General features: G+C 42.8%; 1 protein-coding gene across 4 annotated transcripts; it reads left to right on the top strand.

Moving 5' to 3' along the window:
- Positions 1-17,507: 17,507 nt before the first annotated feature.
- jcada (junctional cadherin 5 associated a) lies at positions 17,508-109,522 on the top strand. Of its 4 annotated transcripts, XM_007905439.2 has the most exons (6): positions 48,506-48,605; positions 55,842-55,886; positions 58,195-58,476; positions 80,167-80,546; positions 95,973-100,039; positions 108,458-109,522. In XM_007905439.2, exons 4-6 carry the CDS (start codon positions 80,230-80,232, stop codon positions 108,490-108,492), a joined length of 4,419 nt encoding a protein of 1,472 aa, XP_007903630.2. In that variant the 5' UTR covers positions 48,506-48,605; positions 55,842-55,886; positions 58,195-58,476; positions 80,167-80,229; the 3' UTR covers positions 108,493-109,522. The 4 variants fall into 4 exon arrangements, with proteins under 4 accessions (XP_007903632.2, XP_007903630.2, XP_007903633.2 ...); XM_007905441.2 differs by lacking the exons at positions 48,506-48,605; positions 55,842-55,886; positions 58,195-58,476 and adding an exon at positions 17,508-17,702; XM_007905442.2 differs by lacking the exons at positions 48,506-48,605; positions 55,842-55,886; positions 58,195-58,476 and adding an exon at positions 51,337-51,393.
- The last annotated feature ends 34,657 nt before the right edge of the window (positions 109,523-144,179 follow it).

A 144,179-nucleotide genomic window follows, 5' to 3' on the forward strand; every position in this document is an offset into this window, starting at 1 on the left:
ATCGAACCCATTGAGGTTCAAAGAAAATTAATTGAAATTGCTCATCTGAAGGCTCAATAAGTAACTGAGCCATATATACTAGGAAGTTTCCATGTTCGACACCAGTCTATGACGAGGAAACTGATTTAATCTCACCAAGATTAAAACATTCAGTTTCATTTATTCAATTGACAACAACAACTTGCATTTCACAATGTTTAGTATTTCTCTATTCACTCTAGTGAAAGTGACTACAGTAGAGCCCCATTATAATGGGGTTCATTACACAATAAAAATTTACATTTATATAGTGCCTTTTACATTAGGAGGACATCCCAAAGTGCTTGACACTTGGGTTGGCACCTGAGCTGGTTAAAGTTATGATAATTATTATAACACAGGTTCACTTATATCACGGGGAGATTTGCATACTTGGTTCATGCATGTCAGGTGGCCCCAGGCTAACAATGGCTCACGTCCAGGTCACTGGGTCATTAATACCATCACAGGAAGTAATATCGGTGGCAACCTTGTAGTCAGCCTGGTTCGGGAGCCCGATACAATGGGCCAAATGGCCTCTCTGTGCTGTAAATGTTTATGGAACCAGGGGAAATATTATTTTGGGGATCTAAATAATAATATTATTATTATAATCACCAGGTTACAAAGGACTACTCTATCAGGCTCTGGGGAGGATCAACCTATGGGAGGTGTTATTGCATTCTAAAAGGAATAGAAGTAAATTTTTAATGCTTTCAAAATGCATACCTTGTGATAACTATCATTTTAATCACGTCAGAACGTCTCAAAGCGCTTGACACTGATAGCTGGACACCTGAACTGGATGGGAGTGAAGGGGGTGGGAGGGGAAAGATGACCAAAGCACAGTCAAAGAGCTACATCTCGAGACATACCTTGAACAAGGGGAGGGAGGTGACGAATCACAGGGACTCTGGATGGAGTTCCAGATAGAAGGGGCAGAATGGCTGAAAGCCCACCCTCTGATAGTGGCTTGTGTAGCCAAGTGAGGGAGAGGACAAGGGGCGTCAGAGTTCTGGATGGCTTGGAAGAGCTGGGGATAAGCTGATAAATATCTGATTGTTGGTTAAATATAATCATGATATAATTATCATTGTGATAAATATCATTGCAATTACTAGCATTGATCCTTTGTTTTGTGAGCGTCCGCCCGATGTGAAAGGCTCTATACAAATGTAATTTGTTGTTGTGTGTCAGGATTCAATGATAGCACTCTCACATCTGAGTCAGAATGAGGTGAGTTCAACCTGTGGGGCAATCACATAGTCTAAGGTGGCAATGCAATGCTGGGGGGGTTGCATTGCTGGCGCTGTCTTCCTTCGGATGAGATGTTAAACCAAAGTCCCGTTTGCCTGTTCAGATGGACATTAAAGATCCCATGGCATTATTGAAAAAGAGAAGGGCCAGTGTCCTGGCCAACAATCCCCCAAGTAAAATTGGTCATTCATTTCATGGTTCTTTATAGGACATTGCTGTGTGCAAATTGGTTGCTGCAAAATACATGGTCAATCCACTTTACAGTGCAATAAATTCTGTGAAGCACTTTGAAATGTCTCAATAATGTGATAAGGCACTATATCATTAATAAATAATAACAATTTGGTCACTCAATCTACGACTGTTGTGCACAATTGGCTGCTGCGTTTTGCCCACAAAATATACAGTCAATTCACTTTACAGTATATTCTGTGAAGTGCTTTATGACATCTTGAAGACATGATAAGGCGCTATATCAAAAGCAAGGATTATTATTATTATATCAAATGCAAGGATGATTTGCTATTTTATGAAAAGATTGTGAACAAAAAGCCCTCACATCCACATCCAAAATATTGTAGGCCCTGAGCCAACTAGCCTGTTATATCCTTCTGTTGGTGACAGAGCACAGGCATCCTCTGTTTAAACAGACCCTTACAGTGATTGTTCAGTCGAGTCTTCACTAGAGATCACTAGTTATCTTTGACTGTTTGCTATCGTGCCTTCCTTCTGTTTGCATTTCTGAAGTGACTTCCTATGAGTGGGGACACTACTGGGTCCCCAAGTTGATTATAATGCAGGGTCATCATTTACCTCATTCTGCCTGGTTAGGGAGTGGCTTATGGTAAAGTGGAGTCTAAGTTAGTGTATTACTGTAATAGGATTCCTTAATAAAGGGATGTGCAAATGGAGATTCTTTCACTCCAACTTGCGGAATCAATGTGATACAGTTTTGGAACATCTGCCTCCTGGTTGGGGTATCAGTGCTTTAAATATTTTCCCTCTTTGGAAAACATCTGGAAATGTGTCTTTGAACTCATTCCCCTTTCCTTTTGTATTAACTTCCTTCCAAATTGTAGCTTGTGCCTCACAGACGGGCTATTAATAGCTCCAAGAGCCGAGACATTTCTGCTTGTGGACTGAATTCTCCTGGACTTGTGTGAGGTGTGCACTGTCAGTCTGAAGTTTTTTTGATAAACTTTTATTAATAAAGCAAACTTTCCTGAGCAGGGAGCAAGGATAGTTTCAAGATTTTCTATTCATGCCGCAATGAAGGCAAACTCTGCCTTACAGTTTTATATTTAGTGTTCAGGCACATTGTGCCTAAGTATCTGCAGGTGATAGCTGTCTAGCCAGTACTGGGTTGCCATATGCAGTTTGTCTGGAGTTCTAATAAGTTCATACTGTTCTGGAAGTGCTCAAGTAGAAAAAAGTACAAGCCAAAAGCTGGCTACTGCTTACTGTAAGTATACGTGAGAGCTTTGTGAAGAAAAATGACTTCTATTGGTGTTTTGTTGTAAGGGATGCTGTATGTTGACTGTTGCTGAGACTGTGTGTGTGTTTGAGAGCACGTAAGACTGAAAAACGTCACATAAACAATGATTGTGTAACGTTCACCAATACTTTGGAATAATTTAAATTTCCTCCTCTCTTATATTTAAGTGTTTCTTTTAGTGTTTTTCTATATTAACTGTTTCATAAATGATTGCAGTTTCATAATTTAGTGACTGCAATTAATAAAAGCAAACTCTCTGTTACACAAGGCAGTTATGCTGAGAGTCAACATGCACTTTGTATTGTTCCAGTCTCTATAGGTTACTCTGTTATATCAGAACATGTGTTATGGTCTAGATGGGCGTCTTTCTTGTGCCTGAATCTAGCCTCAAATTCCACACATGCCTTTGATTTACTTGAGAACACAGGAGTACGTTATCTTTGTGCTCTGGAATTTTCCACCATTACTTAGAATTTTGGCTTGGACATAATTGGATGAGGGGTAACAGGCTCCCGAAGTTGAATTCTAAGTGAGGTTTCTGTTAATTTTACAAAGTTTATTGTGCTGAGGCTTAAAGGGTAGCATCTGTGAGACAACTGCACTTATCCTCCAATTCCCTCTTCTGTATAGCTTGGAATCCCACGGTTTAAAGGTTCCAGGTTTCGATCATTCTCCAGCTCAAAATATCAACTTCTGTCAAATGGAGGCTTGGGAATTGTAAGCTGTGAAGTCCACAGTACCCTTGAGATTTTATCCAGCTGCTCCTGCCCTGCTCACGGAGAAAGGTGATTATCTGCCTTCACTTCTCAAGAGGTAAGACACTGCTTAGATTCTGTAGCAATAATTGGACCGGTTTATGTTAATTCTTTTACAGGTATGGGAAGCTTCCTTGATTTTACATAGATAAGGAGGCTTCAGGTGACTGGCAGGTTCTCCCAGATGGTCTGAACTTTCAGAAGCCTGAATTGAAAAAGTAATTTAGTGCCATGCTGTGCAAGAACTCTAAACAACCCACTGTGCCAGGTTCATCATCCTGTGGTTAGAGAAATAGATTATATTCATTTAACACTTTTGTTGAGGCTTATTCTGAAAGGATTGTTTCTGTATTCATAATAAATAAATAAATAAAAAAGAAAGAATTTTGTCACTCAATCTACGACAGTTTGTTGACATTGCTGTGTGCAATTGGTCGTCATATTTCATCCACAAAATAGACAAGTCAATTCACTTTACAGTATATTCTGTGAAGCTCTTTGAGATGTCTGAACTACGTGATAAGGCACTATATCAAATGCAAGGATTATTATTATTGTTGTTGGTACTAATAATAATTGCAGCCTGGGATGCCACAGACAACATTATGTGTGTGTATGTATGTGACGTGGAATTTGCACATCACATACATCTCTGGAATTTGTTGTGGAATTTGCGTGGACTAATATTCTCCTTATGCACTGCCAACATCAGGTTAGGTTCAAAGTCACAGAGAAGGGGACCATGGGAGATACGGGGTTGCAGACAATGGGGACATTGAGCTCATTAGTCGAGGCTGACACTCCAGTGCGGTGCTGGGGGAGTGCTGCTTTGTTTGAGATGCTGTCCTTCTGATGAGATAATAAACCAAGGTTCTGTTTGCTTGACTATACCAACCCTCCCCTCACCGGACTCCACAGCTCCTCTCTAAACAAACTGTAGAACCCTGCAGCCTGTGTGGTCTCCCATACCAGGCTCCGTGAACCCAACTCAGCTCCTTTGGCTTTGAGACATCACCCAGTGAATCGAGTTCAAGATTCTCATTTGTACTTTTAAATCCCTCCACTGTCTTACCTCACCCTACTCCTATGACTCCACACCTTCAAGAGTTGGGTTGATAGAATTTTAGTAGGTCAGAATATCAAGAGATATGAAAAAAAATTGGGAAATTGGAACTGACAGGATTAGTTGAGATACAGATCAGCCATGATCTAATTGAATGGCGGAACAGGCTCGAAAGGCTGAATGGCCTACTCCTGTTCCTGTTCCTATGTTCTTATGTTTCTTCAAACCCTACTGACCCGCCTGGTCCCTTCACTCAGTGAGCACCGGCTCCTTCATGTCTCTATCGTTGGAGACAGGCTTTCAGCTTATCTGCCTCTACTTTCTGGGACTCCATTCTGGAGCTGCTCCGGCTCACTTCCCCCTCACTTCATTGAAGGTCCATTGGAATGATTGACTGAAAGCTGCAGTGTCCTCTCTAACTTTCTAACTGTGCTTTCCATCATCCTTCACTCCACAACCCCCCTTAGCCCCCACCCCTAGTTTGGGTGCCCAGCCAGCACTGTTAAACACCATGAGGCATCTTCCTGACGTGAAAGGTGCCATATAAATGTAAATTTGTATTGTATTATATTGTTCAGGCGGACGTTAAAGATCCCAAGGAACTTTTTGAAAAGAGAAGGGAGTTTCTCCCGGTGTCCCCAAAATAAAATTGGTAATTTACTTAATGGCTGTTTGTGGGTCGCTGCTGTGCAGAAATTAGTTGTTACATTTGCCCATAAAACAGTCACCTCAGTTTACAGTAAAAATACTGTGAGGTGCTGTGAAGCGTTCTCCCAACGTGAGAGGGAGTATAAATGTAAAGATTATTATTATTCACTCAGCCCATTTATGTAAGATTTCTCTTCTACCCTGCTCTTTCCAGTTTTTCTCGTCGCCTGCACCATGGGCCTTGGCCCTTCACTCAGTCTCTCAATAAAAAAAACAATATTAGTTAAGACTGGAGACCACACAGCGTCCATGCTTTGACAGAAATGTGGTCTCCTGCTTCCTGTTATTGTAGTTCAACTATATGGAAAATGCACACATTTTGCAAAGAAAACCTTGCCTCACTTACATTATTCTCCCAGTTGAAGCCGGTCACGGAAAGTCGAAGGAAGTGGAAAAATAAGTCGGGAAAATTATAAAGAAATAAAGAGGAACATAATCCTTACTGCACAGTCTTTGGTTTTATTTTAAGTCCTTGTTCTCTTTTTGAGAAGAATTCTTTTTAAAGACAACTTTATTTCCCTGGGAAACAAAATAGCTGCTAATTTCTCTGCTACAGTAATGTTGGCATCTTCATTGATTCAATTTACTGCAGTGAGAAGGTCACGTTCTGTACAAACACAGAAAGGAATGAGTCATTTTGTTTTCAACTAAATCTTGAGCATATTCACAAACAGGGTAAAGATTGTAGGAGTCCTGCAGCTTAGTGCCCACACCACTCCCCCATCCCTAAACTCCTTAGCCCCAATTACTACCCCCTCTCTCAATCAGCATCTCCCAGATGAAGCCCACCATCTGCAATCTCGTCCGCCTTCCCACCCAGATGCTGGTCACCCAACTCTCCCTCCTCTCCTGGGCACAGTCAACTACAACAACAAGATTTCATTTATAGAGCGCCTTTCACGGCAGGAGGACGTCCCAAGGCCCTGGACAGTTGGGTAGGGACCTGAGCAGGGGGGAAATGGTCAGGGTGAGGGGAGGGAAAGGAGGGGGTAGAGAGTCGAGAGGGGAGCTGAAGGCATGGTTGAAGAGCAAGGTCTTGAGACCAGCCTTGAAAGTTGCTCTCCTCAGGTTCTGTTCCTCTCCCCCTTAAGACTGCTGTCATCACTCCCCTCCTCAAAAAAAACACTCTTGACTCTTCCAATCTTACAAATTACCATCCTATTTCCATTCTACCCTCCCTTGCCAAAGCTCTGGAATGCGTTGTTGCTAACCAGCTTTGCTCACACCTCTCCCTCCACTCTCTCCTCAAGCCACTCCAATCTGGTTTATGCCCTGCCCATAACACAGTGATGGCACTTGTCAAGATCACAAATGATGCCCTCTCTCTCTATGATCAGGGCTCCCTCTGCCTCCTCGTCCTCCTGGACCTCTCCACCATGTTCAACACAACAACAACAACAACAAGATTACATTTATAGAGCGCCTTTCACGTCGGGAGGACACAGTCGACCACCCCATTCTCATCCACGGCCTCTCCTCCCTCATCCACCTCAGTGAGACCGGACTAGCCTGGTTCGAGTCCTACCTAAGAGACTACTCCAGTTTCTTCAAACAGTTTCTTCTCACACTCCCGCCCTGTACGGTATCCCAGGGTTCCATCCTTGCCCCTCCTCTTCCTCATCTACATGCTCTGTCTTGACAATGTAATTTGTAGACACGAGTTAAACTTCCACACACATGTGGATGACACACAAATCTACTTCTCCTCCTCCAGCTGCAGTTCCAGGTCCCCCGATGTTCTGTCGGATTTTCTAGCAGACATCAGGAATCACTCGTCCATGCATTCGTCAACTGCCGACTTGACTTTTCAAATGCCCTGTTTGCCGGTCTCCCCCAGCTCCACCATACACAGAATCTAACTAATCCAAAACTCCATTGCCCACATACTCACCCGTACCAAACTCCGTACCCCCATCACACCAGTTCTAGTCAGGGTCCACTGACTCCCTATCGCCAAACGGATAGACTTCAAGATCCTCAGTCGGTTTCAAATCCCTTCATGCCCTGGCACCTCCCTACCTCTCCAACCTGCTTAATCCCCAACCCACAACCCACTGCTTCCGCTCGACTGGCGCTGACCTTCTGCATGTCCCTTGTGTCCTCTGTTCCACCATCGATGGCTCTGCTTTCAGCCACTACACTCTGAAACTCTGGAACACTCTTCCGCTATCCCTCAGTCTTTGCCCTTTCCCTTCCATCTTCAGGTCAGACCTTCCTCTTCAACCTCCCCCTCCCCCCCGCCTCAGCATCGTGCTCCACCACTGTCAAGTGCTCTGGGATGCTACCCTGAGTGTGGGTAAATGCAAGTTGTTGTTGTAGTGGTTAGAGCACTCGCCTTGAAAGTTCTCTTTGACCGAGCCTTCAGCTCCCCTCTCGACTCTCTTCCCCCTCCTCGCTCCCTCCCTTCCCTCCCCTCACCCTGACCATTTCCCCCCTCCTCGCTCCCTCCCTTCCCTCCCCTCACCATGACCATTTCCCCCCTCCTCGCTCCCTCCCTTCCCTCCCCTCACCCTGACCATTTCCCCCTGCTCGGGTCCTGACCCAACTGTGCAGCGCCTTGGGACGTCCTCCTGACGTGAAAGGCGCTTTATAAATGGAATCTTGTTGTTGTTGTTGAAAGTGAGAGGACCCGGATTCGATTCCTGGGCAGGGCGAAATATTAGGCAAGTTTCCTTACTCTACATGCCTTTGTTTACCTAGCAGTAAGTCGGAACCTAGCTGTTAGTCGATTGGCAGATCGCTTTGCCAGAGGTAATAATCCCTTTTAAAAAAAATTTAAAAAAAATTGTTCAGTCATGACTGTTTGTGGGACACAGCTGTGCGCAATTGGCTGCTGCATTTCACCCACATTATATACAGTCAATTCACTTTACATTATACTGTGTGAAGCGCTTTGAGCCGACTCAAAGACATGATAAGGCGCTGTATCAAATGCAAGGATTATTATTAAAGGTTGTCTTTCTCTTTTTGCCTTGCAATGGAAGGTCTTTGAAAGGAAGAGAATCGTTTGCCTTTGGTTTGGGAGTTTAATAGGTTTGCATGATATAGAATTTTAATTGTCACTACTCTACCACTATACCGCTAATAGTTAAAACTGCTTTGAGACCATTTTTAGTGACTGAGATGAAGTGCACAGGGGTGGATGTGAATAATAGTTCTGCAATGAGCCTGCAGGAATCTTTAGCCCATTCAGAGAGGACACTGCAGCTTTCAGTCAATCATTCTGATCGCAATCAGGGTCTCATCCCGGGCTGGCGATCTTTCACAAGATCTTTTAGCTATTGACAACATTTTACATCAGTTCATCAGAGTACATACCAAAGAATCACAGACTTCAGCTCATCCTTAGAAGAGTGAAAAATGTGACATTTTGTAACAGAACAGCACACTGAATCTGTTAAGAAACATTGCCATTTGAGTCAATAATCATACTCACTGTAAATAAGGGTACCACCCAGGCTATGAAATAGTGCAGGAACCCTGGAGGTAGTGCAGAGGACAGCAATGATGCTAATCCCCAGAGACAGAAGCACGAGCTTTGAGCAATGACTGGATAAACTAGGGCTCTCCAGTCTTGTAAACAGATATCTCAAAGCGAACCTTGCAGGTTACTTAATAGTGTGACAGCCTGGCTTGGTGGTAGCACACTTGCCTCTGAGTCAGAAAAAAAAACTGAGAAGATTGTGGATTCAAGCCTTGGGGGGGGAATTTGAACTCACATAGTCTTAGCTGACACTCCAATGCAGAGCTGGGAGTGGGGTGGTGGGATGTTTCTTTGTCAACGGTGCTGTCCTCCGAATGAGATGTTAAACCAAGGTCCTGTTAAACCTGCCTGTTCAGGTGGACGTTATAGATTCCTGTTCAGAATTTGGGCATATTTCTGTGCCCAAATTCGCTGCCACATTAGCTCATAGATACACAGTCACTCTACTTCACAGAATATCCTATGAAACGCTTTAGGACATCCTGATGTGAAAGGCGTTAGGCCAAATGCAAGGCAAGGATTATTATTTTTATAGGATAGAAATATTAAATCTAAAACAATATTTGGAGATATTAATAACAATCCTCGCATTTGACATAGCACCTTTCACATCGGGAGGGCATCTCAAAGCACTTTAGCGGATGTATTTTAAAGTCCAATGACTGTGCATTTTGAAGGCAAACAGCAATGTCCCACAAATAATCATGAAGTGAATAATCAATTTTATTTGGGGGAATTGTTGCCCAGGGCACCACTTTCTTCTCTTTTCGAAGAGTGCCATGGGATCTCTTGTGTGCACCTGAACAGAGAGACGGGTCCTCGATTTAATGTCTCATCCAAAGGATGGCAACTCCAACAATGCAGCGCAATGTACTGTATTGGAGTGTCAGGCTAAATTAGTTCAAATATGGAGTCAATGACCCAATGTGGAGTCAGTAACTCCAGCTGACAAGCAAAATAATAAGAGAAAACCCAAATCCCATAACACTCTTGCAGTGTACATTATGCCAATTTGTTTTTGTGATAGCCAGTAATTGTGTCTCAGGAGTCAATAAATTGCCTTTCAGTCTTGCACTTTATGCCAGCATATGACCCCATGGAGATGGGTGTAGCAATATGTGTTTTTAACCTAATGAATGGAGTCTCTCTCATGGGGGTTAACATTCTGACAGGTCGTCATTATTGCACGTTCTCGGAAACCTAGCACAGTCCATTCCATTGTGCATTCCAATGCACAAATTGAAAAATGATTCAGTTTATTTCATATCCTGTTTCAAACCCCATCTGAAAACAAATGACTGGTCACCTATGGAGTAATTTCCGTGATGATTCCAACCCGCCAAGGGATCGATATGAGCTTTATTTATTTATTTATTTATTTATATATTATTTATTTTCTGTCTTAAAGTCACATCTTCCAACATTAACTATAAAGAATACCTATTTTCTAACCTTACAGCACTCAATGGATTAGCAAACGCTTTTGTTACATCTGGGTTCAGTTCCATCCATTATTGATGGGATGAAGGTCTCTGTTGGCTGTAATTGTGAAATGTGAAGTGTGAATGTGAAGTGGGTTTGGGCAGTCTTAATTCAGTTCGCAGCTCTTGATTTGATATTAAATTGGTAATCTCCCTCAGAAAAATACATGACCGGGAAGGCATTCAGCCCATCAAGCTCACTTTTTCCATCTTGCCTGTTGCAACCGCTGAGCATGAGAATGGCTGTGGGGGGAGGGGACTCTCTTCTGAGGTTGGGGTTGTCATATTGGAAGTTATTATAATATAATAATAATCCTTGCAATTGATATAGTGTCTTATCATGTCATTGAGAGATCTCAAAGTAGTTCACAGGATATACTGTAAAGCGAATTGACTGTATTTTGTGGATGAAACGCAGCAGTGAACTATGCACAGCAGAGTCCCACGAACAGTTGTGGATTGAGTGACCAAATTATTGTTATTTTTATTTATTTTTGAAGGGATTGTTACCCCCAGAAAGCAATCCGCCGTTAGTACCAACAACTGGGTTCCTTACTTACTGCTTTCTAAACAGAGGTGTGTGGAGTAAAGAAACATGCCTAAGTTTTCGCCCTGCCTGGGAATCAAGCTTGAGTCCTCTCCCTTGCGAGGGTTAGGAACCCTAACCCTACTTCTTGCAACCAAGTTATTGAACCAAGAGTTGACTCTCTATTCTCAACTCTTTCAAAACTCTCTTTTTCAATGTGGAGTACCAACAACAACAACAAAATTACATTTGTATAGTGCCTTTCATGTTGGAGACTTCCCAAGGTGCTGGACAATCAATGTTTCAGACCCGAGCTGGGAGGTAGGGATCAGGGAAGGTGGAGGGTGGTGGGGGAAGGAGTGTGATCAAAGTCACAGTCAGACAAGAGGGTCTTGAGACAGGTCTTGAAGGAGGCAAGGGAGGAGGTGAAGCTGAGGGACTGAGGGATGGAGTTCCTGAGGATGGAGCAAAGTGGCTGAAGGCTCGCAGCCCCAATGGTGGGGCAGGCGAGGGGGGAGATATTAAGCAGGCTGGAACCCACTGAGCAGAGGGAGCGAGCAGGTTGGTAGGGGATTAGGAGTTTGCAAAGGTTGGGGGGAGCAAAGACATAGAGGGCTTTGAAGGTGAGGACCAGGATCTTGAACTGTATCTTCTGTGTGATGGGAAGCCAGTGGAGTCAAGCTAGGATGGAAGCCTGTTGCGGAAGAGGCCACAGGCTGCAGAGTTCTGGATGATCTGCATCCTATGGAGGGAGGAGTTGGGGAGGCCAACAAGCAGGAAATGTGCACAGTCGAGCCAGGATATTATGAATGCATGTATAAGGATCTTGGCGGCCTGCAGTGTGAGACAGTGGTGGAACCGGGCGATGTTGCGGAGGTGGGGGAAGCAGAACGGGTCATGGCATGGATTTGGGGTAGAAAAGATAGTTGAGGGTCAAACAAGGCGCCAAGGTTGCCGACTGGCTGCATCACCTCGCAGTTTGCATTAGAGAGGATGGCTGAGGCATGAGAGGGTGGGCGGAGTAGCCGGTTGGTGATGGAGAAGAGGAGCTTGGGGCTGTCCTTGGCCTCCAAGATTGTCTTGGAGTAGAAGGATGATTTAGCAGAGGTGAGGGTGGAGCAGTAAATTTTGATAAGATCTGCATTAAATTAGATTTGAGCCAGGTGCGTTCAGCAGCACGCACTTGTACCTTGAGGGAGCAGAGGCGGCTGGTGTACCAGGGTGACTTCCATGCATAGGAGGTGGTTCGGGAAGTGAGGAGAGCAAGGGCATCGAGAATGGTGATCCAGGTTTTGGTGAGGGTGGGGATGTCAATGTTTTCGTTGACAATGAGGTCTTGGATGGTAACCGTTTTATTGGAGAGGAAGCGGACATTTTGTAGGCTGATGTGGAGGGGACAGTTAGTGGCAGAATGTGGGGGACGAGCAGGGGAGAGGGAGGATTGACAGGGAGGATGGGGATGTAGATGAGGGAGGAGAGGTTGGCTCCCAGGGTCAGGGACCGATGGCCCTTGCGACAAGAATGGTGCATAGGGCAATCAGAGTGGCTGCTGTTGGACAGCCAGTGGCATCTGCCAAGGTGCGCCTTAAGGAAGATTTGCAGACTGGAGCAGAGGGAGGCTATGGGACGGTTCAGCAGGAATAAGAGTCCGGGAGGGCAGTGGTAGAGGAGGAATGATCGGGAGTAGTGGAGGGTAGAGGACAGGGGTGCGAGAATTTCGGGGAAGCAGCTTGGGTGGGTGGCGGCAGCCAAAATGTGCATGAACGCAGGGGGGTAGGGGGAGAGAGGGGGGGGTGGGAGTCAGTGTGGCATAATCAGCGCGCTAGCCTGGATCATCATGGGGATGGGGGGTCGGGACGTGGGGGACAATGTTACGGTCCCAGTGGGTCCAGGCTCAGATATTCCAAAGTGGCGGGCGGATGTGACTTCACGCGGCAGCCGAATTCTGGTTGGATGTTGACCAGGAGAGTCAGCAATGGCCGCGATGGCACTTTAGACCAGCCGGGGCGACAGCTCCCACGCTGGCTCCACACAGTACAGGTAGGCCTCCATCCCTGCGTTGGATCTGGTCGCTATTGGGGGTGGTGGGGGTGGGGGACGTCGGACCCTGCGCCGGTGTTGTCGTCTAGCCTCGCTCGGCCTCGCTTCAGGCTCCGCTCCAGGCGTCGATTCCGGCCTGGCTTCGGGCCCCAATCGCGTGTAAGATGCCTCGGTCCCCACTCCAGGCCTCGAGCCCAAGAACTCCTGGCTGTCCCACTCCATTCCGATCAAACTCCCGATTGAACCCACTCACCTGGAATGCAAAAAGCAGGGATTTTCCCCCTGTTGTGCGATACGTTTGATGATCTTGTCACGGCGCCAGCCTCAAGCCCACCACCATCTTGGGAACCTCAAGCTTTCCTCCAAAGCAGTCAGTGCTTTTACATGGGGGAAAGCCTCCTCCTATGTACCTTTTGCTTTCGTTATTAGATGCCAATTTAACCGGCCAAAGCACGTAACAGCGGTGTGTGGAATTGAGTGTGTAACTTAAAATTCCATTCATGTCTGGCAACTTAATTGCATTCCATACATACGCTTGTCTGGGCAGCCACATAGCAAAGCAGGCCAACTAATACTGCATGTACTTCATACCTACATTTCCATCGTCCAGGCTTTATATTCATCACATTGGACAAGAAGGAACTGGATAGATATCTAAAAAGGAGTAAACAGCCAGGTATATGGGAAAAAGGCAGGTAAATGGGACTGAATGGATTGTTCTTCCGAACAGCCAACACAGAGATAATGGGCTAAATGGCCTTCTGTGCTGTAAATTTTGATAGGTCTCCAATAATAATTATTGCGTTTGATATAGTGCCTTATCGTGTCTTCTAGACGTCTCAAAGCGCTACACAGAATATACTGTAAAGTGAATTGACTGTATATTTTGCAGGCAAAATATACACCAAATATATATCAAAAACCCACAGCCTGTTGTGTAAAATACAATGCTAAATGAGGGAAATTTTAACCCCATTTCCACATCAGCTTCACATCATCACCAGTTGTGGAGTCTTTAGCAAGTAGTGGGGAAAATCAAAAGTCACCTGAACAATACAATACAATAAAATTTGCAATTATATAGTGCCTTTCACATTGGGAGGACATCCCAAAGCACCTGTGAGGCTGTAGGCAATAAGGTGTGATTTAAAACCACTTGCACACAATGGACACAGATGTGCATGTTTCACATCTTCCTGTAAATCCAAGTCAAAAGACATGAAAAGCGCTATATCAAATGCAAGGATTATTATTATTATTATTAAAGCCTCGTAGCAGGTTTACTGAACACCAATTGTTTAATCCAGATCTTCGTATGAGGGGCCTTGACAAAGCTGAACCTGATATATTGTGGAAAATAATAATAATAATCCTTGCATTTGATATAGCGCTTTTCACTTCGGGAGGACGTCCCAAAGCGCTTCACAGAATATACTGTAAAGTGAATTGATTCTATATTTGTGGGCGAACGCGGCAGCCAATTGCGCACAGCAATGTCCCACAAACAGTCGTAGATTGAAAATGACCAATTTATTATTGTTTTTGGTTTTGGAGGGATTATTATTAGGCTCTGTGTGGAGTAAGGAAACTTGCCCAAGGTTTCGCCCTCTGCCTGGAATTGAACTCAGGTCTCTCACTTGCAAAGCGAGTGCTCTAACCACTGAGCTACAGGACTCCACAAGGGAAAAGGGAAACAAGAAGCATAAAAAAATCAATAAGAAATAACTTATTCGGAGTACCAGCCTGCCTCATACCCTGCTCTGCTCCACAATCAGTGAGTGAGCTTTTACCCACTCTGCTTCACCCTCTGGATCTCTTTGCCAAAGTAACTCTGTTTCACTCCCCGCCTTTCTGCTTTTAAAGCTTATCTAAAAAACTATTTAACTGTGTTTTTGGCATCTCCCAATACTCTTGTGGCTCTCTTCCAGCTCAGGCCCCTCCTCAATCTTCGTAAAGCGCTTTGAGATGTCCTCCCTACGTGGAAGCCATAAGTGCAAATCGTTATTGTGATATCCTCATATGCTGTTTTTGATTCCCCAAAAGATACAAAATTGGCTAAGGGTTACTATTTTCTTACAGAGTGAAAGATTTGAGACATAGGTGCCAGTAAAAGCACTTAATACAGTACCAGATAAATTAAATCCTTTACAAAAAGCTGAATAACATAAGGATAATAAGAATGAAGAATCTAAGGTGTAAAATTCAAGTCTTCATAAATCACTTTTTATAAGAAGAAGGACAGGTTAGAGAAAGAACTCTTTGTTCAGTCTTAACTTGAAATCTGATTTTCCACAGTTCTTAACAAGAACTGGCTTCTAAATTAATTAAAAGTTAAGAATGTTCCATGATGCTGTGCAGTCTTAGATTTTAAGACAAAATGGTTTGATAGGCTAAGGTTAGGTGGAATTTAGGGACTCAGTCAGAACAAGGGTGCTACAGTTGGTTTAAGTGTCTTATTCTAGTGAAGAGAAAGTAAAGTCGGATTCCTGCTGATGATCGTAATCAAGTGGCCTCTGGTGGAAAGTCCACATCATAGGAATGTACAAAACCAGAAAAAAGCCCATTGCAACTCATCTGGGTGGTCCCAATGCTTGAAAAACACCACACACAACTCGACTGCTTATTGGGTGAGGACAGGATCGGGCTTGGCTGTGATTTCAACCCATGGTTTGCTTACTTCACTAACATTAATTGTTTAAGCTCACAAATGAAAAGTGGGCATTTGTGTGAGACACCCAAGGGAAGCTACTGCCCATGGCGCTGCAACCCAGCATGAATTAGTCATTTTAGGAGCGGATAGGAAGCAAATAAGAGAAGCAAAAGAAGAAACATGGGGAGACTCAGATGATCAAACGTTCTATGCAGAGTAGCGCTCCTGGAAAAGTCTGTGGACTGCATGTGTTTAGAGTATAATTGTGGATTGTGAACCTGGATTAAGATCCTGAGGTAGTGTTTTGAATAGGTTTGTGGAGACTTTTCAGAACTTTCTTCTGGAAAGAGTCTTTTTCAAGCCTGTGATTTTATTCAGTTAGGACGCTTCAATAGCAGAATATTCTGTATAGCAGAGACCTGTTGTCTCTCTTGGTAAATTAAATCAATTGAGCAACTTGTACATGCTCCATGGTTGAAACAGGCTTGATGAGACAATGATCTTTACTTGCTATATACTATCCTGGCCGAATCCTGGGTGTTCTTGAAGGGGCAGACTAACTAGAAGTTGTCCAAATTAGAAATATTGTAGACATCTGCGATATTTGCAAATTAATCTGAAAAACACCTGGTTTGATACATGACCTTTGAATCTGACCTTATTTTATCATTTATCCCTAGCCATTACTTCATTACAAATTATCCAAGCTAATATCCAATGGCCATTAATATGCAAACTCAATGCAGCTACATTGCTGTATGGATCAGTGGAACAACAATAATATATATCATATAGATATATATATTGCATTTATATAGCACCCATCGTATGGGGCAGTGTCTTGGAGCACTTGATGGGGCAATGACCTTTACTTAATGCATGTCAGATCACATAATAGACTTGTTAGCAAAATTGGCTGAGAGGCAGAAATAGAGTAGTGATGAACAGTTGTTTCTCTGACTGGAGGGAACTATACAATGGTGTCCCCCAGGGGGTCGGTATTTTTTAAATCTATATTAATGACCTGGACCTGGGTATAGGGAGCACAATTTCCTAGTTTGCAGATGATACAAAGCTAAGAAAAGTAGTTAATAGTGAGGATGATAGTTTCAGACTGCAGGAAGACTTAGGTGGATTGGGCAGACACATGGCAGATGAAATTTCATGTGGAGGAATGCAAAGTTATGCATTTTGGGAGGAAGAATGAGGAGAGGCAATATAAGCTGATGGTACAATCTTAAAGGGGGTGCAGGAGCAGAGAGACCTGGGGAAGTCACATAAGCAAATCTTTGAAGGTGGCAGGAAAGGCAGATAAGGCTGTTTTAAAAAAAAACATACTTTAGCTTTATAAATAGGGGCATAGAATACAAAAGTAAGGAGGTTATGATGAACCTTTATAAAACACTGTTTAGGCCTGGGCACCACACTTTAGGAAGGATGTCAAGGCCTTGGAGAGGGTGCAAAGGAGATTTACCAGGATGATACCAGAAATGAGGGACTTGGGTTAGAGAAGATAGGATTGTTCTCCTTAGAGCAAAGAAGGTTAAAGAGAGATTTAATAGAGGTGTTCAAAATTATGAGGGGATGTGACAGAGTGAACATGGAGAAACTGATTCCACTGGCAGGTGGGTCAGTAACCAGAGGATACAGATTTAAGACAGTTGTCAAAAGAACCGGAGGGGAGATGAGGAGAAATTTTTCACACAGTGAGTTGTTCGGATTTGAACAAACTAACCCGAACCCTAATTAATTTGGACAGCTCTTTTAAAGAGCCGGCATGGGCCGAATGGCCTCCTGTGATGTATAATTCTATAATTCTATGATTTTATGTCCTACATGCAGTAAAGCAAGTAAAAGTCCTGTGTGTAGTCAGTGCTTTGCCTGAGCTAATGTTTATTACGTGGGACACATCGAAGGCTGATTCCAAGAATTGTTTTTAGGAATTGTGGAACGTGCTGGGTAAAACTGGGCTGAGCGTGTGACACTGGTGTGTTGCAGTCTGTGACACAGACTCTGCACAAGGGGATCTTCGGACCAGGGTGTGTTTGTGGTGCAGATAAGAGAACAATAGCACTGTTTTGTTTAGGAAACAGCTGTGGGAAGAAGGGGAGTGAACTTCTGGAAAGAGTCGAGCAGTGTGTTTTTCCAGCCTGTGATTTTATTCTGTTGGGGCGCTTCAATGTACAGTTGCAATGGCAGAGTAAAAAATAGCTTCTTCACCTCAGGTAAGTTTACCTTTGTGCTATGTTTCCTAATTTGTGGAGCAAATCCAAACATGCTCAGCTATTAACAGAATGACTTCATAACTTTACAAGGGATTGCTGTTTCCTCACCAGCTCCACCGAAAGACTGAAGCTCACTGAGGCAAAGCAGAGGGCCAGAGTGTCAGCAAGGATTTATTGATGTTATATTGTATTACCAATGTAATAAACAGTCATTTCAGCAGTAACCCTTGATTAGGTTCAGTAACAGCGAGCATTTAACATGTTTCGGTTGTTGGAGGTGAGACCTGGTGCAGCGTACGATTTGTCTTGAGTTACGGTCTACTTTTGGATTTTCTGATGACAATTTCCAGAGCTGTAATCTCTGTAGTTGGATGTTTAGGAGAGAATGAGCCGCTGTGCAAATATGTGCAGGAAATGACCTCCGCCATCTAACTATGAATAAACTGGGTGTAGCTTTTTTTTATAAGGCTGGGATTTCTTTATTTAATGTAGCAACTACATGTATATGTAACAGTCGACATACATTACTTGATGAAATAATGAGCCAATTTATATTCCACTTAGCAAAAAGTATTCAGACAGTTTTGATTTTAGAGATAGTTTGGCAGTATTCCTGGGCCATCCATTCTCAGACAAATGTTTAGGACTCCCATGTTGCTAATGCTGAGCTGCCTTGTGTTAAGTAGAGAGCCAATTATACCCACTACTTTGTGGATATGCAAACAGTGGGGATCATTGGACATCACATAAATACAAATTGTTCCACCAAGAATTATGCTGTCACTATAGTGCCTAACTGTGACAGCCCTTCTCTTTCCCCTACTACTTTCTCTATCTCTTTTTTTCTCTCTCCACCTTTTTCTCTCTCTCTGAGCATCTTTAATTTCCAATCTCTTCTCTCTGTTTTAACAGTATAACATAAGTTAATATTAAAAACAAAGACCATCGGCGGTCAAATTTCAAAATTGCAAATGATAATGTGAACGGGAAATTAACATTAATAACAAGTCTGGACGAACACTCGCTTGACTTTAGGAAAATGATTCCTTGGGGTTTTTCAGAATTAACTTAAAATACCTTGCAAGCTAAATTTTTTTACACTTTCAGGCAGAGAAATGCAAAATTTGTGTCCTCCGGTGCTCGATTTTAGATTTAGTTTAATTGCCCCCTCCCCACTTTGTATACCTGAAGACCTATCGCTTCGACCGCACCTCCCCCCCCGCCCCCCCCCCCCCCCATTCTCCCTTGCTAGGCATCTAACCGCACTGCTGTATAGTGTTCCAAGATGCTATCGTGCATGAGGGATGTTATATAAATGGGAGTTGTTGTTGTTGTTTGTTGCCAATCTGTTTGTATGGTTGGTTTTCCCGACTTTGGCTGTGTTATAAAGGAAGCTGAAGAGCTTGGAACTGAATGAATGCAGTTGCGGAGGTTTTGCATGGCTCCTCTTGCCTGCACAGGCATTGAAGCATCTCACATCAGCCCTCTGTACAGACCATCCCTAGACAGCCTGGACTTCAAAAAACATTAACAGTTGCTGTTCGGCACTTTTCAAACAAATTGCACGACCACAGATTTCTGATAATAATAATAACACTAGTATTTCACGTCAGGAGGATGCCTCTAAGCACTTCACCGGACACAGGATTTACTACAAAGTGTAATGGTTGCACTTTGTAGGTAAGCAAATATCTGGTGCTCAATTGTTTGAGAATTTTTGGAATCCACCCCATGTTGAAGGATTTGTAATGCAGTGATCCCTGCAGGCTCCTCGATGTGCTTCACCTGAATAGGTCAGCTTAGTTCAGCTGGCAGCACTCCCGCTTCTGAATTGTAAGGTTGTTGGTTCAAACCCCATGTTGGGACTTTGAGCTTATGTAGTCTAGGCTGATACTCCAGTACAATGCTGGGAAAGCACTAACTTGTTATCCAGAACTCTGCAGCCCGTGTCCTCTTCCGTACCAGGCTCTGTGACCCTATCATCCCGATTCTTGCCCAACTCCACTGGCTTCCCATCACACAGAGGATACAGTTCAAGACCCTGGTTCTCACGTTCAAAGCCCTCCATGGCCTTGCTACCCCCTACCTCTGCAACCTCCTAACCCTCTACCAGCCTGCCTGCTCTCTCCGCTCAGTGGGCTCCGGCATGTTTCACATCCCTCAGGTTGCCTGCCCCATCATGGGCGGGCCTTTTGCCACTCTACTCCCACCCTCTCAACGCAGCTGTCCCACCAGGGCGGGCATTTTGCCACTCTGCCCCCACTCTCTGCAACTACATCCCACAGTCCCTCCGGCTCGCCCCCTCTCTATCTCCTTCAAGACCCTCCTCTTTGACCATGCCTTCGGTCACTGTCTTTCCCCACCCCACTGCCCTCTACCCTCCCCGATCCCGACCCTCAGCTCAGGTCCGCGATATTGATTGTCCAGTGCTATGGGACGTCCTCCCGACATGAAAGGCGCTATACAAATGTAATTTTGTTGTTGTTGTCAGAGGTGCTGTCCTTTGGGAGGAATGTCTGGTCCCACACCTGGTCTGCCTGTTCAGATGGATCTTAACAATCCCATAGCACTACTTCAGGCTCTCTTTGCCCAGTAGGAGTTGGGCATTTGAGCAGAATTCTGGTGCGGTTGAGTCAGACACACTCAGATATGCACGTTTTATTTTGGTCAGCAATTTCTAACATATATCCATCACCATCATAATAATAATCTTTGCATTTGATATAATAATAATAATAATAATCCTTGCATTTGATATAGCGCTTTTCACGTCGGGAGGACGTCCCAAAGCGCTTCACAGAACACACTGTAAAGTGAATTGACTGTATATTTGTGGGCGAACGCGGCAGCCAAATGCGCACAGCAATGTCCCACAAACAGTCGTAGATTGAAAATGACCAATTTATTATTTTTTTTGTTTTTGGAGGGATTATTATTAGGCGTGTGGAGTAAGGAAACTTGCCCAAGGTTTCGCCCTGTGCCTGAAATTGAACTCAGGTCTCTCGCTTGCAAAGCGAGTGCTCTAACCACTGAGCTACAGGTCTCCACGACTCCACCATGTTCAGGAATGTCCAAAAGGGCCTGACAGTTCTGCATGTATATGATCACTTGAGCAAGAAAATTTACCTGTATGTGGACTCCTTAGGGAGTCCATTATAACAAGGCTGCACTGTAGGTAGGTACTGTAGGCAGTATGATGCTACCTGAGATGCTACCCTGCGTGAAGGGGCGCTATACATTTTGCCCACAAAATATACAGTCAATTCACTTCAGAGTATATTCTGTGAAGCGCTTTGAGATGACATGATCAGGCACTATATCAAATGCAAGGATTATTATATAAGTGCACATTGTTGTTGTAGTTGTTAGCTATCTAAAAATGAATCATTTGTAGGGGTTTAGGGGAAAGGCAGGTAAATGGGTCCTAAAAGATTGCTCTTACAAAGACTCAGCACAGACACGATGGGATGAACAGCTGCCCTCTGTGCTGTAGATTGTAAATTTCTATGGTTCCCTTACTGTATCTTTTCAGTGTCAGAAATCCAGCAGGTGGCAGCTGCTGTTGACATTTTAAAGTACTGGAAAATGTCATGTATTAATGTAAAAGTATCCATCTCTGCTTTCCAGGGTATCGAGTGCATTAAAGTGGCCGAAAGTGAATGAGAAATTTCTAATCTCACTGTGACCTGGACCATTCATCAAGTTAGAAATGATATCAGTAACCTAGAAAAGAAACAGGGCTTTTGCTTTTGACAAATTGACGCACCACCTTTTAGAATTTAGATGAAGACATTTCAGTAAATTGCCTGTGGTGTTCTATGTCCTTAGTTTAAACATCAGCCTGAGTTGCAGCAGTAATAGGTTTCATGTGTACCATTCCTGTTGTAGCTAAAGCTATGATAGGAGTGAGTTGACAAAGGCCAGGTCCCACACTCCTCCAGTTCCATTAAAGCAGTCTGGATTTCACCTCTGTACTGGGATTGGCCGTACTACCAGCAAAAGCAATTAAAGTTGCATCCATCAACTCTTTTGTAAAAGACTAATAACAATAGTAATCATTCTTGCATTTGATATAGCGTTTTATCACAATGTGAAATGTCTCAAAGTGGTTTACAGGATTTTGCTGCAGAGTGTAATGACTGTATATTTTGCAGGCGAACAAGGCAGTCAATTTGCACCCAACAGTGTACCACAAACAGTCAGGAAAGGAATGGCCAATTTACTGGATAAGTGTCGACTCGAGTGTAGTTCAGAGAAATAATGAAATGAACAATTGCTACACTGGACATAATGCTTCCTGATACAGGGCCTTATCAAATCATTGAGACATCTCTAAGGCAACTATAGTTAGAATTCACTTCCCGCTGTCTTTGCCATATTTCATATAAAATAATATATGATCATTATTATTAATAAACGATTATTACCATCAACTATTAATATAACTATAATAAATGTACAATTATTACCATTGCTTTCCAGGGGTAATAGTCCCTCAAAAAAATTGGTCCACGACTGTTTGTGGGACACTACTAGTAATAAATAATCCTTTGCAATTGATATAGCGCTTTTCACGTCTTCTAGATGTCTCAAAGCGCATCACAGAATAAACTGCAAAGTGAATTGACTGTATACATGTGGGCGAAACGCAGCAGTCAATTGCGCACAGCAGTGTCCCACAAACAGTCGTGGATTGAGTGACCAAGTAATTATATTTTGTTTTCTTGAGGGATTATTATTGCTGTGGAGTAAGGAAACTTGCCCAAGGTTTCGCCCTGCTGGGAATTGAATCCAGGTCTCTCACTTGCAAGGCTACTGCGAGCAATTGGCTGCTGCGGTTCGCCTAGAAAATACAGTCAATCCACTTTACAATATATTGTGTGAAGCATTTTGAGATATCTCAACGACATGATAAGGCACTATATCAAATGCAAGGATTATTATAATATTATTAATAGTCTAAAAGGGAGACAAGGGCAATCTTTAACTTGTGTTGTCTGTTGAAGAAGATGTCCAGTGTGAATGAGTCCCTGAGTGACTAAGAAAGGAGCTGTTGATCTCGGAGCTCAGAATTGTGTTAGTTTTTGGTGCTCAGCACTAGCTATGTATGAATACATTCAAGCCTCTGTTTCTAAAGAGGGGAGGTGGGTGATGGTTCGCTGCTCTTGCTACTTAGTCCTGCCTGGTACTACCAGTGTGTGCTTACAGCAGTTATCCCTCCACGTCTCTTAACCTAATAACAGGCTCAATGTGTCAGTGTCACACTGAGAGATGTTATTATCCACAGTTATTTGTCTATCTCTTTCGGACTTTAAAGTTGCTGAATATTATATATAGAATAACTGTCAACCCAGGAATTACTGTAGCACAATATTTATTTTTAACGAGATAAAAAGATACTGTGCATCCTCGGGCCTGGGAAACCGTGGAGGGGACTGTCAGGGAGGAAAGAGGACAAGGTTGCATAATAGAGATAAGGAGATAGATAATAATTTTTTAATGTAATTTTTGAGAATTTGCTGTGCGCAAATTTGCTGTTGAGGTTGCTTACAAACTACACAGGCCTCACGAGTTACAGTAAATCCTGGAAAGTGCTTTGAGATGACCTTCTGATGTGAAAGTCGCTATATCAAATGCAAGTAAAACAACAACTTGCACTATATATAGCGCCCTTCATGTCAGGATAATGTCCCGGAGCACTTTACAGGGATACGGTTGGCGCTAAGCAAAGGAGAGTGGGCGAGGGCCACAAGTACTTTCAAGATATTATACTATACTATATATATTGTTAAAATATATATTTTTAAATATTGTTATATTAGTATTTACATATTATTGTTATTTAAATATCATAATATTAAGATTGGTGGTGGTGTGGGGGGAATGTGTTATGTTTGCAGAATGTCATGTGCTAGATATCATTAGTCATAATTATCAGAAGGATAGAGTTTACAGTAAATTTTGTTTGTACAGTATACGTGGCTGAACTTCTCTCCCCCTGACACCAAAAGAATGATTTCTCCCTCGGCCTTTTCAGAAAGCATTGGATTTGAAACTCATGAGGAGTTTTGCTTTAGCATCTCAGTCGCTGAAACAGCTTTTTAACTTCAGCCTTTTGGGCTTTAGAATTATGCGTAGGGTTGCGATTTGGCAAAGAAGCCCAATGTCTGAGTTCCCTCAGGCTCTGAATCAAGATTGTTCAGACCAGCCCCAGTCTAGCAGTGACACAATGGTTGGGCTCGAAGTGGGCCTTACATTAGTTCACCAAAGATTCTTTGCCAGGATATGACTGATCCAGTTCAGTTTTGAAAGTTTGTAAAGTAAATAATTTGAAGTTATTTATCAAAGTTTCTAAGCTGACACTCCAATGCAGCGCTTGGGGTGTGTTGTCAGAGGTGCTGTCCTTCAGATGTGATGTTAAACCGAGTTCCTGTCTGCCTGTTGACGTGGATGTTAAAAATCCCATGGCACTATTTGAAAAGAGAAGGGAGTTTCTCCCGTGTCCTGGCCAGCAATCTTCCAAATAAAATTGGTCACTCACTCCATGGCTGATTGTGGGACACTGCTGTGCACTTCTGGCTGCCGCATTTCGCCTACAAAATACGTAATCAATCCATTTCACAGCATATACTGTGAAGCACTTTGAGACATCTCGACGATGTGGTAAGACGCTATATTAAATATCAGTAGCACTATTCTTAAGTTTAAAATTAAGCTTAAAATTAAGCTCTAGCTTAGGAACTAGCAATGAGATACCACTTGGTCGTTTCTTTTTGATGAAATTTGGTGGGGGGGAGGCTTTAGACAAGTGCTCTGGGACTCTACCCCGAGCACAGTGGGGGGGAGATCAAGATCACATCCTGAGAGATAAAGCATTCAGTGCTCCTGGACTTTAGAAACAACAAATAAGAAAGATCCCATCAGAGGAAGAAACAAATTGTAAATGTGGCAATAACAAAAATGTGCATTCATATAGTGCCCTTCATGCAGGGAGCATCCTGGAGCACTTAACAGCGGAGCGGTTTAACTGGAAACGGGGACCAAAAGATAGAAGTTGAGACCGAGTGGTAGAGTAAGGGAGATCCATAGGTTTGGGTAGGAACTGAATAATCACCACTATTGATGGTGTCGAGGATTGGGGGTGGTAGGGGCGAGGGATGGAGTGGAATAGGAGAAGATCAGAGAGATAAGGAGATGCCAGGGAATGGAGGGATTTGTAGGTGAGATCGAGGACTTTGAAATCAATCAGCTGGGAGATTGGAGGAACAACAACCACAACGAAATTACATTTATAGAGCGCCTTTCACATGGGGAGGACTACCAGAGGTAGCTGGACTCTGCCAGTTGTGCGCACGAGGTGACTCGAAGCGATGATAACATGCATCCCTCCACAATGGAAGATGGTGAATTAGATGGAAATTTGGCACAAGAACTGGTGCATGTCCCGATGACAGCAGCTTGGCGCAGTGCAATCGGGATTTGAGTTTGGTTTCAGTCTGAAGAATTCCCACCTGTGCTCATGAAAGGATCTAGGAGAAATATCATTGGAAACAGACAGCAGTGCTGGTGCTAGGCCAGATCACACATCTGCTTCTAACTCAGCTGATTATATTGCATTCAGTTTTTCCAGCTATAAAAATAAAAAAAACACTGCATATGTTTTGGGGAAAGAGCCAAATTCCTCCAAACAAGGGAGCAAAGTTCTGTTAAAGTGTGAGCGAACGTTATTCTCACGTATGTCTCGCTGCGTTACAGGATGTCAGTAACCAGGAACCCCTAAAAGTCTGTGTGTGGAGCTCGGCTGTGATGGTCTGCACAAGTGAAGACCCATAGACTCTCGGATGTTTAGGAAAATGGCTTTCACGTATTCTGTAGTTGCTCTCTAGAACTCCCTCTGACTCGCCTACTCCCTCTCCACTTTCAAAGCCCACCTCAAAACTTAACTCTCTGACCGGTATCTTTCCTCTCACTATCGTCTTCAGCTCCCATCCCCAACCTCCTGCCCCGGCTCAGGTGGACAGCCAGCAATGTGAAGCGCTCTGAAATATCCTTCCCATGGGAAACGCCTACAAACTATGCGGTCACTACACTTTAAAACATATTCTATTAAATGCTTTGAAATGTTTTCCAATGTGAAAGGTGCGATGTTAAATCCAAGGATTATTATTACATGCAAATTGTACTATATTGTATAGAAATGACAACTTGACCCTGTGGTAACAGTCCTTAGGCACGATTCAGTGCCTTTAGGAGGATAGCAAATGGCAAATGCATTGCTGCACCTGGCATTTTCCAATTCTGATGGCCAGATGTACTATGCCCAGACTGCAGTGCTCCACGAGCCAATCTCAAGCATGATTGAATGCGCTCATACTCAATGACCCCTTGAGGCAGAAAGTAAATTAAGTAATCAATTAACATAATCGACCAAGCACCTTAACTGCTGCTTTTAATAGACATTCCTGTAGCTGCGGGAGAAATATTGCAACAGTTCAGCCACCAAGGTTGAAGACCGAGGGAGACGTGCAGTAATACTTAAGTGAGATGCCACAAGCCTGAGATTGTGGGAGACTAGATTGGACAAGGAAGGAAAGACTTAGGGAAGGACAGAGTTCCGCAGTCTCAAGGACAAGGGAAAGAAGGAGTTGGACAAGGAGACTCTACAATTGGCATTACAGATGTTTTATCCAAAATGAATCAAAAAGTTAGGGGAAAAACATTAAACCAATAAAAGCTTTACCCCTCCCCCACCTTTAAAATGAAAAGATAATCGTCAGCCTAAGTGTAAATGTAACCTTCTTGCAGACTTTCCTTTTGTTCAGTATTTCCCCCGATCTGAGGACAAGTTGTTAACTATGTACCAATTACTCTGTTAACTGCTTATTATCCTGGTCCTGTTTGTCTATTCAGGTTGAAGGTTAAAGATCCTATTCGATAAGAGAAGGTAATTTCTCTCAGTGTCCTGTCCAACAATCCCCCAAAATAAAATTGATCATTAACTTCATGGCAGGTTGTGGGATACTGCTGCTACAGTAAATTTGCTGCTGCCTTGGCCTGCAAATGCACATCACCACACTTTACAGTAAATCTTATGGAGGATTTTGAGACATCCTCTCGACATGAAAGGTGCTATATCAAATGCAAGGATTATTTTTATGAACAATATTTTACAAGCAGCAGATATCCTGCTCAGAGAAACTTTCTGGCTTCCTTCATCTTTGGTCTCCGTCCCATTTCCTTCCTCATGGCTCTAATGACCAACATTCTCCCCTTGTTGTCTTGTTTACCATAAAACATTCCAGTTGTATTAATACCTAATGGATACTTATCCGTGAGAAGAAACAATCACAGTTGTGTGATTGTAATTTTAGGCTCCGGTCCTGTTGAAGCAAAATAAGCAAAATTTCAGCAGCTTCTGAGCTCATTTCTTCCCGAGTGAATAATAATAATCCTTGCGATTTATATAACGCTTTATCATGACGAAACAATAACAGCAACAACAACTTGCATTTATATAGTGCCCTTCATGCGGTTAGCATCTCGGAGCGGTTAGCATCTGTGAGGTTTGACACTGAGCTGGAAAGGGAGGGGAGGTGACCGAAGGCACGGTCAAAGAGGATTATTATAACACTGTCCCATTTGCCTATCCGGACTATAACAGGCTCCCCTGCTTCTTAAGACCTGTTTACAACATTGGCTCATATGCAGTAGCAGTTTGGAATCCATTTGTGGCTTTGCTGCCTGGACTATCGTAATGAGCAGCTGACAGGACATCCTGCTTTTGTTGACAAGGTCCTGTTGAATTTTGAGACAGTTTTAGTTTCATGTCACTAATTTCTTAAGAAGGAAAAACACTTTGCTCCCAGCCTCTCTCGCCAAGTAGAAGCATGCACAATGTCTCCTCTCCTTAAACTGCTTTTCAAACAGTAGTTTATCTACAGAGTTGGTACACAGTGCAAGAATGTACCCCTTTGCTGCCACCCCCTTTAATCCTAGCTCATTTCTGAACCTTTGTAATTAGTGCTCCATAATTATTATTATTGAGTGGGGGAGGGCGGGGTGAGGCAGTTGTTAAGTGTGGCAGTATACTTACCTCCCACACTACACAAGCAATGCGATCATGTGAAAATTCAATCTGTTCTAAGTTGTTTGTTTCGCTCCTAACCCAGAGCCATAAACCATAGAAATGTACAGCTAGGAAGGCCATTCGGCCCATCCTGTCTGTGCCGGCTCTTTTAAAGAACAATCCTTTCACCCCTATTTACCTGTCTTTTCCCCATACCCCTGTTGTTTACTCCTTATTAAATGTCTATCTAGTTTCCCTTTGAAAGCTTCCTCAACTAATTGACTTTGGTAAAATCCAGCATTAGAATTTGGATTACATCTCAGTGGGATAGCAGAATGTGATTGAGGTTAAAAATGTTAAACCCTTTAATGGGAACAGAGATTAATGCATTTCTTATACCCACCTCCACTCGCAACACACCTGGATAGGTATCTGCTTGAATATATCATTGGGGATATAGAGATGCAAGAAGACTCAAGGTGAGCCAATAGTCCATGGAGCATAATAAGGTTGAAATTCCATACTATGATCCATACTAAATATCTATGATTCAATCCCGTGGATGATATGGATTAAGATGGAAGCCTTAGTTATACAATAGTCACACAAAGAGGGAAAGGAGAGCTTAGGAGAATTGTTTTTCACTCAGAGAGTTATCGACATGCCCTGCTAAATATGGTGGTAGAGGCAGAGTCCATTGTTGGTTTCAAGAGTGAAATAGACTGGTACAGAAGAAATGGAGGGTTGAAAAGGTAGAACAATGAAATTGAATGAATACCTTGCTCTGAGAACCAGTGCAACTCAATGGGCCAAATGGCCCCCTCTGTACGTTTCTATGATTCAATCCCATAATTCGGGAAGAAAAGTAAGGTAAAAGCAGTAATTGTACATTGAAAATTCCTGTAAACATTAGGGCTTTGGCTTGCAGCATTAGCAGGAGTATAGTAGGAAGAAGCATGAACAGATATGGTGAAAAGAGTTATGTGCTCAAATAAATCAAAATGTTTTAAATAGAAGTAGCTCAGTATTTATATAAACAACCCAAACAATGAGCCTGCCATCAGTGAGCTATGGTATATGTTTCCTCTTCCTAGCTCCCAGCCAGCGCCTTCTCTATGTGTGCTCACTAGATTGACTCAGTGTCTTAAACACCTATCCGAGAGGGAAAGAGTTGGTGTGTGTCCCAGGATAGAGGGGGAAAAGAAAGAGCGAGATGTCAGTGGCTCCTGGCTGCACCTGGCAGTACCTTTACCAACTAGGTCATTGAAATGATAGAGAAATATTCTTTCATTTACTTCAATAACTTAGGGAGAGGAAGAAACCGTGTGAAATATCTCTTCGGTAGATTAAGCACACAACTCCAAAGGTAGCACTCGTGCCTATGGGTGAGAAGGTTGTGGGTTCAATCTGCCTGTTCATGTCAAGGATCTCATGGCACTGTTCAAAAAAGAGAAGGGAGTTCCTCCTGGTGTCCTGGTCAACAATTTCCCGGTTAAAATCGGTTATTTTCTTCATTCCTGTTTGTGGCACATTGCTGTGTGCAAATTGGCTGGCGAGTTCATCTTCGGTCATTATACTTCACAGTGAATTCTTTGAAGTGCTTTGAGGTGTTTTGCCAGTGTGAAAGACACAATATTAAATTCAAGGATTATTTTTGTTAATGTATTTATTCGTTTAAATAGGTGAGGTGTGTTCTGTAATAGAACAACATGAATCCTGATCTATGGAGGAATGGTCTTGATGGGCCAAATGGCCCCTTTACATGTCAGTTTAGTCTTAAGTTTTCATTCAGTCGACCTTTGCTGAATGACTGAGTGAAGGCTGCTACCTCAAGCTACAGTATTCATGAGATGCCTGAATGTCTCCGTGGCCATGTTGTTGATCAGTGGTTAAGCAGATTCCATTGTGGACTGCAGCGTGGAGTTACTCTCACTGCCAAAGTAAAAGAGGGATCAAGTGAGTGATTCTCCCATTGAAATGCGAACAGAAGCAGCAGCTGATTTTCCACACTGCACGAGCTATAATGAAGGAGCCGGCCCAGGGCACAGGGTCACTGATGTAGCTTAATACTATCGCTTACACTATTATGCATCCCATCTTCCAGGTGATTCACACCAGAACAACAACAACAACAAGATTCCATTTATAGAGCGCCTTTCACGTCGGGAGGGAGTCCCAAGGCACTGTACAGTTGGGTCAGGACCCGAGCATTGGGGGGAAATGGTCAGGATGAGGGGAGGGAAGGGAGGGAGGGAGCGAGGAGGGGGTAGAGAGTCGAGAGGGGAGCTGAAGGCACGGTCAAAGAGAAAGGTCTTGAGACTGGCCTTGAAGGAGGAAAGGGAGGAGGCGGCGAAGGCACTGGGGGATAGAGTTCCAGAGCCTAGGGGCTGAGAGGCTGAAGACTGAAGGTGAGGTGTCCCTTTATGTAGCCCTTGAAGCTCGGGAACGCAAATTGTACTAGGTGGCCTCTGTATTCAGTCCTAATTCCGTGAGTGCAAATCCCTACTCTTGTGGAACTTCAGTATTTGGAGCAACACAACAACAGGTATTCCTGATGGACTACTGCCCACCCAATCAAGATGCTTTCCCCAGTGCCTTATCGCATTACAGGCCACTGAGTCCAGCAACTACCTGTTTTGTGTATTTCCCTATCTCCCTCCCTACTTTCCCGAGCTCCCAGCCTCAACATCTCCAAACCTACGTCTGCTAAACTAAATGAGAGCAGCTTGTCAGGTTAAAAACTCAAACCCTCTTAAAGGGATAGGCATCCCCAAGTATAGGAATTATTAATCTTATTATCTCCAACACTTATATTTATACAGGATAGAGAGTGTACAAAAATAGTGTAACTGTGACAGAGGCAACGGTGTATTATTGCAAAATACTGTAGAAATATACATAATTATAATAATCCTTGCATTTGGTATAGCACTTTATCATGTTGTCGAGGCATCTCAAAGCATTTCACAGGATTTGACTGTGAGGTGTAGTGACTGTATGTTCTGTAGGTGAACCCGGCAGCCAATTTGGGCACAAAAGCAATGTCCCACAAATAGCCATGTAGTGAATAGCCAGTTTTATTATTTGGGGGATTGTTGGCCAGGACACCAGGAGAAAGTCCCTTCTCTTTTCATGTAGTGCTATGGGATATTTAATGGTCAATCTGGATATTTAAGGTCCACCGAGACGTTGGTTTAAGATCTCATCTGAAGGAAGGCACTGTTCCCCCAACACAGCACAGGAGCACGTGAATTGAAGTGATTTATTGTTTTTAATGCAATTCTGACGTCTCGCTTATGTGAAATTGTGAGATTTGCAAAGGGATTCGTAAACCCAAATCCTACATGTGCTCAGATGACTTTGTGAGGAACTCAACTGAATCTGAGTCACTACTCTTGGCACCTGGTAGTAAATCGTTATATGAGCGACATTCCGGATCCGATGTTTCCAAATCCTTTTGTGATCTCGCAATTTAAACCAAAACTCCTCCCTTCTCCCAATCCTCTCCACCACCCCATCTGTCAAGTGGATTGTTCAACACTGTTTATAATGAATCCAGTCATTCAGCAAAACGTTACCTTATGTTTACTTGATGACTCACATTGGAAATGGTTGTTTTGGGGAATGTGCCCATCAGTAAAAGAGATAGAGGGACAAATGTCCTGACTATGCGAATAAATAGGGAGGTAGAAAGGGCTTTAAACTACTAAGGGGGGGGGGAGGTAAAAACATAGTAAAGTATAGTCCACCACAGTTCAATTTGAGATCAACAAAAGCAAGAGAGCAGATTAACAAGGGAGAAGAGCAAAGTGTGTCAAGCAGGGAAAGGAAGTACAGTGATAGAGTGCTGGTGAATAGGGTTAATAGCCGGATGTCAGAATTAAGGGCACTATATCTGAATGCACGAAGCATTCGTAACAAGATAGATGAATTAGTTGCACAAATAGAGACAAACCGGTATGATCTAGTAGCCATCACCGAGACATGGTTACAGGGTGATCAGGGATGGGAACTGAATATTCCCGGCTACGTGGTATATAGGAAAGATAGGCGATGTGGTAAACGAAGAGGGGGAGTGGCCCTGCTAATAAAGGATGGGATAAAAACAGTAGAGAGGAAAGATTTTAAATCTGAAAAGCAAGATGTAGAGTCAGTATGGGTAGAGATACGTAACTTCAAGGGGCAGAAAACTATAGTGGGAGTAGTTTATAGACCCCCAAACAGTGGTCAAAGTATCGCTCAAGGTATAAATCAAGAGATTAGTGGAGCATGTAGCAAAGGAAAGACACTAATTGTGGGTGATTTTAACCTGCACATAGACTGGGACAACCAAATTGGGAAAGGTAACATAGAAGAGGAGTTTATAGAATGTATTAGAGATAATTTTCTAGATCAATATGCTGAGGAGCCGACCAGGGAACAAGCCATATTAGACCTTGTTTTGTGTAATGAAACAGGGCTGATCAGCAAACTGGAACTTAAGGCTCCTCTAGGGCAAAGCGATCATAATATGATGGAATTTAGCGTTAAGTTAGAGAGGGAAGTAGTTAAGTCTGAAGCAAAAGTCTTCAATTTAAATCGAGCCAACTTTGCTGGTATGAGAGAGGATTTAGCCAGAATAAACTGGGAGACTAAACTTAAAGATTTGACGGTAGACCAGCAATGGCAGACATTCAAGGAGATAGTGCAAAATTCCCAACGAGCACATATTCCTTTGAGGAATAAGAATGCCATGGGAAAGGTGGTGCAGCCATGGCTAACTAGAGCAGTTAGGGAAAGTATCAAATCAAAAGAAAAAGCCTATAAAACAGCGAAGATGAGTAGTAAACCCGAGGATTGGGAGAACTTTAGGGAACAACAGAGGAGGACCAAAAAATTGATCAAGAGGGAGAAAATAGATTACGAGGGCAAACTAGCAAAGAACATAAAAACAGACTCCAAGAGTTTTTACAAATATATAAAGAGGAAAAGGCTAGCGAGGGTGAATGTGGGTCCATTACAGGCAGAGACCGGAGGAATTATAATAGGGGACAAAGACATGGCAGAGTCATTAAACAAGTATTTTTCTACAGTCTTCACCGTAGAAGACACTGGAAACATACCAAAAATAGAGGACCAAGAAGACAATGTTAGCGAGCAACTTAGGGAGATTAACATTAGTAAAGAGATGGTTCTAGGTAAATTGTCGGGTCTTAAAACCGATAAATCCCCTGGACCGGATGGCCTGCATCCGAGAGTTTTAAAGGAGGTGGCTACTGAGATAGTGGATGGCATGTCTATAATCTTCCAAAAGTCTGTGGATACTGGAAAAGTTCCCATTGATTGGAAGATTGCAAACGTAACTCCACTATTTAAGAAGGGTGGGAGAGAAAATAGGGAAAACTATAGACCAGTTAGTTTGACGTCAGTTGTAGGGAAAATTCTTGAGTCCTTAATAAAAGACGTAGTTATGGGATACCTGGAAGACCATAAAAAGATTAGGCAGAGTCAACATGGCTTTACAAAAGGGAAGTCATGCTTGACTAACCTTTTAGAATTTTTTGAGGATGTATCCAGCAGGTTGGATAAGGGGGAACCAGTAGATGTGGTATATTTGGATTTTAGGAAGGCATTTGACAAGGTGCCACACAAAAGGCTGTTACTCAAGATCAAGGCCCACGGGATTAATGGGAAAATATTAACATGGATAGAAGAGTGGCTATCGGGTAGAAAGCAGAGAGTAGTGATAAACGGATCATTCTCGAATTGGCAGGATGTAACTAGTGGAGTGCCACAAGGATCAGTGCTTGGGCCTCAGCTATTTACCATTTACATCAATGATCTGGACGAGGACATTGAATGTAATGTGTCTAAATTCGCGGATGATACTAAACTAGGTAGCAGAGTGAGCTCTCAGGATGATGCAAAAAGATTGCAACAAGATATAGATAGGCGGGGAGTGGGCAAGTAGGTGGCAGATGGAATTCAATGTTAGCAAGTGTGAAATTATTCACCTAGGTAGCAAGAATAAAAGAACAGATTATTTTCTGGAAGGGGAGAAGTTAGATAGTGTTAGTATTCAAAGGGATTTGGGTGTCCTTGTACACCAGTCCCAAAAAGTTAGTTTGCAGGTGCAGCAAGCAACTAAGAAGGCGAACGGCATGTTAGCGTTCATTTCGAAAGGTTTAGAATATAAGAGTAGGGAAGTCTTGCTGCAACTGTATAGGGCTTTGGTGAGACCGCACCGAGAGTATTGTGTGCAGTTTTGGTCTCCTTATTTAAAAAAGGACATACTTGCCCTAGAGGGGGTGCAGCGTAGATTCACTCGGTTAGTTCCTGGGATGAGGGGACTGACCTATGAGGATAGGCTGAATAAACTAGGGCTATATTCTCTAGAGTACAGAAGAATTAGGGGGATCTTATTGAAACATAAGATTCTTAAAGGGCTGGATAAAGTAGACACTGAGGGTCTGTTTCCCCTGGTAGGAGAATCTATAACCAGGGGTCACAGTCTTAAAATTAAGGGTCAGCCTTTTAGAACAGAGTTGAGGAAACATTTCTTACACTCAGAGGGTAGTGAATTTATGGAATTCACTACCCTAGAAGGCTGTAGATGCTCAGTCCTTGAACATTTTCAACGCTGAGACTGATAGATTCTTGAAAAATAGAGGGATTAGGGGATATGGGGATAGGGCAGGTAATCAGAGTTAGGTGAAAAGATCAGCCATGATCTTATTGAATGGCGGGGCAGGCACGAAGGGCCGAATGGCCTACTCCTGCTCCTAATTCTTATGTTCTTATGACAGACAGTACAGTTCTGCTTTATAAAATCATTCGAGGGTGAGAGTGAAACTAAAGAAACAGAAATATTTTGTCAAAACACTGGAGGGAGGGGAAAAGTCTGATTTTCTACATTACACTCTTTTTTATTAAATCTAAAGTGTAATATAAAGAACACAGCAGCTGGTGGGAGGGGAAAACCTCCATGGTGCTGTTTTTAACAAGCGTGAAGCTGTACGCATTCCAGGAGATTATCATACACAATGAAAATACTAAATGCATAAAGTGGAGGACATTGGAGGCCTTTGCTGAGGGTAGTTGACGTTATTAAATACTTTGACAAGTGCAGATGCAATTCTTCTCCTTCCTACTTTTCTTCCCTCCTCGTCTTTCCTCAGCCAAAGCAGTAAAGTTTGCTGCACAAAATACAGTCATTATACTTTACGGTACATATCACACAAAGCGCTTTGAGACATCCCAACGTGAAAGATACTGTACCAAAGTTTACAGTCAGGTGGGGCAATGGTGCCTTGCCCATTTGCCATTCTTCGTGTGACAGATTGGGACAGTGGGTGCGAGTAAGCTGTTTGACTGTGGGGTGGGGGTTGGGAGGGGGGCATTGCGGTCAAGCCCACCTCAACCCCAGGGAAACTGAGGCCAATTGAAAGAGCCCCAGACCACCCAGCACGTCAGCTGGGATCAACTAAAACATCACAGAGCAGGGCTCGAACGTGCACCCTTTCAACTGTGGCAAAGCAATATACAATTACAGATGTAATTTTAGCAAATAGCTGTTCAATGAGCTGCATTGATTTCTGCACCATGGATTATAAACACATAATACCTATAGTGGCAACTTGAGCTCAGTTCATTCCAAAATCCACTGAAATTCAATTTCCACATAATATCCTTGAATTTGATATTGTGGATTTCAAGCGCTCTGACACACTAACCTGCATGGGAGAGCACTCGCCTCGCAAGCAAGAGACCTGGGTGCGATTCCCGGCAGGGTAAAATGTTAGGCAAGTTTCCTTACTCCACACACTTCTGTTTACCTAGTAATAAGTAGGAACCCTGTTGTTAGCTGAATAGCGGATCGCTTTTCCGGCGGTAATAATTCCTTAAAAAAAATTGTTCAATCCACGACTGTTTGCGGGACACTGCTATACACAATTGTGTGCAATCGCCCACAGGATATACAGTCAACTCAATTTACGGTATATTCTGTGAAGCGCTTTGAGACGTCTTGAAGATGTGATAAGACGTTATATCAAATGCAAGGATTATTATTATTAATATATAAATGCAAGTTGTTGTTGAATCAGAACTCTTCAGCCCATTTGATCTCATCCTTTCAGACATCTACCATATCATCTTCCCATTCAGCATCAAGCACTGGAATGAGATTGAAGTACATAGTCCTGGGGGGTCACCAGCACAGACGCAATGGGACAAATGGTCTCATTCAGTCCTGTAAAGATTCTATAATGTTGTACAACTATTCGATTGATATTGTGGAGCCAAAGGTTTTAACATTCAGTTTTAACGAAAAAATAGTCAAAACTCCAGGGTTAGATTTGTACTTTACCTTTAATAGTAGGCAAGTTAGGCTCAAGACTGGCTTACTCGACTTGCCATTAAAGGTAAAGTACTTCTATTCATCTCTTCACTTTTTCTCTCCAGCGATTGAAGGAGGGTAGATTCAAAACAAATCTATGGAAACACTATTTCAGTGAGCGAAGAAAATCTATGGAGCAGGTTCCCTTGGGAGATTAGTGGAAGCAGAAAGTGTTGATTCTTTCAAATGCAAATTAGATAGATTTTTTTAGGAAATAATATTTCGGGATACAGTTTATGGAGTCCTGTAGCTCAGTGGTTAGAGCACTCGCTTTGCAAGTGAGAGACCTGAGTTCAATTCCAGGCAGGGCGAAACCTTGGGCAAGTTTCCTTACTCCACACAGAGCCTAATAATAATCCCTCCAAAACTAAAAACAATAATTAAATTGGTCATTTTCAATCTACGACTGTTTGTGGGACATTGCTGTGCGCAATTGGCTGCCGCGTTCGCCCACAAATATACAGTCAATTCACTTTACAGTGTGTTCTGTGAAGCGCTTTGGGACGTCCTCCCGACTTGAAAAGCGCTATATCAAATGCAAGGATTATTATTATTATTATTATTAATTCAGGAAAGGCCATGTGCATGCCACTGCCAGGATGGTGGAAGGCGAACTGGATGGACTTTGGTCTTTTTTGATCTAACATTTCCTATGTTCCTCTCCCATTGATCCCTGAGATGAGCAATCTGCGTTTCAGTTTCAGTGTAGCCCCAGTGTTTAAAGTTGCCCTGGAATCTGTGTGAGCTGCACTCTGTATACCGTGCAGTTAATCAGAGAATACACATGTGCGTCTGTGTGTGTGGGCAGGGAGTGGGAGGTGTCCTTTCAATGTAAAGTACTTCGGGAACTTGGCCACTCTTAAATTTTCCAGGCTCTGACATTGCCCCCACCAGTATTGAGCACTAGAGGATACTGACATGTGCTGAGTGTATGGAGCAACTCAGTGTTAGATCCGTAGTTGATGCTTGTTAGCAAGTTCAGTCACAATTTTGGTGACACAAAATGGTGCTGTGGAGCTGTACATATTATGTTGTAACTCACCAGTTGGTGTTTTTTGATCAGCCAAGTGTCTGACACATATCAAAACCCATCACCATGCTTAAGAGTATCCAAGCCAGACTGAGAGTTCCACATATGTATGCCACCTAAACATGGAAAATTCCTTATGTCAGGAATGGAATGCATACTGTCTCCCAGAGGGATATACTCTGCTTAACTAATTCCAGAAAATATTAGCTGCAGGTTGGCAAAAGGCAAGGCTTGGGGACCCCAGAGTGTATATTGGGTACTACTGGAGTCTAACCAGCTAAAGATCACAAGATTGGTCCAGATGAAGAAGGCCCTTCAGCCCATCTGATCTCATTGCTACAGAACACCTACCCGACCTATCCCTCTAGGACACTTGCCATTGAGAGCACTACCTGGAAAACTAACAGCTGCTTTCCTACATAGGCCCATTGTACCTGTTAAGAGCTTTGGCTTGAAGGGTTAACAGGAGCTGAGTAAACCCACACCTGGTTCAAGAAGAGGACTATGCTAACTGCAACAGAGATTGACTCAATTCTGATATTCTGTTGCTATCTCAGCTCCATCCCTGGGGGTAATAACATAATTAGATGGGATAAACACTAAAAATACTTCCCAACACACACACATAATAACCCATTGAAAATAGCTTCAAAAGTAAATTAACTTACAACGGTGGGATTTGCTGAATAAAGGGCCCATATTTTATCTGTGTTTTGCAACCATGAAATTGCATTTGGGGCGATTATGTACCATATTTTTATACCCCCCGCTCCCCCCCCCCCCAACCCCTCAAGGGTGATGGATGGCATAGTACATTTGTGGCACATTGCAATGGGGAGGGGACGTGCAGTGTAGATGAGAGGTTTGAGCTTCGAGCCACAATACCATACTTATTGTACAGGTTCAGGCCTTGGGAGTACACTGCTGATATTGCCAGCTGGGAAGTGGTGTAGTTGAGGAAATTAATTTTTAGACATTTATCCTGTTAGCGCTTTGGGACGTCGTCCCAGCATGAATCACGCTATATAAATATAAATCTGTATTGTGCTACTGCCAGATACTTCTAACATGTCTAGTGAGTTTATGTTCTTTTCAGGTCCTATAGCGAGGAAGAAAATGATATTTTTTTAAATGTTTCTGTATTCTGTGGAGCTCGGTCGGCATTGATGGGGTGGTTGGTGGAACAATGTTTAAGTCAGCTGGTGTTTCATGAGAAAGCATCGCTCATCCTCACTCTACACCATTGATAATATGAAACCAGGAGCCCGTACCATTGAGACTAGAAGCCGCATAGACAAAACCCTCAACCTATCTCCCTATCAGCTTCCTGGGCATCATTCCTCCAGATCCGCTGCTCACGTCAATGGTACCTCATGTCCTGCTTACCTCATGACTCAGCGGAGCCTCATTGGTACCTCATGCCCTCATCCTCCCAGCAAATGATCACAAAACCTGTGAACATACAAGAGGGGAGAAGAGAGGAGAATTTGCTTAGAGGAGAGAGGGTTTACATTTGTTCTATTTTCTTAGCATTTGAGAATGTCCGGAATTTGGCAAGTTGTTGAATTCAGGCATAAATTTGAAGCCTGCTCCCTGCAGTTTTTAAACAATACCTACAGAAAGCCCTCTTCAGAATGCAGGCTGGATTTAAGAATTTGCCAAATTCTGGATGCTTGGGCATCAACAACAAACAATAAATTGCATTTACAGACTGCCTTTCACGTTGGGTGGAAGTGAAAGGCGCTATTTAAAACAGGAGACAAATTCTAAGAAAATAGATGCCAGGAGATGGTCTCAAAGCGCTTCACAGAATTGGTTGGGGGCCTGAGCTGGGGGGGCATGAGAAGAAAAGGTGACCAAAAGTGCAGTCAAAAAGAAAACGTTTCTGAAATTGGCACTAAGGTGAATATGGGGTTAACTTAGTATCCGAGTGCCTGAGGTAGGAGTGCGAAATGGTACAACTTTACCAAGTGCAAAACAGGAGAAAGGTTTAATCCCTTCTAGTCCTGGAGCACCTAAATACTAATCTAGTGCCTCTGTACTAAATTCTCTAAAGAAAGCAGCAGAGCTGAGCAAATAGCAACAAGCTGCCTATTTTTGAAGTCAGCAGTCATTAATTCTGCGACAGTTCCCTTTCAATACATAGTGCGCACACAGCGCAAGACAAGAGGTGTCACAACAGATTAAGTAAAAGTAATCTGAGTCGTATATGAAGGTTCTCTGGAGTGAAGAAGCCTGCCTTGTAGCAGCCTTTGGATCAGTTTTTCTAGCTGTCGCTTATGAGCGCTGACCCGATTCCACATCTAAAAATACGTCTTAGCTCCCAGTAACTGTGGAAATGTATCACGGCGCCTACACAACAACCACACAAAAAGTGCACCTCGCACCATTTGTAGCATCAGCTGTCAGGTCTCTGAAGCTCACTCCTTGCGGCCTCTTCACTGGGTCTCGTTGTGAGGCAGAGTACATGAAAAAATAATGACTTTGCACTTCGACGCTGCGACTTGAAAGCCATTGCAAGTCAGAACCGTGCTAATCAAAATAATAATAATAATCCTTAACTTGGGTGTAGCGCATTTTACATCTGGGGGATGTGTCAAAGTGCTTCACAGGATTTATCGTAAAGTGTAGTGACTTTGTATCTTGTGGGTGAATACAGGAGCCAACTGCCCACAGCAGCATCCCATAAACAGCCATGAAGTAACTTCATCTCGGGTATTTTCACTTGATATATGGGTGAAAAACATGGTGGGTGATGTGATCACTTGTGGGATGTTCCACACAGGGCCAAGTTGGTGATTGGCTGCACAGGACTGTGAACTCACATGTTTGGGTGGATGTTAAAGATCCCGTGGCACTATTGGAAAAGAGTGTCCTGTCCTGGCCAACAATCCAACAGATAAAATTGATCATTCACTTAATCGCTGTTTATGGGACAATGGCTGCCATGTTTGCCTTCGAAATACACAGTCCCTACACTTTAAAGTGAATCCTGGGAATACCTTGAGATGTTTTCCTGATGTCTTCCTCCTGCAGCAGTGATTAAATCGGATAGTGTAGATGCATTTAAGAAGAATTTAGATATACACATGAGGGAGAAGGGAATAGAAGGGTTTGAGAGGATGTAAGGAGTGGAGACTCATATGGAGCATAAACTCCGGCACGGACTATTTGGGCTGAATGGCCAGTTTCAGTGCTGTTCAATGTATGTAAATCTATGACATATTACAACGTAACAAGGAGCCATATCAAATGTAATCGGAAAGGTTATTTCTCCCTGTGACTAACGATCCTCCAGTTAAATTAATTATTCACCTCACGGGTAATTTTGCTGATCTTGCTCATGCAAAAATGCCCACAAAATCAGTCACTGCCCTTGACATTACATGTGAAGTGCTTTTAAATGTTTCAGGGGACTGTTCGATGGTGCAGTGCATAGAGCTGCAGGTTATGAAACAGCAGTTCACTGATTTCAAATCCTGGTCCACGCTGAGTTTGCTGGTCTCGGCTAGGGTTGTATAGAGAGGCTAAATTGGCCCTGACTACCCCAGGCCTAGGGAGGGGTTACCTCTCCTGATCCCTGTATAGCATCTTCTATTGGTTGCGTGCATTTAACAGCTGAATGGGGGGAGGTTAGGCTAGGCTGTGACTTTCTCTACAATTGAAAGGTCTTCCTGCCAAAGTTCACTCAAAAAGAGTGGCCACTTGGGGTGGGGAATGGGGTTTCAGCCAGAAACTGTGGAACTGCACCTCAGCAAGAGGAGGCTAGTCCAGGAGCAGTGAAGTGCCAGTGGGGGTATTAGAAAAATAATTGAACCCTACATTTATACAGTAAACCTCACAAAAGTGGTATCAGTTGGGACCATACATTTAATATGATTATGCTAAGTATGAATTATGTTGAACTTGCATAGAATATAAACTCTTGAACAGGACTTGGGTAGATTTAGGCAATTATTTGATTTATATAGATCAGATTTATGCATGTTTTACTGTATAAAAAGGATGTTTCAATGTAATAAGGCGCTGTAATAGTGACCCCATCACTCTCACCCACGCCCGACCCTACTGGCTCCCCATCCCCTAGAGGATCGAGTTCAAGATCCTCGTCCTCACCTTTAAGGCTATCCATGGCCTTGCCCCCTTCTACCTCTCTGATCTGCTGACTCCCTACCAATCTGCTCACTCCCTCCGTTCAGCAGACCACAGCCTGCTCCACGTCTCCCGCCCAACCTGCCCTACCATTGATGGCCGGGCTTTCAGCCTCTCTGCCCCCACACTCTGGAACTCCATCCCACAGTCCCTTTGCCTTGCTTCCTCCCTTGCCACCTTCAAGGCCAGTCTCAAGACCATTCTCTTCAACCGTGCCTTTGGTCTCCCTCCCACCTCTCTGCCTTCCCTCACCCCTACACCACCCCTCCCCCATGCTCGGGCCTCAACACCTGACTGTTCAGCGATTTGGGACGTCCTCCCGACGTGAAAGGCGCTCTATAAATGTAATTTTGTTGTTGTTGTAATAATGAAAGTTTGTCCTCTGCACTGGACTGTCAGCCTATGCCTTTTAGACCTTGATGTTTAATAGTTACTTAATTAAGTATAATTTTTCATTTCAGTGGAATTTTTTTTTGAAACGTGTTTATGGTCAAAGTAGTGGTAGTGAGTTGGCTGTGTGTGCATTGGTCAATTATCACTTATATGGGCCCTGGAAGTAATTCTACGGCTTTAAGAATGTCTCATTGGCGTTCGCTGAGTGTTAGGTATTTTTCACGCCTTCACATCAGCTTGATCTATCTGCATTTAAAAGCAGAAGAAAATTTGAGTGCTGAGCCCCACGCCAGGGATTGTGTTTTGCTGGAAGCTCTGACAGTGATGGGAGGGAACTACTTCAAAGAATCAGCAAAGCAAATGCTGTTTCAAGAGAGGAGAGAAGGCGTACAGCCTCATCTTACTAATAATAGTTCTCCTGATTTGATATAAGCACTCAAGTACTGTATCTAAAAGTGTTTCACATGTAATTGCTGTTGAGTGGATTACCTATTTATTTGTAGGCAACACAGCAGCCAATTTCTATCCCATAATAATAATAATAATAATCCTTGCATTTGATGTAGTGCCTTATCATGTCAGCGAGATGTCTCAAAGTGCTTCACAGGATATACTGTAAATTGGTGTGACTTTGTATTTTGTGTGTGAAACGCGGCAGCCAGTTGCACACAGCTATGACCCACAAACAGCCATGAAATGAGTGACCAAGTGTTATTTGGAGGATTGTTGGCTGGGACATCAGGAGAAACTCCTGTCTCTTTTCGAATAGTGTCATGGGATCCTCAACGTCACCTGAACAGGCAGACGGGACCTCAGTTTAATGTCTCCTACAAAAGACAGTGTCTCCCCAGCACTGCAATGGAGTGTCAGTTTAGACTATGAGATTCCAAGTCCCAATTTGGGGCTTGAAACCGCAACCTTCTGATTCAGAGGCTTAGAGTGCTACTACTGCACCAGGGTAACACAAAACAGCCAAGCGGTGAATGACTCATTTATCTCGACTCGATTGTTCGCCACATGACCAGGAGAAACTGTCTTTTCAAATGTCATGGGATCTTTAACATCCACCTTGACAGTCAGTCAGGAGCTCAGTTTAATGTCTTGTTCAAAGGATGCCAACTCTAGCAATGCAGCAACAATATAACAACTTCCATTTATGCAGTGCCTTTCACATTGGGAGGATATCTTGAAGTCTCAATTTGAGGTTTCAGTCCTCGCACCCTTCTGACCTAGAAGCAACAGTGCAACCAATAAACTGAGTGAAGCTGATAATTGATCTCAATTGGTAACAAGCTCAGTGGTCATTCACTTAATGGCTGTTTGTGGGATATTGCTGTGTGCAAATTGGCTACCGTTCATCCCAAAATACACAGTTACTATACTTTACAGCGAATCCTGTCAAGCACTTTGAGACATTTCAATGCCAAGATGATAAGCAGCAATATCAAAATTCAAGTATTATTATTATTTTATTATTATAGTGTAGATTATTTTTCGGGACATGAAGATTATTCAGCTTAAGTTGCACCTTTGCTATTGAAACTAATCTGCAGTAAAACTGAATAAATACAGATGCTAATGAATGTTATAATGAGTACCAGATAGTGTAGGCAAAGGGTCTGAAAACCTGCTCTCACTGATGGTGGGGCAGACTGGGCTAGGGCCTCGAGGAGGCCAGAGTTGATGGAGTAGCGGCAGGAGGATTGCAAGAGTTGGCAGAGACAGGATAGGGCAAGGTTGTGGAGGCATTTGGAGTTGAAGATGAGGATTTTCAATTCAACCCACTGGGGGATATGGAGCCAATGAACTACATGAGCCTGGTGTGGGAGGGAAGGCGCTGTGGCGTTTGGGATAATCTGGAGTTTATCGTGTGCAAATTGTGGAAAATTTTCATGCGCAAATTGGCTCTTGTTTTTGCCTACAAATACATTGACACAGCATTACCTGTGAAACACCTTGAGATGTTTTAATGTTATGGGTGCTATATAAAATATAAGGATTATTATTTTATGGGGTTAAAGGAGGAAGGAGAGTAGAGAAAATTGGTGAGAGACATTTAAACGTTTTGTATCTTTTAAGCTTTTGCAAATAGTAGTGCCCTGAATGAACATTACACATAGACGCTAATGATGTCCTCTACAGTACCTCAGGATCACAAACAATGGGCCAGATAGTTTACCACACACTGTATTATGCTGTTTGTGAAAAAAAATCATCTCTCTACAATAGCACATTCGGATATTTAAGTGGCTGCCAATACAGCTTATCAGTCCTCAGCCCTTTATGAGCTCTTTGTATGTTTTCTGTGCTATTTTAAAAAAAATTGCAGATAAAGAAATGAAACCCAAATTGTCATTTGTGTCTGCATATTAATTCTGAAACCCGTCAGTCAGAGCCTGCTGCTGATCCCTAACCAGCTCTGATTTCCCCTGGGACAAAGCCAGCACTTCTCAGTCTGCTTGCTGCAGGCACAGTGAGATCTATCAGTGATGGAGGTGGATTTGGGTCTTAGGTTTAGCCTGGATTTAAAACCAAGGGCGTGCGTTTTCCTAATACCCTCCGTGTTAAAGTCCTTTTCTCTGGGAGTGTCACAAACCTTTAGGGTTCGATTTCATTTGCATGGTAATGTTAATTTTTACTCTTAAATATGTTTCCAGTATGAATTTGTGCCACTATTGGATGCTGGAGACGAATAGATAGTTACATCGACTGAAATTAAAGCACCATTTCCCAAATGTCTATGACTCCAATTATTCCTAAACTTTAAATAAAATTATACATAGATCTTCCTCAGAGAGCTCAGAGACTGGGCAGTGTGTTACTGAGTGACACAAAACTGGGTTCGATTCCCGGATGGTCCGAAACCTAGACTAGTTTCCATGCTCCACACGCTTTTGTTTACCTAACAGGAAGTAGGAACCCGGTTGTTAGTCGATAGGCGGATCGTTTTCCAGGGGTAATAATCCCTCTCCCCTCTCCCCCACCAAAAGCAAATAATAATTTGGTCACTCAATCCACGACTGTTTGTGGGATACTGCTGTGCGCAATTGGCTGCCATGTTTCGCCCACAAAACACACAGTCAATGACTTTACAATATCCTGTATTCTGTGAAGCGCTTTGAGATGTGTCAAGATGTGATAAGGAGCTATATCAAATACAAGGATTATTATTATAAACCGGAAGGGCCTTCTTCATCCAGATCAGTTTTGTGATGTTGTGAAATGCCCCGGTTTGATTTCTGATCTTGTCAAATCAGCTGAGGGTACAAGGCGAGAGCAGGCGAAAGCAAGCGAAGAGTACCAATAAGGAATAAATAAGGACATGAATAGATTGGCAGAAGAGACTCAATTAATGCTTTTGAGTATTAACTAAGAACCAGTAAACTCACCAGATGACTTCCAATTACATCACTCTCCTTACCACATAGAGGAGATTCTTACCAATTTCTTCCAATTATCATATAAATGTAGTCCCCCTACGTTGCTACAAAAAAACAGCCCCTGGCATCGTAGCAGGATTTTTTATTAGAATGACTTGTGCGTTAAATATTTCATCGTTGTCTCATTTGAGCAAAGCACAACATGCCAGCCATCTGGCTTGTTCATGGTCATGTCCTCGTCTGTCTTCTCAACAGACAAATGTTCTCTAACATGAATTGTACTAGTAAGCACCAATGTGTCACAGTGGATTGGTGGATCCCAGCTATGCCAGCCCTCACAATAGCAGCTGATTATTCCTTCTTGACTATATATCCGGGGGAGGGGAAGAAATTCCCCCTGGGTTCAGGCTTAGACTTTTCTCTTAGCATTTTGCCCACAAAATGTACAGTCAATTCACTTTACAGTATATTCTGTAAAGCGCTTTGAGACGCATCGAAGACATGATAAGGCGCGATATCAAATGCAAGGATTATTATTATTTCAGAGTGCCCAAATAGTGGGCAGTTCTCAATTGTAGCTTTAATTTTGAAGCTTTTGTTTGTAGTTCTTCAAAGAAGACTGAATTTAGGAATTGTTAAAAATGTACCCACTGAAATGCTACGATAAAAAGCCAAAGTCGAAAGGCATGTGGAGTTCTTCTCTCTCCTCTCAAATAATGTCCATTCTTATCAGGACAGGAGGTGGGAGGGGCAGGTTGTGTGACTTTTGCTAACCTTCCAGTTAAAGGATAAGATAAAATAGTTTAAGATAGTTACTATGGGATTATTTGCTGTGACAAAATGCTACAGAGATAAGTGGGCTTAAAGGAAAAGGCGCTGCAAAGACATTTGGTGGTTTCAAACCTTTTATCAAGTACCAGGATGACAGGACTGAGCCTCAAATCCCTGATAAAAATTGTTGCTAATCTGTTATCACAGAGCTTTGTGCTGTTATGTGTCACGTGATACAGAGGTGACATGCACAAAGCAAAGAGGTAGCATTTGTACAAAGCTCATTTGCTCTCTTGTGGGTCGGTCACTCTGCACAACATACTGTCCCCTGGATGTTGACCCGTAGCCGCAGAGCAGTGAAGGAAACACTATTGAGCAATATTTGTAATGATTCTTAACCAGAGGCTCTGAGTTTCTCATCGTGTCAGCCTACCAGGTCATATTTATCTTAAATTTTCAGATTACACAGAATTTTTGAGAATTCTTAAATCCAGTTTTAACGTGGAAGCCGATTTTTTGCAGTCCTTAAAATAATTTAAGATTTTTTTTACAATTCAGTGTCATTTTAAGATAATATTGTCCTAAAGGCTAAGGTGAGGTAGAATTTCAGGCCTCAAATTCCTTAACAAAGAATCTTGTTAGAATTTCCATCCACTCCCAGGAACTACATTGGCTCTGGATGTTGACTATGTTGGGATAAAGTCTCACTCCAGGGCTTTGAACACATGGACTAGGCTGACATTCCAATTGTCAGAGGAACCATCCTTCGGATGCGATGGTAAATTGAGTTCCTGTCTGTCATTAATGTTCAGGTGGATATAAAATCTCCTTTAGCACAACTCAGAAAGAGAAAGTTTCTCTTGTAGTCCTGGCCGACAATCCCCCAGATAAAATTGTTTGTTCACTTCATGGCTGTTTTTCCTCCGGCCCCCGCATTGTCTCGTGCGGTGTCCCTCAAGGCTCTGTCCTCGGTCCCCTCCTCTTCACCCTCTATATGCTCCCCCTCGGTGACATCATCCGCAGACATGGGGTTAACTTCCACATGTATGCGGATGACACCCAACTCTACCTTTCCTCCTCTACCCTCAACTCCACGACCACCGATGTCCTGACAGCTGTCTGTCCGACATCGAGTCCTCGACGAGAGATAACTTTCTCCAGCTCAACGTGCGCAAAACTGAGGCCCTCCTGATTGGTTCGCGTCAGCGCCTCCGCACCTCAGGCGCTGACACCATCAGCATCCAAGGCTGCACTCTCCACCTCTCAAAGTCAGTCAGGAACCTCGGGGTTCTGTTCAACCCTGAGCTGTCCTTTCTCCCTCATATCCGCGCCACAACTGGCACCGCCTTCCATCACCTCTGGAATGTCGCCAGACTACGGCACTACCTCACCCCTCACGCTGCTGAAACCCTGGTCCACGCCTTTGTCACCTCAAGGCTGGACTATGGGAACTCTCTCCTCGCCGGCCTTCCCGGCACCTCCCTCCACAAACTGCAGGTCATTCAGAACTCTGCAGCTCGTGTACTGTCCTGCACCAGGCTTCGCGATCACATCACTCCCACCCTCGCTCGCCTCCACTGGCTCCCCATCCCCCAGAGGATCGAATTCAAGATCCTCACCTACAAGGCCATTCACGGCCTCGCTCCCTCCTACCTCTCCGACCTACTATCCCCCTACCTACCCGCCCGTACCCTCCGTTCCTCTGGCTCTGGTCTGCTCCACACCCCCCGCCCTAACCGCCCTACCATCGGTGGCCGGGCCTTCAGCCCCGAGGCTCTGGAACTCTATCCCCCAGTGCCTTCGCCGCCTCCTCCCTTTCCTCCTTCAAGGCCGGTCTCAAGACCTTTCTCTTTGACCGTGCCTTCAGCTCCCCTCTCGACTCTCTGCCCCCTCCTCGCTCCCTCCCTTCCCTCCCCTCACCCTGACCATTTCCCCCTTGCTCGGGTCCTGACCCAACTGTACAACGCTTTGGGACGTCCTCCCGACGTGAAAGGCGCTAATAAATGGAATCTTGTTGTTGTTGTTGTTTGTGGGACATTGCTGTGCGGCAATTGGCTGCTGCATTCACCGACAAAACACCACTTTACAGTAAATCCTGTGAAGCGCTTTAAGATGTCCTTCTGATGTGAAAGGCGCTTTATCAAATGCAAGGATTACTATTATTATTAAAATCGATCCCCATGTTTCATAACTTTACCTTCCTCGAGCCTTGGATTTCCCTCCGCTTTCCGTAGAACTCTTAACGCATCACAAAGAGTCTGAAGGGTGATTGGAATCGTTAAACTGATTAAAGTGTCTGAATCCTACAGTAACCACTTCATCACACAAAGAGATTTCATAAGATGCCGGATCAGTGGAGAGACCACTGTTAACAGCACTGTCCTGCAGAGAGTGTGATGCAGTATTACAGCTGAACTCTCATTCACCTCGGGCCCTGAACTGGGGAACGTCACTCGGAGGTGTAGTCACACCTATCCTATAAATAACCATCCTGAGACTTTACAGGGAGCTGCCAGGCTGACAGTTGTGTGACATTTTGTGACGCATTTGAGGTGTTAGTTACCACCAGTGAGAATTAAGTCACGTGTTACCCGCGATTTGCTGAAACAACAATAACAACTTGTATCTATGTAGCGCCCTTCACACAGGATGGCGTCTCGGAGCACTGCACAGTGACGGAGTTGGACGGCGAGCAAAGGAGGAGGAGGAGGTGACCATAGGCGCAATTGAAGAGGTACGTCTCGAAGAGGGATTTAAAGATGGATAAGGAGAGGGAGAGGTGGAGATCTTGAGACAAGGAACTCCAGAGGTTTAGTGGCTGAAGGCAATGCTACCGATAATGGAACTTAGATAGTGGATACTCTTAAGCATGGTGATGGTTTTCTACATGTGTCAGACATCCGGCTGACCCTCAAAAATAGTGGCACAGAGGGGACGGGACGCACAGCAGGCCTGTGATATGAGAACGAAGGGATGGTACAAGCAAGTTAGAAATGTAAGGGAGGTGCTAGGACGTAAAGGGATTTATATGTGAGAGTGAGGACCTTGAAGTCAATCCTTTTGGAGATGAGGATCCAGTGGAGCTTGGCAAGGATTGCAGTGATGGGTGTGCAGAGTTTGTTGTGGCTGAGGACACAGGTGGTGGAGTGTTGAATGAGATGGACCTTGTGGATGGTGAAAACTGGGGAGACCAGCAAGGAGCCCGATTGAGAAATTAAGACAGAGCAATTTTCACCAGGGATAAATAACACTTCAAATCTGTTATGAAACGTGGTGATTTTTCAACTCGATTTCTTTGGCACAAGTGTACAAAGTGCTGCTCATTTACTGGGTGTGATAAACAGAAATAGCCGGAGGCTGAAATAAAAACAGAAAAGGCTGGGTAAGCACAGCAGGTAACCCAGCATGGCTCTCAGATGCCAGTTTACCTGCTGTGTGTTTACGTGCTGTGAATTGACAGGAATAGGCAGCTCCGTTCCTCTGAAGTACAGGCATTTGGCAGTAACCAGGGGTACGTATTTAAGTGTGGTTTCGTGCCAATTCAGAGTCACACTGAGATCTGAGGAGCATCAGGTTCTTTGTTTCACTCTGCCTGTTACTGGGTTCAATGATCAGCAAAGTGTGAAATGTTCTCTGCTCACCAGCGAAATGTGTGATTTTCATACCATCTGTGATGCTTTCATAACCAACACCATAGTTTTAAAACACATTTTAGAATTGTTTTGAAAACACATGATAATTTTCTTAACAAAGAGTAGTTTGTCAGCCTGGCTCAGCTGGCAGCGCTCTCGCCTCTGAGTCAGAAGGTTATGGGTTTCAGCCTCCACATCAGGACTTTTGAGCTCATAGTCTAGGCTGACACTCCAGTACAGTGCTGGGGGAGTGTTGCATTGTCAGAGGTGTCATCTTTCAAATGGGACGTTAAGCCTGTTTCCCTGTTGTATATTAAAAATCCCATGGCACTATTCGAAAGAAGAAGTGAGTTTCTCCCAGTGTCCTGGTTGAGGGGACGAGGCGGAGGGACTGCGGGATGGAGATCCAGAGAGTGGGGGCAGTGTGGCAAAAGGCCCGCCCGCCAATGGTGGTGCAGGCGAGGTGGGGGACGTGAAGCAGGCTGGAGTCCGCTGAGTGGAGGGAGCGAGCAGGATGGTAGGGGAATAGGAGGGAATAGGAGGTCGCAGAAGTAGTAGGGAGCAAGACCATGATGGGCCTTAAAGATGAGGACCAGGTTCTTGAACTGTATCCTCTGTGTGATGGGAAGCAAGTAGAGTTGGGAAAGGATGGGGGCGATAGGGTCATGGAGCCTGGTACGGGAGAGAACACGGGCTGCAGAGTTCTGGATGATCTGCAGCATGTGGAGGGAGGAGTTGGGGAGGCCGACAAGCAATAAGTTTGCATCGTCGAGCCTCGATGTAATGAAAGCGTGTATGAGGGTTTCGGCTGCGGAGTGAAACAGTGGCGGAGCCGGGCGATGTTGTGGAGGTGGGGGAAGGCAGAGCGGGTCATGGTGCAGATGTGGGGTAGAAAGGATAGTTGAGGGTCAAACAAGACTCCAAGGTTCCAGACTGGCTTAGCAAGGTGGAGTGTGCAACCATGGATGGTGATGCTGTCAGCTCCTGAGGTGCGGAGGCGCTGACGGGAGCCAATCAGGAGAGACTCGGTCTTTTTGACATTCAACTGAAGAAAGTTAGCTCTCATCCAGGACTTGATGTACGATAGACATTCTGTCAGGACAGCAGTGGTCCTGGAGTCAAGAGTGGAGGCAGAGAGGTACAGTTGAGTGTCATCCGCATATATGTGGAAGTTGACCCCATGTTGCGGATGATGTCACCAAGAGGGAGCATATAGATATTGAAGAGGAGGGGATCAAGGACAGAGCCCTGCGGAACGCCGCAAACCACTACCTGTCACCTGGGCTCGCTCTCAACCCCTTCATCTTGCCCCCTCCTTTCTCTTTTTCAGATCAAGCCTGAAGACCTTCCTCTTCGACGGTGCTTATGGTCACTTCCCCCCGGCTCATCCTCAGGCTCAGCCTTTGTTAAGCACTCCGAAACTCTGTCCCATGTGAAGGGCGCTACATAAATGCAAGTTGTTGTTAAGTGCGAACCGAGGTCACATCGATGCCAACCGTTTGGTTCTGACACCTGGGATGGGCAGCATCTCGTAGCACTTCACGGAGCTGTTGACACCGAGTCGGGGGAGGTGACCATCAGCACGGTCGAAAAGGAAGGTCTTCAGGCGTTGATCTGAAAAAGGAGAAGGGAGGCAAGGCAGAGGAATTGAGGGAGACAGTGGTCAGGGGAAGATGAAAGGCTCAGGGAGGAGGAAAATGCCTAGCTTTAAAGTTCCATTTGTGTCAGCGTTCGGGCCACTTCAGACTGGTGAGGACAGCAAATCCAGTCGCAGTTCCCTTCACCAGTGGCTGCCTCTACTGAGCATGCTCTGCAGTTTCTTCACGCAGTGCTGTGTGACAGTAACTATGCACAGCAACAGGAGCATGAGTGATCCGACACTGCTGGTGGGTAAGTGAGTGAGTTACCTGTGCCTTTTTACTATAGGAAACCTGGGATTTATTTGCAAATGGGATAAAGGAGTTAATGTGCTTGGACTTTCTGCGATGAGGAAAGAGATTCAGTGTCTGCTCTTACTGAAACCACAGTCACTGGTAGCTTAGTGTTGTGCTCACTCAACGTACTTGATTATTTATTTGCCAGTTTCCCAAGGAAAGCTCGATTTCTGTTTAAAACAACAGCAAGGACAGCGAGGAGGCTTTTTAAAGTCGGTACATTACGACTAATCTTGTACAGACGTTTTCGTAAAAACATTATGTGCAAGCGCTATAAATAAATTGGATTATGAGCGAAGGATATTATTTACCAGCCTGCAAGAGTCAAAGGGCTTTAGGAAGAGATACCACTTTGCTAACATGCAAGCTTCGAGCTACTGGAGCTAGACAGCAGCAAAACAGTACGATATTTCATGTATACCGTACATGTTCATATTCTGAGTTGTTCCTTTTCCTTGCAGTGGTGCAGATACGGTATCTGTGAGTCTTCAAAGGAAGTTCAGCGTACAACTAATCATAAAAGTGCTTCTGATTTGTATCCAGAATGTGCATCAGCAAGGAGGTTTGAAGGTCCATGGAGATTTTCTTTCAAAACCATATCTCAGCACAGCTTGCTGGTTGAGGCAGTCCTATTGTCAGTGCTCACACTTAACCCCCTCAAATTGTTGTAGCCAGAGAGAAACAAAAAGCCCAGCTAAAGACTGAAGCCATTAATCAGTTGTCAGTCTATCTCTCTCTCTTCTCTCTTTCGAGCGAGCGTGGCCAAGGAGGCTTGAGCAATGTGGAGAGAGATGGCAGAAGCCAGGTGTGTAAGGGTGGGAGACCTGGCTGAGAGACAGGCAGGGGCTCCTGATTGACAGGGGAAGAAGTCAGTAGAGCTAGAGATGAATAATGCAAAGGAGGAAGGATGAGCCTGAGGTCCATGAGTAGACGGCTCACACTCACTCTCTGCCTCTTGACGAGTGCCTCATACCCAAAAGCTCAGCAGCTCATTAAAGATGTACAGCACTGGCTCTGCTGCCTGTACCGTATTTGCGCTCCACACTTCTTCGCTGGCAGGTCTTGTTCTGGAATAAACTTGCAGATCCCATCGTGGTTTCAGCCCTTCACAACAACAACAAAGTTACAACAAATATAGCCCCTTTCATGTCGGAAGGACGTCCTAAGGCGCTGGACAGTTAAGGGTTTGCACTCGACCTGGGGGTTAGAATCAAGAGGGTTTAAGGGAAAGGGGAGAGGGAGGGTGTGTGAAAGCACGGTCAGAGAGGAAATTCCTCTGGGAAGGTAGTTTCTTTCTGTTTTTCTGTGATGAATTCCTGGTTGTGGCAGTGATGTATATATACTCCATCTCCACCCATGTGCACCCACGAAACGTGATTCATGCCATTCGTTTCCGGGTTCAGCCCCATAATAATAATACTCCTCGCATTTGATGTAGCTCCTTATCACGTCATTGAAATGTGTCAGAGAGCTTCACAGAATATAGTGCAGACTGTGTATTTTGTGGGAAAACCGTGGCAGCCAGTTTACGCATAGCAGTGTCTCACAAACAGTCGTGGATTGAGTAACCAATTTTATTTGGGGGATTGTTGGCTAGGAGACCGAGAGAGAAACTCCCTTCTCTATTTAAATAGTGCTTGGAATTATTAAAGTCCACTTGTATGGATAGACAGGGCCTCGGTTTAACTTCACAGCTGAAGGACGAACCTAAAGGAAGGATCTGAGGTTAACTTAATTAAAATAAACCTTTCCCTCCCCTATTCTGTAATGTAGTGTGAAGGCACATCACATCTCATGTCAAACGAGTAGTTTCATTTTATAAATAGCCCATCTACACAAAAGAAAAGTGTCATCATTTTATGTTATTTTTGAACTGTTTCTTTGACTGCACTGAATTTATAATGGGGATTAGAGTTTGTATAGCTTCATTGAAGGAGCCTGCGCCAACATAAGGCACAAGGGGAAAAAATTATTGTTTTCTGTGTTGTGTGTCAAGGTGTTACACAACTAGCTCAGTTGGTAGCATTCTCACCTCTGAGTTATAGGGCTCATGATCCGTGTCAGGACTTTGAGCTTGTAGTCTGAGCTGACACTTCAATGCGGTGCTGGGGAGTGCTAGATGAATTGAATGATTTAAATTGTTTGAGCCACACAGTTCAAGTAATTGTGTAGCGTGGTAGCTAGAGCACTCACCTTGCAAGCAAGAGGACCTGGGTTTGATTCCCGGGCGGGGCGAAACTTTAGGCAAGTATCCTTACTCTACATGCATCTGTTTACCTAGCAGTAAGTAGGAATCTGGTTGTTAGCGATTGGTGGATCGCTTTCCAGGGGTAATAATCCCTTAAAAAAACAAATAATAATAATTTGGTCACTCAGTCCATGACTCTTTGTAGGACACTGCTGTGCCTACTTGGGTGTAGCATTTCGCCCACAAAATACACAGTCAATTCACTTTACAGTAAATTCTGTGAGGTACTTTGAGACATCTCAATGAAGTGATAAGGCGCTACATCAAATGCAAGGATTATTATTATATTATAAATTCCCAGTTTTAGTCTCGGCTCTAGGCTGAGCAAGCTGTTGTCAACAGGGACAGTATAGTTGGCTTTGGTCTTCCTGAGTTCAGAGAGGTAGTACTCAGCTAAAATAATAATAATCTTTGCCTTTGATATAGTGCCTTATCATGTCTTTGAGACGTCTGAAAGCGCTTCACAGAATATAGTGTAAAGTCAATTGACTGTATATTTTGTTGGTGAAATGCGATTTGGAATTGGGGAAGAGTGTGATGGAGTTTAGAGGTAATGTCTCTCTGCGGTCAAATAGCCAGTCAACTCTCACTGTATAATCTTAGACAGAAGTAGCAGAGTCTGTCAGTGCTCATCCAACTACATCCTGGTATGGGTCTTGGCAATGGTCACCCCTTGGTTTTCTATGTCTGTCTGTTTAAAATATGTTCAGTAAATTTTATGTGTTCCCTAAAAGCATTAGCCAGTGTGAGTGCAGTTAGTAATTACCAATTGTGCTCAGGGAAACTGGGAAAGAGATGAAGTTTGGTAGAACTGGAGCATACCCATATACCCATATTGAGCAGCTCTTTAAATACTTTTTTTAATGTATTTAATGCCTTTGATATTTATGTTGCCGTCAGGTTTCCAAAGGCGTCGGTTGCAACAATTTGGCAGATAACTTACCATTCCAATATGCAAATGAAGGATTGCAAATGTACTTGTCTCCTATTGGGCAACTGAGGGAAGGATTCTGATTAGACCATACCATTGGGTATCCTAATTCATGGAGGGGTTCAATGCATATAAAAGAACGTAGGCCATGTGCTTGGAATCACTTTTTTCTACTTGATGCCAACAAAGGTATGTGCTCTAACTATTGATGAGTAGTAGTCAGAGGTTGGTTCTTCGTGCACTTTACATTAACTTCATTATAAGTGGTTGCTAGATTGTACATAAGTGTGATTAATGTTTGTTATCTCATAGCTGTGTTTGTTGATATTTATCGTGTTGTTTATAAGATTTAATGCTGAGGGTTATGGATTTCATTGAAAGTACAATACAATTCCGTTGAGTTTACTTAACCTGTCTTTCTCAAACTTTCTGTATAAATCAGAGGGAATGCACAAATACCCAAAAAGGTTCAGCCTAGGTCACAGAGGTATTCGACAATAAACCTTTGATTGACTGAAGCTTCCCAATTCGCTTTAATTTAAAATAGCAATTGGTTGTACCTGTCAATGTGCAAGAACTCATTAGTCAAGTTATATCTAGTTGTAGGGACTTGCATTCATCAGTGAGGATTGAATACAGGCCACCGAGTACACTCTGTGAGGGGGAGCGAGCCATATTGTGGGTGTTCGTATAGGGGTGACAAACCATCTCAGTCGGTACATTCAGGAGAACAGTGCAGAAAAATGAAATTCTGCAATGCATCATTACCTTTGATATAATCCAGTCCAGTGCTGTATTATGTGGTTTAAATCTTTGCAAATAATTGCAATAATTTCCAGCATTCCAGACTTGTGTAAACTGCTGTTTTAGAATGTTCCAATGAAGATATTAATCATTCTCTGAGTGCTTTTTATGACTTTGCTTTAGGGTTTCTAGGACAACAGTGTTGAGACAGTAAGCCCTTGGTGCGCAATGCACAACCCTCTCTCAAAGTTACTAATGCATTGCAGAATTTCATTTTTCTGCACTGTTCTCCTGATTGTTACAAGTGACTGATTTGCCAAGAGTCGGTGCACTCTTCAAAAACAGTTATAATCCACGTGGAAACAGTGGCCATCATTGTCATGAACAGCTGTCCTCTTGCTCTGAAGCTGTAAGTGTACAGAAGGACAATTGCTGGATAATACAGAAGAGTATCATTTTCCATTAATTCATTTTGTATCAGGTAGAAGTGAAATGAGAGGAATTGGACGAAGATATCGATGAGAATGTGAGTAATAAAGCTTATATTGATTTTTTTTAAACTTTGGGTTAGAGGGTCTTCGGGGGTTGATTTATTTCCTGGTCCTGTACATTCCTATGTTCTTGTGAACTGAACTCTGCTAATCCATTGCATTAATGCACAAACTAAAATGAAATCTAAAATTTCACTTTATGACAGTTGTTGCACAGGTTTGGCAGGTTGTTGACAAGTGAGCACAGTTTGCCTACAAATTGTTACTTAAAACTTCCTGTGTTTGTGACAAATGTGTGGGGGAAAATTATTCTTGCAACCGTGGAAAGCCTTGCTAACAGAAGCTCAAAGGGCTTCAGTCTTCGAAATTGGGCAATGTGTTTAATCCTTTCTAATCCAATCTGTTAATTTGTTGGCCTTTTGGATTTTGCATGTACCAATGTACCCAGTGAAGAATGAAGGTATTGTGTGTTTATATTCTGCTGTAAAGCACGGGAGCAGCCGAGAACTTCTGTTCCAAAAGACTCAACAAGTGAACGAGGCTTGAACGTGTAATTTTTCTCCAGGAATCCAATTTACTTTTGCTGCTTCTTGGAGAGCAGACAGACAGACCTTGGATTTACATCCAATGTAACAGACCTTTAAAAATGCAGAGCTCCCCAGTATTACATTACCTAGACTATATGCTCAAATCAAAATATGGAGCTCAAACTCATGAGACCCAGAGCCAAGATTACAATGATTTCAACAACAACAATTTACATTTGTATAGCGCCTTTCACGTCAGGAGGACGTCCCAAGTCGCTGAACAGTCAGGGAATTGGACCCAAGCATGGGGATTGGGATCAGGAGGGGGAGGGCAGGGAGGATAGGGGTTCAAAGTAAGTCAGAAAAATATGTCCAGAAGAAATAAAGTAAGTAAACTTAGGGTAGATATCAATGGTTCCGTCAGCCTGGCTCAGCTGGTAGCAATCTTGCCTCTGAGTAAACACTACAAGGTGCATTGATATAAGTGCAGAACACCATTGTGAAGTTCAATGTACTTTTAAAAAGCTGTCAAGCCTCCAGCAACTGACCCCAAAGTGCCAGAGATACAGGCAACTTCAGTTATAACTGCACATTAGTCCAATGAACCCAGGAACTCCTCTCAGTTAACCTCCCCAAACCGTCAGGACTAATTAATACAGTGCCCATATTCACCTGCCAAAATAATCACAAACTATTCAGTAAATCCCGTGAAATGTTTTGAGACAACTTCCCGACTTGAAAGATGCAGCGCGAGGATTATCATTAAGTATCATTAGTGATAGCCATGATCTCTGTCATAGTGGGGAGAAGGGGGTGGCGGTGGTTACGTCATGACTAGTGAAAGCCTGCCCTTTAAATGTGGGATTCCAGCAAGCAGCCTCGATGGGATTGCAACAAAGTATGGCTCAGAAACTATCATGTTTTGGGGTTTTTACTAATGTTCTGAGAGTTGTTATAGTATGTTGGATTGTTGTGTTTGCTCCCGTTGTCTTGAATTTTTGTCTTCTTTATAATGCAAGGTGGGTGGCCTAGGGTTTCTCGGTTGCAATAGAGAGTAGCACCTCGGAAGGCGTAAGTGCCAGCATTTTATGTGGTTATGATGCAAAACTTAATTTAAGGCTTTGAGGTGTTGTAAAAATATATACTTGTATATTTAAATTAGTTAATAGAACCGGGATACTGTCTTTGTCCTCCCGACTCGAGAAGCCCCGACTCTTAATCATTGAAGCATTGGGTATCAGAAACCAAACTCCGTGACGAGGTGGAGAGCCAGTGCGTGAACCAGATTTAATATTGGCTTTATTGAGAACGCATTCTGTGTAATTTGCAAAATAAAATAGAAATAATAATCCTTGCATTTGATGCAGCACCTTTCACATCAGGAGGGAATGTCTCAAAGTGTGTTTTGATTATGTATTTTTGTAGGCAAACTTGTTAAATACCCAAATTGTTTATATTTGATTGCTTTTAGGAGGATGGGACCTGTGGTTGGTACTAATCTGTAGCTCTTTCAAAACCATAATTAGACATCCTGTTTGGGAAAATAACGAAGGATCAGCCATCACCCTTTACTTAAACACTGTTGCCCCAGCACTTTAAAGTGCTTTAGCTAAACGTTAATTTATTTTTATGCTGAACAAGTAGTTCTGGTAGTTTCCTGACAATATTTTGCTGGTCATGTGAACTATGTGAAGTTTCCCCCTGTTTCTCTCCTCAGTTTTAATGACATTGGCTAGATTCCATCCCAATTAACCTTGAAGGTTGAGAGTCTGTTTAATCCAGTAGAAAACAATTGTTCTCTTGTATTTTTCACCAGACAAAGCCTTTTCCCGGGCCGTGGGCTGAATGCACAGACTTGGGTTCTTAGCTGACCTCCTTTCTCCGTCCACGTTTTCTGCCGAGTTGCTCCCAGTTCAGCAGATGGTTCTGCTCCACCTTGAGTTTGTGGATATTTAAGGAGTTCTTTTAACGCCATCACAGAGACGGAGAGAAAGAAAAAAAGCAAGATTCTCTCGTGGTTCTTTTGTTTTATTTGAAAACCAGGAAATGAAGACTGGAGGAAGTTTATACATGAACTCCAGACACGACTAAGGAAATGGTAGGTTGGTGGATGACCAGCTTGTAATGAGGCCACAGGCTGATTGTCAGAGCTCTACAGTATTTTGAGATAATTGCAAATTCACGGAGTCTTGATTGTTGGAAACTTTACATTGATGTCTGTCATACTTTGATTGCTAAGTATAGCAATGAGAGGGACTAGCATTTTTATAGCACTATATAATAATCTTTGCATTTGATATAGCATCTTTTCATGTCATTGAGACATCTCAAAGCACTTCATAGAAACTGAATTGATTGTATTTTGTGGGCGAAACATGGCAGCCAATTGCACACAGCAGTGTCCCACAAATAGTTGTGGATTGAGTGACTAAATTATTATTTGAAGGGATTATTATTTATTTCATGAGCCAGCCCAAGGAAAATATTCTGAAAAGTTCATTTGGGTATCACTGCCTTTCGTTGACTCGCTCTATAGAAAGTTTCCCCTGGGGCTAGCGAGCAACAGGCAGAGAAGGTGGACCATGCTGAGTTTGCATCTTGTCTGGGAATACAGGGAACATGGATCAGGCTTGGAAGGGAATAATCTGTGTGTACATTTATGCGGGTTGATATGTCAGTTTATAACTCGTGTAAATGAGATTGAACTGCTTGTAGGAGAATTAATTGGCAATCCACGAAAAAGTTATATAATAATCCTTGCACAACTCTGTTTACGTAGCATTAAGTAGGAACCCAATTGTTAGATGATTGGTGGATTGCTTTTCTGGGGGTAATAATCCCTTCCAAAAAAGAAAAATTACAATAATTTGTCACTCAATCCACGGTGTTTGTAGGACACTGCTGTGTGCAATTGGCTGCTGCATTTCACCCACAAAATATACAGTCAATTCACTTTACAATATACATTGGAATATACAGCACAGAAACAGGCCATTCGGCCCAACTAGTCTATGCCGGTGTTTATGCTCCACATAAGCCTCCTCCTGCCTTTCCTCAACTAAGCCTTCAAGCATAACCTTTTATTCCTTTCTCCGTCATGTAACTATCCAGCTTTCCCTTAAATATATTCTGTGAAGCGCTTTGATATGTCTCGACGTGATAAGGCGCTGTATCAAATGCAAGAATTATTATTATTACTTTGATCACTAAAATTATCTGTAGAAGATCTTTGGAATTATAATTCAATTTACATTTATATATCTTTTATGAAAGCAGGATGTCTCAAAATGCTTAACACAGCTAGATGGGTACCTGAACCAAGGGTTGGAGGAGTTAGATGACCAAAAATTTTGTCAAAGAAGTAAATCTTGAGGTGGGCTTTGGAGTTTTTAAAGCTAGCATTCTTAGTGCAGTATCATAGTAAAGTACTAAGGTACCTTGTTGTACCTTGTCACATTAAAAAAGCACTTCACAAGCAAACATTGGGATGCTACCCTGCAAGTTGTTGTTGTTTTTGCGGGCAAAACTACCTACGCCATTAAAGGCCCACTAATAACTGAGAAAAATGACCAATTAATGACCAAAATGACTGGAGGATTGTTGGCCAGGACACTTCTCATATTGTGTAATTTCACAGAATCTTTAATGTTCACCTGAACCTAAACCATCTAAAAGATAGGCTCTTCAATAATCAGATTTCCCCCAATACTGCACTGGAGTGTCAACTTAGACCAAGTTCAAGTCCCAACATTGTGCTTGGACCCAAACCTTATCCAGAGACAAAATTGAGCCAGGCGGATACTTAGCTTTTCATAACTCACTCATTGCTGTTTTTTCTTAATGTTTCCCCATCAGTTTCCACATATCTAGGCTATTTGAATGCACAGTGCTTGCACTGTGTTTCCATGTGCAGGTGGGATGCATGGAATTCTCAATTTGGTTTGCATACTCTTAAGCATAGTGATGGGTTTCTGTATATGTCAGTGGTGGAGTGCGTGCTATGCTAATGCACAGTGCTCTATTAGTCAATCCTGTGAAGTGCTATGAGCATCTCGATGATGTGCTAAGGTGCTATGTCAAATGTAAGGATTATTATTTTTACCTTGCCTTCGGAACGAAGGCTGCACTTGTTGGCTTTAGTGCGATCGATTGAGGAAAAGGGAACTTTGAGCTGGGTCAGATTTTCTCTGTTTCACCAATACAGTATAATAGGTTGAACAGTCAGTAATAATGCTAATAATGAATCCTTGCATTTGATATAGTGCCCTTTCACATTAGGAGGATGTCTCAAAGTGCTTCACGGGATTTACTGTAACACGTGGTGACTATTTTGTTGTTGAACATTGCAGACAGACACACAGCAATGTCCCATAAATAGCCATGAATTAAATGACTTTTTTTTAATCCAGGGGGTTGTTCTCAGGAGAAACTCCATTTTGAATGGGGGTTTTTAACATCCACCTGAACAGGCAAATGGGACCTCGATTGAACCTCTCATCTGAAGCATGGTACCTCCAACAATGTAGCACTTCCCCAGCACACATAGGGAGTGACTTGCCTAGACTGTGGGGTCAAAGATCAATTGACACCAATCTAGCAATAATATCTTCAGCAGGAGATATACTGGATTTACAATTCCTGTGACTAGTTAACTAAACATTATTTCTCAAAGCTGACAGTGATTATATTACCAATGAATTCAATACCCTTCTGCAAAGGTCACAATGAACTCTTTTGATCTGTCAGCTTACCTAATAAACCTGGAACACCCTTCAATTGCCGTTACCTCTGTTTAAAACTGTATTAATAAGAAGATTAATTTCTTCAAATCTGCTCCGCTCCACTGCAGCGTTATATATAGCGGTGTCAGCCCGGCTATTTTGGAAGCACTCTTGCCTCTGAGTCAGAAGGTTGTGGGTTCAACTCCCATGTTACAGCATAGGCTGACCCTCTAATGTGTTGCTGGGGGAAGCGTTTTGCTGTGAGAGATGCAGTCCTTTGGATCAAACGTTAAACTGCCTGCTGAGGTGGACTTTTTGTTTGTATGTTTGTGCTTCGCCCCCGCTTCCCCAGGTCGCTCCTGAAGACTTTCCTTTTCGACTGTGCCTAAAGTCACGTCCCTTGTCGTCCCCCCCCGGCTCAGTTTCGTGCTGTCGAGCGCTCTGGGACGCTACCCTGCGTGAGGGGAGACATACAAATGCAAGTTGTTAAAAATCTCATAGCGTTATTCAAAAAGTGAGGGGAATTTAATATTCCCAAGTCTTCTTCCAGCCACAACAGCACAGGAATCATTGTGTCCCGTGGAGCAATAGTTCTCTCAGTCTCAAGCTTCCACTTAGCATTACAATGCACGGAACTGAATTAACACACAAGGCTGACATCGTCAGACCTCTGAAGCTCCTTCAGATGGTGACTCTCTTCGCTATCGCTTCAGTGCCTTTGCAATGTCATGGTCAGTAACTCCTCTGCATTCATCATTTGTGTAAAACAAACTCACAAAAAAGGATGTAAAAGTTAATGAAAGCTCTTTGTAACAGTTTGACTTGTAAACTGGAACAATAATGGTGACTCCTTCTTCAAAGAGTCTTTGTTGCAGAGAACAGATGTGCATCATTTGGTCACACTGACATATGGTGCCTTTTTGCTGTGAGTTGTGCCACGTGTTTAGCAAACTGTGCCAATCGCTTCAGTAGATATTCTACCCTGCAATAAAACATTCACAGTGAACAATACACCTCCATGCGTTGACAGTGAAAGTTTATTGTACAGCTACTGTATTTTCTGTGCATTGGCAACAAGAGTTTTTTTTGGTCTGACACATGCAGAAACTCATCATCATGCTTAAGAATATCCAAACCAGACTGAGGAATCCACATATAATAGTATAATAATAATCCTTGCAATTGATCACTATAATGCACACGCCTAATAATAATCCCTTCAAAACAAAACAATAATAAATTGGTCATTTTCAATCCACGACTGTTTGTGGGACATTGCTGTGCACAATTGGCTGCTGCATTTTGCACACAAATATACGGTCAGTTCACTTCACAGTATATTCTGTGTAGCGCTTTGAGACATCGAGAAGATGTGAAAAGTGCTATATCAAATGCAAGGATTATTATATTATAATCTCACTGTCGAGTTATCTCAACGCATTTCACAGGATTTAGAGTAATGTGTGTCTGTTTATTTTGTGGTAGAATGCAGCAACCAATTTGCACATAGCTGTGTCCCACAAACAGCCATGGAGTGAGTGACCAATTTGATGTATATGCCACCTTCCAAGGAAATTTCCATGCATCTGGAATGGCACACTCTCTCCCTAGAGGGAAGCACCCTACCTGTCTAATTCCAGATAATAGGTGCTTGTGGGTAAGAGCCAAGGCTTGGGGATCCACAATGTGCATTGGGATATTGCTTAAGTTTAAACAGCTCAAAACATAGATTGTCATCATATGATAGATGAATGTTCTGTGTAATGAACATGATGCACGGCACTATATTGTCACATACTTAAATAAATATGAACTCACCGAGAATTTTCTCCGAAGTTAGCTGACGTGAGTAAGTAAACAGTGGGTGCGATGTGGTGTCAGCCTGGCTCAGTTGGTAGCACTCTTGCCTCTGATTCAGAAGGTTGTGGGTTCATGCTGTTTGTAAAACATTGCTGTATGCAAACTGGCTGTCTCGTTTTGCCTACAAATAAAGTAACTGCACTTCACCATGATTCTGTGAAGCACTTTGAGACATTCTCCCGATGTGAAAGATGCTATGTTAAATGCATGGATTATTGTTATTAGTGTAGGTGGCTGAGTCCCAGATCCCCCTCCTGTGAGTGTCTAGTGTTCAGCTTCGTCTAATTAGCAGAAATTGTTTGGTGATAATTCCCTGACTCTCAGTGCAGGGCACAGCTGCACCCTTGAGATCACTGTTTTCACTTGCAGTAAAGTGTTAATGTTCCTGTCCTTTCCTCTCCCGTTCCCTTGAATCTCGGATTGAATGGCTGGCCAAGGCCGAAGTGATTAGCTGAATGCTAATGTGGGTAATCTCTTTGATCTCAGTATACTCCCTTCATGAACCATGTAACTGTCATTTAAGGCATCTGAGGCTGTGATGGGCTCTAATTAGACGCTTTTGCACACATACTGCACTCAGGAGGAAAGAGAAAGCAGAGTCGATGCAAACCTAGGCATCTGCGTGGATTTAGTATTATTGATTCGCAGTCAAGGCTGGCACTTCAATGTCAGAGGTGACGTCCTTCGGATGAGACATTCAACCAAGGTCCTGTCTGCTTGTGTTTGGTGAACGTTAAAGATCCCATGGCACTATTTGATAAGAGATGGAAGATTCTTCTAGTATCATGGCCAACAACTCCCCAGATAAATTTGGTCATTCACTTCATGGCTTTTTGTGGGATATTGCTGTGTGCAAATTGGCTGACACATTCACGTATAAAATACAGTCACTACGCTTCCCAGTAAATCTGTGAAGCAATTTGAGTCAGCTGCTCGACATGAGACACTACAACAAATTCAAGCATTAATATTATTCTGTCTTCATCTGAATTCACGAAAAAACAAATTAGTGATCAGTCTTTGGTGTTTGTAGGGTGTTTTTCCCACATTTCATAGTAACTCAGTGACTCCAATATAATGTGCTTTGTCTCCTCTCTTCTCACAACAGTGCCCGTTGCCTTCGTTGCTCCAGGTCTGGCCTCCTCCTTGTCCCCCGAATCCTCCGCTCCACCCTCGGCGGCCGTGCCTTCAGCCACTACCTCCCAAGGCTCTGGAACTGCCTTCCTCACTCCCTTAGCTTTGTGCCCTCTCTTCCTATTTTCAGGTCTCGGCTGAAGACCTTTCTTTTCGACCGCACCTTTGGTCACCTTCCTCCTCCTCTCCCTGGCTCGGCCCCGGGGTCCGTTACTGTGAACCGCTCTGAGATGCCTTCTGGGTGAAGAGCGCTATATAAATCCAAGTTGTTGTTACAGGGTAGACCCTATATTAAAGCGTAGTTACACTGTGGACTTGCGCTAAACCAAAATGTGAGAGGCTTCAGGCCATCAGTGCTGGTGGCCAGCTTCCTGCATCTGCACAGCTACGATGATCTGGAAGTGAAGACATCCTGCAACCATTCGTTTCATATAACAGGAGGTCTGAGTTTATGGACTAAAAGCACTTTTTTAACGGGCTTTGCTGTGCACAAATAGCCTGATGCATTCACCTACAACATATTTTACGTGCAACGAGTTAAACATTTGAAAATGCTGATGCACTATATAAATGCAGGGTGTGGTTCATTATTTATTTGAATCTCTGGTTGGCTGATTTTGAACTTAATCTAGGCTGCTGGGATAAATACCCTCTCTCTATACTTAAAAGGATCCCAATTGAAATGATTGGAACAGTGAACACATTTCCTATCTTGGCAACAGTATTAAACTTCCAACAATTTGTCAAATTAACACTTGTCCTTACCAGCTTGATAAAGAGAGGCAATAAAGACTTGTGAATGTCACACCCACGCCTTTCTTCCTACTCTTCTGTCATTTGTGATCACTGCACACTGCTGAGTCAGTGTACAGCAAGCTTTGCACTGCATCTAATAATAATTACCACATTTGATATAGCACTTTATAATGTAAAAATATCTTGAAATACGTTGTGGCATTTTTCTGTAAATTGTGGTGACTCTAGGTAGACAACCAATTTGGCAACCAATGTGCATGGGGAGATGTTGCACAAACAGCCATAAGGGGAGATGTTGCACAAACAGCCATAAAGTGAGAATGATAAATTATTTTTGATCTGGGGCATTGTAAAAATGTTCATGTCCCAAGTCGGGGCTTGGAAAGCATATAACCTCTGCTGACCATCCAAATGCAGTCTTGGGGTGTGCATTTTTGGAGGTGTCGTCCTTCGGATAAGATGTTAAACTGAGTCTATTTGTTGACCTGTTCAGATGGACATTAAAGATACCATGACACTATTTGAAAAGAGAAGCGAATTTATCCTGGTGTTCAGGCCAACAATTCCTATAAAATTAAAATACACTATCTTACCAATTTACAGTGTATCCTGTAATCCACCTTGATCTTTTGACAATGATTATTTGCTGTATCAAATGCACAAATTATTATATTTATCATCAGAAACTGAAAACTGAGAGGTGTCACATTATATCAGCTATGATATTTATCATATTGCAATTATATAATTATCTCCGGTGATAATTATCAGATAACATGCTGCATAATTATCACATTATATACCGCATACTTAGCAACAATGATAATCAGCACATCATACTTATCACTGGTGATAATTAGTGTATCATGTTATGTGCATCTTTTTCTTTTTCCCCATTAAAATGTTAGTTATAATAGTTCAAGTTCATCAACTTAAAATTGTACATATAATTCTGTATTCATACCACTTGTGAAAACATATTGATAACATTAAAGCAGGGATGATAAATTTTTAATTTCTGTGCAATTAAATATTCAGTTACAATGACCTATTTGAATCTACGTTGCCTATCAGTAAATTACAAACGAGTTTAATGAATATGCCTCCTTGGTGCTCTGGTGATGATAGGAAACAATAATTCATTCAATAGTAGCTGGAAGAAGAAATGTCACAATGAATAATTTACTACAACACTGCAGCTTTGCATTATGTATCAGGCTTATGAAGACTGAGATCATGATGAATTGTGATAACTAAGAAGGCTAAAGACAATGGCAAGAGGCTGCTTAATAGTGGTATGTTTCTCATGGCAATATCTTCTTTAAATTTATTTTTGTTTCGTCAAAAAAAATAGTCAATTCACTCTACAGTATATTCTTTGCAGTGATTTGAGATGTCTCAACGACGTGATAAGATGCTATATCAAATGCAAGGCCTATTATTTGTAAAGCGCAAGATTATTTAACCTGGGAGTTGGGACTCAGGATAAAAAAAAGCTGCTGTTTGCAAAGACAAACGAGTTTTGGTGAAAAACAAATCTCAGCACAGTTTAATGGTTAAAGGCATTGCCTGTTCTAACCCGATACAGACCACAACCACTGTTAAGCTGGTTTCCACAACATAAGGGAGCTGCCCAAAACTCAACAAAAGGGAGGTCCCAAAGCGCTTCACAGAATATACTGTAAAGTCGAGTGACCATGGGTTTCGTGGGCAGATATGGCAGCAAATTTGTGCACAGCAGTGCCTACAAACAGCCATGGAGTAAGTGACCAATTTTATTTGGGGCAATTAATTGTTAGAGGGACAGATCAGAGCCTGCTGAGCAGAGAGATCAGAGCCTGCTGAGCAGAGAGAGCAGACAGGCTGGCTTCTTGCTGCTAGAAAAAGCCTCTCAAAGTTTAAGCTGCTTCTCCAAACTCAGAGCCAAGGCGGAAATACTTAAATGCGATCTCAATTTAAAAGTTGGTCCATTTTAAGAATCTAAACATTCTTAAATTTAAATTTTAAGTTTTAATTTTAATGTCATATGGACTTACAGGCAAAGATAGTTGGATTTCCCGGCCTGAAACACCCTGTGTCACTGGTGTAAGTGTTCTGAAATTCTAGAAAGACACCTGGCAATAGCTGTTACATTTACTGGGGTTGTTTACTGCAGAGCCACTGGATTCTTTCTTTTTAGGTTCGTCTTGAAGGTAGTTTTGGCAGCTTCAAAGCTGCTCGCTATCCAAAATTCAATCTGCCTAGCATTGAATTACACAGAGTGATAAGGCACTGTGAGTTCTTAGAAAGAACTAGCTTACAAATTAAAACTGAATGGAAGAATTCTGCATTATCTTAAATTTTAAGACAAAATGGTCTCACAGCAAAAGCGGTAGAAATTCCACCTGGATCTAAATTTACTTTATTAACAAAAACATTTCAGAGTGTCCAGAATGTGGTAAGTTCTTAAATGCAGTCTTAAATCTGAAGCTGTTTTACTGCAAGTTCTTTCGAAGAGTACAGAAATATGGTTTCAGAATTATGACTGAATTCAAGAACTTGCCAAATTCTGTGATCTCTGAGATGTTGATAGAGAAAATCTAGACCTAGTTGGGACTTTACGCCCCAAAACGAGGAGGTATTTGAGGCCTCTCGTTTTCTGTGTCAAGAACACTTTTGTTTAATTTTGTTTAGTATCACTTGTTCAATCATAGCTTCTTCACTTGCACTTTTGGGGGCTGCCTGTTTGCAGCTTTGATCTTACAAAAATACAGAGAGTATAAAAAAATCCAGTCACTACTCTTTACAGAAAATCCGGAGAAGCGCTTTGAGGCTTCCTACCTCCGTGAAAGGTGCTGTGTCAAACGCAAGGATTATTCTCATCTTTGAATTTTCCATCAGGATAAGGTGCAGTAATAAGGGCAGTCGATTGTACGTGGGATTGTGATGAAAAAAGGCAGCTGATTCAAATTTTGTTACACAAATAGACTTTTGCGCAGATAGACTTTTTGCATCATATTCTTCCTCCACTGTTTGCCACAGTGCATTAATCATGCAGGTCTCCATGTTGGAGAGCACACAGTAATAATCATGCAGTGCAAATGCATCATTTACTTTAAATCCCGTTCTCCCCCCTCCCCTATCGTACCTTTATTCTTCAAGTGTTTGTCCAATTCCCTTTTAAATGACATAATAGACTTGGAACTCAGTAGCCACTTGTGGCAACGTGTTCCACATCTTAATAATCTTTTGTGTACAAAAATATTCTGACTGGCCTTACCCCTTGTACACTGTGTAAAGGCAGTTAGGCACTGATGCCCAATGACATCCCGACGTGAAAGCACAGAGGTAACACATTTGGAATTGCTTTATTAATATTCATTGTGTAGCAAGGTCTCATGCTGGCAAACGAGAAAAAGCAGTTTGGGTTATCAATGCACTGAAAAGCAGAGATCAGAAGATACAAGTCCTAATGCTGGAAACATGAAAACAGAAGATATTAGACATGCACGGAATGTCCTCGTTCAGGCTTTGAAAGCAAAAATAGGTAAACAATTCTGATTCAGCAAAGCCCTTTAAGTGCTTTACTTTTGTGTAGTTCTATGTTCTGTGGTGTGTTGTTTTTTTCATTTCAAATACCGTGCACCTCCAGTTTGTTTTGCACTATGAAGAGCAATGTAAACTTTCTGTGATCTGGCACAGAGTGAGAGTGGAGGGGGGAAGGAACACATATTTAAACCTTTTGTGACCACTGAAGTTTAGGTCAAATCCTCTCTTACAGTTTAACTCTGCTCTTGAGACGTCTTTTTGAGTTTCCGTGCACTCTTTGGGGAGCACTCATTACCTTACCTTAGAAGACCTTGGTGAAAAAGCAATTTAACCTGCGGACGGTTAAATAAAACAACCGTTTCTGAAGTTAAGATGACTTCTGTATCAAGCCTAACAAAATCAAGAGTTGCGTCAGTATCTTACAGGTAAATCGTGATATATATGTGAACAGTGCTAATTGTTAGTAACACATTGTTGAAAAAGCAGCTAGTTGGTGTGTTATCCGTTGATTATGTTAACTATAGACAGTTCAATGCATTCTGCAAGCGAGAAATCCAAGTCTGACTGGTTTCTGGAGGTAACTATTGTAAACTGATGGGGGAAGGGTCTGCTTCTAACACACTTATGAACCAATCAAGAATTAACCCACTAATTGTCTCTTTTCTCAATGATTTGTTAATTAACACTATAACTGTTAATTAACACTTCGCATATTGCAGTTTTGGTCCCAATATTTCTAAGCTTTTAAACATTACACCCCATGTCCAGTAATGGCAAAAAACAAACAGCCAAACAAAATGATAGCTTGCTATTGAGAGCGATAAGTATGATCCTCCATGTTCATGGGATAGAGGGACGAGCTGTGGCAACCAGATAAGCTAGAGTGTTCAACCTTCACAGGAGACATTTCAGAAGGGGCTAATAGGTATGTCCCTTAAGATGTCTGGTAGGATTGAGAAAGTTAACCCAGAACAATACTTTTGGATGAGCCAAGCCAGCTAAGTAAGAATACATAGGTTCAAGGATGTGAAGGACAATTTTAGGACAAACACCAGGAACAACAGCTGGAATGGGATATCAGAAAGGGTGGTAGAAATCCAGGACAGTGGATTTATTTAACTACTGTAACAGTTTGGTGGTTATTCCGGAAGAATTTGTTAAAGGCAAAGCATGTCTAACAAATTTGATAAGAGTTTTTTGATGAAATAACAGAGAATGGATGAAGGTAGTGCAATTGATGTAGTTTATATGGATTTTCAAAAGGAGTTCATAAAGTGCCACATAAGAGACTTGTAAGCAAAATAGAAGCCCGAGGTATTAAAGGGCAGTGGTAGCGTGGATATAGAAGTACAATATCCAAGTTTGCAGATGATACTAAGCTAGGAAAAGTAGTAAACTGAGGAGGATAGTCGCAGACTGCAAATGGATATGGACAGACTGGTAAAGTGGGCAGACACGCGGCAGATGATATTTAATGTGGAGAAATGCAAAGTGATGCATTTTGGGAGGAAGAATGAGGAGAGGCCATATACGCTGATGGTACAATCTTAAAGGGGTGAAGGCACAGAGAGACCTGAGGGTTCATATCAGTAAATCTTTGAAGGTGGCAGGACAGGCAGATAAAGCTGTTAAAATGGCATACGGGATACTAGACTTTATAAATAGGGGCATAGAATACAAAAATTGGGAAGTTATGATGAACCTTTATAAAACACTGGAGACTTTGTTCAGTTCTGGGCCCCACACTTTAGGAAGGATGTCAAGGCATTGGAGAGGGTGCAAAGCAGATTTACCGGGATGGTACCAGGAATGAGGAACTTCAGTTATCAGGAGAGGCGAGAGAAGCTGGGATTATTCCCCTTGGAGCACAGAAGGTTAAGCGGAGACTTAATAGAAGTTTTCAAAATTATGAGGGGATTTAATAAGGTGAACAAGGAGAAACTATTGGGTGGGTCGGTAACCCGAGGACATTGATTTAAAATCATTGTTAAAAGAAACAGAGGGGAGGCGAGAAGAAATTTTTTCACACAGCGAGTTGTTCGGATCTGGACTGCATTGCCTGAAAGAGCGGTGGAAGCCGATTCGATAACAACTTTCAAGAGAGAAGTAGATAATTATTTGGGGAGGAACAAGTTTGCAGGGCTATGGGGAGAGCACGGGGGATTGAATTGGATAGCACATTTCAAAGAGCCGGCATAGACATGATGGGCCGAATGGCCTCCTTCTGTGCTGTATAATTCTATACTGATCAAGTGTACTAAAGGTCTTTTTCACGGAATATCTCAGTGGTTAGAGCATTCGCTTTGCAAGCAATAGAGCTGGGTTCGATTCCCGGTAGGGCGAAACGTTGGGCAAGTTTCCTTTCTCTACAAGACTCTGTTTACCGAGCAGTAAGTAGGAACCTGGTTGTTAGTCGATTGGCAGATAGCATTTCTGGGGGTAATAATTCCTTCAAATAATAATAATAAATTAGTCACGCAATCCATGATTGTTGTGAGACACTGTTGTGTGCAATTGGTTGCAGAGTTTCGCCCACAAAATATACAGTCCATTCACATCACAGCATATTATGTGAAGCGCTTTGAGACATCTTGAAGACGTGATAAAACACTATATCAAACGCAACAACAAGATGACATTTGTATAGCGCCTTTCACGTCGGGAGGACGTCCCAATTTAATGCAATTATCATTAATTATTAAGAAAAAATAAATAATAATTAATTATTAATAAATGCAAGGATTATTATTATTACCTCCAGGGATCTTGAAAACGAATGCCGGCATTTCAAATAGGAAAAGGTTAAAATGCATTTGTGGAAACTAATGTTTGCTGAAACAAACAGTATTGCCAAGATATGGAATGGACATTTTATTAAAAAAAAGTGCCTTATCTGCACCCTACAATATTGCAAAATTCTCTCATGAAACAGATTATCCTGTCATGATTTGGGAGTTGGGCTGCAGAGAAAGATTAATATTATTATCTTGAGTCTGGAGACTGATGTCTGTGCTTTGGGTTGTTGTGATTAGCCAGTGGTGACGAATGATACCAGCAGGTTGAGGAGGTCAGTGTTTTATTAAACAGTAATGCAGGCAGAGCCTCAGTCACAGAACACATGGAAGCCAAGCCCTTACATATCACTGTGGCTCTCTTGCTCCCTTGCACCAGTTTCATTTCATTTTATCTTTCCCTCCAATTTTCCTTTCCCATTTTCCCCCTTTTCTAGGCCTCTCTTCATGCCATGCAGAGAGCTCTCCCCCTGAAGGATTCTGTGAGAATCAACAATGTTGGTTAACACTGAAGTCAGGGTGCTGGGGGGTAGGGGTGTCTACACTGGGCTTGTTGTCAATATACATGTTGTCAATTATAACTAAGTAATGTAAAGATCTCTATCTTGAGAGATCAGTGCTTGATATGGCTTTTCGTTCCAGTAATAACATTGACTGGCTATTCTGTTTCTTCCATCCCTGGAAATTTACAGCAAAGATCACCTTCGTGTCTGTGCTTTTAAAGACCAATCCTTCCAATCTCATTTACCTGTCTTTTGCTCATATGCCTGCAGTTTATTCCTCTTTAGATATCTATCTTGGTCCCTTTTGAAAGCTAATATGGATTCTGCCTCAGCCATCACTCCTGGGCTTGGCATTCCACATCCTAAAAATGTTTCCCCTAATCTTCCCATTTCCTTGTTTGCTAACTATCTTAAATTGATGCCCTCTAGTCACTGACTCACCGACCAGTTACCAACTCCTGATACCAACTAGCATCACCAATCACATTCTCTGTCAACAACAACTTGGATTTATATAGTGCCCTCCACGCCGGACGGCGTCTCAGAGCGCTTTACAGTAACGGATCCCGGGGCCGAGCCAGGGGGAGGGGGAGGAAGGTGACCAGATTTTAGATGTTGTCGAGAGCCAAAGTCTTCCGTCTTGTCAACATTCAACTGAAGGAAATTTGCGCTCATCCAGCCCCTGAAACCTGACAGGCAGGCTGACAGAACATCAGGGGACTGGGGGTCGCAAAGAGAGGTGGAAAAATAGAGTTCGGTGTCACCCGCATACATGTGGAAATGACATCCCCAAGAGGGAGCATGTAGATCAGAAAGAGGAGGGGGCCAAGGATGGATCCTTGGGGTACCCCGCAGGTAACCGGGTGAGAGCAGGAGGAGAAGTCGTTTGTGCAGATGTATGCTGGTGGTTTGTGAGGTACGACTCGAACCAGGCGAGTGCGGTCCTACTGAGGTGGATGATGGAGGAAAGGCGTTGGAGGAGGATGGCGTGATCGACTATCGAAACAAATTGTATTTGAAGCCAATCCAGAAGAGGACAGTGAAATCCAATACATTGCATGATTCGCTTCTGGTGAATATCTTTGTGGATGGGAGGAAGAGAGTAATAATAATGATGATACTACTAATAATAACTCTTGCATTTGATATAGCACCTTATCATGTTGTCGAGAAGTCTCAAAGCGCTTCACTGGATACACTGTAAAGTGAATTGACTGTATATTTTATGGGCAAAATATGTCAAATACACCAGAGAGCAGTTGATATTTTAACACGTCAACTGGTTGTTTTTTCCAACCGTGTTTATATATTATAATAATAATAATCCTTGCATTTGATATAGCGCTTTTCACGTCATCTCGACGTCTCAAAGTGCTTCACAGAATAGACTGTAAAGTGAATTGACTATTTGTGGGCGAAACGCAGCAGCCAATTAGCACCATCAATCATAGGCTTCGCAATGTTTATCCTTTAGAACTGCGTACTAGCTATTGAAGCTGTGAATAAATAGAAAGGATGAATATCAGCTTCCCAGAAGTATTGCAGCTGTACCAGTGGGTAGTTGTGTGTCAGCCTGACTACATTGCTAAGAGTCACCTCTGAGTCAGGAGGTTGTGGAATCAAGTCCTATTTTAGGACTTTGAACTCATATAATGTATTCTAAGGTGATACTCCAATGCGTTGTTAGTGGGATGTTCTATTGTTGGAGGAGGAGATGTTAAACTAAGGCCTTATCTTCCTGTTCAGGGGACGTTAAAGATCCCATGGTACTATTCAAAAAGAGAAGAGAGTTTTTCCCGGGCAACGATCCCACAAATAAAATTGATCATTTACTTCATAACTCTTTGTGGGCCATTGCTGTGTGTAAATCTGCTGCCATGTCCGTCTACAAAACACAGTCACTGCACTTTACAGTATATTTGTGAAGCACTTTCGGACATTCCCCCTGACATGAAAGGCACAATGCCAAATGTAAGGATTATTATTAGTATTACTCCAATGTAATATGACCAATGAATGACCAATTTTATCAGGGAGATTGTTGGCCAGGATATTGGGATAAACTCCCTTCACATTTCTAACAGTGCCATTGGATCTTTAACAGTAATAAGCAGACAGGACCATGGTTTAAAATCTCTTAATGCTTCTGCATTAAAATAGACAATAATATTTACTTTGAATAAGTGCTCTGGGCTGTCCTGATGAGGGGTGCTATATAAATGCGAAAATAGTTGTTGAAAATACTGAAAATTGATCTAATTACAATGGGGTCTTAGTAGTGAGATTATATATAATAATAATTATGTTTACATACTATAACAACACAACTTGGATTTATATAATGCTCCTAATTCAGAGCAGCCTCCTAGAGCGCCGGGAGGGTGGGATTGATGGAGGCACGGTCGAATAGGAAGGTGTTCAGGCGGGACCTGAAGTTGGGGAACGAAGGGGCAAGGCGGAGGGATAGAGGAAGAATGTTTCAGAGTTTCGGGGCATAGTGGCTGAAAGCACGGCCACCAATGGTGGAATGGAGGGCACGAGGAACATGCAGAAGGCTGGAGCTAGTCTAGCAGAGGCAGTGGGTTGGGGGTTAAGCAGGTCAGAGAGTTAGGGAGGTGCCAGGGCATGAAGGGATTTGAAAATGTGTATGAGGATCTTGAAATTGATCTGGTTGGCAATAGGAAGCCAGTGGAGCCTGACTAGAACTGGTATGATGGGGGTATGGAGTTTAGTGTGGGTGGGTATGCGGGGAGCTGAGTTTTGGATCAGCTGGATCCTGTGTATGGTGGTGCTGGAGAGACTGGCAAAGAGGGCATTTGAGAAATCAAGTCAAGAGGTGACGAATATATGGATGAATGTTTCAGCTGCGTCTGGGATAAGGTACGGTCAGAGGTGGGCAATGTGGCGGAGGTGGAGGAAGGCAGTCTTGATCAGGGATCGGATGTGGGGAAGGAAGAACAGCTGTGGGTTGAACCTGACGCCTAGATTCGGTAAGTTTGAAGGATAGATTGAGGAGGTCAGAGCTACAGGATAGAAGATGTTGATGGGAGCCAATGAGTATGGCTTCTGTTTTGTCAACATTGAGTTGTAGGAAGTTTTTGCTCATCCAGCCCCTGATGTCCGTCAGACAAGTAGAGAGAACATCGGTGGACATGGAGTCCCAACTGGAGGAGGAGAAGTAGATTTGCGTGTCATCCGCGGACATGTGAAGTTTACCCCATGTCTGCGGATGACATCGCCAAGAATTGAGCATATAGATAAGGAAGAGGAGAGGGCCAAGGATGGAGCCATGGGGTATACCTCCTGCGTGGGCAGAAGGAGAAGCCGTTTGAGGAGATAAAGTGAAGGCAGTTTATACTATAAACTGAGGTTGACACCCTTTTGCTTTGGACCTCTTTCTGCAGCTGCTCACAGACTGGTGTTTGAATGTAAATCAAATTGAGACACGTACTCTAAATCTGTAACGCCACTCAGAAGCCTTTGGTTGCAATCTGGAAACAAACTTAATTGAGTTCCAGAGAGACACTTCTGGATATTTCCAGAATTCTCATTTACAATTCCTTTGGAGATCTTGCAAATTGACCTCCAATGTCTTGTGCCTTTTAAATCCACCAGGATCCAACACCCAACCCTATGAGTCACTCCACTTTGCCAGTTGGGGAGAAGCTGATTGAGCTTTAGTCAGGTTCTGTTGGTGAATTTGTTTGCCAGGTTCCTCTGAGCTGTGAGCTCATGTGCATCTGTTGTGGAGCGGTGGTGGGAGGAGAGGGACAGACACTTTGTGAGCAGTTCAACGATTGCTATGCACCACATTGTGTAAAAGATCCCAACGCACTCAGCATGCTCCTATTCTGCCACAGTGAGTCATATCAGCCGGTCACCCAGCTGAGCTCTGGCACAATTGCTCCCAAGCACTTGTGGTGCTAATTTATTTTTATTGTTGTGTTTCTTTAGGCTAATTTCTTTTTATGTCTGACAGAATGTCAATCCCACGTCTCAGTTACACTGAGGTTGACACCCTTTTGCTTTGGACCTCTTTCTGCAGCTGCTGACAGACTGGAGTTTGAATGTAAGTCAAATTGAGACACGTATTCAGGGTTCAGCTGAATCAGGCCTGCTCTTGGATAGCAGTGTATTTCATTCAGTCTCTGTAGTTAGGTCCTGCTCATATCATCCATATTGTGTGTAGACATGTGTGGGTATACAAAGTGACATTTCCAGGAAAAAGGTCACTGAGTTTTTAATTTAGATTGAGAACAAATTGAATTGCTTTGTATTCCATCCACAACATGAATCGGTGCAAATACACAGCAGCTAAAGCATTGCTTCCAGAGCAGGGCTCAGCCTCAGCCCCGGCATTTCTGCCGATGTGCTGGGTCGAGGACTCAGGTCACCCACATGCCACACACCAAGCCATCTACTCCATTCAGCGGCGCACATAGCACGCAAAACATTTGATGGTAAGAAATCAACCTCTTGCTGTGGCATAAGGTAGGACAATTGCATTTTTATCATAGGAATACCCTGTGAGTAAATTGCTTCTTGGTAAGATTCAGATTATTCTCACTCCTTCACCTGTTACTCCCTTGGAATATTGTGCAACAAGGGCCATTGCTCCTGAACAACCACAGAAGGTATCTCGGTTTAGCATCTCAGCTGACGAATGGCACCACCAACCATGTCGCACCTCCCCGGAATTCTATTAATATTTCAGCCTAGACTGTAAGTACCAATGAGGAAAGTGAACCCACATCCTCCTGCATCAGAGGCTCAGAGGCAAGAGTCACACTGACACCCAGCCAAGCGGCAATTACTGCTGACCAACCCCTGACTAACATGAAACATCCACACGGTTCTGAAAGTTGAGTAGTATTTCCACCAATAGAATGGGCGTTTTTTCAACTTAAAACTGGTGTCCTGACCAACAGTCCCCCGTTTTTTCAACTTAAAACTGGTGTCCTGACCAGCAGTCCCCTAAAGAAAATTGGGTTATTTGTTTTGTCGCTGTTTGTAGGACATTGCCGTGTTCAATTGGGCTATCGCATTCGCCTACAAATATATAGTCACTCCATTTCACAGTAAAATCCTGTGAGGCGCTTTGAGACATCCTCCCGATGTGAAAGGAGCTATTCTAAATGCAATAATTCTTATCGCCACATTTTTGAGAACAATTCCAATAATAATAATAATCCTCGCATTTGATATAGCGCTTTATCACGTCTTTAATACGTCTCAAAACGCTTCACAGAATATACTGTAAAGTGCTGTGACTGCATTTTATCTCTAGCTGCAGTAGTGCAAGCCCACCGGCATTCCAGCTAGGCAGGATCTGAGGCAACACAACGTATCCCCATGCGCTCTCACCAATTACACTTCCCAATATGTAAAGGTCCCTTTGGAACAGTTTGTGGGACTTTGCATTGAGATGCTAGCCCGCTGAAGGGCGCGACATAAATGCAAGCTGTTGTTGTTCAATTGAATCACAGGCAGACGGATGCAAAGGACAGAAATCATCCCCTCCGTTGCCTCCTTGAAAGCCTATCTCAAGTCCTTCCTCTTTGACCGTGCCATCAGTCATCCTCTTACCTCCACCCCTTTGCCTTCCACCCCTCTTGATTCCAACCCCAAGCTTGGGTGAAAACCCCTGACTATCCAGCGCCTTGGGATGTCCTACCAATGTGAAAGACGTATCCAAATGTGTATTGTATAAACAATAAAGCCATATTAATTTAAACTCCATAAAACACAAGCCTAACAACTCACTGTGCACAGTAACAATGACGCTGTTGTACTTAATGAAACTAGCACAAATTAAATGTCTCAAAGTATATTCTGTGAAGCGCTTTGAGACGTGATAAGGCACTATATCAAATGCAAGGAATATTAATACATTAAAAAGTACAAGTCTTTCTGCCCTGCTCCAAACTCGACCCTTTAAGGTTGTTTCCTTTTCATTGCAAAAGCAGCAAGCTTAGAACAAACGACTAATGCACCAAAACATCCCATGAATTTACATTAGACGTTTACATTTTTTACATCTTTGCCATATCTTTAGCTGCATTTCAACAGAGCTGTGATTTTTTTACATAAATCCTGTAGGATTTGTAACAGAGCTTAGCTCTGTGAGGATAGCTTGTTATTGACTCCATGTATGTCCACAGTTATACTCACACTGGTATTAGTCTGGTTCAGTTGGTAGCACTTTCACCTTTTGAGTCAAAGATTTAAGCCCCACATTGGGACTTTAAGTTTATATGCTCAACGACATTTCAGTTCAGTATTGGGAGAGTGGTGCATTGTCAGAGATGGAGTGCTGTGGATGTGATGTTAAATTGAGGTCCTATCTGCTTGTTCAGGTTGCCGTTAAAGATCCCATGACACTATTCGCAAAGAGGGGGGAATTCCTCCTGATGTCCTATGCAACAACAGACACAATTAGTCATTCAACTCAGATGTTTGTGAGTCGTGTATAAATTAGTTACTGTGTTTGCCTCCAAAATAATCAATCCCCAAACCCTTCAGTTCAGCCACCCCCCAACCTAGGTACCCAGCCAGCTACATAAACTCTTTGTGTCATCCTCCTGAGCTGAAAGGCGCTATACAAATGTGTATCGTATGTTCAGTTTGCGAAAGATGCTACACCAAATGCACAGATTATTTTTATGCCTAGTTTTGGAAAAGGTGATTGCAGATTGGAACAGCTGTTTTGTATTGTGGAAAACAACAACAACTTGCATTTATAACACCCTTCACATGTGATGCTCATTCTCAAAACGTTTCACAAAGACAGTGGGGATCACTGAGCCAGAAGAGAGGAAGGGGAATTTGATTGTATTGACGAAAGACATGGAGAAATAGATTTTTAAGAGGGGTATTATGTAAAAGGGCTATGGGGATTGAAAGTACAGCTGATTCTGGAGGCCAGTGCTGACTCAATGGGCCAAATGATTTCCTTCTGCTATGTAAATTTCTATGATTCAATGATTCTAAAGTTTGAAAACTTTTAAAAGGGTTTTGAGGTGGGGAGGAAAGGCTCGAGAGATTTTGGAGAGTTGCAGAGAATGGGGTCATGATAGCTGAAAGCTGAACCCCTAACTCATATGATTCAAACTGTTTCCAGTTTATTCTCAAATCTCTGAAAGTGCAGTCCTAGTCCTTGTTTAGTGGAGGAAAGTATTTATCCTGCAACAAGCTGGTGTCATGGTCTGGAGGAGCTGAATATCTGGAGTTTTAAGTTTACTATCTGATCTCTGGAGATTTGCTGGTTTCTTATTGATCTGTTTTCTCTGGAGGTCTGGGGGAAGGGAGGAATTAGACAGGGTATGTATATTTTATCTCTGCTGTCTGCCTGTTAAGGTGGATGTTAAAGATCCTAATGCACTATTAAAGAGAAGGGAGTTTCTCCTGGTATCCTGGTCAACAATGTCTCAGATAAAATTGGTCATTCACTTCAAGGATACTTGTGGGATGTTGCTGTGCGTAAATTAGCTCCTGTATTTACATACAAATTGACAGTCACTACACTTTACAGTAAAATCGTGTGAAGTACATAATAAAGCACAGTGCACAGATTGTTATTATTTTTGTCCATTCAGGTTTGTGCTGAAGTTCTGTGAATGTTTCAGTGTAGAAGTATAGCCGTGTTATTTGCTACATGATTGTGGTAAAGATGGATATTAAGATTGAAAAGGACTGAATGGAAGAGAATTGCTTTTTTTATTACATTTCCAGCAATCCTGTCAGGTCACTCACTGTGTGAGTGCAGTGGCGTAAACCAGAACCTCCCACCCCTCCAGGAGGGTAGAGTAGCCAGTTTCCTCTCACAAGGAATCTCTTAATATACATATCAATTGTGAAGAACAATTAACCGCCAGGCAATCTGTAGTCTGCATTTCTGTCAGGTACTGTTAATAACACCTTTATTTTACTATGGAAAACCACATCAGGGCTCCGTGAATGTTTTAATGAAGCTCCTGTCCATCACCTTATTGTACCGTACCTACATATCTTTTATTAACATTTGCAGCATTTGATACAAAGATGTAGCAGCTATTTTATTTAACTGGGTGCTGAGCATAGGGTTATAGGGGCTGTGGCCTTGGAATTTGTGTTTATACCTAAAGCTATTGGAGATACTCTAATGAGCCCCCTTTTGAAATGCCTAATAAGACCCAAAGCTGTTGTCAAAACGCAAGCTTCTGATGCCAAACAGACTGAGTCAGCAGCTCTCTACAGCTGCCTTCTGGCTAAAAAAGCAGAGAATTATTATCTGGGGAGAAATGGTACAAAAATATTTATAGTGTGTTTCTGAGCGTGTGCAGTTCAGCGTTACAGATTGGTTTGTCAGACCGGAGAATCCGAGTGCAAGGATAAGAACGGACTAAAAGTGAAGCTTTGTAATGCCAGCGATCGCTTTATTAATCCTTCCGTCCTCCACGGGCAGGGATATTAACAGTCGGCTCCAGTGTTACCTTCTCTTGCTTTATTTTCACAGTGATGGCTTCTGCAGCATGGCTTTGTCCCACTGCAACCTGCACTGACTGAAACAGCAGCAGTCATGTTCAGTGTGGAGGACCTGCTGATCTCACATGGATATCAACCACCAAAGAAAACTTCAAAGGACAAGCCCCCGTCCTCGAACGAGAACACCTTCGCCGGCTACCAGCGGGAGGCCAGAGAGAACAGGTCCACCCACGGCACTGTGAACGGGTATGAGACTGACACTGGGGCCTACCTCGCCAGCAGGCAAGCACAAGTGAAGGGCTACTTCAGTGACAACGAATGCAGGGAAGGGAACGCCTGGAGACAGGCTGATGTCAGTCATTGTGCTGATGTGCACAATGTGCCCACCACGTTTGCTGTGAAAGAAGCCGGGTGAGTTAGCCAGCTGTTGTGGTGAATCCTTTCAGTGCTTTGATGAATGCTGTGACACGATGCAACAATATTCCCCTGAAACCAGTGTGAAATGCTTCTTCACAATACAAGCTAACTAAGTGGGTGCTCATCTGTTTGAGACTTGCAGGTTACAATTGTAATGAAATGGATCGTAAAAACATCTATAAAAGCCTTAAAATCCCACTGTATCTACACAGTGGATATGGAGAACGCTCCTCTTTCTAATATACCCTCAATGTATTTGTGGCGCTTTCTAAGATATTTCACAGAGGAGTGTAATGTTTGTTTAATAGTTCATTACACAGACAGCTGTTGAACAAGGTGTAAAAACATTAAAATCTATTTTCATTTTAATTGCAAAGTGTCATTTCGAACAGTTGCAAAAAAAAATCAGGTTGAGCTTCTGACGAAATGAAATTGTGATTCCCGTTCAAAAATGATATTCAATGTAAAAAAAATCTGTTTTCTCAATGTGACCCTATTCCAGCTTTGGTAAAAAGGATGCAGTGGTTAGTATCACAAATGTATTTATTGCAAATAAGCAAAAGTTCTATTTTATTCCTGTTCTCACTCAATTTGTGATGAAGATTGCAGTCTGTGACATATTAACACTTGGGTTTAAGATCGTTGCCTTTACATTTTTTGGAAAATTCTTAAATTCAGCCTTGATTTGGAAGCATTTCCCCCCCCCCCCCCACACACACACACACACGCAGCAGTAAATAGCACAAGGGTGAAGATTGTTAATTAACACACAGCACAAAATTCCACTCCCTCAACTGTTTTGTCTGCTGGTGTGCCCTCACCCACCAACTCCATTCCAATGGATGGGCAGTGTTTCCTTTCCCTTTAGGAAATACAGCAGAGCCCTGTTGTAACACAGCAATTGGAGGGTGGGGGGGGTGGTGGAGAAGCGGGGGAGGACCATAACATTTTGGTCAGTGTTATAACAAGGTATGGTCAGTGCTTTTGCATTCTGCAAAGCTGTCCAGCTTCCCACGCTAAACAATGGCTGACTATGTCAACAGGTTGCCACAACATCACCCGCAGCGCACAGGAAATCAGGCAACCTGATTCGGCCCAGCTTGGGTGCCCATCCGGCATTGTGAATTGCGTTTAGATGTCCTTCCGACACGAAGGGCGTTATATAAATGTAAATCATACCATATATTGTAAATTGGTCTTTTTTTCAACAATTCCTTGCATTTTGCTACAGCGCCTTCTAAGTCAGAAGAACATCCCAAAGTAATTCACAGAATGTACTGTAAAGTGCAGCGACTCTATTTTGTGTGAGAAGCTGGCACTTTCTGTGCACATTTTGGATTTTGTGCTATGTCAATGTTGGGATCAACACCCCTATCGCATTATAGTGAAGCATGTTATAACAGGATTCCAGTGTATTGCAATTTGTTTTCCAGCAAGAAGCATCCTACTATATAAACACAGAAGTTGCTGGGAACACGCAGCAGGTCAGGCAGCATCCATAGAGAGAGAACTGAATTCTAACAAAACGTTTCCTCTCTTCATGGATGCTGCCTGACCTGCTGCGTGTTCCCAGCGACTTCTGTGTTTATACTAGATTTCCAGCATCTGCAGTACTTTGCCTTTTTTTATTTTTTAGAAGCATCATACTGCCGGTTAGTAGGATGCTGGCTTCATTTAGGAGGAAATCTCAGAGATGAGCCGGTATCTCCAATAACAGACTCTCAAATGGCACAATCCAAAAGCTGGCAAGTGTGTTGTGCACGACAGATGGCTTTAGGCCCAACCACTGTGACAGAATCGTGGGACATAGAGTCAATGAATGTCCTTAGTTATCCACAGAGTGGCATTTTCAACTGTGTGTTAATTAACACATCAAAGGTTACAATATTCACCCTTGTCTTATCTAAGAACTTCACAGGGAGAGGGAAAGCCTCCAAATTATCACTGAATCAAAGGATTTTCCAAAATATTGCACAACCTTAAATTTGAAGACATTGGTCTTTAAGCCTAAAACCATGAGAAGTTTCCAGCCTGAGACGTCTGATTGTGACACGCAAATACCTCTTGCTTTATCACTGTTCCAGATGTTACAGTATCAGATTTTATCATCTGAGCCGGGCGAGAATGATGTGCAGATATTTCTCACACTTCCTTATGCCCCCAGAACAGCTTCACATATTTTACGTTACAGACTTCATGTAGTTGAGGAGTCATGGAAGTTTCAAAGGAAAATGACAATTTTGTTTTGACGTTAACTCTAGATGTGCCGGGCTTTCTGTCCGTGTGATGATTGCTGACTGTTAGCCCCTTTCACATCGGGAGGACATCTCAAAGCGCTTCAGGGGCTATACTGTAAAGTGCAGTGACTTTATTTTGTGGGTGAATGTAGATTATGAAAAGTTGAAATGTATTCAATGTCAAGTTTGTGGTGCAATTACAGCCAACACACAGTAATCTGTCTGGCAATGGGGACGGTACATTAGTGCTTTTTCATAATATCTACGATTACATTGAGGACATTATAAAACTCTGCTAGTTATTTGCCGTTCAATAATTAATGCCACCCTCAATAATCTACTCCCTATCCTCCCTTTTTGTGGTGTTTTAGCAACATAGTGGCACCAACTTGATATTGCTGGGACAAGTGGAGTCTCTGGTCCTGGACAACACTGTGTTAATTCAGTCACTATTCTCTTCTGCTGGACTCATCTAGTTTGTTGATCGAGGCAGTGTTTCAGAATAGGTATCCCTTTGGATACCTGTGGAGTCCTGTAGCTCTGTGGTTAGAGCACTCGCCTCGCAAGCAAGAGACGTGGGTATGATTCCCGGCAGGGTAAAACATTGGGTAAGTTTCCTTACTCCACACGCCTCTGTTTACCCAGCAGTAAGTAGGTGTTAGTTGATTGGTGGGTTGCTTATCCGGGGGTAATAATTCCTTCAAAAAAAAAAAAAAAAATTGGTCACTTCAATCCCTGATTGTCTGTGGGACACTGCTGTCTGCCGCGTTTCATCCACAAAATATACAGTCCACCAAATTTATTTGACAGTATATTCTGTGAAGCGCTTTGAGACGTCTCGAAGACGTGATAAGGCGCTATATTAAATGCAAGACTTATTAATATTGTAGCACTGGCATCGTGGAATCGTATTTCATCATGAGGCAGCAACTGCAGGAGAGAAAGAGAAATTACTCCCAAAAACTTGAAATTTGGAGCTCCACATTGGGACTTTGAACTCACAGTCTAGTCTGACACTCCAATATGGTCCTGGGAACAACCCTGCATCACTGGAGGTGCTAATCTTTGGATTAAACGTTAATCCGAGGTCCCATCTGCCTGTTCAGGTGGATGTATGTTAAAGATCTCATGGCACTATATGAAAAAGAGAAGGGAGTTTCTCCTGCTGTCCCAGCAAACAATCCCCAAGATAAAATTGGTCATTCATTCCATGGCTGTTTGGGGGAACTGATGTGTGCAAATTAACTGGCACGTTGGCCTACAAAATACACAGTGACCACATTTTACCGTAAAATCCCTTGAAGCACTTTGAGACCTCCTGGTGTGAAAGGTGCTGTATCGAATACAAAGATTATTATTTATTGTTATAAATATCTGATAATATAGAACAATGAGTTCTTGTGTGGATAGCATTCCAGAGCAAGAACCATGTGTTCATCTTCAAATATTAATTTATTCTATTCTTTAATTGGATTCCTTAACACAGAATCCAAGCAAAAAATAAAATCGATATTCCTTTAAGTCACTGGAAGTTTGTCATGCTATCCCATGGGAATTCCATTCCGACATATTTCTGGACTTGAGTTCTTGTGGATGGGTGAGAATTATGACAGAATTCCATATTAAGGAATCACGTTTCGAAATCCCGCATGTTAGACTTTACACACATCTGCTAAGTAGGTTCTACAATAGGACGTTTCAATGGGTGACCCAGTGGTGATCTGCAGTGCTCTGAGGATGCCCTCCAGCACTGAGATGAGTTGCAGCTGTTGTATATGAATGCGTTGCAAAAACTACTACTTATTAATAGTTTTTCTGAACAAAATGTTCCTTAAAACCTTATGACTGGCTATTTTCCTTTCTTCTTACTGCTTGTCAGCTTCCAGCTTTGCCCCTTTTTTGTATTTGCATTGATCATCAGCGCAAGACCAGCAAGACCCAATGTCCATGACCAGGAAATTGTGTTACAAACTTAGTGACCACAATCAGAAATGACAGTGATATTAAAGGCAAGCTACGGCGGTTGTAGCTGGTTAGACTCCAGCAGTACCCCAATGCACACTCTGGGGTCTCCAAGCCTTGGCTCTTGCCAACCTGCGCCTAATACTTTCCGGAATTAGGTAAGCAGGATGTGTCACACCAGGGGAGAGAGTGCGCATTCCATTTCAACAATCTATCTCTGGGATTTCCATGAGTAGGTGGGATACATGAAATTCTCAGTTTGGGTTGGAAACTCTGAAGCACGGTGATGGGTTTCTGCATGTATCAGACATGCCCCCCCAGCACCCATCAGAGTCAAAAGCTCACATGTGAATTATAGTCACTTGGACAAGGTAATAGTCCATGAATCCATATCCCATTGAGGAGTTATTTCTATGCTTTGTCACAAAGTTAAACTCTGACATTGTTAAAACACTGCAGTGATATTTTTGTATTTCCCTGTTGCCTTGTACTGACATATCTGCTGTCTTGTACTTATATACCTGCTGCCCATTTCAAACCTGCCCTTCCTGGATGAAGCCCTGGAACACGTTGCTGCAAACCAACTTAGCTCACACCTCGTCCTCCAGTCCGATTTCCCCCCAGCCTACAGCACAGCGACCGCGCTAATCAGAGTAACAAATGACATCCTTTCTCTGTGTGATCAGGGTTTCCTCTGCCCCCTCGTCCTCCTGGACCTCTCTGCTGCGTTCGACACAGTCGATCACGCCATCCTTCACCACCTCCTCTCCTCCCTCAACCACCTTAGTTGGACCACACTCGCATGGTTTGAGTCCTACTTAATCAACCGCCAGCACTTCATCTCGGCCAATGGTTTCTCCTCCGCCTGGTCACCTGTGGGGTATCCCAAGGCTCAATGCTTGGCCCCCTTCTTTTCCTCATCTATATGCTTCCTCTCGGCGATGGCATTCGCAAACATATGTTTGCGGATGGCACCCAAAACTGCTTCTCCTCCTGCTATGACTCCCAGTCTGCTGATATTCTGTCAGCCTTGTTTGACAGACATCAAAGCCTGGATAAGCATAAATTTCCTGCAGCTGAATGTCAGCAAGACAGAAGCCATGCTCTTTGGCTCCCATCAACGTCTTCTTTCCTGCAGGGCTAAAATCCTCAACCTCCCCGAGGCTCTCCCTCAAACTCTCCAAACTCGTGACAACTCAGGTGTCAGGTTCGATCCCCAGCTTTCCTTTCTACCCCACATCCGTTCCCTGACCAGGACTGCTTTTTTCACTTCCGTCGCATTGACCGCCTCCATCCATACCACACAACTGATGCAGCTGAAACCCTCGTCCAAGCCTTCGTCACTTCCTGACTGGACTATTCCAGTGCCCTCCTCACTGGTCTTTCCAGCTCCACCATACACAAAATCCAATGAATTAAAAACTCCGCCACTCGGATAGTCTCCTGCACGAAACTCCGTACCTCCGTCACACCAATTGTTGTCAGGCTCCACTGGCTCCCGATCTCCGAACGGATCGATTTCAAGAGTCTCTCGTTTTCAAATCACTTAATTCCCTCGCACCTCCCTACCTCTCCAACCTGCTTACCCTCCACTCCACCCCCCACTGCCTTCACTTGGTTGGTTCTGGGCTCCTATTTGTCCCTCGTCCCCTCCGTTCCACCATCGGTGGCCATGCCTTCAGCCACTACACCCCGAAACTCTGGAACCCTAGGCTGGATCAATGGAGTCATTCAAAAGGGAATTGGATGAGTAGTAAAACATTGGATATGGGAAAGAACTAGGAAATGGGATGATTAACATATTTAGTAATACTGGCAACAGTGGCGAAGACTTAATGGGCCAAATGACCTTATGTGCTGGAATATTTTGCCTTTCTATGTTTTTATAAATGTTATAAACTCATGTTTTTATAAACCGTTTGTTCACTTCATGGCTGTTTGTAGGAACCTTGCTATGTAGGAATAGGCTGCTGCATTTACCTAGAAATACATAGTTACTACACTTGAAAGCAATTACTTGTGAAAGACTTTAGTCTTTATGTGAGTTGTTTTGTCAAAGCAAACATTATAGTCTAAAAGGGCCCAACTGCAACATCTGCGACATGCTGCTCTATGTAATATAGTACGAGTTCCATATGCAAAATATATACTTTTAATCATCCCATTTTCTAGCTCTTTAACCGTATCTCCTGATCTCCCCATATTGCCCATGTGTTTATCCAGTTTATTCCATTGAGGTCAGCAGATTGCAGGAGCTTTGAACAGACCAGAGAGTCAGTGTGTAGCTGGCCTATTCCTAGAAAGTTCAATATGGGTAAGTATCAAATACCCGTTTGGTCCTGAACTTTCCTGAGGTCAGCGGATCAGACCAAAGCCCAAAGCTCCCATTCCACTAAAGTTAATGGAATGTTTCCATAAGATACGAGACCAAGCTTTGGGTTTTAAAAGAGGAATCCTCATTGTTGGGAAAGTGCTGAAAGACAATATTTTCCTTCCGATGAGAACATTTCAAACAAAAGGTAATTTCTCTGGGCTTTACTTTCCTCTTAAAGCTGTTGTTGATTTGCCCCAGGGGATCATAGATGTGGATTGAAATTGAGATGTTTGGAAGGGAAACGTATAGTTTGAAAATAAGGGTATTAAGAGAGATGGGGGGAAAAGCTGGGCAAATGTCATTAGAAGGATAAAGACCAGAAATGAATAAAATGCTCTACTCATGTTTCATGTTTTCTCATGTGTGTGGTGCAGACAAATACGCAGTCACTACACATCACAGAAAACTGAAGTGTTTTGAGATTATGTTCTAATGATTACAATGGGGGCAAGAATTAACGCTGGCATTCTTACATCCTTTTATTGTGTCTCTTATTTTGGGGAGAAAGTGACTTTCACTTAACAGTGAGAATGAATGATACAGTCTAGAAAAAAATAGAAAATGCTAGAAACACACAGGAAAAAAAGCTGGAAAAATACAACTTTTTTTATATCGCCTTTCAAATAGAATGACTTCTTGGAGAGCTTTCCAGTGGCAGGGAACGGACATCAAGCAGGGGAAAGGAGGGTAACCATAGGCATGATTGAAGAGAGTTCTCCAGGTGGGGCTTGGAGACAGATAGAGAGGGGGCGAGATGGAGGTGCCTAGGGATGGAGTGTCAGAGGTTAAGGGTCTAGAATTGGGAAAATTGGCTACCAATGATGGTAGTGGGGCTAGGGAACGCAGTAATAGACTAAAGTTGGGCTATACCAGGCTGACTTGACTCAGTTCACACCTGAATTATTCACTTAGCCTTTTCTTTGCGATACTGGTCAACCTCTTGTGTTTCTTGCTTGGTTTCAGATTTCCACCACATGCAGTTTTCCCCCCTTTTATTTCTACATAATAAGGAGAAGAGAACTGGCTCGGAAGAGCTGCTGAGCCATTGAGCTGAGGGAATCTGGACACATTGAAGCTGTCGTGGCCTGTTTGAAAGATCCTGCGATCCAATTATGACACCAATATAAGGTTACAGCACAGACACAATGGGTAGAATGGCCTTCTTTCTGTGCTGTGCATTTCTATTGTTATATTGATGTTTAATCCCCGGGGATGTCCTGTTGGAAAACAGTTACTGGGTTGAGCATTACACTAGTAGATGCCATTAGTTATGTATCTGACCTCTACTCTAGGGCGGAATGTGCAATCCCTTGCAGTCCTAAAATGATTACATTTTCCTTGGCAATCTAACAGAGAGAAGAGGTTATCTACATGTGTCTGAACCCTAGTACGTTGGTGGAATAGTTAAATCCCAAATGGTAGTGACCTATAAGAAATGACTAGATAACCAAGGAACAACTCAAAGAGGACTTCTCAAAGGGGGCTACATTGATGGAGGTGCTAATCTTTAAATGATAGTAACTGACATCCTGTCTGTCTGTTTAGGTGGATGTTAGAGCTCTCATGGCACTATTCGAAAAGAGAAGGGAGATTCTCCTGGTATTCCAGCCAACAATTCCCTAGATAAAATTAATCATTCACTTCATGGCTGTTTGTGGGGCATTGCTGTGTACAAATTGTCTGCTGTATTTCACCTACAAAATTTACAGTCACTACACTTTACAGTAAATCAAGTAAAGCATTGTGAAGTGTTCTCGTGAAGTGTAAGGTGCATCAAATGTAAGGAATAATATTATTTCTGTAAAGTGCTGTAATTCTATATTTGTAGCCATACATAGCAGCCAATTTTGCACACAAAGAGCCAGGAAGAATGATAATTTTTTCAACTGAAGGTTTGTTGGCCAGGACACTGGGAAAAGCTCCCTTCCCTTTCCAAATTTTGTCTGGAATCTATAAAATCCACCTGAAAAGGCAGACAGGATCTCAGTTGAATATCTCATCCAAAGGTCAGACCCTCTGACAATGCAGGACTATATTGGAGTATCAGCCTAAACTATGAGCTTAAAGTCCCCATGTGGGGCTTGAACTCACAATCTTCTGACTCAGAGGCAGGAGTGCTATCTACTGACACCTATAGATCTCAGCAGCATATCCATGTCAGTAGCATAAGAGGGCACTGGTTCATGGTTGGGGAGGGCAAAACTAGGACCGATACCAGGAAATATCTCTTACAAAGAGAACAATCAACAGACAGAACTGGTTACTAGCGAGAGAAGCTGAGGCCATGGTATTGAATCCATTTAAGAAACAGCTTGATGCTGTATTGGCAAAACAGTATGGTTGATATTCTGGAAGAATGGGGTCAAATGGACCAAAGGACCTGTCTAATCCAAATCATTGTTATGAGTGCTCCCCTTTAGTCGAGCTGTTTGCTCAGCTGTCCAGGGTTCGTGGGATGTGTCATCTGCTTTAACTTTTGCAAACACCAACATTTGCAGGGTCACCTGTGACCTGCCCTTCGCATCCATCAGATCTGTATATCTTTACAAGGGATGAATCTCCACTGAGCTTCCCTTTACAGTGCTGTGAGAAGAACACCGGCAGATGACTTGTCGTGAAACAAAACTCAATAGCAGAAAGCATATGAGGAGGGGCGGGGGGCATTGTTAATATATGTTTGAGGTGGATGTGTATTGGTTATATTGGTGTTACTGCTAGTCCATTTGAAGAAAGAACACAATGTGATCTCATGTTAGCTTTCAGTTTGTGTGAAAACAGTGGGAAAAGGTTGCACTAATTAATTACAGGTTTGTGAACTTAAAAGTGGCTGTAACTACACTGATCAAATCAAACCATTGCTTGATATTTCAGCCCTATCCAGAGAACAGCAATGCTTTCTGATCGTGTGGTGCTCATTACTCCATTTTACATCCTTCAATACATTTAATATTAGTCAAATGAAAATAGATCCCTCACCACAGCTAATTCTGCTTTCTCACTGAATTCAACTGAGACCAGTGGGGCTAACTAACACCTCATGTGAAATGCCACGTACCTGTATCAAGTGATGCAAGAGTGTGCTAGAGGCAAATCTCCCTCTCCACCCCACTTCCCTGCGTGCTCAGTATTTATGCTTTGCATTGCTGGCTCACAGATTGTGGCCAAGAACTACCTGTGTGCAGGACACACGCCACCAACTAGCAGTTCAATACTCGGCATCCCTGTGGAGCTTGCGGCCACGTACCTATTTGTATTGAACTATAGAAATTTACAGCGCAGAAGAAGGCCATTTGGCATTCCCTGTTGTGAACCTCTTTACCAATGAGTCAAGTATGTCAGCCGGTTTGCGCGCAGTGATATGATACAAACATCCCAGAAGTGAATGACCGATTTTACTGAGGATAATATCCTAAAGCACTTGATAAAATACATTATTGGAGCCCAGCCTATCTACTATACCCTTTTGAATCTGGAACACTTCAATAAGATAACCACTGAATCTTTTTTGCCCAAAGTAAACATTCCCAGTGTTTACAGTCTCTCCTCGTACCTTAGGTGCCTAATCCCATGATTAATTTGGTCGCCAGTTCTGTCCACACTCTCTACAGCAGAACAGGTGCCAGAACTGCCTTTTGTTTTTCCTTCATTTTCTAATCACTTTGTGGATATCTTCTTAAATAGTGAATGACATTCGAATCAGGGAGATTGATCTGGAGGCATTGCTATGCCCAGCAGTTTGAAGAAGTGAATTAGGTCATAGTTAAAATTTAGGCACCAAATTAACAAATTATTTGAACTGATGTTAATTCAGCTACCTTGGACCACTGAAATCAGGAAGTCAGTATATCTGAACCTATAGAACACTGAGGGTGCCTGACATATGCGGAAACCCATCACCGTCCTTAAGAGTATCAAAACCAGACTGAGAGTTCCATGTTAACTCTGCCTTGCACGTAGGTGTTAAGATGTGTTTTGAGGGAGGAAGGGGGCAAAGTGTTTCAACAAAAGTATTAAAAAAAAAGACCTACAAACCAGTCTACACATGCCGCCTGCACTTCATCTCCTCAAATGGCTTCTCCTCTAGCCCCTGCACCGTCTCGTGCAGAATTCCTCAGCGCTCTGTCCTTGGTCTCCTCCTTTTCAACATCTATATGCTCCCTCTTGGTGACATTATCCACAGACATAGGGTCAACTTACACATATATGCGGAAGACACCCAACTCTACCTCTCTGCCTCCACCCTTGATTCCAGGACCACTGCTGTCCTGACAGAATGTCTGTCAGACATCAAGTCCTGGATGAGAGCTAACTTTCTTCAGTTGAACGTCAACAGGACCGAGGTTCTCCTGATTGGCTCCCGTCAGCGCCTCCTCACCTCAGGCCCTGACAGTGGTTGCACACTCAAACTTGCTGAGTCAGTCCGGAACCTTGGGGTCTTGTTTGACCCTCAACTATATTTTCTACCCCACATTCGCGCCATGATCCACACTGCCCACCTCCACAAAGTCGCCCGGCTCCAACACTGTCTCACACCGCAGGCTGCCAAGACCTTCATTACATCGAGGCTCGACTGTGCAAATTCACTGCTTCCCATCACACAGAGGATACAGTTCAAGATCCTGGTCCTCACCTTCAAAGCCCTGCATGGTATTGCTCCCCTCTACCTCTGCGACCTCCTAACTCCCTACCATCCTGATCGCTCCCTCCGCTCAGTGGGCTCCGGCCTGCTTCACGTCCCCCACTTTACTATCGGCGGGCGGGCCTTCCACCACTCTGCACCCACCCTGTGAAACTCCATTCCGCAGTCCCTCCATCTTGCCCCCTCCCTCGCCACCTTCAAGACCCTCCTCTTCGATTGTGCTTTGATCTCCCTGCTTCCTGCCTTCCCCACTCCCCCACCCTGACCCTCAGCTCGGGTCCGAAACTCTCTGTCCAGCGCCTTGGGACGTCCTCCTGACGTGAAAGGTGCTATACCAATGTAATTTTGTTTTTGTTGTTTAGAGTTAACAGCTCTACAGGTTTGGAGGCTGAGATTTCTGTCAGTTAAGAATAGTGCCAATGACAATATTGGTTTCTAATGGGATTTTCTCATTAAAACAGCACATCATTAAAGTTTCTGCATGTAAAACTGACTCTTTTTAAATGTGCCCTGACTGGGAGGCATGTTGTTTGTGCGTCTTGTTGCAGAACAATTCTTTGGCCACTCTTTGCTGTTCTGGTGCTTTTTTTGATTTCCCTTTCAAGCGCAGAAGGAACCTTGATTCACCTTTCACCTCTCCCCTCCCTCCCACCCAGCGGGAAACACGTGCAGAATAAAAGGATCAGATGGAAGATATTAGGCAATGTACTTTGCAGGCACACATTTTGGCTTTTATCAGATGTCAGCACAGAAACGTGTGGCTAACTAGGTGCTCAGCAGATAAAAGATAAGACACATTGTTTGCTAACACAAGTGAACCTGAGTTTTAAAATCCGAGCTGGGAGGTCCAGAGCAGAGATTAGTAGGAACCTTTTCGGAAAAAAAACGTGTAATTCTATGCTTTGGTTTTTTGCGTGGCAATTTAAAAAAAAAGGCTGGACACTTGGTTGAGGGAGAAGAACGTTGAGGGATATGGGTAAAGGGCCGGAATATAGGACTAGGGATAGGATCTAAGATGGGCATTTGTGTGGCGTATAGGCGCTGGCGGGATTGGATGGTCTTGAATGGCCTGTTTCTCAGCTGTACTTTCTATGAATCTATATAACACAGCGATGGATTCCCACACGCTGACACGTATTCACGGCTGACCAAAAAAAAATCAACTCCACCTCAGATCTTTACTTTATTTTGCAATAGAGACTCCCCTGACCTCCACTGTCACAGTGCTTTTCCCTTTAATAGGGTTTGAGGTTTGAGTGGAAGGGAACACTGTCTGATCCTGGAGATAGCATTGTGAAACAGAAACCAGCGCACTGCAGCTGTTAAGTGGATCAGAAAAGCACATTGAAAGTGAAAAGAGCCAAAAAAAAATCACTTGGGACGTAAAAAACAGCCTCGAGGGGGGAAAAGCTACACAGCAGTTAGAATACACCTCACGGTGTGGGGGGGGAGGCAGTGGGGAGGAGAGGTGGTGATGGGGGAATTCTACTAAAAATCTAACATTTTGATTTTGTTTGAGTATCCATTCATTTTTACAATTTGCTTTGCTTTAAACAAAAGACCGCCTCACTTTAGAGCCAAATTTCTGTGTAAAAAGTTACATAACAGAGGTTCAGCACGCGAACAGCCTACTCCTCACCGCATAATCCCACCCAGAAGGGCTCAGGCTCCAGCTTCCCAGGTGCAATGTTACAGACTGGATTTCTTCAGCCCACAGCAGCACTTGCCTCTCAGTGCTGTGGCGTAGATGCATTGCAGTTTGCAGTGTTTGACTGAGGGGCTGAGCTGCTTTTGCAGGCACATTGTGTGGGATTTTTCTTGTTTTTGCTTTCTGTCCTGGTCACAATCCAAACGTATGATGGGTTTGAGGCGAGGAATTATGTGAAGAGATTTAACAAGGTGGACTTGGTGACACAGAACACGCTCTTCCATTTCTGGAACCTGACTTTGGATCTAGTGCTGCAGGACATTATGATAAACTCTTCTTACTGACGACTCTGAAAGGTCAAGTACCCAGTGCTTTCACTGGTGCCAAGGTTAATAATTGTTAAGGGTTTTTATGTTGTTGATTTGTTTAATAATGGAAAGGAGAGGAAGGGAATGGAGCTAGTGGAGTCTGAATATTGTGACAGAATGTGAAAGGGAAGATTCATACAGGTATGGATGCTTTAAACGTTGCAATAGTAGAGAAAATGCAGATGAGAGTAAGTGTAAGATGTATGATGATAATACCGTATTAATCGTTGCATTTGATACAATGCCTTTCACGTCGGGAGGGCGTCTCAAAGCGCTTCACAGGATGTTACTGTAAAGTGGAGTAACTTTTTGTTTGTAGGAGAATGCTGCAGCTAATTTACCATAGCAATATCCCACAAACAGCCATGAAATGAGTGATTAATTTTACCTTGGGGATTGTTGGCCAGAACACCGGGAGAAATTCCTAAAATGAGCTCCTTTGATGGCCAAGTTGGTAAAGCGGTTGCGGCATGTAAATGTGAACCATACAGACCTGGATTACCACCCCCCTCACTCTCGTCTGATCTCTAGTTTGTGCTGAGTAGCCTGATTACCACCAGGACCTTCAAAAGTTGCCGTCTCAGCCTGGGAAAGGGAGAAGAGAAATCAAGCACACTTCCCGCACCCCAAGCTCAAAATTGCTGTGGTAGTGACCCCTGCTGGAAGTGTTGGTAGATGCTCTGTGTCCACACGGAAATCCTAGAAGCGAGGGTCCCTTTGTAACCCAGTCTCATTTTTAAGCCAACAACTTCCAACTACCATGTTATAATAGGGGATGGTCTGCATTGGATGTTGGGATCTCCATTGCAGACCCCCACCCTCTGGAACCCCCTCCCCAAGCTAGCATGCTATCACAGGGGGTTGGATGAAACACATGTTGAGATCTCCATTCTTCATTCACAGACCGTGCAAAACCTAACTCCCTATCTGGAATGTGATGAAGTAGTGAGTAACGGGCGTAAATAGGGTTTACGGCTAATTGTAATTTCTGGAAACAATCTATGTGTTTCCCGGTTGTTAGTCGATTGGTGGATTGCCTTTCCGAGGGAAATAATCCCTTAAAAAATAATAATAATTTGGTCACTCAATCCATGACTGTGTGGGGGGGGGCATTTCAGCAGGTTTGATTGATTGCTGGATATGGCATCTGGTCCCTTGGTTACTGTTGACCCACCACAGATTTATAGTTTTACTCTGGACTAGTCCTTTCCCACATGAGGGTGCACTCTTCAACAACAACAACAATGTTATTGTTCAGATTTAATAGGGGTCCTGTGGGCTATTGCTACTGAACCATAAGATATCACCACTGAGCTCCTCGTTCTCATTTAATAAAACAAGGCATCCCTGTTTTTCTGTCTGATTCATGCCTTTAATGAGAGAAGTGCCTGAAATATAGGATCTGGTTATTATACTCAGACTGAAATCACCAGTTTTGACTGTCAGTTCACCAGGCCTATATAGTTATAGTTCTGAATTAATAAGTTCTGTAGCATATTGATTAGAGCACTCGCCTCGCAAGCGAGAGGACCTGGGTTTGATTCCCAGGTGGGGAGAAACCTTAGGCAAGTTTCCTTACTCCACACATCTCTGTTTACCTAACAGTAAGTAAGAACCCGGTTGTTAGTTGATTGGCGGATCGCTTTTCCAGGGGTAAAAATCCCTTAAATGATAATAATAAATTGGTCACTCAATTCATGACTGTTTGTGGGACACTGCTGTGTGCAATTGGCTACTATCAATTCACTTTACAGTATATTCTGTGAAGCGCTTTGAGACATCTCAAAAACATGATAAGGCACTATGACAAATGAAAGGATTATTAATGTGCATGTACCATTTACATGCTGCTCCCACATTCTTCCAAGCATGTTAACATTTCTTTGGGCAACAAATTGTTACATGCACCCTTCTCTTTTGGTGAAATATAAAATGAATGATTACAATTTTTAAAAAGTACGTTATAGGCTGGATTCATGACAGTATACTTAGAAATTTTCCAGGACAGAAGAAGACCATTGTGTAGAAAAATTGGTATAAAATGGCCCCCGCATGTTAAGAAACATGACTGCTGAATTCTAACAATTCATTCCTTCTTTAAGGTCTAATCAACAAGAAAATTATTCTGAATAGGGTGACCGAGAGTTTCTTAGTAGTGACTAACTCATTCTCCATGTCATTCACCGCTACAGGCTGAATGGTGGTCCTCCATTACTCTGCCCATCTGGACCAAAATCAGAGAAGGACATCACCTACTGGAGACGAAGAGGACAAGACTTCAGTGTTTTACTAGATTATACAAACCGAGGGGACTCAGACTACAGGGGATACAATGCAACAAAAACTCAAAACATTCCAAACACTGAACAAGGAGCAATGCATCTTCAACATGCAGCACTGAAGGAAAAGCAGCGTACGGCAGAGACGAGCAGAATAAATGAGCAAAAGCATTGGTTTGTAGAAGGTCAGAGTATGATGGCGAAGGAGATGTATGAGGACAAGTGGAGATTGCCAGAGGATCGGATGTGCCAAAGCTTGGGCACGGAGGAATGGAGGTCTTCTTTGGGAAGACAACTGTCTGATGGGAATGGACACAGGTTTGGACATGGCCTGTTTTCCCAAGTAGTTGGTAACGAAGCATGTAAAACAGAAAGAGGACAGAATATAAGAAAGGAAAAGTCTCAGTCGCTGCCCAGAGTTGTACCAGAGAGCAGTGGCAACGAATTTCAGACAAGTCTGCATTACATTGATATGTCTGGGCTGGATGGAGATAGATTGGAAAATCAGCGTTTGCAGGGCTATAAATTACAAGACAGCAGCTCATATTTTAATTCTAAAGCAAGTTCAAACTTTACTGAAAGTTTTGGGCAAAGTGCTCAGTTTGCGCTGTTGTCAAAACCGAAGTTCAGTCGACCACTGAAACCTCCTTCCTATGAACTGTACCAGCAAATAAGGAGAAGTTCAGAGATGATACCTAGTCTCCAGGTTCGTGGAGAGAACGATGAGCAGGTGACCTATTTTGCCAAGGACGAAGCAATTGCAGGGTCGAATTCCTACTCCCAAGCTGCCGCTACTACTACCAGCCTGGAGCCACCAGGCTACGTGCCTCCTCCATCATACAAAGCACCACCTCAGCAGAAAGTCAGTCAGAAATGTTCCGATAAAGTGCCTAGCTGTAACAACATGTGCCAACCCTACCGGTCAGCAGAGACTCCTAGTGATAAGGCTCATTGGTCTCTGGAACATCAGGAGAGAGACTGTGCTCAGCAAAAGCAGATACTTATCAACACTGGCTCCAAAGAACAACTCCTGCAAGCAAAGAGCACACCTCAAGAAAGGGAAATTCATAATTCATCGCATAATGGTTACATGGATGATCAAAAGGCTTTTGTTAAATACATCCCCTTTGATGATCCTCGAATCAGACATATTACTATAGTGCAGTCAGAGAAGCAATATGGTGAGGCCAATACTAAACATGAACAGCGGAATGCATGGGACCGTGCTCCCAATGGAAACAAAACATTTGAACCATCAGACCATTGCAGTGCCTTTTCTGTTCCACTTGGGTCAGTTTATTCCACTCAGGCAGGGCTGAGGCCTATTGTTGATTGTACATCTGGCAACAGATGGTTGGTTGCATCCAAGCCAGAAAATCAGAATGGTACGAAGTCTGACCATTGTTGCAAACCATATGTCAGAAACCAGTGTGACTCCTCATTAAAGTCTAACTCAACAGTTTGTTCAAACACAAACCAGCCAGCAGCTTTTCCACAGCCAAGCACCAACACTAGACAGGAAGCACATACGAATCAAGGCACTTTTGAGACTATAACCCAGGTAAAAAAGTGGGAACCAGATTCTCAGTGCTTTGAAATTCAAGAAAAGAAACGTCCAAAAAGAAGAATGACCGAGACTATATTTTGCCTTGTGTCGGTTCCGGTAAAAACACAAGAAGACTGTTCAAACGGAGGTACTGTAAACGTCGAGGTGAGTGATGCGAATGCTGAAAAGGACACAGATGAAAGTGCTGGAAACTTAACAGAACAAAGTCTCTTGAGCATGTCTTCCTCTGACCTGGAGTTACAAGCATTGATGGGAAATATGACGGCAGAAAATGGGCTGAAGAGACCAGAGATATGGAAGGATGTTAGCAATAGACATAGAGCTGGCTATAATTTTAACCAACACAATGTATTGAGAGCCACAGGTTCCTGGCCAGGTGACCAGTATAGAGATCAAGAAACACAAACAAGTTTCAATAAAGCTCCCCGGAGTGCTAAGCAAATCACTGGGATTATGAAAAAGCTTGCAACAGGCAGCCAGACACAAAGCCAGAACTGTTCAGAACCTGCAGTCGTGAAAGACAATCAGAGAAGTGAGGAAGTTACAACCATCAATGACCAGAAATATAAACAGAGCGTATTCTCAATAAATGGTCAAACAAGCTTATATCCATCTACCAACAGTGCTTTCTCAAGGACAACTTCTGCACAGAATCAGGTTAGCAATGTTAACGCTCACCAAAGTTATCTTGAAGTGTCTTCAAAAAACTTGCGTGAAAAAGACGTAAGCATAGAAGACCTTGTGGAGTATAACGTAAGGGGAATACAAGCAACCTCCAACAATAGCAGAGAGGCTGTAGGGTTTGGACAGTTCCTCTTGAAGCCTGTAAACCGGCGACCTTGGGATGCAATAAGCGAATTGGAAAGTTTCAATAAAGAGATTCAGGAAGTCGAGGATCATAACAGGCAGTTTAAGGCCAAGGAAGATGGCGATCAGACTGAGACCCAACCAGCAAACCCAGATGCAGACGGTTCAAATGGACAAACGGTAAAATGTCAGAAACCCACTCTGCCTGTGCCTGAAAAATCTTCAGCCAAAATTAGCAAGGCCAAAGAAGAGTTGGAAAGTCGCGAAAGTCAAATGTGCCACAATGACATGTACATCACTTCTGAATCACAAACATTTTCGAAAGTAGGTGCTGTTGACAGGAAGCAGGGCAGCCAGTCAGGTCATTTGTTTTGGGACCTTCTCAACACAAGAACATTGGATTCTGAAGGCAGTACAGGCATAAAAGCATCAACAGCAAAAGGTGTACAATTTACAGAAGTAAACCATGAACAGAATGTAGATGGCATCAGTGACAAAAGGCAAAATAAAAGCATCAATGGAGTGAGAAAGCGTATGTACTATTTAAGTGAAACAGCGGCAGAAAGCAACAGGAGTAAAGACATATCGACCAATGCTATGGCGCCAAGCAAACAATCCGTGCCCAATGACACTGAATGTGATGATACGATTGGATTGACTCTGGTTCACAAAGATCCGGATTATTTTGAAACTGAGCTGAACTCTCGAAAGTGTCAAAAAAGCACAAAACCAAATGTCGATAACCTTAACGACCTCTTTGAGCAGAAGACTGCAGAATTGGCCAAAAATGAATCACTGGAAGAAAGGGCCTCAAGGATTTTAGGAATAGAGGTAGCAGTGGAATCGTTGATTTCTTCGGGGAAAAAAATCAGGAACCAGGATGCCGAGGAAAATGAGACAAAATGTTTCGCAGAGCAGGAAGTCATCTGTTCTGGTCATTTTCCATCAGGCAAAATGTACTCTTCCGTAGAACCGCTATGGTGTGCAACAACAGACCTTTCGGATGTGAATAAGCTACCAGAATGGAAACAAAGCCCATTCAATGGAACAGCCCCTTGGGTACCTGGTGAACACAAAGCGCTGGGGAATAAATTGCCAAAACGACCCAGAGAAAAGAACGAAGATTCACAGTGGGAGAAAAGGGCCATCATAAACGAGCTGTTCCATGGACCGTTCACGGAGTTCTACAGTTGGGCTGACAAACACTGCTGCTTTAGCACAGAGGGAGAAACCGTCCCTGCTCCAGGCGCGGACAGAAAAAGTCGGAACACGTCGGAGATGATCGGTGCTCTGCAGGGCAAGCTGTCAGTGTCGCCACATCGAGCTGCTCTCGATCGCTTGGCCAGAATGAAGGAAGTGGATTCAGTTTCTCGCATAAGACGTCTCAGCATCAAAAGTACCGATTCTGGAGATGAACTGGAGGAGGAGCAATACAGCGCAGAGCAAGGAGAGAAGGAAAGTGGTGTCTATGTATCAGCCAGGAAGGAAGGCACTTGCACAACAAGCTTAAGTGTCTCTTTGACCATCAAGACGACATCACTGGACCATGACTTGAAGCCTTTTGTGTCTTCGCGAACAACTGATGCTGAGAGCAGAGAGAATGGAGGTACGTCTTTATAAAACGTTCACAAGGCAATGCCGTGACTATATTAACAACATCACAGAATAGCACCAGGAGAGAGATATGTATGTATTGTAAGGGAGGTGGAGTGGAGTGTTTCTTGTCTGAGCTGTTTCACTCACCTTCCTGCATATTACTTTGAAATCACAATCCAGGTCAGCACCACAAAGCAGTGCCGGGCGAGTGCTGCATTGGTGGACTTGCTGTCCTTCAGATGAGACATTCAACCGAGGCCCCATCTGCCTGTTCATTTGGACATTTAAGATCCCGTTGCACTGATTGAAAAGAGAAGGGGCTTTCTCCTGGTGTCCCAGCCAACAAACCCCCAGATAAAATTGGCTGTTCACTTCCTGGTTGTTTGTAATTCCTGCAAAGCGCTTTGAGATGTTTTCTCGATGTGAAAATGCTACATCAAAAGCCAGGATTATTATTATTATTATTTTATCAACTGGAAGAATCGCAAATTCCATGCTGTCCCCAATGTAAAACGTTTACGTCTGTGTTTGGGACTAAAATATAAATTAGTACCTTACCTTAAGCCAACTAGCAGGCACATTTCAGCCATTTCAGTGACTGTTACCACAGTGACTGATTACATTCTGAAAGGAATGGATGATTTAAATAATAATTATCCTTGCATTTGACATAGTGTCTTATCGTATCTTTGAGACACCTCAAAGCGCTTCACAGAATATATTATAAAGTGAATTGACTATATGTTTTGTGGGCGAATGACTTTGATGGTCGCGTTTCAAAATAAACCCGAGCTCCCAGTGCTGGTGTGTGTAATCTGGGTGTCACAAGTAAAAGACTCTTAATTTGCTGCATCTCATTCATTTCCAGCCAAGTGAGTACATAGACAGCATCAATCCAACCACCCTCAGCTGTCACAGTAGAGGGGAGACCCGTTATAACATGGTGGTTTGGTTTGTTAATTCCGACCCTGTGTTATAACGAGACCCGATACTCAATTTTACTACAAATGTACACACCCAGTCAGTTTGCTCCTGCACACTGCTCGTTCCCATCCCAAAAGAAAAAAATGGCCAACTTCAAGATCATTAGGACATCCCAGACATCACTTCCTGTTGCTGCACATGTGCAAAGCAGGAAGTGACATCACCACGACCTGATGCATCGGATGCCGACTGGCGAATGGGGGAAAAAAGTGAGTTGACTATGCCTTGGGTGCAACCACACTATAACTGAATCTGTGCTATAAAGAAGCACATTATAAAGGGGCTGCACTCTATTAGCAATTTGATTTAATTTCAGTCATTCAAACCTTTAGCCTGGCATATGTCATTCTGTTAGCTGCCCACAGAGTCTTCTGAAAACAGCAGGAAAGGTAAGAGTCAATGCCATTCCACTGCACTGGGACAGCTCACCCTCACGTAAGGAGGTGACAATGTCTTTTGTCAATCATTCCTCCTTTAGACCAATTAAATCTCTAAAACAAAAACAGTGTGCATTTTGTTAAAGGTCTTTGAGACTGAGTATTAGGGAACTATACCCCAGAGTGCCTCCGCCTTGCCCCCTCCCTCCTTGTGTGCTTGATGGCAACTTCTTGACCTGTTTTAGCACCGGAATGCAGGGAGTAACGGGGCTAACCATGAACACGCTGCCATCTCACCTCACTATAGGTGACTTGGAGGTGGGATGGGGGTTATGGTTCCAAAAGACTGGTTTAATACAGGACTCCGCTGTAATTAAAAACAGAAGGGAGTTTCTCCTGGTGTCCTGTCCCAGCAGTCCTGCAGACCTGGGACCTTCTGCATGCAAATTGGCTGCACTTGACAGCAGTTATCTGTGAAGTGCTTTGAGATATTTTAATGCTGTCGGCACTATATCAAATGCAACGGATTATCATTTTCATTTGTTCCGAAACGTAGCTGCTCATGACACATCTCACTTCTGTGCAAGGTGAAAAATGGGCAAAGGATGGACTACAACTGAGGCACAAAAGGAAAGGGTTCCAACTGTGACTTTGGTCTTATTGTGCAGCAGGCGTTCGCTGGTTGTCAAATGCTCCCTATTGCTTAAAATGAGCAAACATGGTTTAATAATGTACGCTATCAATCTATTCAGAGGCAAGGACATAAAGTGTATGTATGCACAAGGGACAGATTACTGGAGGTACAGCCTAAATATACAGATGTTGGTAAGCAAATAGCCAGTCCAGGCCAGTCATAATTTATATGGTTATAATATATACTCTTTTATATCCTGGTGAACAGACTATCAACCGAGCTCAATTGGTAGCCGTTTTGTCTCTGAATCAGGAGGTTGTAGGTTCAAGCCCCAAGTCAGGGCTTCACAGAGTTCACATTGCCTCAAATTAGCTGCCGCATTCGCCTCCAAAGTACAGTTACTTCACTTTACAGTAATTCCTGTGAAGCGTTCCAAGATATCTCAATGACATGATATGGTGCCATATCAAATGCAAGGATTATTATTACTGTATTAATAATGATAAGATTTTATAAGATAAAAGTATAAGAAAGATATTAGGGGATCTAAAAGAGAATTTAGGAGGAACTCTTAATGCAGAGGGTCGTGAGACTATGGAACTCGCTGATGAAGTGGAAGTTGAATCAGATAGTGTAGATGCAATCAAGAGGAAGCTGGACCTTCACACGAGGGAGAGGGGAATAGAAGGGAGTAAGGAGTGGGTGGAGACTTGTGTGGAGTATGAATGTCAGCACAAACTAGTTGGACTTGAATGCCTGTTTCCTTGTGGTAAATTCTACGTAAATCTATGTAATTTCATTAATAACAAATAATGTTTTGTATGTACTAAGGAAATGATCATTGTGGGACAGTAATACTTTACAATAAAAAACATACGCAGGTGTTACGTTAAACAGATGGCTCCACAGGTGAGGGGGACAGTTTACATTGTAAAGTGTAGCACGTGACTAATAATTGTATATACAGCTGATAATTTAACTGGAAAGCAAGCAAACCAATTCCGTGCGTAGCCAGGATCTGCAGTCAAAACATCAGGACAGCACCAGGTGCCATTCAAAGCATACAATCAACAGGAGGTAAATAAAGAGGATAAAATAAATGTCAGGTGGTCAAACACATCATTCGAGAAAACTGCAAGGTAACACACATGTCATGAAGAACATATATTAAACCTAGGTCCTGTCTATCCATGTAGGTGAACTTTAAAGATCCCAAGGCAGTATTTGAAAACAGAAGGGAATTTCTTCTGGTGTTCAGGCCAACAATCCCCCCAAATAAAATAAAATTGGTCCTTCACCCTATGGCTGTTTGTGGGACGTTGCCGTGCGCAAATTGGCTATTGGGTTCACCTCTTAAAAACATAGTCACTCCACCTTCACAGTAAATCTGCTGAAGCTTTGAGGCGTTCTCCTGTCATGAAAGGCCCTATGCCAAATACAAGGATCATTATTATTATGACGAGAATATTTATAGAGAAAACGTGTTTTTTATATTCCTTAGGCATCGCATCAAGTATTGACCATGGTTCCATGTATGAAAGGTAGTTAGGTTGAAGCTGATTGTGGCAGATGTTCTATACTTCTGTTATACTTGCACTGCAGTGCAGTATCTTTCTAAAGAAATTCATTATGGATTTCTTTCACGCGGTGGCAGGTTGAGCCTGCACCAACTAACTCCCAGCTTTGCCTCCCGCTCCTCAGCAGTAAAAAATTCAGCAGCTCCCCTCTCCCGAGATGTTTCCAGAGATGAAGAGTTCTTAGAACATGAATTTTGAATTTAAGTTTGTGAAATATGTAAAATATACCCGAAGGTTCTTGTCTTTTAAGAGCAATGAGATGAGGGAAAAGGGCACAGCTTGGTGGCAAATGCCGAGATTGGATGTTAGCAGAGCTCAAGGTCATTGCTTACAGCCTGAATTCCCCTCTCCCTCATGTGAAGGTCTAGCTTTCTCTTAAATCCCTACTTCTGTCAGCTGATTTGCAACCTGACAGAAGGAGTGAGGTGTAAGATTCTACTTAAACCTCGTGACAAGAAAGAATCTGAATTTTTATAGCGCTTTATCACGTCAGGATGTCTCAAAGCACTTTACACATAATTGTGTGAAGTTTAATGTCTATTTTGTTGGCAGAACCACAACCATTTGCGCTAGCAAAATCCCACAAGCAGCCACAAAGAAGAATGATTGATTAATCAGGAGTTTTACAAACATTACCTTGGTTTAAGCAAAAGTACCTCTGACAAAGCATCTCTGTCCCACTACTGCACTAGATTGTCAGCCTGGACTATGACCTCAAGTCCCGAATTGTGGGTTGAACCTTCAGATCCAAAGGAGAAAGTGCTACCAAATGAGCATGGCTGACAAAGAGCTTAACAGTGTACGGTGACAAGAAGCAGACCAGTTGAGTAATGGGTAGGGAGGAATACAAGCCCTGAGAGGCAATGGTAGCTGACACTTAGTAGTGTGAATAATGCTGCTTTTAAATTGAACTTTTGACATTGCTTTGGTGTCCTCATAAATCCCGATCTTGTCCTTCTCAAGGCAACTCGAGATAAACTCTTGCCCTGACATCGCCCACATCCAAGGAACGAGTAAACAAACAGAAAAAAAAATTAAACCGGCTTTATTCCTAAATCCATGTGCCTCAGTTGCCACAACAAGAACAAATTGCATTTATAGTAATAATAATCCTTGCATTTGATATAGCGCCTTATCACGTCTTCGAGATGTCTCAAAGCGCTTCATAGAATATACTGTAAAGTGAATTGACTGTATATCTTTGTGGAGTCCTGTAGCTCAGTGGTTAGAGCACTCGCTTTGCAAGTGAGAGACCTGAGTTCAATTCCAGGCAGAGGGCGAAACCTTGGGCAAGTTTCCTTACTCCACACAGAGCCTAATAATAATCCCTCCAAAAACCAAAAACAATAATAAATTGGTAATTTTCAATCTACGACTGTTTGTGGGACACTGCTGTGCGCAATTGGCTGCCGCGTTCGCCCACAAATATACAGTCAATTCACTTTCTGTGAAGCGCTTTGGGACGTCCTCCCGACGTGAAAAACGCTATATCAAATGCAAGGATTATTATTATTATTATTTGTAGGCGAAACTCAGCAGCCAATTGCGCACAGCAGTGTCCCACAGACCATCATGGATTGAAGTGACCAATTTTTTTTTTTTTAAGGAATTATTACCTCCGGAAAAGCGATCTGCTAATCGACTAACAACCGGGTTCCTACTTACTGCTAGGTAAACAGAGGCGTGTGGAGTAAGGAAACTTGCCCAACGTTTTGCGACTGAGCTACAGGACTCCACGCACCTTTCATGTTAGGAGGTCATTCCAAGGTGCTGGACAGTCAGGGATTTGCATCCAAACTGGGGGTTGGAATCAAGAAGAGAAGAGAGCAAGGGAGCTAGGGGTGGGAGGATGACCGGAGGCATGCTTAAAGGATTATTGATCATGTTGAAGCAATTGAGGTATTGATTAATAGTGCAGTATTGAAGCAATTCTTGCAAAGGCACACTAAAAGGATTTCAAGTGAACTTTTACAATAGAATACAATTTACATAGGCAGAAGGATGCCTCAAAGTGCTTTACACAGCTGCCTGAGGACCCGAGTGAGTGGGTGAGGTGGGGGGAGGGAGAAGATGATGGAAAGCGAAGTCAAAGAGGTCAGAATCACAGGGACCCAGGGATGGAGGATGCTATATAAATATAAATTGTTGTTACTGAAATTAGTAATTGATTTTGCCGGGCTTTGGATTTTTTCTCTACCCAGCACTTTCTCTACCCAGCACTTTCTCTACGCAGAAAACGTCAGAGCACATGCTTGTTTTTTGAAAAGTAAACATTGGACTGGACTTTGACTGGGCCTGGCAGATGGCTAGCATGTCGGAGCATTGCTGATCATTATATTAATTTATCTGAAACCGTAGTTAAGAAACAGGAGCTATGTCAATAACCACAGCTCCAGCCTCTTCACAAAACCAATAGCTGCACCTCCGAAAAATGAGACCACGCTTGATAAGCAGCTCAGCAGGTTGATAACACGAAACATACATCCCAACAGAACCAGGATCCCAAATATTCCAGTAATTAATTCACCTTTTAACATCTGCCATGTGTAAACCAACTTATGTAATATAAAAGCCATTTTTGCCACCACACACTTTTCAGACTGCATTTTAATGGTGTTCTGCAGCATTCTCGTTTTCGTTTTAGAAGGTTTTGGGCACAGGCCCTACATCAGAGACTTTCAGCGAGGTTGACAGGGCAGTGTTGGGGAAGCCATGCATTTTCGGAGTTCCTTCAAGTGAATCATTGAACCAAGATCCCATCTGCCTGTTCAGGGGGATGTTTCAAGTCCCATGACATTACTCGAAAAGAGAACAATGTCTCACACCTATATTCCTCCAGATAAATTGATTATTCCCCTTCCGGCTGCTTGTAGGTCTTTGCTGTGCACAAATTAGCTGTCGTGTTTGCCTAAAAAAAATGTCTTGACCACACTTAACAGTAATTACAACAATAACAAACAACAGCAAAATAAATTTGTAAAGCGCCTTTCACAGCGGGAGGAATTCCCAAGGCCATGGACAATAAGGGATTTGGGCCCGAGCTGGGGGTTGGGATCAGGAGGGTGGAGGGGAGAAGGTAGGGGTAGGAGGGTGGCTGAAGGCACGGTCGAAGAGCAGGGTCTAGAGACATGCCTTGAAGGAGGCAAGGGAGGGAGCGAGGTGAAGGGACGGTGGAATGGAGTTCCAAGGGTGGGGGCAGAGAGGCTGACGGCCCGACCGCCAATGGTGGGGGAGGCCGGGAGGGGGACTTGGAGCAGGCCGGAGCCTGCTGAGCAGAGGCAATGGACAGGTTGATATGGCGTTAGCAGGTCACAGAGGTAGGAGGGAGCAAGGCCTTGGAGACTTTACTGTATTTGAGATGTTATGACCTGAGAGCTGCAACATCAAATGCAGGATTTATATATATGTGTTTATTGACGGACTACATTTCACCCCAGTGAACTTTTAGACATCTTGACAACATGATAATAATAAGCGAGTGGACCCAGGTAGGATTCCCAGGCAGTGCAAAACCGGAGGCAAGTTTCCTTACTCCGCACGCCTCTGTTTACCTAGCAGTAAGTAGTTGTGAGTCGATTGGCGGATGACTTTTCAGGGTTAATAATCCCTCCTTCGTGGGATACTGTGTGCAATTGGCTGACACGCTTCGCCCACAAATTACACAGTCAATCCACTTTACAACATTTTCTGTGAAGCTCTTTGCTACATCTCAATGATGTGATAAGGCGCTATATCAAATGCAAGGATTATTTTGTAATATATTAATTTGCAAAACATACAATACTGCAATATCCAGAGTGATCATAAGAGGGAGCTAATCACTACCACATCACCACAAGGCAGTAAAGTTTAATGGCTTTGTTTTGTGTTCTGGTGTTTGTGATTACATTAATGAACATCAGTTATTTAAAGTCAGCAGGAACAGACCAGACTTTTTATGGGCTATTTAAGGATTGACTGATATGAAGACAGTATATTTGAAGCTCTGTAGCACTACTATTTATTTTGGCAGGCAATTTTGTTTTGCGATGTGTAAACAATCTTGTCCAAATAGAATATAGCACTAATTGCCTTTCGCACATAAATTCTCCAGGACTCAATATTCTGCTCAAAGAAGTCTAGGCTGACATTTCATGTTAATCAAGTTCTGACACATTTTTGGAAGGAATTTTATCCGTTTCATAGCCACAAAATATACATTCATTTCACTTTACAGTATATCCTGTGAAGCGCTTTGAGACGTCTCCAAGATGTGATAAGTTGCTATATCAAATGAGGATTATTATTCTATTGTAAACTTTTGTTTTTTCACTGTGTTGAAAAGATCTATTAAAGATTTGGGGGTCTAATTTACAATATTTTGACTTTTTCATAATTAATGTGTAATTATCAATTTCTAAAACATAAATTATGCCAATGTGTTATCAGTCAGAGTATGTCAGCAGGTTCACTCCCACCTCTGGTTCAGAAGGTTCACAAGATTACAAGATTGGTTTGGATGAATAAAACCGTTTGTTCCATCGAATCTCATTGTTACATCTCCCTTTGTTCCATCCCCCCCCCCCCCCTCAGTATCCTGGCCTCAACCACCCTTCCTCGTGATCTGTTCCAGTCGTTAATTACTTTCTGTATAAAGTAAAACTTTATGGTGTCTGTCATGAAATTGCCCCTTGTAACTCAATCTGTGCTTGATGCATCCTAAGCATTGATCTGGGTTTACCCTATAACTCTTGAGTGCTTTTATTCAATATATCCGCATATTGTTTATACACACTGTAGTGTGAGTGAGTGCAAACTTCAAGTGCAAGACAGATGTTGATGTGCTTTCCTTTACTTAGATCACTCCTGTTTTCCAGATGCTTACGACCCCAGCAAAGTCGAAACTGTGTGAGAGGACGTGAATGAAGGGACTTCAGGAAAACGTTAAGGTTTTTACACTGTGATCTGGTTCACAAGACTGCCTTCCATCAAATGCAAACATCTGGCCTGCCTTCTGCACGCACTGTTTATATTAATAAATGTATTGATAAAGTGCTGTATCACTGCCAGGAGGAAGTTCGTCAGACACAGAAGCCTCTGTTAACCTTGCAGTATATTGACAGAAGTCGCTGGAAACACACAGCAGGTCAGGCAACATCCAGGGAGAGAGGAAAACCTTTCCGTAGATGCAACCTTGCAGTGTCTGATCAGACCGTAATCTCCAGTGAAGATTAGAGCCTTCTGCATTGAACATCTCTTTCTGGACTCGATAGGAAACATTGGCTGGATTCACTTGCATACCATGTGCTGAATTGCTGCCACTTTATCACAACCGTTGCCTGTTTGTGAGGGTGCATTCTTAAGCCCAGTTGAATTTGCAATCATCTGCAAATTGTTCTGTGAAACATATACATGCTTTCAAATCACCTAATTCCTTCAGTGTCTTCTTCGTTTACAGGGTAATGTGAACGTTGCAGGGAATTATGCAGTGAACTGCTTTCTTCCAATTAATATTAATGTATAAAAGAATTGTTAAAAGAAAATATTGTGTGTAGCTCACAGTTTGCAATATATAATTTTATTAGAGACTAAATTAAGTAGGTCTGAGACGTGCACTAACCGTGAGTCTCTACTCCCCCACCACTCCCCATCATCGATCTAATATTTGGAAGTTAAATAATTCGCAGACAGCATTTTCAGTGTGAAGCTTATTGCAAAAGATGATTCCACTGAGGCTGTGTCATTCACAGTCACAGCCAGTCCTGTTCAGTGTCATTATGGTGCTGATACTGTGCATCCAGCAACCTGTCTGTTGTCGTGAATCTAGAAACTGGTGAGCAAACCACAGAATAATAGTCTGAAAAAGCACCCGTAATTCATAGGAGTCTTGGTAGCAGTGGTTAGAGCAATCACCTCGTAAGCAAGAGGACCTGAGTTTGATTCCCGGGCAGGGCAAAACCTTAGGCAAGTTTCATTACTCCGCACGCCTCTGTTTACCCAGCAGTAAGTAGGAACCTAGTTGTTAGTTGATTGGCGGATCGCTTTTCCCGGGGTAATAATCTCTTCAATAATTTTTTTTTAAAAAATAATAATTTGATCATTCAATCAATGACTGTTTGTGGGACACTGCTGTCCGCAATTGGCTGCCGCGTTTCACCCACAAAATGTACAGTCAATTCAGTTATATTCTGCAAAGCGCTTTGAGATGCCTCGAAGATGTGATAAGATGCTATAATCAAATGCAAAGATTATTATTATATCAGCAAATTCGCCAGCACTTTGCTCCCTTTCTTGGAATTGCTTGCGTTTAAGGGAGCTGAGAACTGTTATAAATGCACATAATGTCTGTATCGCTCTTTTACAAAAGTGGAATGTAACCCCTTATTTGTTTGCTGGTGCCTTGCAGACTGACTACTAAACGTCTCGAAGACGTGATAAGGCGCTATATCAAATGCAAGGATTATTATTATTATTATAAACTGAAGTCGTTTCAGTAGAGAGGGGTTCAAAGAGTATTACTGTAAATAAAATGTTATGTATATTTATTTTTGACGTATACAGTGTTATGAAAATGACTTTAAAAAAAGGATTGTTATTGAACTTGGTTATTCAGAATTGGAATATCAGCCTAGTTACAGACAGAACCAGATTAACATTACAGTACAAGGCATTAAAACTGTTTGAAGTCAGGTTAAGGGGATATATGCAGGCCGAAATTTAGTGGGACGATTCCCTGCTTCTGGCTCAGAGAACAAAGGATTATTAATGACCTTTTGCTGTGCAAACAAACTATATGCGGTTTAATAATCTCTGACTAATAGGCCTCGTGTCTGCACAAAGCTTATTTACCAGGTGGCAGACTGTGTCCAGGTGCTGTACTTGTGCAGAGCTAATTGCCTGATCAACATATGATATTATGGATCAAGACGTATTTCCATTGATCTCAACAGAAAAGCACAAATGACCAGTGTTTACATATTGATCGAGCATCGTAAAGGAAGTTTCCAACAACAACTGAGACCTGTATGTGCAGGTCTGTCTCCTGATAAGCTCTTTTAAATGGACCTACTGCTCATCGATGTTCAATGGTTGTTTTCTTATACTCTAGTAATATTGATACTATTGCAAGTTTGAGTAGACAATGCCAATTTTGAAATTCTTATTAATTCTAACACAATATGTGTACTTTCTATGACAGAATATTCATTATTTTTCTAACATTTAAACAAATAAATAGCAAATACTGAACAAAGTGAGTTATATTATATAAAGTTGCAATGTAACTATGCTGGTCTGCAAGGGGGTCCGACTTGAGTCCCATAGAACATCAGTATTCAAACATTAATGAAAATTAACACGAAGTCAGGTAAACTTACAGCTGACTCACACACACACACATATATATAGATAAAATGTATAATTTTAATGCATATCTATATAGAAAGTTCTACAAAGGGACAGCAACAACAACAAGAAAATAACTTGCATTTATAAAGCGCCCTTCATGCGGGTAGCGACGTGGAGTGCTTAAAGTGACTTTGAAAAAGGGTTGCACTATATGCAGTTATATTGAGTATTCCAAAATGACAGCAGTTATTATGTTGATGTTCAACCGGTTGCTAGTCCCAGACAGTCACACTCAGTGGGCAGTGTAGCCTCTAAAACCAGAGAAGTATTGTTCGAATGGAAAAGCATCAAAGGTATACTTAACATACAAGGTTGGACCCGTCCAACAAAAGGACAGCTCTTAACTTGAACAGAAACCCAAACTGTGATGTTGGTGCCAAATACAATAACGTAGAGAAACAAAAAGTTTCTGTCTCGTATGGAAATCTTTATCGTGGCCAATCTGCTTTTATTGCCAAAAGAATTCACCTGAACGTGATACACAGTATGAACAAAAAACGGAAATGTGTTGCTGTCCTTTTAGGAAGTCAATATTTTTATTCTTTTTTCTGTCGTAATTTCTACAGCACACTTAAATAGTTGCAGTGTTTCTCGCCTTTGCGGAGATGTAATTAATAGCAGTATCCGAATGGTATGTGGTGTTCCACATGCTATCCTTTCCTTTTATATGGTCAAGTAGCCCATTGTGAATAAACCCAGATACAGATGCATCTGGTGCTGATAATATTTGTATTTCATTGACTCAGCTGTGGAGAAAAAAAAAGCCACAATCTGCTTTGTATCTTAGAAAGCCGTTGAATTATTTTTGAAAACATAATTATGTATTTGTATAGAGTGTAAAAGGATACGTACGGAGTAAAATAAAAGGGAGCTCGCTCATTTTTCTTTGAGGCTTGCCATTAACTTCAATTTATCAACACAATGTAAATATTAAATCACAAACTGTCTATGTATCACTGATGTATATTATTCCAATTTATCAATGAATAAAGCATATGCATGGCACAATTGAAGTTACAGGTTCTTGAAACATCCCTCCTTTGTTTCTATTAATTTATTGCTGTGTGCAAATTGGTTGCTACATTTGCCTATGAAATACCATCATTACACTTTATAGTGAATCATGTGAAGCATTTTGAGACATCCTCCAGACCTGAAAGACACTACCAAATGCATGGATTATTATTGTTATATCCTCCGATTTTTACCTACTTCCAGATTATGCCTACCAGACATTCTGCTCAAGCCAAGACGATAGAACAAGAGGCATAACCCTCCCTGCTCCCTATATTGTGATAACGACTTCTTAAACCTCTTGTGACCCTCATCTCAAAACTGTAAACTCCTTACTTCCCTCAGTTTACCCTCCATCAGTCTTCCCTTCCCCTGAGGTCTACCAGAGGTGATCATCACTTGGGAAAGCTCGTAATCACAATCAGTGACTTGCTTTCACAAACCCACCGTAAGTTAACTGCACTTTAAAAAAAACATCTGCTTCCAGCTTCCCATGAGTAAGTGACTGCATTAGTTTCCTTATCACTCGGCACCCCTTTTCATGCTTTATCCTGATAAGGAGGCATCAACAACAACAACAACTTGCGTTTATATAAGCTGTTAATGCCTCCTCAACACCCCTCATGCAGGATCCACCCACCAGGTGTGTCAGCCTGGCTCAGTTTGTAGCATTCTCATCTCTGAGTCAGAAAGTTATGGGCATCGAGCCCCACATAGGGATTTTGAACACACAGCCTCGAGTGACACTCCAGTGCAATACTGGAGGAGGGCTGTGTTATCGGAGGTGGCGTCATTCGGATGAGACGTTAAGCCAAGGTCCCATCAGTGCCACTATTTGAAGATCTTATGAACCTATTTGAAAAGACTTTCTCCCAGTGAATAAAATTGATCATTCATTGCATGAATGTTTATGGTGGACATCGCAGAAACAAACCAACTGGCCATGTTTGTCTACAAAATGCACAGCCGCTACACTTAATGATATATCCTGTGAAGTGCTTTGAGAGAACCTCCTGACATGAAAGACGTTATATGAAACATAAGTCACATTGTTATTATTCTTGGTTCCTGCTGAATCTTGAATATTAAATTCAAGCACACAGTCAGATTAAAAACAATACTTGAAACAGAAGATTTCGCTTTTTCAAACTTCAAAGTACAGACTTTGATAATAATGTAATAATATTGTCACCTTCCAGCAGCTCTTTCAATAACTCTCGATTAATGAACTTCAGTAATATATCACGCAGGAACAGGTTCTTTGAAGTTGCTACAGTATTTGTCAGTGGTCACGAACCATTGGATTCAGTGATGTAAGTTCCCACAGGTATCAAATATCAAACAAAAGTGAACTACTTTTCAGCACACACTGCTATGGACGTGGAAATCATGCAAACATGATTTTGTAAAATAATAATAATAATCTTTCAATTTGGTACTCTACAAAGCTTTCCACTTCATGAGAACATCTCAGCGCTTGACAAAGTGTCTCCTGCCCTCCGTTCGACCATCAGTGGCCACACTTTCAGTCACTGCGACCTGAAACTCTGGAACACACTTTCTCCATCCCTCCATCTTGTCCCTTGCCCACCTTCAGATCCCGCCTGAAGACCTTCCTCTTCGACTGTGCCTACCATCATCTCCACCCGGCAAGTTGTTGTTGACAGGATTTACTGTAAGGTGTAGTGACTGTATTTATAGTCAAACACGGCAGCTCATTTGCACACAGCAATGCACCAAAAGCAGCCGTGAAGTGATTGGCCAACTTTTTTTATCTGGGGGATTTGTTGACCAGGACACCAGGGGAAACTGTCTTCTCCTTTAGAGTCGTGCCCTGAGATGTTTAACATCCACATAAACAGACAGACAGGACCTCAGTTTAACATCTCATCCAAAGGATGGCACTCCTCCAGCACTGCATTTGAGTGTCAGCTTAGAGTGTCCTTTAGACTATGCGAGTTCCAAGTCCTGATGAGGAGTTTGAACCCACAACTTTCTGATACACAAATGAGAGTGCTGCCAATTGAGCCAGACATGACAGAGAGAGAGAGAGATTCTGTGAGAAACTTGCATCAAGGAACAGTAAGTAATTTATGATCTCAGATGCCATCTTGTACTACTACAGTATCTGAAATATTCACAGCTGTCCTTTGTAGCAGAACATTCCTGTCAACTAAATAGAAAAGATGAGATTGATGGCACGAGGCAAATTTAACCACAACCTCTAGTACTAAGTGATGTATTCACATGGAGACAGAGAAGAAGCAGATATGTAAGGAGGGTTTGAGAAGATAAAAAGGGAGTAGCTATTTTCACTGGTCATTAATACAATACAATTTACATTTCTATATTTCTATCGTGCTTTTCACGAGAGGAACACATCTCAAAGCTTTTTATTCAGATAGCTGGACACCCAAGTCAGAGGGATTAGGAAGTGTGGATTTGACCGAAATCGCGGTCAAAGAGCTAAATCTTTAGGTGAGCTATAAAAGGTGAGGGGGCAAGGGGAGTCTAAGGTACACCAGGATGGCGTTCCAGAGAGCAGGTGCGGAATGACCGAAAACTCATCCAATGATGGTGCGGAAAACCAGCTAAAATCCATAACAGCTTTTAAGAGGGAATTAAATCAATACTGAAAAAGGAAACATACAAAAGGGTGTGAGGAAAGGGAGGAAACTGAATGGAGAGCTCTTTCAGCGTGTCGGAACAGGCAAGATGTGTAGAATGGCCCCCTTCTCTGCTGATAAGTCCTATGATTCTAGGAAATGAAGCCCACAATTCCATACAGCACATTGTGAGTGTTCATTAATAACCACAATAACTTGTATTTATAGAGTACCTATAGGGTAGTGTTTCGGAGCGCTCAAAACCGGTCCACGTTTCAGTGAGTCAGTAATACAATTTACATTTCTATGGTGCAAGTTAATACGTGTCAAGGGATCTGTGGAAATGTAATAAAAATAGCACATTTATATATACATCCAAAATTTAGAATTTTTTTGTGTTGGAAAAATATTACAACCCTGTAAAACCTGACCAGTGATCCTACACACCAGAATCCCTTACTTTAAAAGATGTTCAATGCCTGGGTTAATTTATGGATTAGTTTGGTCCCGTAAACAAGGGTAGAGAAGATCTTTTAGAAGTGCCAGACATGTCAGTTTGTGAAAGAGTTACAGCTCCGAGCATTTATCAGTAACTGAAATTGTTATGTTAACGTCCTGCCCATAAATCTAAGTCTTCTCAATAAAAACAATGTCAAACTGAACATGTGTTCAATCTCATTTCATAGACAATCCATTTCCCCAACAATCTCTCCTCCCCCCATCCCCTCCATTAAATAGACCATTACATTTTAGATTTCCCCCCACTTTCAGGTCAAAACCTTCTGCGTCAAGAAATGGGCCATTCCTCTACTAGGAACAATATGCAATGTGTTAGATTTACAAGTTGTCAACCTGCATCGGTTGGTAGCACTCTCGCCTCTGTGTCAGAAGCATAGGCAATGGGTGGCTAGGCCTGAGGGGCCTCGGCCCTTCCCTCCCAAATCTATCTAGACCTCTTTAAGGGGAGCTTGGAGGGGGAAAACCCTGAGCCCTGAAAACAACCCAGTCATTCCTCCAGGCAGCCCCAACCTGCAGAATCCCTCTGACTCCCCTCTCCCAACTTGTCAGTGCCTCCTATCCACTCGTGGCACCCACGCCTCTGATTGGCTGATGGACCTGTCAGTCAAGCCAACATCTCGTCTGTCTTAAAAATCCTTTAACTGAGTCTTACTCAACCTCCCCCTCCAAAGAGTATTTTCACCCCCCACTGCCTGTGGTTAGAAGGTTGTGGGTCCAAGCCCCACGTCAAGATTTGGAGCTCAAGGTCCAGCTGGACTGATACTCCAATACAGTGTTCAGGGAGTGTTGCGTTGTCACGTGACAGATCGGATCAGCCAATCATCGTCCAGAGCCCACCCTTCCTGATGAGTGACAGCTACAATAGCTAATCACTGCCCAGATCCCGCCCTCCAGTTTAAGACTCCCCCCCAAAGTGTTTATAAACACGTGGAGGTTTTATATCAAATCGCGCCCCCCCTTGTCTCATCGACCCCATTTTACCTAAAAATCCCAAACCCTTTTGGGGAGCCAGTCCACCACTGACTCTAATAGTCAGGTTATTACTGTACATTCTAACTCTTCTGGGACGTCTTTCCCACCTTGGGACGTCCTCCCGACGTGAAAGGCGCTCAATAAATAGAATCTTTTTGTTGTTGTTGTTGTTTCCGACGTGAACGGAGCTATACAAGTGTGATTGGTTGTTGTTGTCGTTCTCATGCATCCTCACTGGAATCTTTAGCCCACAGTTCTTCTGTGAGGTTACATCTCTTTAGAAAATGTTTGTATCAGAACCTCCAGGCAAAGTGTCTGAAACACCAGAGATCATGTTTCCTCATTTTAGGAAATTAACACTTGGAACAAAAAGAGAAGTCAAGTAGTGATAGCAATAAAGCATTAGACATGGAAGACGTGTCAGCTTAGCTGAATTGGTAGAACTCCCATCTCTGGCAAATGGGCTCAAGAGTCAACTGAATGCATCTCTGAATATTGTTTTGGTCAGGAGGGACACATCCTGCTTACCTAATTCCGGAAAATATTAGGCGCAGGTTGGCAAGAGCTAAGGCTTGGGAACCCCAGAGCGTGTGTTGGGGTAACTTCTGGAATCTAATCAATTAAAATCGCATAGATTGCCATTGGTATCACTGTTTGGCAAGGTTTCCTGCTGCTTGTCCAGCTAGAACTACTTTTCTGAAGAGAGAGGACATTCAGATATACAATATAATACAAAATTACAATACAAAATTACTGTATACCGCCTTTCACGTTGGGAGGACATCCCAAGGTGCTGGAAAGTACTGATATAGTGAGAAGATAGATAAACTTGAATAGAAGGGCCAAAAGATTATTTTCCTGTTCCTAAAATTCCTTGTGTTCCTATTTCATCTGAGATGAATGACTAAATACTCTGCTTTTGTCCTTCGGGGAGCTTTGATGAATGTGGAATATTGGCCACAGACATCAGGAGAACTTTAGTTTTTCTTCAATTTAGCATCATAAGATCTTTAGCATCCATCAAACATAATAATAATAATCCTTGCATTTGAAATAGTGCCTTATCACTTCATTAAGATGTCTCAAAGTGCTAGAATATATTATAAAGTGAATTGACTGTGTATTTTGTAGGCAAAACATGACATTGATTTAGTGTTTAATCGAAAAGACGGCATCTCCAACAATATGGCACTTGAACCCACAACCTTCTGACCCAGAGGCAAGAATTACTACCAACAGAGTTAAACTGACAAAGGGTGTTCCAGTTCACTGGATAAATGAACCATTGTAATGATTTAGATGCGGACCATTGGATTTGCTTGAGTGGTGTTTGCTGACACTGAGCTAGTCCCAAATGTCGTCTTACTGAAAGAGTTGCTTCTGTTACAGTAAAGCTCTGCACATCCGCACACTGAGTATTTGTGTGTCAGCTTACCTAATGCACAGCAGAAGTGAGAGGCTGGCAAACAAATTTAGTTGCACTCATGTGCATAAGGTTACTGGGAATGTGATTTACCAATTCAGCATAACTGTGAACCAACAACTGTGAGGTAAGTATTTTTAAAACAATTTATTTTTGCAGATGCATTACAAGGTCTTGGAGGGGAAAGAGAGAGGGATTGACACAGTGTGGCACCATAGGAACTATCAGAGAGAGAGAGAGAAGGAGACTCAGCCAGAAAGAAAGAGAAATTTGGAGCGAGGTAGAGATAGTCAAATAGGATATAAAGAGAAAGTCTAGAGAAAGAGAGATATAAAATTAAAATCAGAGAGGGAGAAAAGATAGGGTGGTCCTAGCTGGACAAACAGCAGATTTTAGCTGGTTAGGCTCAAGGTGTACACCAATATCTCTTGGAAACCTGTGCCTATACGTTCTCTAAGGAGAGGGTGTGCATTCCCTGTCAATAAATATCTACGGAATTTCCATGTGTAGGTGGGATGCATGGAACTCTCAGTTTGGTTTGGATACTCTTAAGCACGGTGATGGGTTTCCGCATGTGTTATTACTCATTAATCACACTGTTCCCATATCCACAATGGGGCAGGTCTCAGTTAGTGTGGATATCGGGCTCTCTGCTGTAGTGAGGGAGAGGATGATGTAATAAGTAATGTAATGTCCCAGTGGTCCAGTTTCCTTTTAATTCAGACCTTTCCAAAGTTTTATGCACACTTTTGTGGTATTTCATTAACATTAACATTTCACCCTACCCTCCTTGTATAATTGTTCCAATGATTTCTCCACATTACCCCTTTCACCCAGTGTGTCTGCCCTGTCCCAGTCTGTCTTGCTTTACTCCAACCATCCAGTGTCAGCCAGCTCTCAGACTCCGTGTCTGGCTTGTGACCCACTTGCGGTCAGGGTCTTGCACACCTCTGTCACGCAGCCTTCTTTTCAATGGAAAACAAGCAGTGGTTGTGAGTGGGGAACACATAGTTGGATGGAGACCATTAGGTGGCCTGCCGTCCGTTTGAGATGTTTTTAATTTAAACTTGCTTTCATCCTGACAGGGTTTCCATATTGTGGCACACAAATAATTCTCTGCTTTCATTTACAAGGCATGCAATTATTATTGATTATTTTTATAATTTGCGACTGGTTCAGTTCTGGCATTTAATTAACATTCAGAATTGTATGGTTTAGGCAATAATTTAAAAGCAGAGCTCTGGCACAACTCTTCCCACTGCTTCCTATCCCATCCAACTCTTTCCATCCTATCTTATTCTATCCCATCTCACAATTTTCTATTCCATTCATTCGGTCTTGTGTCCTTTCCCATCTCGTCTAATCCTATTCCATCCATTCTCAATCTCTCTATTCCCATCCCATGCATTCCCAACTCATCCATTCCTTTCCCTTCCCATTTTATCCTGTTCCATCCTACTTTCTTTGATTTAGGGCTATAAAGTTGTGTTTATTTCTGTAAACCAAACCAGTTGCTGAGGAAATTCAGGATTAAGACATGACCACCTGGTTATTTCTTTTCTTTTTACTATGACCAACAATTAAAGTATTTTTATGACCTGTTGATATAACTATTTCCCTCTAAGTGATAATCACAATGTTGTGCCTGCAGGTCTTTTGTTGAATTCAAAATGTTGTTCTATTTTAACGTACTGTTTGGTGCCCTTTAAATTGTTTCCATGCATTATTTCATTACCCTTTGCCGTCTGTTTCAAAACCATTACCATTTTCAAAACAGATTTGAACCATGAGCTGGTCCTTCACAGTTCATGCTTTGAAGAGCTCCAGTGGGACCTTGCAATACTTAGCTGACAGCTTTACCTCTCTAAAACAGCTGTACCAGTTTGGTGGATTATTACGGTATTTATAGTAACTCATTCAGCTCTTTCAGAATGTCATGGTTTGGGTAATTGTTTAAAAGCAGTGCTTATGTCATCCCTTCCCCTCCCAGTGCTTCTCTTCCTATTCCCATCCAATCCCATCTATTTCTATCCCACCCTCTCCTCTCTTCTCCCAACCCCTCCCCTCCCAGTCTGTTTTATCCCATAATTTCCCATCCCATTCTTAGCATGATAATTGGTGAGCAGGACAGTCTGTTCATGAGATATGTGTTCAGTGAGACATGTTGATGACAACAGAGTCTAAATTATGGTATATTATTAATGGGATTCATTCTAAAACACTGACACGTTCCCCTGATCCTTTCACTATCTTGCCCTCTTTCCTAATCTCTTCCAGCCCTCTGCTCCTGCAGGTGCCCTCTGCTCATCTAACTCTGGTCTGTTTTTTTCAGTGTCTGTGATAATGCATGGGCACCCTGAAACTCGCCTTGCTGCACTGCCACTTCCCGGGATGAACACACATTGAACTACTCACATTGGATTTGGGGAGGTGGATTTGGGGATTTACATAGATTTACACAGAGTATGCAGCACAGAAATTTGCCATTCGGCCCAACCAGTCCATGCTGGGGTTTATACTCCCCTTGAGTCTCCACGCTCGCTTTCCTCCCTCCCAATAGCCTTCCATTCTTTTCCCTCATGGTGTATATCTAACTTCCTCATAGATGTTTGCCATTGCCCCTCAGTGTTTATGCATTTCTCGTAGGGAAGAATACACATTGTGATGCTTGTGTTTCAGCGAGGCGTTTTCAGGATGCACAGGTTAACCAGACATTCCAAAATAAATCCCAATTTTTACCAACTTCATCCAGGTTTCTTTTATGTTACCCTCACCCTATTTTTTCTGTTTTGCATGGCAAACAGAGAACCTGAAAAATTCCTGAAGAAAGCCCACAAATTTTAATTTTAGGAATAAAAAAGGATTTTAATGAACCTTTATTCTCCTTTGAGGAAGCTCCTCTGAAGTAATAATAATAATAATCCTTGCATTTGATATAGCGCTTTTCACGTCGGGAGGACGTCCCAAAGCGCTTCACAGAACACACTGTAAAGTGAATTGACTGTATATTTGTGGGCGAACGCGGCAGCCAATTGCGCACAGCAATGTCCCACAAACAGTCGTAGATTGAAGATGACCCATTTTTTTATTGTTTTTGTTTTTTTGGAGGGATTATTATTATCTTGTTGATACTCGTCAACAAGGTGATGTCTCACCACTGTAATCATAGACAGACTGCAGACATGGTTGGGAAGAGAGACTGCAGACATGGATGCAGTGGGCATGGAGAGAAGGAATAACATGACCAAATCCAGTGGCAGCCGGTTTCATAGCCAAGACCAATAATTTATATTTTGAAATAGACTGAGAACAGGAGAACTGTCTGCAATTGTTGTAGGCCTAGAAGCTTTCTTGCTTAAAAGCAGATATTTGAAAAGTACAACTGAAAGCATCACTTCGACGTGATATCACGCTGGATACAACCTGAATAAAGACAATATCTGACTGGAAAGAATATTGAAAAGTAGTGAACTAAAATGTAAAAAAACAACTCAGCTAATACTGTGATTGAGTGGAATAATGGACTTTGCCAACCAGTGACAGACAAGAAAACTGATGCATTTAACCTTTGGTCTTGTCCTTCACTCATCCTCTTATCTCCACATGGTGCACAGTATGGATTATTGCTTAAATTTACATTGTTAAATATGCAGCCTCTGAGTTCATACCCTCTCACGCACACATTTTTTTCTGTCAGTCAGTTTGATAAGGGTTAATCAGCTGGTGAAGTCATAGTGCTTTCATGCACCTCTGAATCTTATGGCAAAAAACAGTCTTTATTCTTGTCTTCAGTGTAAACAGAACTCTGAATCACAGCCACAGCATGATGGTTAACAGCTGGGTTAAGGATTTGATGGGCCTGGTGTGGATTATTTTACACTCAGAGTGTGAGGTAAGATCACATGCAACACCACATTTGTATATGTTAGTCAAAGCGAAAAATGAGACACAGCATTTAATCACTCAGCTGGATCAGAAAAGCAGCTGCCCAATTGACTTTGGAAACAAAGCTTTGCTGAATGTGTCTGGATGATAGTTTGAAGAGAAAAGGTTAACGTGGTTGGGCAGCATTGCAATTAGGCAGCAATTCAAGTATTTGGATCCTGTTTAAAGTTGTTTATTTACCCAAATAGAGAAACGATTAACCATAGCTACAGAACGTTTAATACATGGACATTACTTTGTTATTTGCAGCCTATGTGCAAAAAATGTAATAAATCAGTTTAATAGATTATAATGTTCTTTTCAACATTACTTTTTTTTATTATTTTCAGTACTCCGTACACACTTACTCTGACACATTCACTCTCACACACTCTCACATACTCACTCTTACATTCACCCAAAGACACATACTCATGCACACATTCTTACACACACACACAAACACTCACATAATCACATTCTCTTACACACACACACAAACACTCACATACTCACATGCACACAAACATTCCCTCATACTCACGCATACACACTCACCCGCACATTCACGTGAGCACAATCGCTCGCACATGCACATCTTCACATACTCTCACAAACACATACTCACACACACAAGAGAACACATTCCTACACACACTCAGTTATACACCCACACATATAATAAATGCCCTTGTGTGTGTGACACACATACACATACACAAGGACTCACAGGCATATATGAGCACGCACACAGATATACAGACTCACTGTATAGCATTTAAGATTGTGCAGATTTTTGTAAAAAAATATTTAGTTCAGTCAGTTTGGAAGACAAAATTCAGATTTTGGTGTTTAGAAAAGTTTACAGAAAGTTTTGCAGGATCTTAAACTGTAAGACAACAACCTGAAGATTCAAACAATGTGAAATGTTGGGCCGGCAGCAAGTAACAGGATTGATTTCACCCATACTTTCAAAAAGAAGCCGTCAACTCTCACTGGCTACGTTTAGAGGTGAAGAATAGCGACTTGGGCAAGGTTCTGGCAGGGAATCAGAGCTGCTATTACCTGTGGAGTCATGCCCAGAATGAGTCACCATCTTCAGAGGAAAAAATGATCAAAAAAAGATTTAATGTTCAATTTCTGCTTGAATAACCTGTGCTTTTTTTCCCCTTCTTTCCTTAGCAGTAAATAAGAATGCAGTCAAGCTCAGTCCTGACTGACACTTCAACCACTCTGCCCCCACCCTCTGGAACTCCATACCGCAGTCCCTCTGCCTCGCCCGCTCCCTTGCCTCCTTCAAGACCCGTCTCAAGACCCTCTCCATCGACCGTGTCTTCGATTACCCTCCGTCCAACCCTGCCCTCCACCCTCCTCGATTCCGACCTCCAGCTCTGGTGCAAAACACTGATTGCCCAGCACCTTGGGACGTCCTCCTAATGTATAAAGTGTTATACAAACATAATTTTGTTGTTGTTGTTAACCGTGCAAGCCAAAGTCCCAATGGGTAGCATGGTCCTAGCTGGATAAGCAATCAGTGCTATCAATGACAAGCTGTGTGGTTTTAACTGGTTAGACTCCAGCAGTTATCCCAAAACACACTTTGGGGTCCCCATGTCTCAGATCATGTCAACCTGCGCCTAATACTTTCCGGAATTAGATAAGCAGGATGTGTCCCTACAATCCAATAAACGTCTTTGGAATATCCGTATATAGGTGTGATGCGTGGAATTCTCAGTTTGGTTTGGATAATGATGTTTTCTGCATGTGTCAGATACCCGACTGACCAAAAAAAACTACAAGAGAAAACAACTTCAAAATTAAGATTGAATTCAACAATTTGCCGAATTCTGGTTCCTCTGAAAGGCTGCATACAAAGAACAACAACAAAAAAATTACATTTGCATAGCGCCTTTCACGTCGGGAGGACGTCCCAAGGTGCTGGACAGACAGAGTTACGGACCCAAGCCTGGAGTCGGGGTGGGGGAGAGGGGAGGGTAGGGGGGGAAGCAGGGAGATCAAAATCACAGTCGAAGATGAGGGTCTTGAGGTGGGTCTTGAAGGAGGCGAGGGAGGGGGCGAGACAGAGGGACTGCGGGATGGAGTTCCAGAGGGTGGGTGCAGAGTGGCGGTTGGACAGTTGGGTCAAGACCCGAGCAGGGGGGAAATGGTCAGGGTGAGGGGAGGGAAGGGGGGAGGTGATGGGGAGGGAAGGGAGTGAAGCAGGCCAGAGCCCGCTGAGCGGTGGGAGCGAGCAAGATGGTAGGAGGTTATGAGGTCAGAGAGATAGAGGGGAGCAAGACCGTGGAGGGCTTTGAAGGTGAGGACCAGGATCTTGAACTTTATCCTCCGTGTGATGGGAAGCCTGTGGAGTTGGGCGAGAATGGGGGTGATCGGGTCGAGGAGCCTGGTGTGGGAGAGGACACGGGCTGCAGAGTTCTGGATGATATGCAGCCTGTGGCGGGAGGAGTTGGAGAGGCGGACAAACAGTGAGTTTGCATAGTCGCGCATTGATGTAATTAAGGGTTTTGGTGGCCTGCGCTGTGAGACAGAGGCGGATCCGGGTGACGTTGCAGAAGTGGGGGATGGCAGAGTGAGTCATAGCGCAGATGTGGGGTAGAAAGGACAGTTGAATGTCAAACAAGACCCCAAGGTTCCAGACTGGCTTAGCAAGGTGGAGTGTGCGACCAGGGATTGTGATGCTGTCAGGACTTGAGATGAGGAGGCGCTGACGGGAGCCAATCAGGAGAATAATAATAATCATAATCCTTGAATTTGATATGGCGCCTTATCATGTTGTTGAGACGTCTCAAAGTATTTCACAGAATATATTGTAAAGTGAATTGACAGTCAGAAATCTAGACCCAGACAGAACATCATCTCCAAATGTGTGTGAATTCTCAGCTATTAGGAAATGTTAGCTTTATCAGGAGCAGCGCCTGGAAAAGCATAACACAATTCTCAAATATGCCACAAGGTGGCAGCTGGACGGAGCATTGAAACTGCACAAAATTGTCAACTGGCTTAGAAAGCAAAGCTATCACTGTTATCATTGGACATCATGTGGAATTCTCTACTCTTTTCCCCCATTCATATTCTTTGAGGGAAAAACTCACCCAGAGGCCCAGGGAGACAGCGGTCTAGATTTACTCTATTTATGTAGCATTTTAGAGCGTGCTGAATTTGAATTTGGAATTTGGAAAATTGTTAAATTCAGTGTGAACCTTTTCTGCGGTTCTTAAAAGAAACGTACAGAAAAATCTGTTTCAAACTTCAAAAATCTAGACCCAGGTGGAATGTCTTGCTTCTCTGTGCGTTAGCAGCAAATAACAACAACAATAAATTTATATAGTACTGTTCACGTCAGGAGGAGATCCCAAGGCTAATGCGTGTGTGTGTGTGTATGTGTGTGAGACTGGGTCAGTTGGTAGCACTCTCGTCTCTGAGTCCTAAGGTTGTCTCACATTGGAACTTGTTGACCTTCAGGTGAGATGTTAAACTGCCTGTGCAAAGGATATAAAAGATCCCATGGCACTATTCAAAAAGGGAAGGGTGTTTCTCCTGGTGTCCTGGCCAACAATCCCCCATATCAAATTTGTCATCCACTCCATGGCTGACAGTGAGACATTGCAGTAGGAAATTGGTTGCCATGTTCCTCTACAAAATACACACAATCACGCTGCTTTACAATAACACTTGTGAATTGCTTGGAGATGTCTTGACAGCGTGATAAATGATGCTATATCAGATGCAAGCATTATTATTATCATGTATACAGTAAGATCTTGTTAAGAACAGTATTGGTGCACACTGAGTTGATTAAAAACACCACAGGCCATGATAGTTTCTGTACAGCTGTGGCTTGGAAAAGGAAGTGGTGAGAGGGAGGGCAGGGAGAAGGGAGAGTAGCAGGTCAGGGTTGAGCAGTTTGAGGTATGGGCTTCATAAATATTCTTGACTTCTTGCTTGTTTACTTTTGAGGTTTGGTAGATCACAAAAAGTTTACTGTGTAAAAGTTTACACAGAATGAGTCATTGTCCCTGTCATGTCTGTGCTGGAGATATCCTCTTTGATTTTATCCCTAGGTTTTTTTCTCATACCCTTTAATATTTTCCCTCAACTATTTATCCAATTCCTTTCTACCATCAGTTGCCTAGTTTACGTATTCCACGCCTCTAACTTCTGACCCCTGTCTACTCCTCAGTTTCGACTCTCCGCGCCCTCTCTACCTGTCTTCAAGTCCCACCTCAAAATCTATCTCTTTGACCGTGTCTGAGATGGAAGTAAGCTGGTGTGGTCAGAGGATGAACATTTTAAAGGATCGAACAAACACAGAACTTCTCCACAGGATAATAATAATAATCCTTGCATTTGATTTAGAGCCTTATCACGTCTTCGAGACATCTCAAAGCGCTTCACAGAATATACTGTAAAACATTTTGTGGGTGAAATGCGGCAACCAATTGCGCACAGCAGTTTCCCGCAAACAGTCGTGGATTGAAGTGTCCAAATTATTTTTTTCTTTTTTAAAAATGAGTCAGATGCAGTGAACAATAGGGAAGATCAATATGGCCAGCGCCTGAATATCAAACCAGTTACAGAAAAAAATTGTTTTCAATATCTAATTTATAAAACAAACATCACTTAGAGTGAGAAGCTCTGTAACATTCATTCAGATTCTTGCCAATTCACCACAGTTCCTCATTCAATTACATTTTGGCTTGGAAACAGCGTTTTATTATAAATCCTGTGTATTGGTGATGCAATCGGTAGGTAACATAATCTGCTTCTTAGGGCTATCATGGTGAATTGCTTCCCAAGAAACAAAACTTGATCTAAAGGGGTTGCCAATGCTCAGAGCTATAGAGGCCCAGAGCTACACACTGCCAAACTCATTGTCTCTCTGCAGTTACGTATGTAACTCAAGAGCCAGTCTAATCATCTACTGCCCCAAATGGCCAGTCAACTATCATGTGATCAGACTTCTGAGCTTCACTTAATGGAAATAGATGCATTGTAACTCACTCTATGGATCAGTTTAATTTAATCAGCTTTTCTTACTTAAGCATTTAGTCAACTGGGAGAGTACTGCATTGTCGGAGATATTGTCCTTTGGATGAGGCAGTAAACTGAGATCCCTTATATCTATTTAAGTGAATATTAAAGATCCCTTGGCACTAATCAAACAGAAAAGGGACTTTCTCCCAGTGTCCTGGCCAACAATCTCCCACATAAAATTGGTCATTCACTTCACAGCTGTTTGGTGGATATTCCAGCAAATTGGGATGTCCTCCTGACATGAAAGGCACTATGCAAATGTAATTTTGTGTTGCACAGACTGGTTGCAGCATTTGCCTGCAAATACCCTAACCCTAAACCTCACAATAAAATCCTGTGAAGAGCTTTGCGATGTCTCAGTGACATGATAAGATGCTATACCAAATGCAAGCATCATTATTCTTGTAACCCTAATGGATTTGACCAACAAAGAGCTCATCGCAAGCAATTCTTACAGAAAGAAAACAACAGTGTAATGTGAGGAGCTCTTGGACACTCAGGGAATTGTCTGACATGTGATGCCAGAAGGCAAGTCTGCCATGAAATTCAAACAGGAAAACACTCGGATCATTTTCAGAAAGATAACTATTATTGCAGTATCAGAGACCCACATTGACAACAGACCCAGGAACCATAAGTGCATAATCGAGGCCATTATTTATTCTGAGTCATTCAGTGACTCAATCGTTCCAGAATCAACTGTTGGGCCAATTGAAGATGTTGGAGGAGGTAAAATGAAGAGACACAAAATAAATAAATGGGATTGGGCATCTGTGGTCAGCCGGGCTCAGTTGGTAGCAATCTCGTGTCTGAGTCAGAAGGTTATCCAATACAATGAGTCATCATCATAGTGAAGTATCCTAACAGCCCTTCCAGAAATCACAAGGAGAAGCAAATACGCCAGTAGGGGAAGCTCTTGCACTGTTGTAGGATGCTAAGTGGAGCACATTGATAAGCTATGGTCAGTCAGTGGTCAAACTACAGAAATCTGAATGATCTTATTGCCAATAATGTTTTCCTATGTACCCATACATTTCTTCGCTTTTGGTTAAACTCATCTATGCCTTGTCACCTCCTGCCTTGATTTTTTAAACACACTCCTCACTGATCTCTCCACTTCCGCCATCCATAAATTCCAGCTAATCCCAAACTCCTCCACCCATATCCCCATCCACAGCAAATTCCACACGCCTCACTCTATTTCTATCTCTTCAACCTCTTCACTTGCACCTATGGTCACCACCTTCTTCTCCCTCCCTGGCTTGGCATCCAAACCCACGACTCTACAATGCTCTACAAGACATTATCTAATGTGAAGGGCACTGTATAACTGCAAGTTGTTGTTGTTAAAATCCAGTCTTACCCTCAATACACAGACAGGGATTCCCAAACTTTGTATTTTGCCAACCTGCGCCCAAACTAAGCAGGATATGACAAGCAGAATGCAAAATCCTCTGGGGCTGAAGATTGCTGAGAAGACTCTTATAAAAATAATAAACCTTACATTTGATACAGCGCCTTATGACATTGTTGACACATCTCAAATCGCTTCACAGAATATACTGTAAAGTGGATTGACTGTGTGTTTTGTGGGCAAAACAAGGCAGTCAATTGTGCACAGAGGTGTTCCATAAACAGTCGTGGATTGAGTTTCTAAAACTTTTTTTAGGGATTATTACCCTCAAAAAGAGATCCGCCAATCGAATGACAACCAGGTTCCTACTTACTGCTGGGTATACGGAGGTGTGTGGAGTAAGGAAAGTTGCTTAACAACAACAAAATTACATTTGTAAAGTGTCTTTCACGTCGGGAGGACGTCCCAAAGAGCTGAATAGTCAGGGATCAGGACCTGAGCATGGTGGGGGGCAGGGTTGGGATGAGGGAGGGCAGAAGAGGTAGGAGCAGGGCTGAAGGCACGGTCGAAAAGGAGGGTCTTGAGATGTACTTTGAAGGAGGCAAGAGAGGGAGTGAGGTGAAAGGATTGTAGGATGGAGTTCCAAAGAGTGGGGGCAGAAAGACTGAAAGCCTATGGTAGGGTGGGAGACATGGAGAAGGCCTTAGCCTGCTGAGTGGAGTGAGCAGACAGGTTGAAAGCGGGTCAGCAGGTCAGAGATATAGGAGGGGGCAAGGCCGTGGAGGGCCTTGAAAGTGAGGACGAGGATTTTGAATTCTATCCTCTGAGGGATGGGGAGCCAGTGGAGCCGGTCGAGGTTGGGGGTGATGGGGTCATAGAGCTTGGTGAAGGAGAGTTCTGGATGATCTGCAGCTTGTGGAGGGAAGAATTGGGGAGGCCGACAAGGAGAGAGTTTCCATAGTCGAGCCTTGAGGTGAAGAATGCGTGTATGAGGATCTCAGCGGCCTGAGGGGTGAGACAGTGGCGCAGTCGGGCAATGTTACGGAGGTGCGGAAAGGCAGAACGGGTCATGGCATGGATATGGGGGAGAAATGACAGTTGAGGACCGAACAAGATGCCCAGGTTCCTAACTGACTTGGTGAGGTTGAGTGTGCAACCATGGATGCTGATGCTGCCAGTGCCTGAGGTATGCAAGCCTATCAGGAGGACCTCAGTTTCGCTGACATTCAGCTGTAGAAAGTTGGCTCTCATCCAGGACTTGATGTCAGACAGACAGTCTGTCGGAACGTCAGTTGTCCTGGAATGGAGGGTGGAGGAGATAGAGTTGGGTGTCATCCGTGTACATGTGGAAGTTGAACCCCATGTCTGTAGATGATGTCATTAAGGAGGAGAGGTAGAGGTTGAAAAGGAGAGGATCGAGGACAGAGCCCCGAAGAACACCACCTGAAACTGTGCGGGGGCTGGAAGAGAAACCGTTGGTGGAGACAATTTGGAGATGGTGTGAGAGATAGCACCTGAACCATACAAGGACAGAACCTTAGTTTCGGCCAAGGTTTCACCCCGTCCGGAAATCAAACCTGGATCCTCTCGCTTGCTAACCACCACACTACAGGAATCTATGTGCCTTATCATGTTGTCGAGATATAGTGATATAGTGCCTTATCACGTTGTCAAGATATCTAGAACTTCACTTGTGAGGCAAGCGCACTAACCACTACACTATGGGACTCCAACCAGAAGAGGTTCCTTCCTGAGGTTCCTTAAAGCTTTCCTAGAAGAAAGCTTTAAGAATGCTTTAAAGAACACCGCAAATTTTACCTTTAGTTTATTTCCTACTGCCCACTAATAATGTACAAAAATGTCAGTTAATGGTTAAAACATATTTGAGTCTGCAACAATTCAGCTACAACAATAAGGTTTTTGCTCTGTGTCTTTCACTTCATTACATGAGTGTGATTGAAGTGCTGGTGAATCACTCTAACAAAGAGCACATTAAATGGAAACAGTTTTCAGGCTACAAACTAACTCCTGATGTTGCAAATATGTTTTGAGAACCATATGTAAACATTACAGCTTTCCAAAAGCAGCTGATGCCCTACTGCCGTACTGGGCAAGAGCTGCATTGTGGACAAGGTATCATTCAGATTAAATTTAAAAAATTGACGTTCCGTCTGCTTGATTTCAGGATGTCAGGAAACTATTCAAAAAGGAAGTGAGTTTCTCATAACAATATCTTAGACAACAGTCCTTCAGATTAATTGATCATTCATCTCGTGGCTCTTTGTGGAACTTGGCTGGTGCAAAGCTTGATAGTAATTATTCGTGAAGCACTTTGAGATGTTTTGACGTGATAAGACGCTATCAAAATACAAGTTCCTCCTTTCCTTATTTGCTGACATCTGGGAAGAATGATCAAAGTGTTGTTGGAAGGCTGAGGTAATAACTGAGGGGATTCAAATGATAGAAGTCCATGGCGAATCCTGCAGATGTTGAGATGTATTTGCAGACGATTCAAGAATGTAAATGAAATAATAACAACGAGGTTATTACGCTCTGGAAAATCTCACAATACGCCTTGCAGCCTGATGGCAAACAGTCTGACGCTTGAAAGAATATTTTCCAGTGCTCTGGGAAATCAAGTCACAAGACAATATCTTAAAGAATGCGTTCTCCATTTTTTCCCCTTCCCTCATCTCTCCCCTCCCAATGCTGCAAAGTAAAACCTAGAGATCATGTTTAAGTTGGATTGTCACCGATGCAACCAGCTATGTTCACAGTAGAAACATGTAATCCCCAAAATTCCACTTACTCTTAGCCAGTAGGGATGTTTAAAAGACAAATAGTCAGATACTTGGGTGATAGAGTAGTTCTGCTAAGATCTAATCAGTTGTTGTAACAAGCTCGATGGGCTGGATGGCCTCTTCCTGTTCCTGTTTTCCTATGTTGCAAATTTAAGATTGTGCAGAATTGTTGGAAATTCTTACATCGTTCTTAATTTTTAAGAACTATAGAAAATCAGTTTCCAAATGAAGGCTGAACTAAATTTTTTCCAAATTTCGCCTGATCTTAAATTTTAAGACAAAATCGATTTAACAGGGTAAGACTAGGAGGATTTAAGGTCCAGGAAGTGATTAGCATTACCCAGGATATTGATCTGAGATGCACATGATAATAATAATCCTTGTATTTGCATTTGGTTTAGCCCCTTTCTCATCAGGAGGATGTCTCAAAGGGCTTTACAGGATTTACTGTGACGTGTTGTGACAGTATCTGTAGCCAATTTGCACGCAGGAATGTCCCACAAACAGCCATGAATTGAGCAACCAAGTTAATTGTTGGCTGGGTTGCCAGGAAAAGCTTCCTTCACATCATAGTTCAACCATTCCCAGTTGTTCATTTTCCACAACAACAACTTGCATTGTATATTATTTATTTATATAGCATTCTTGACTTAGAATAATGCCCCCGAGCTAGATTTACAGACAGAAGGGATGAGACAGAGGATTGGGGGTGAGGGGGATTCTGAGTTTAGAGACTTAGCTGCATAATAACATACATTAGCTGGTATAATAGTATATGTGTTCCTTTTGATGGTATAGTTTTACTTTTGGATGACATAATATCCTTGCGCAAAACATATAGTCACGACACTTTACAATATTTCCCGTGAAGAACTTTGGGATATCCTCCTAATGTGAAAGGCGCTATATCAAATGTAAGGGTTATTATTATTAACATCTACAGATTGACTGACGTAAACCTTCCTTTGCTATGCAAAACGCAGCGGTTTGTAGCGCACAATCCAAATAGAACACAATCTGCTCAAGCGGACATTCCATGCACTTCTGTGGTTGATAGAAATAGATCCACCCATAATTGTACTAAAACAATGCTGTGAGCAAGTACAGATGCACTTTATAGCCTCTGGTTATGCTGGGGTAAAGGCTTTGAACTATGGCCAGGGTTGGATGTGACTGGAAATAGCCCCGCCTTGCATGCTGCACACATGTTTTGGAACCAGATGATTACAACTCACAGCAGGAGTTTTATTAATGAATAAATGGTTTCAGCACGAGTAGATGATTTGGCTCTAACTAAGTTGAAGAATGCACAAAAAGTGAACACATAATGAGCCATCGACATTGTAACTCTTATTATAATGTTAAGATCTGCCCCACCATCGGTAAACTTCCACTGCTGTTCCTGCTCTCTGGAATTCCATCCCAGAGTCCCTCTGTTTTGCTCGCTCTCTCCCTTCCTTCAAAACCTATCTTGACCAAGTTTTTGGCCACCTCCCCCCCCACCCCCAGCCCACTCATCTTCTGTTAGTCAACTGTGTGTAGTGCTTTAAGATGTCCTCCTGATGTGAAAGGCCCTATATAAATATAAATTGTTGTTTAAACATCCAAATTGATTCTGTATCTTCTGACTCCTGAGCCAGTGCATTCCATATATTCGCAACCATTTATATGAAGAAAGGTTTTCTGATCTCACTTCTAACTGATTCTGAGGGAAAAATCTGTCATCTTGCTTGTTAACCTGTGTTCTCTAATTCTGTGCTCACGGTTTTACAACATCAACCACAAAATTACATGTGTATAGCGCCTTTCACGTCAGGAGGACAAATAAGGTATAAGCCAAACAGATGCAAAGACCTCTATCATTGCACCTCTCAGCATATTGAAAATTGCTCTTGAAATGCAAACAAGAACTTGAACTTTTAGAGTTGAAATGACTTCAAATTACTGTCATGTGTAGAGACTATTTTTTCTGTATAAACACAACAGCCATTTTAACACTGCAAAGTCTAGGGCACCAGGAGAAATTCCCCTTATGTTCTGAGCAATACAGTGGGATCTTTAACTCCCAGTCAATGAACAGGCAAACAGAACTTCCATTCAACAAGGTTTGTATCCCTGATGGTGCAGCACTACCCCAGTACTGTACTGGAGCTTTAGCCAAGACTATCAGCTCAATACAATACAATACAATACAAATTTATAATTGTATAGCATCTTTCACGTCGGGAGTACGTCCCAAGATGCTTTACAGCCCAGGCTTAGCATCCGTGCCGGGGGTGACAGCCGAGGAGGGATGAGGAGGGGAAAGATGACTGAAGGCTTGGTCAGAGAGGTAGGCCTGAGATGGACCTTGAAAGAGGCGAGGGAGGGGACAAGTTGGAGGGACTCCAGGATGGAGTTCCAGAGAATAAGTCTTGAACTCAAAGCTTCTGCCCCAGAGACGAGGGCGCTACCAAGTGAGACAGGCAGCCACCTATTGACAAGAGCTGAACTGTTGTATCTCTCCCAATATATTAAAGACCCAGTTCCTGAAATCATCCTTGTTAACCTTGCTTGCCTGGCACTGTCTCCATAGGAACATTGACCTCTGAACTGAAAGATTTCCGAGGTAATAATCACACAATAAATCCTCTCTGCATGTCTCGTCTGGCTAATGTTTATGGTGCCACCGTAATTAATTTACAACTGGGCTTAATTTCCAGCTCCCTGTAACTTTAACAACCATACACCCCAACCATTTTATGACCACAGATACTCTACTGATTGTCCTTACGAATTACTGCATCATTTAAAATCACACTTAACTTTTGTGGGAAAAATTCCACCTGGGTTTAGTATTTCAGAGCATCCAGTATTTGTCAAATTGTTAAATTAAGTCTTAATAAGAACATAAAAATTTGCAAGGCGAAAAAAGACCAAGGTCCATCTAGTTCACCTTCCACCATCCTGGCAGACGCTTGACATGTCATGCCCCAAGCTATATATTGTATCCTGAGATGTTATTTTCCAGCAGATATCTGTCTAATTTGTTCTTGAAACAAACAACATTTATGCTTATGTTCTGACAAAGGGTCGTAGACCTGAAACTTTTATTCACTTTCCTTTCTCTATAGATGTTGCCTGATCTGCTGAGTTTTCCCAGCTCTCTCCGTTTTTGTTTCAGATTTCCAGCATCTGCAGTATTTTGTGGTTTGAACATTTTCTGCTTCACTGTCTCCCTAGGAAGCCTGTTCTATAAGTTTACTACTCGCTCATTGAAGCAGGGTTTCCATAGATTTGTTCTGAATTTACCCTCCTTCAATTTCAGGCCATATCCTTTGGTTCTACTGTTCAACACAACATAAAACAGCTTATCATGGTCGACATTATCTATTCCCTTCAGAATCTTAAAGACCATAACCACATCCTTCTCTTCTTCAGTGCAAACATTCCCAGTTTATCTAATCGCTCCTCATAGTTCAATCTCTCCATCCCCTCAATCATTTTGGTTGCCCTCCTTTGTACCCTCTCAATCACTGCAAAATCCTTTTTATATTGTGATGACCAGAACTGCATGCAAGTGCGGTCACACCAGTGATATATAAAGTGGCAGGATTACCCCATTATTTCGGCTCAATATTGCCCTTTCGACTCAGCTTGGGTCTGAAACACTGACTGTCCAGTGCCTTGGGATGTCCTCCCAATGTGAAAAGCGCTGTACAAATGTAATTTTGCTGTTGTTTTAATACAGCCAAGCATCTGGTTTGCCTTACTTGCTGTAACAGAGCACTGTTGGGATAACTTCAATTTATTATCAATCAGAATCCCCAGGTCCTCTAAATTTTCCATACAGATTATTTTCTTACCATTTAAATAATAATCCCTTCCTGGATTTTTTGACCCCTCTTTGTATTACTCTACATTAAATTTCATCTGCCATTGACCTGCCCAATTCCCAAGAATGTTCAAGTCCTTCTGTAACCTATTATGTTCATACTTGCAATTTTCATTAGCCTTGTGTCATCTGCAAATTTAGCCACTGTGCGTGTGACTCCAAGCGGTTTATGAAGATGTTAAATAAAAGAGGTTCCCTGTGGAACTCCTGGCAACATTCTCCCAGCCTGATGACGTTCCCTGTACCACCATCTTCTGGGTTCTATCGGTCAACCAATCGTGTATCCATTGCAAGATACTTCTGCTTTCTTTATTTTCAGTACCAGCCTTTTACGAGGAACTGTATCAAAGGCCTTACTGAAATCCAGATATTCAGCATCCACTGCCTTAACCCTTATCCAGCTCCTTTGTCACACAGTCAAAGAAAAACAGTAAATTAGTTTGGCAGAATCTCACTTTCCTAAATCCATATTGGCTATCTTTTATCATTTTATTACTGTTCAGATGCTCCATGACCTTTTTTTTATGAGTCTCCATAACTTTACCCACAATGGACATCAAACTCACTGGTCTGTACTTTCCTGGGTCACTTTTGCTACCTTTTTTAAAAATAGGTGCAATATCTGCTTTTCTCCAGTCCCCAGGCACTTCTCCGGTATCCTATGATTTCTGAAAGATTTGTGCCAGAGTTCCTGAAATTTCCTCCCTTAGTTCCTTAAGAATCCTCAGATGCAATGTGTCCGTCCCTTGTGATTTGTTTACCTTAAGTTTGAACAGTTGTTTAGCAACCATGCCAAACTCTATGTATAGTGTCACAACTTGCCAATGTTCTCCTTCCAGATCCAATAAATTTCTCATCTGCTCTTTACTAAAAGCTGAGGCAAAAAACGTATTCAGTACTTCTACGGCTTGTGTAGCATCATTTGTCATATCCTCACCCGATCTCACCTTCAATGCCTTATTCCATCCCTCGTTTTCTTTTTCTTTTAATGTAACTGAAAAGCATTTTATTGTTATCCTTCACATCTCTTGCCATGTTCAGGTCAAAAATTTTCTTTGCTCCGGATACCTTTCTTACAATCCTAGCGTGCCTTCTGGTAATGAGTCCATCTTTCGCCTGTGCCATTTTCCTTTATGACCTTCAATGCCTTTTTTTTCCTCTTTATGAGTTGTTTTGTGGCCCCTCCAACCAGGGGAGTGCCCTTAAGCCTGGTACCTTTGCTTTGCAAGGGTACACATTGATCCATTGCATTCCGAATTACCTCCTTGAATCAGCTCCATAGTTTCTCTGCTCCCTTAGCCATGTTTAAACCTGCCAGGCCTGCTCTAACAAAATTTCTCTATCGCATAAAATTGACCTTAAAAATTAGCAATTTTGTTTTTGTTTTTATAACCTCAGCAATTTGTGTAATATCAAATGTGATAACATTAGGATCACTGTTGCTTAATCCCTCACCCACCTTTGTGTTGGAGATTGGATCGTTCCTGTTACTCATAACCAAATCCAAAATGTTATTTCCCCTTGTTGGCTCTTTTACAAACTGAGTCAAAAACACTCTTCCTTTAACTCTAGAAATTCCTTCCCTATCTTACCAGTAGACACATTTTTATCCCAATCAATTCCTGGTAAGTTAAAATCTCCAACTACGATAGTTGGTTCCTTACTAGCCGCCTTCCTTATCTCATCCCAAAGTTCCAGATGAAGGCTGTCATCCTGGACTGGGGGTCTATAGGAAAACCTCAATAATAGTTTACCTCTGTTGCCATTTATTAATTCTACCCAAAGTGATTCTGTGGCTGCCCTTTCCTTTTTTTATATCCTCTCTCACTTGTGCTTCAATACTGGAATTTATAAATGTTACAGTAAAATTGTGAAACCCAGGATTTCATGAAATTCCTGAAATTTTCAATAAAATTGTGAAACCATGAAATCGCTGAAATTACGAGTCAGGAGTTTCGTGAAAGAGTGATCCCAGCATTGGGCAATAACAACAACAACAACAACAACAAATTACATTACGCCTTTCACGTCAAGAGGTCAGGAATAAAAGGTATTCCAGGAACATCCTTCGTGTTATAATTAATAGAGATTTAGACATTGACCAGTCAGTACTGGATAGCAGTGAAGGCTGGCATCCTGAGGGGTCACTGTTCCAGGAACCAATTTGACCTCTGCCCACAACGATTGTTAACAGAGACCTGCGTCAACCAGGAGAAGTCAGTGTCACTCCGTGACGCTATCGCTGCACAGTCTGTTTTTGGTGGACAAGGCTTTACGAAGTGTAACTGCAAACCACAATGTGACTTTTAGTGGCATGGAAGCTTTACTCTTGTTAACAAATGAACATTTGACTCATCAGTGAATGAAACGTCACATGACATTTATGATGAATAGAATCATAGAGTTATACGGCACAGAAGGAGGCCATTCAGCCCAAAATCAATCCCACTCCCCTGCGCTCTCCCCATAGACCTGCAAACTTGTCCTTCCCAAATAGTTATCTATTTCTCTCTTAAAAGTTGTTATCGAATCGGCTTCCAACAGCCTTTCAGTCAAGGCATTCTCGAACCAAACAATTCGCTGTGTGAAAAAATGTATCGCTCACACACATTCTCCTCCTCTCACACTCTGCCCCCCTCTCTCTCTCAATCTCTCTTTGCTCTCTCTCCCCCTCTCACAGGCTCTCTCTCTCATGCTCCTCCTTTCTTAGCCCTCTCTCACACACATAATCTCTCTCCCTCACCCACTCACTCTCTCACACACACACACACTTTCATCAGAAATGCCTGTTCCTATCTCATTGCCTGAGCATGACTTTCAGAGTCTTTTCTAGCAGAGACACACCCACGACTTCTGGGTAATGGGGACTTCTCTCCTACTCTGTCCCCCAGCATGTTCTCCTCTAATACCTCATTTATAAAATTCTCATCCCCCTTAATACTTTGATGGGTGGCCAGTCGCTCACTAAGACTGACCGCTTCAGCCTTGAGTCCAACGATCAGTTTGCAGTTGTTGCAATAATCATTGCATTTGATATATTGCTTTTCACAGCAGGAAGATGTTTGAAAGTGTGTCAAAGGATTCTGGACCTCAAATAGTGCCACTGCATCTTTAACATCCATCTGAACAGGCTTGTTTTAATGGTTCATCTGAAGGATGGCACCTCAGACAATGGAGCACAACCCAGACTATACTGGAGTATATCACCTGGTTCAGGTCTTCTGCTTGTCCCTGTCCCCTCTGCTCCACAATTGGCGACCTTGCCTTCAGCCACTATGCCTCGAATCTCTAGAACTCCCTGCTTCAATTCCTCTGTCTTGCCCCCTCGCAGCTCACTTCAAATTACACCTGAAGACTTTCCTCTTCAACCATGCCTTTGGTCACCTCAGTTCCCTTTCCAGCTCGGTGCCAGACCACTCCGCAGTTAAGCACTCCGAGACTCTACCCACATGGTGGGCCCTATATAAATGCAAGTTGTTGTTGATGTTATTGAAGGGTTAGCCTAGAATATGTGAGTTGAAAGTCAGAGTGCTACTGACTGAGCCAGGCTGACACCTAACATGTAGCCTTAGTCAATCCAGTATCATGATTGTTAAGTTCCTTTGGCCCAGTTATTAATCTTGAGTTTTTGTATGCCCTTTAGCATCTTCATCTTCACTCCCCGGGTAGGGTGAAACCTCAGGCAAGTTTCCTTACTCCACACATCTCTGTTGACCTAGCAGTAAGTAGGAACCCGGTTGTTAGTCAATTGGTGGATCGCTTTCTGGGGGTAATAATCCCTTCAAAAACAATTTTTAAAAAAATAATTTACTCACTCAATCCACGACTGTTTGTGGGACACTGTTGTGCGAGATTGGTTGACCCGTTTCGCCCACAAAATATTCAGTCAATTCTGTGAAGGGCTTTGAGACTTCTCGACGACGTGATAAAGTGATATATCAAATGCAAGGATTATTATTATATTATTATCAGAATACATAGAACTATTTCTAGCTTCTCCCCTGTGTTATTATGCTAGAAGTTGCAGGAATATCTGGGAAATGGCGTCATGCACATTACAAATACAGAAGTCATTTCCTCCCTTGATAGAGCTGGGCTATAATAAATTACAAGGTACTGTAACCTTTTTTAACACCTGTCTTACTAGGTCATGTGTAGATTTTGGCTTTGCTTCCACAAATAGTTCAGGGCTCCCATTACATTGCACAGTGGGATACTCATGGCAGTTATGGCACCTAAACGTAAATAAGGTATCACTGCAATAAGTTAGCAACCTGGCCTTTCACCACCTGGCCCCGATGGTGAAAGCAACCCCAACTAATGGGATAGAAATCTGTGCTGTCTGTTCCGTCTGATGTGAAATCATTTTTGGCGATTCTCAACACTGCCCTTCAAACTGCACTTAAATGTCAGTTGCACTCTTGCCTCTGAGTAAGAAGGTTGTGGGTTCAAGCTCCATGTTGGGACTTTTTCTCGACGAATGGCTTCTCCTCCACCCCCCGTACTGTCTCATGTGGTGTCCCTCAGGGCTCTGTCCTCAGTCCCCTCCTCTTCACCCTCTATATGCTCCCCCTCGGTGACATCATCCGCAGACATGGAGTTAACTTCCACATGTATGCGGATGACACCCAACTCTACCTTTCCTCCTCTACTCTCAACTCCACGACCACCGATGTCCTGACAGCTGCCTGTCCGACATCGAATCCTGGACGAGAGACAACTTTCTTCAGCTCAACGTGCGAAAAACCGAGGCCCTCCTGATTGGTTCACGTCAGTGCCTCCGCACTTCAGGCGCTGACACCATCAGCATCCAAGGCTGCACTCTCCACCTCTCAAAGCCAGTCAGGAACCTCGGCGTTTTGTTCGACCCTGAGCTGTCCTTTCTCCCTCACATCCGCACCACAACTGGCACCGCCTTCCATCACCTTCGGAACATCGCCAGACTACGGCATTACCTCACCCCTCACGCTGCTGAAACCCTGGTCCACGCCTTTGTCACCTCAAGGCTGGACTATGGGAACTCTCTCCTCGCCGGCCTTCCCGGCACCTCCCTCCACAAGCTGCAGGTCATTCAGAACTCTGCAGCTCGTGTACTGTCCCGCACCAGGCTTCGGGACCACATCACTCCCACCCTCGCTCGCCTCCACTGGCTCCCCATCCCCCAGAGGATTGATTTCAAGATCCTCATCCTCACCTACAAGGCCATTCACGGCCTTGCTCCCTCCTACCTCTCCAACCTACTATCCCCCTACCTACCTGCCCGTACCCTCCGTTCCTCTGGCTCTGGTCTGCTCCACGTCCCCCGCCCCAACTGCCCTACCATCGGTGGTCGGGCCTTCAGCCTCTCAGTCCCCAGGCTCTGGAACTCCATCCCCCAGTGCCTTCGCCTTGCTTCCTCCCTTTCCTCCTTCAAGGCCGGTCTCAAAACCTTTCTCTTTGACCGTGCCTTCAGCTCCCCTCTCGACTCTCTTCCCCCTCCTCGCTCCCTCCCTTCCCTCCCCTCACCCTGACCATTTCCCCCCTCCTTGCTCCCTCCCTTCCCTCCCCTCACCCTGACCATTTCCCCCCTGCTCGGGTCATGACCCAACTGTGCAGCGCCTTGGGACGTCCTCCTGACGTGAAAGGCGCTTTATAAATGGAATCTTGTTGTTGTTGTTGTTGTTGTTGAAGTAACAGTCTAGGCTGTTTGGCTCTTACTCATACTCTTTGGCTCTCATCATACTCTTTGGCGCTTGTCAATGTCTAAAATTTCACGGCTCTCACCTTCTCCACCTACCCGACCTCCCCCTAAAACTCTCCAAACCCGTACGCAACTGAGGCGTCAGGTTCGACCCCCAATTATCCTTCCTCCCTCACATCCGATCCCTCACCAGCACCGCCTTCTACCACCTGTGACGCATTGCCCGTCTCCACCAATATCTCTCCCCAAAAGCCGCTGAAACTCTGGTCCATGCCTTTGTCCCCTCTCGGCTGGACTACTCCAATGCCCTCCTCGCCGATCTCCCATCCACTACCATCCGTAAAATCCAAATCATTCAAAACTCTGCCGTCCGCATTCCCACCCGCACAAAACTCCGCTCCCCTATCGCCCCAATCCTTGCCAGACTGCACTGGCTGTCTGTCCCAGAGAGGATCGATTTCAAGATCCTCACCCTTATATTCAAGTCCCTGCACTCCTCTGCACTCCCCTACCTTTCTGACCTCTCTTCTCAAAACAGTACCCATTGCCTTCGTTCCTCCGTGTCTGGTCTCCTCCTCGTCCCCCAAGTCTTCCGCTCCAACCTCGGCGGCCATGCCTTCAGCCACTATGCCCCGAAGCTCTGGAACTGCCCTCCTCACTCCCTTCGTCTCGCTCCCTCCTTTCCCATTTTCAAGCCCTCTGCTGAAGACCTTTCTTTTATACCGCGCCTTTGGTCACTTTCCTCCCCTCCCCCCTGGCTCGGCCCCGGGATCCGTTACTGTGAAGCACTCTAAGACGCCATCTGGCGTGGAGGGTGCTATATAAATCCAAGTTGTTGTTGTTGTTGTAGGCTGATAGTCTAATACAGTGCTGTTGGTGTTACCACATTGCTGGGTGTGCGCTATATGTGGGAGATGCTGTCCTTCAGGTGAGATAGAGTCGAGGTATAGATCAGTGATGATCTAATAGAATGTCGGAACAGGCTCGAGGGGCTAAACGGCCTCCTCTGTTCCTATGTTCCTACATGTTAAACCAAGCTCCCGTCTGCCTGTTCAGTTGGACAGTAAAGACTTATGATACTATTCAAAAAGAGAAGGGAGTTTCTCCTGGTACCTTGGCCAGCAATCTCTCAGACAAAATTTGTCATTCACTTCATAGCTGTTTGTGGGAATTTGTCGTGCACCATTTGGATGTTGCATTTGCCTGTAAATATGCAGTCACTGCACCTCACAATAAAATCCAGTCAAACACTTTGAAATGACTCAATGACATGATAAGGTACTGTAGTAAATGAAAGGATTATTATTATTATAACTCATGGTTGCCACGATCGCCTACAAAATACACAGTCACTACACTACAGTACAATAAATGCTGTTAAGTGCTTTGAGAGGTCCTCCTGACTAGAAAAGTGCTAAGGTTTAGTATTTACTGAATTATTACTTTTAAAAATCTGCCAAGATCTGATAAACTGGTAGAAGATGCTTATGGGCCGAACAACCTCTTTCTATTTCTGTTCCTATTCTATTATGTTTCTAAAATCCAAAGACTGAAGATTGACATTGTTGATGGTCTTAGATGTAATCAGGGTAAACTACAGGTTGGAAAAAACATGGAAACTAGTTATCAATCACACTAAGACTCATCCATAGCAATTCATTTAGTTTTGGGACTGACAATAGATTGTCTTTATGGATAAACAGTCTCTATTACACATGAAATGAAATCTACTGTTGGGTTTGATATTAGGTGATCATCGTAGACAGATCCTTTCCCACAGGTCAATTAGTCCAGTCTGCTCCCAGTTGCATTGAAATACGTCACTCATTCAGAATCACTCTATAATGTTTCAGAAGACACTCAGCATTCAGAATCAGTTTTATCTTTTGTTCAGTGCATGGAGGTTCAGAGCCCAAAGAATAGGAATCTATCCCTCAATGTGTATATTGAAAACTTACAATTATTTACAGGACAAAGTTAATGGCGTGCCTACAAATGCACATTCAATATATTTTACAGTAAATCTGTGTTTTGAGACATGTCAATGTTGTGATACAGTATCAAATGCGAGGAATATTATCATTATTAATATGTTTACTGTTAAAGAACATAACTAACTTTTAAGATATTTAATAACCTGGTCAGAATAACCAGCTTCAGTTAATTTCCTAAAGATTAATGTGAGCCATAATATCCAGGCTTTACATGAGTAAACTGGACTATTGAGCTGAAGGGTCCTATTTCTCTGTCCAACACAGCTTAAGTACTGGTAACACAGGCTTTATGTTGGTAATGTCATTACCATTTACGTCTGGTGTTACATCAAACTGATTCCATTTCCAAGACTCTTTGCTTGCAACTTTAGTCAACATTTATTGAATTGATGAACAATAAGAGGTCAGAGACAAAACTGCATATCCAGCTGAATTATGTTCAGAACGTGCCCCATGAACAGTTACAGTGACCCAAACAGCATTAATCCTCAGAGGTCCTGTATGTCTATAGATTCCTGTCTCTGAGTGCAAATCAAATCTGCATGTGTTTGGCTCAAGCATTGCAGTGCTGACAAAAGCTTCCAACAAACAATTCCTTTGTAACATGTAGATCCAGCTCAGGTATACAGAGCATGAAACTACATTAGAAATACATTTCAACACCATTAATTGAGCTGCACATCATAGCTTCTCCCAATAGTGTAATCATTTAAGGCACCACAACAAGTTACATGTATATGGTGGCTTTCCAAGTGCATCACACACCTAATGGGAGCCTGATCTTGAGGGGGGAACTAGCTGAGGAGGGTGGGGGGCATGATGGGCGCGGAGATGAGTGAAAGCACAATTGAAAGATAGGTCGTTAGGCAGGATCTAAAAGTAAGGATGGATGGGGGTGAGACGGAGGAACTCCAGGATGAAATTCCAGACAAAGTGTGAGGAAAATGGTTGAAGGCTTGGTCGCTGATGGATGGGGTGGATCAGGCAGGGGACATGAAGTAACTGCTGTTAACTGAGTGGCCAGGGCACTAGGATTCCAGGAGGTCACACAGGTAGGTCCCCTGTTAACTCCCTCCACTCTGCCAACTCTGGCCTGCTCCATGTCCCCCGCTAGCTCTGCCCCACTATTGGTACGTGAGGCTTCACCTTGCCCCTGATCTCTGGAACTCTCTCCCTAAATCCCTCCACCTTGCATCTTGTCTCTTTACTTTGAAACCCCTTCTAAATACCTTCCTCTTTTACTGGGCCTTTTGTTATCTCCCTCTTACTCCTTATTTTCCACCCTGCATGACTCCCACTCTATCTCTGTGAAGGTCATTCAGATGTTTAGCTACATGAAAAGTACTATATAAATATAGATTACTGTTGCTTCTATACAGGGTGTCCACAAAGTCATGCTTTTTTCTACAGTGCACTGAAACATGTGAAAGAATGATGATAATTGTATTTAGAAGTACTTAATTGTATTCAGTTCAAATGCTTAACTGTACTGAGACATCCAGACGTCCAGAGGATTAGTGTGAGCGCTAGCATTTTCATGACGGATCATGATCCATCACCATGTTCAGTGCAATATCTTCCATAACAATGATGGAGTGACGAGGCAAAATGTATCTTTGTCAGCTTGCTTCAGCTCCTCCGTAGTCTCATATCACTATTTTGTAACAGAGGGTAAGAGGTCTTTGTGGACACCCTCTAGCTTAGAGAAGGGGAGACCAGACAGCATTCATCAACCAGAGACTCTTGTTGGAAGATGCAAGTGTTAGGGTGTTGGGTGAGGATGGGATTAGGGAACAATCAAACAGCTCACAAGCTCACTTGAGTGAAGGAGCAGAGAGTGACTTCCCTCCCCCCACCCCCACTACCACCACCACCTCTCCAAGAATCCAAACCAGGTAGAAATAATAAAAAGAGCTTAAAAAATGCCTTCAAGAGAGAAAATGAGAGGAAAAACTAATGAGAAATAAAGAAAACTT

The sequence above is a fragment of the Callorhinchus milii genome, unplaced genomic scaffold (assembly GCF_018977255.1).
Source record: "Callorhinchus milii isolate IMCB2004 unplaced genomic scaffold, IMCB_Cmil_1.0 Scaffold2, whole genome shotgun sequence".
NCBI classification, from domain to species: domain Eukaryota; kingdom Metazoa; phylum Chordata; class Chondrichthyes; order Chimaeriformes; family Callorhinchidae; genus Callorhinchus; species Callorhinchus milii.

What these genes read in the sequence shown, in the direction of transcription:
- jcada (XM_007905441.2), top strand. Translation starts at nt 80,230, where the DNA reads ATGTTCAGTGTGGAGGACCTGCTGATCTCACATGGATATCAACCACCA. An exon ending in TTTGCTGTGAAAGAAGCCGG is followed by an intron (nt 80,547 to 95,972) that starts GTGAGTTAGCCA and finishes TCACCGCTACAG; the next exon opens with GCTGAATGGTGGTCCTCCAT. An exon ending in TGAGAGCAGAGAGAATGGAG is followed by an intron (nt 100,040 to 108,457) that starts GTACGTCTTTAT and finishes CCTGTTTTCCAG; the next exon opens with ATGCTTACGACCCCAGCAAA.